Source organism: Pholcus phalangioides, unplaced genomic scaffold (genome assembly GCF_987345545.1).
Source record: "Pholcus phalangioides strain wild (caught in Gottingen) unplaced genomic scaffold, Ppha-v1.0 ptg000031l_1, whole genome shotgun sequence".
Classification (NCBI taxonomy): Eukaryota; Metazoa; Arthropoda; class Arachnida; order Araneae; family Pholcidae; genus Pholcus; species Pholcus phalangioides.
In genome coordinates, this window is record NW_028301621.1 from 1,624,191 (window position 1) to 1,768,369 (window position 144,179).

At 39.9% G+C, this 144,179-nt stretch overlaps 1 protein-coding gene across 2 annotated transcripts; it reads right to left on the reverse strand.

Moving 5' to 3' along the window:
* Positions 1 to 224: 224 nt before the first annotated feature.
* LOC149066982 (uncharacterized) lies at positions 225 to 89,014 on the reverse strand. 2 transcript variants are annotated; one of them, XM_089253031.1, is made up of 20 exons: positions 88,555 to 89,014; positions 36,144 to 36,501; positions 26,745 to 26,867; positions 21,701 to 21,847; positions 20,819 to 21,463; positions 19,201 to 20,445; positions 18,959 to 19,029; positions 17,864 to 18,711; positions 17,428 to 17,644; positions 14,225 to 14,696; positions 11,436 to 11,522; positions 10,554 to 10,627; positions 9,950 to 10,106; positions 8,769 to 8,883; positions 8,567 to 8,642; positions 5,530 to 5,638; positions 5,033 to 5,149; positions 4,507 to 4,659; positions 541 to 1,116; positions 225 to 366 (listed from the first exon to the last, which is right to left on the reverse strand). In XM_089253031.1, the coding sequence occupies exons 2-19, from the start codon at positions 36,376 to 36,378 to the stop codon at positions 545 to 547; spliced, it is 5,463 nt and encodes a 1,820-aa protein (XP_089109157.1). In that variant the 5' UTR covers positions 36,379 to 36,501; positions 88,555 to 89,014; the 3' UTR covers positions 225 to 366; positions 541 to 544. The 2 variants fall into 2 exon arrangements, with proteins under 2 accessions (XP_089109157.1, XP_089109156.1); XM_089253030.1 differs by having other exon boundaries at positions 9,950 to 10,103; positions 88,555 to 88,993.
* Positions 89,015 to 144,179: the final 55,165 nt, after the last annotated feature.

Genomic DNA, 144,179 nt, shown 5'->3' on the forward strand with positions numbered 1-144,179 from the left:
CGGCATTAAAAAAATTTGGCTCATAGTATACAAATATTTACAACAGTACGAGTGAGAGTGGTGCTAACAAATACGTAGCATCGTTTATGGGTTCTCTTTTTTTCCCAGTCTGTTCGAAAGAGAATTATCTGCGGGGGACACCTTTCTTTGATTTCGAAAGTAAAAAATAAATAAAAATGTCTCATGGAAGATATTCTTGAACACATTCGGGAAAAACTGTGCACTTTTCTTTTTTTTTTTGTTTCACTTAGAACTGTACAAAAGGGAGGGGATAGGTGACAATCTTGCTTCTCAATGAACAGAACTTGAATGTGTTGGTCACAAATGACACAGGTACTCCTGCGGCTATCTCTCTCAGATTGGCTCCTGCAACAGAAAGAAAGGGATTAGTTTATATACGCTAATGAAAGAGGGTTACAAACATTTACAAACAATGTAATAATTCTAATTAAATGGGAAAAGGGGATCAAACTGAACTGAATTCAAAACTACATGGAGCGTGAAGTCATAGAGAGCGAGAGGAACAGTCAAAAAACTTACCGTTTCACCTGGAACCTTCTTTTTTACACTGGATAAAGCCATTCTGGTCAGCGGCAGACTGCGTCATGATCTGAGGTAGTTTGTCGTTTCTGGAATGTCCTACGCATTGGGTCTCTGCTTCCTTGACTGAACTTCTCGTCGGCTTGCTCGTAATCAAATCGCCAAGTGGAATGCCAGTGGATGGAATGACCACGTTTATGATATTGTCTATATTGCTAGCCCTCTTATGATGCCTGTGCTTCTTGCAGTGACGATGGTGATGGCAGTGTTTACGGCGGTGATGATGGTGCCTGTGATGATGGTGGTGTTTGTGCCCCTTGTATTTCTTGTGCTTTTTCTTTTCGGAAGACGAGCCCACCCCATCTTTCAGCTTCCCTTTGCCATCCTGCTTTCTCTTCACCTGGTGCCTGATCGTTTTCTTAAAGGTTTTCATGGCAGTGGTTGCGTTATCTTTGCAGTCTAGGGATCCATCTTCCTCATTCATCCCTCGCTCTAGACCATTCTCATTAGCACTTTCCGAAAGCTCCATCTTGACAAAGCCTTTATGCATTTCCATTCCTGAATCTTCATCTTTGTCTGAAATATAAAGTGAAAAACAAATTAAATTAAATTTAAAAAAAAAGATGACATTGGCAGGTGAGGCTCACCTGCCGAAAATGCAATCAGTAAGGCAAAACTGCTTCAAACAGCTCAAATCCGCTTCAACTGCAAGTCCTTGTCTAATCAACACGGATGCCCATTGGCGTACACAAGGGGGAAGGGGGTTTGGGGTTCTAAACCCCCCCCCAAGCCAAGATTATAGTGTTATTTAGTAGAAAAAAACTAAAAACTAAACCCCTCTGAGAAGAAGAAAAAAATTTAACCCCCCCCCCTCCCCTGAGAAAATTCAGTGTGCGCCTATGCTCATGTCCATAAAAATTGACATGGTAGAACAAAAAAGATGAATAATAGGAAAGGGGAAAAAAATCTGCATTATCCAAGGCAAGGGGTGCACAACTTCCATGCAGACTGTAAGCCTAGATGACTTAGCCCAATGATGTCATATTTGAATATCCTTAGAGTTGACGGAGTAATCTGATTTAAATCCTCTAGCAGCATAATTAGGGACATATACATACACATGATGCCCTGAGGACGTCATATGATTTATATGCCAAAAATTACATGATGACCTCGAGGTGTCAAATGATTTGATGATATGATCTCAGGGAGTCAAATCATTCCAATGGGTTAGAAGGGTTAAGATTTACTTAAAAGCTTTGCAGTCTTAACGAATGGGCCCACCTGGGCATCACAAAAATGAGATTTGGTTGAAATTTTCAAGAGTAAGCAGGCAAATTTGCCAGGTAGGGCCTCAGAACCTTACTTGGCCTGGATGCCCACAATGCTCTTAAGACGGCTCTGCTCAAAAAAAGAAGGTTCAAAGGGTTCCATTCAGCGATTTGGCAGAAAATTATCAATACACACAACAGGATATACAGTAAAAGTCCATTATAATAAGTATGGCTTGTAACGGCAATTTCAATATAACAATGATATGCAGATGATTGTCAGAGCTAATGTTACAAAATACATTCGCTTATAATGAGAAGTCCAGTATAACAACAATTTTTCCAGTGATTGTGAGCTGTCATTATAACAGACTTCTACGATATATTAAGGGCTGCAACTAGATACTTTTTCAGCCGGGGCAAGCACACATTTTGGTGCCCACATGGAATGTAGAAGAAACAGTTAAAGGGTGCATTCAGCGCCCCCTTCCGTCCAGCGCCCAGGGTCCAAGACCAGCCTGCTCCCCCTAGTTGCGACCCTGATAATATTTCCTTGATAAAGATCAAGAAAGTTGGATAAATACAGCACATCGCCCTAAAAGTGGCCATTCATCACTGAAAAATCACCAAAGTTTGAAAATGAAGTGCTATTGCAAATGCAACAGATCATAACATAATTCACAAAAAACATTCAGTTTGATTAATGTGAGAGATGAATACGTTTCTATGACTATAATTAATTATTATATTCACTCATAATCATCAATTTATAAGTTATGAAAATAATCTCAATTCTTATTTCAGTAAAGAATAAAAATTCACATAAGCTTTATTTAGAATACAGGAAAAAAACAAGACACTTTTACAAAAGATGGCCAAAGTTGCAGGGATGTCCCGTAATATACAAACAGTATTATTACAGGACAGATGTCCCGTAACATACAGTCACCCTACATATACACATTTTTGGCCAGCGAGTGGTATCAATATTGCATATCTGGCCCGCCTACTGAAAAAATCCCTGTCCTAGGCAGTAGGAAGAGAGAAGAATTCTATAAAATAGTTTTCCCCACTTTGAGGAATTTTCAGGAGGTAATAGTTGCATGTGATTAAACATACAGTGTGACAAAAAAGTTTAAGAACATGATATGATCTTAAATGAAAAAATTAAAAAAAAAAGAAGGATTTTGTTAATAATTTTATCCAAGATCAGAAATCATGTATTCTAGAATTTTATGAGGTTAAGGTTTCATAAAAACTAAAATCTAATTTTTGGTGCCTCATGGGTATAGCCACAGAATCAAATTTGTGCAAATTCTGATATGTCACATTGATTTACTTCAAAAAGAGGCATTTCTCATTGCTGATACAGAGAACGTGGAATGTTTTCAATCATCATGCCAAAATCCACTCAGTTCTTGAATAAGGACTTATTGAGGATGTGGATACTGAGGTCACAAGGTAAATCTGTATCTCAAATTCTATTGAATTAAATCAATCTAAATGAAGCATTTATAGAGTGCTAGGTTGTGTGAGCATTAAAAACCGAAATCAAGATCTAGAAGGCCAGAGTGACTAGTTTACATGACCACAGCAAAATATGAAGAAGACAACAAAATCACTCTGCTAGTGAAACAAAACATAGAACAGAATTGGATATTTTGAAAGAAACTGTTCCTAGATAAATTTATAGAGTCTGTTTTTTTGCAAAAGAGCAAAATGATTTCTGTATCATTTTGCTCCTGTGTGCCCTTCTTGAAACGTCACTATAAGCAAGTGCAATTGGACAGAACTCGAGACCATATGTCGTATTCAGCCGAATGGCTACATATACTGTTCAGCAATGAAAAGAAGTGGAATTTATAAATGCTGTGGAAAAAAGAGAGTCCAAGAACTTTATTCAGTATGCAGCAAGGTGGAAGTTCTGTGATGGTAGGCATTTGGTTATGGTGGATAGATGTCATTCGCATTCTTAAATGGCAGTCAGATTTCAGAAACATACTAAAAAACACTTGAAAGCCATTTATTACCATTTTGGAGAAATATTAGGTGTTTCAAGCTGGAATTTTCAGCAGGATCATGCTGAAAAAGTGATTCACAACTAAAAACGTCTCGGTTCTGGATTGGCCAGCCTTCAGTCTGGACCTCAAACCCATAGAAAATGTGGTAGCCTTTAACAAGTCGGCTATGACAACTTAAAAGAATATTTTTCAGTTTCAGTACTGCAAAATGCAATTGAGAAAAAGCATAGTTTTTTTATTTGCCCAGAATTGCTAAAAAATCTTGTACTTCCGATAAAAAATTGTGTATTTGATGTTATAAAAAGCAATGGCAATGACATACGTTACTAAAATTATTTGAATGATTTTTACAAAAGGAGTATTTCAAATTAGTGCCTAAACTTTTGTGACATGCATTTTTATTATTTTTGCTATAATGTACTAAATATTCAAGATTTCCATTTTGTTTTTGTTATGGTATTCATTTGCTACAGTATCCTTGCACAAAATTTGTAAAGCCTCACAATTTACATCGAATAACTTAAAACCTAAAATTGGTGTTGTTTCTAAACTTTTGGGTTGCATTCTATCTTACTGGTCAAGTCCCCACAGGAAAAAAAAATCCTAGCAGCAATAGTGGCATCCCCATTATGACATTTAATTACCATTAAAATTATCATAGTAAAATAAATTACCATTTTTACTTGTCCTAGAATGCTTTCGCAACTCTTTGTTGCTCACTTTCCTTCTTTTCCTGTTGCTGCTTTTCTTCGATTCCACAGATAAATCGTTCCTAGAAGTCATGAAAGATGGGATTTCTGAATGATTTGCTTTGTCCTCGTCAGTCACTAAATTGAAAAGCAAATGAAACAATTAGTCATATGAAATTATAATTAATTTATTAAATATGCATTAATCTCATAGGATATTTTGATTAACTAATACTTTTTACATCCCGTCACACCAGAGAATCAGTGAAGTAGCTTTAGCAAGAAACATTTTATTCACATGCCTTTAATAAAATCAAGTTCAAGAATTTGATAGCAAAATCTTGGAAATTTCTAAAAGGAAAAAAACTAAATTGTACACACAAACGATATTTCTTCTATTGAACCAACACGTATTCCTCCATCCTTTCAAATCATAGGTATAACTATTCATTTTCAAATTTCAGTTGACTTAAAAAAAAAGAGTTTCATAACAGTAATTATATCAACGTACTCAAAATAATGTCTGGCGGCAAGAAGCGGATGTTTTTCATAGCTATTTGAGCAGAGTCCCCGTCGTCAAACTCAACAAATACACGTGGCTCTGACCAGTCTGCACTTGGTGTTGGTGCTGGAAGGATAAAATTTACACATTAGCTCATCCGTATCATGTAAAAATATAATATTTGCTACTTGGCAACAAATGAAAATAATCATAGCTAAAGAAACTTTCGGTATGCACCGTTCTATGAAGAAAATGTCATTCTTCTCTCCTTTCTTTAAGCAAAGAAATATCACAAATTTGAGTTACGTTGCATTCATGATGTTTTGAAAAAGCATTATTTATAATTAGCAAGTTAAATTTAACATACTCAGATTACTCAATTTACGCCACTACTTATATACCTGAACTACAATCATTTTAAGTTTTTTTTTCCTTAAGCGGATTCATGAGTTTAAAATAAACAATGAAACACTCTTTAAATAAGTAGTAATTGAGAAATCTCTTACCTTTCATCACAGTACCAGGATAGAGGCAGCGATACTGATGACTCCAGTAAGCACAAACTCTAGTACCCTCTGGTAGATCAGAAAGGGTAGCTGGCTTCACTTCAAGAATCTAAATATGTAACAACAGAAGAAGAAAAATGACTTGGATCCCTTCATACATTTTTATGACCAATACAGAAATACTGGGTTACCCTGGTAAGGTGGGCATGCGATTTATTAATTGAAGTGACATCATCAAGGTTTCTTAGAATTTCAAACCAATTAATTCCCAATTAGTCCAATTCTGATGGATCAAATGTCTGTTCATAAGTTCAAATTTTTACATGGTCCCAATGTTATTACAATGTTATACGGTAGTTTGATGACTAGCGTGAAGCTTTTTGTCAGCCAATGTATATTAAACCTATCGAGAATCAACTAGAACTAAACACTTTAGCAGTAGTTAAAAATTTTTTTGATAGATTTCAAGTGTCTTTTGTTTCTAAGTAGAAAGAGCTCTTGACTAGTTCTTTTCCCCACTTGAAATGGTATGTTTAGCTTCAAATTGTTCTATCGTTCATACTTTGAATCAGGGTTGGTAAAAAAACCTGGTTTTTTTGGTTTGAACCAGGTTTTTTGTTTTAGATAATAATAACATTAAAAACTAAAATTTCTGAAAAATAATTCAAACTTTTAATAATTAATTAAAATAAAATTATTTATTAATGTAATTAACACTATTTCCATATTAATTAATCAATAAATATTTCTTAAATTTTTACAAAAACCAACTTTTGCAATTTAATTATTTTTGCTTAACTCAATGGATTACTTTGTTTGAAAAATCTTTAAATGTTACAATTAATCATATAATATAAAGGTGCTTTTTCTCCAGTTACTTTCAGTATGTTTAATTAGGAAGCTATTTTGCAAAAACTGCTATAAAAATTAGGTGAACATAATGTATTTAATGAAGCATAAATAATGCAGATAAATTAACGATGATTTACGATATACAAGGTGATTATAACTAAGGTTCTGATTTCAAAACACTGTAAAAAAAAGAATGATTGTAAGAATGACTTGAAAATTGACATGAATATTCCCGAAGAAATAGAATTTTATTAAGTAAAAGGGGGGGGGGGGGAGATACTTAAAAATGTAAAATTAATGACATCATCCAACACGTGGGAAATTTGCTTGCAGAATGGAAACGATAGCCAGTCATGGCAAAATGATAACTTAATTATAGCATTACACGATTTCATAATTCATGGAACATCACCAAAAAAAAAAAGTAATGAAACAAATAACTATAACTTACTCAAGAAATGTTAAATAAAATGTTGTCCACAATGTTCTGGCTATGAGGTGAAAGCACAAAAATTCTTGTTCAACAACAGATCAGAATATGCCATGGTCATGATGTGGATGCACTTGCAATTCACCTTCATTAAACCAAACGCGCCCCCAAATTAATATTCCTGAGGAACTTCTAACATATAGGGGATGCGCTGAAGCTTGCAATTCACCAAAGTTTGTGAACCGACCACTCTTCATAACATTTTGAGGTATCCCCCACAGCCAGACAGAAGTTGCAAGGGTTAAGGTCAAGTGAACTGACATCCGACCAGGTGTTGTGCCATCTTGTTATTGTCAAAATGGGTCTTCAGCAGCTGCTTTGCTGGTATTGCAATGTGCATCTTGATAGAAGTTGTTCTATCCACACACACTGATGCTGTGGAAGTGCAGAAGTGATGTGGTTGCACAAAATAGATTATACTGCTGGTCAAGTACAGCATCATCTACTTGCACATTTTGCACCACTTGCACTTTTTTCTTTTGCGAAAGAAACTTCCATTGCTTCAGGAGTATCCATGCAAATTTTCAAGTCATTCTGACCAGTACTTATTACATAGTTTTGGAACCAACACTTTAATTATAATCGCCCTGTATATAGCTGATTACTTTTCCTAAATCTGTTACTACTACTATATAGTAGAACCCTGATTAACTGGGCCTAACAGTGAAAGTATATAAAAAAAATAACTATTGAATATTAAGACTGGGAGATATACAGGAGATGTGTTACTTCCCATGGGAAAGAAAATGAAAATTTCTGTGAAGTAATGTGACTACTAGTACACTAGTCTTTGTCCTTTAGGGACAACTGGTGTCTTTATTGGATTATAAGACCACCTGTGTGTGTGTGTGTGCCCCTAGCATGATGGTGTCACTACTGTTCCTTCTTTGTGAAGGGAAAAGAAACCCTCTGAGATAATAAACCCCTATATATTTAAATGTGTGATGCAATCCTTATTCATGAATTTGCTAAAGATATATAGAGCATTAGAATGTAGCTAAAGGTTAGAAAATGTGGTAAGAATGAGAAATTTTGGCTTCTGTATATAACTTTAAATAACTAAGATACATCATATGAAAAAAAAAATATATTCAGGCCACTTTTATGAGACTTTTTGAAAGAAACCATCTCATGCCATTTAAAGATGTACCATCAAAATGTACCCCAAGAATATAAAATGTGGTAAAAATAAAAAATTTTGGCTAATAGTGAACCAATATGATATTTTTCAAGGAAAAAATCATATATAGGCCACTTTTATTTGATTTTTTGAAAAAAACCACTTGGTTTAAACCAAATAATCCTGCTTTGAATGTGGTCAAAACAGTTTCTTCTTCTCTAGATGTAGCCCAGAACAGTTCTTCATCTGCCAAAGTGGCTCAGAAGACAGAAAAAGGTTGGACATGTCTGGTTCAGACCACTTAATTTCATCATTAAATAGGGATTTTCCTGAACAGTGCTTTTCCCAGAGTCTGTTTTGTTCTCAGATGGTAAATAGAAATAACTCCACATTTTCAGCAAATTGTGAATGATAAAAATTCATGCGTATCAGTTTTTAAATTCAACAATGAAATCCTAGCTGGGCATTCAATTAAAATTACTGAGTGGTATGTAACAGCGAAATAGTTTTCAGGGAAAAACACTGCTGAATCAGAATCACATGAAAAACATAGAAATTTAAAATCAATGAATTACCGTTTGCAGCAACATCTCTTCTTGAGAGAACATGTGCCTTTTATTGCCACGTTGACCATCAAGTGAAATAGCATAACTGTTGAAAATGATCAAAATAATGTCATTCAAGTCTCAGCTAAATTTAGAAAGTGACTTAATTCATAAGAGAAGTTTTATTGTTTTTATTTTTTTCATTTTTCAAAAATTGCATGGGTAAACTTACGTTTCGGGACTCTGTATTTCCCTAATGGAACCAGCATAAAACAATCCATCTTCCATGGCTAGAATCCTCTTGTTTTCAACCAGGTGCTCCAGAGACATCTTCAAACGGGGACCACCTTCATGGAAAATATGCCAATGTGAACAAAAGTATCATGCCTATCATCAGGTAAACTCAATGATCACTTTCACAGTAAAGACAAAAGCACAAACAGTAGGCAACGCTTATTAGAATCATAGATAATATTATCATTTTGGTGTTGTTATCATTTTTACTAAATATCTGACAGACCAATATCTTAACATGAAGAAAAATTAGTTTACTGTTATCAGGACTTTTGGTTTGCTATCAATTTTTTTTTTTCTAAAGTTTTTTGTTTTGCATATTTTGAAGCTAATGTTGAACCAGAATTATTTTTTCTTTATAAATTATCATTATCAATCTACAAGACCATGTAGGGGGCCATAGGGCATTCCCTTGTTCACAAAAATCTATGTGCTCAGGTTCACAATGTCCTAATCTGGCTCTAATAATGATCCATGTACGTGTAGCACTTCTGCAATTTTTTTTCTGTAGTCAAAGCATGATAATTTCCCTGTATAAGGTAAAAAGAGTCTCTTTCAATCGAATTCATGGTCAATTTCTTTCTACTGATCACATTCACAACTCCTCGGCCAGAAGATCGTCTTTCACAAGAGAATCACTAGATATAAAAAGTATCGGAATTTGTGATACACATTAGAAAGTTCCTTTCTAACTCCTCATAATTTCTGAATAAAAGAAAAAGGGCTTTAGCTTAAACGGGGAAAAAGTCCTGTTTTAGAACAATTGAAAAAAAAAAAAGATTTCACATTTTGAAATCTGTTATGTGGAAAAGAAAAACTGAGTTGTCCCGTTTTCATACATTACGTTTGACCAAACAGGACATACAGACATCAGACTTATCACCAGGGTTAGGTTTCAGATATGATTATCCATTAGTTATTATTATCAGAAACCCAGAATTCCGATGTGATCAGATTAAGTGGTGTGCACTGTAGTAAATATGGGGATGTGAATTTTACTGCACATGGAATATGAAAAAAAATACAACGTTGATTCTTTTAATAATAAATTTTTTTATGTATTTTCTGTATTTTAAACTTTGGAATGAAAGAAAAACATAAGCCAATGTTGCACCTTACCTTCAGAAAAATCACCAATAGACTTGTTTCTTCTTTTTTCTGCTGCTGATGACAACGAACGGTGGCTCTCGAAGCTCTTTCTGGAGCAAGAATCATTGGCTTCACTCAAGTGACATTTCCTCAAGGCATCAGAAAGCTCTTCCGGGAAATCATACTGCTAATAAAAATAACACGCTCTCAATAAGGATGCCAAATTGTATGGGTTCATGCAATATTTAAATGCTTATTTCTCGCTTAATTTATTTTACTGTTTCACTAAGACCCTTGGTCGATCAAGGAGGAAACAATTCCTTACTAAATAATCTTAACCCCTATTCTGTTGATTGCTGAACCATTTTTCATCTTCTTTGCTTTTTAAAACACAATAAAAATTTATGCTTTCATAAATTAGCCATTGTGCTAAAAAAAGTTGATTAATTTGAATTTAAAAAAAACATGAAATTTTTCGTGGGGTTACATCAGGAGAATTCCATCATACAACAAGTCTTATCTCTGAACACAAAAAAATACATTGAATAGCTTTTTTTCTTTGGCTACTCTCAGTGCATAATTTATTTTGAAATAAGAGTTCCACAGTCCATAATAACAGGAGAGGAGAACTTACTTTTGAGTCATTTTCACCAAACGCTGAAGACTCAAACAGAATCCTGTTTCTCAGCTGCTTTGTGACAATCGTTTCTAAAAATAAATAAATAATAATTGACACTGAAAAAAAAAGTGAAATGAAATTCACAAAAAACATACTTTCTTGAAACTAAAATTTCCATACTAATTTAATCGATTGATTGGCAGGGTCATCTTAACGTGAGGAAAGTTTTTGGTAAGAAGTAATGTAAATATGTAGGCTGGTACTTTCAGGACAGATAATGATCTCAAGATGGTCCTTCTGATCAGGTACACTGTGATGTTTTAATTATTTCTAACTATAAACCAAATAGATTTGGAAAGCACATTATGTTAACCAAATGACCGATCTAAAGAAAAAATTGTGTTCTCATGATTTCTCTCTCTCCAACATGAAATGCGATACAATTTACTTTTCAAACAACCATGACATAAATTAAATTGTTGATGAGGCAGGACAAGAACTAATAATATGAAAATAAACTGAACCATTGCACCGCTTACATACTCTTTTTTTTTTTTTTTTGTCATACCACTGTAATTTCAAGCATTTCGATGGGCTCATTTGAAACTGGAGCCTTCAAAGCAGATTTCAAATGGGCAAGACAAAGGCAACCTTGCCCAGCTGAGATTTTGAACCCTAGATTTGCAAAGCTGATGGTTTGTTGAAAAAATTACACAACTGTCATGCAAATACCTGGTGCTGTTCTGACTAAGTAGGTAGAAAGGTATCACGATTATAATCAAAACAATGATAAAATGTCACTGCAGAATCATTTTGATTATGCAATTGAAAAACAAAAAAATTGTTTTGAGAGCTCTCACTGGACATAGGAGTGGGGGGGGGGGGGAAAGAACTCACCAGTTAAGCGAACTTGTTTCGAGGGCATGTACCTCTGCGGATGTTCAGACTTCCTTTTTTTTGGTAACTTTCCAACCATGGATGATGCTGTAACGATTAAACCAGCAAACAAATAGGTTAATTTGTATGATAAATTCCAGAAGTATTTTAAATATACACAAAAAACACACACAAACGTTAGTTTAAAAAAATTACAACATCACCAAACTTGTAAGCCCAGTTTATGAAATGCTCAAGTTGAAAAGCTCAATTTCATAGTAGGGATGGGATGAATAGTGATTTGACCGAATAGTCGGCTAATGTTTTGGCCAAATACAGAATATTCGGCAGCCAAATATCAATTTTCTTAAAATTCATCACAATTATAAATAAAATTGTTTTCAATTGAAAATAATATTTATAATTTCAAATGATTGATAATGAATTTTAATTATGCAATTTATTATTTATATAAATATTAAAAAAACTGGTAATTGAAAGGTTCTTATTGCCACGATACCGACAATCAAAAACGATGAAATATTATATTTTAATATTACTTGTTCAACAGTCATCTTACAGAATCAATTTATTTTTCTCAACACTTATCACAATTTTACAATCAAGAAAATGTAATGCATCATAAAATTTAAGACTTATTTTCTTATTTATCCCTTTTAGATGTTCTTTGCCCCTTTAGCCTCTTTCAGTAGCTCAATACGTTTCATGTCTGAGTACATCCTTCAGTTACTGAACTTGTGTAATTGCAGTAGAGTTCTATTTTCAGTTTTATGCTTTACTTATCCAAGAAATTCACCCTGACATAACCTCTTCCACAGAAAGGGATATGCACCACACAATAAAATATAATCACCAAAAGTTTTTTAATTTATGCGAAAAATGTCAATTAATATAATATTTTAAAATTAGTTTGTTGTGATTAGATTTATATTCAGCCAAATACCTGAGCATTATTTAGCCAAACTGAATATTCGGCAAAAGGGCTGAATAGGCCAAATACCAAATAGCAGCAGAATATTCGTCCCATCTCTAGTAGTGATTTGCATTTCTGTCTTTTAAGAGGTTCTCTTCTAGAGCAAATCGATTGTAAACATAAATAATTAAATAAAGCGTAAAGTAAATCAAATGAATCCTAAAATTTCAAAATAGTTTTTTCATTTTTGTTTCAAATGATTAGAACATCCGAATAAAAGAGTCAACAGTATAGAAAATGCATGCATTTAATGTAAGAATACATTGCACTATGGCAATCTTTGGTACTGATCATGAATTTTATGCACTAAGGCATTGAATCCATAATTCTCTGGCATACATCTGGATTGAACCTTGATCATAGCTCCTATCTCCCATTTTAAAGTTGATAGCAACTGATTTACATCACAATAGCTTTTTTATACACTATTTATGATCCCACATTCTCACGATAGGATTAACATCAAATTACATCATCAGATATCACAAAAATACAAAAAACATTTAATAAATTCCATGGACATGGTAGAATTCTGATAGAAACTTTCTTTTTCCCATCTCCAAACGATGTACCCAACTGCTGGAACCAGAAAGTATAGACCAATATCATCATCAGAGTACTATACTAGATTTATGCTTATGTCAAGATGAAGACTAATTAAAAGAGTAGTAATTTTGTTTCCAATCAAGATTTTGCCTCTCTACAAAACTTCATTGATGCTTCAGTGGTAACTGATCATACTAAAATCTTATATAATAATAATTGCTTAACAAATGATACACTATAATTTAATGAGATTATATACCTGATGCTAATGCTATCGTGAGATATTGGTGTCATGCTAAAAAAATACTCAAGCCAGATGCAAGATAGTTGATATCGACCTTCTCTTGAGGCCCCCAGGCTGTGCCCGGTTGGGTCCATGCTTTAAGATGGCGTTGCTAGTTGGCATGATTGACCATGTCAATAGACACGAAAAGGTGGTATTAATATATGGAATACCAGATCTCCTATATCACAATTTTGTAGTGCGGGATGAAGGATGATTTTCTGACTGTTGTCGGTTAGTGAGACATTTATTTTATGTAAAATGTTGGATTAATAAGTTCCGAAGCATAATTTTATGTGTTGAATTATTGAAATGAGAGTCGTATGTTAAATTTAATCGTCTGTAACTTTAGAATTAAACTGATAATAAATGTCTTTTCAAGTAGAAAAATTGCATGTGTAATTTTCTTACAGTCGTCTGTAAACTAATTATTGTTAGGAAAACCAAAAATTGAACCGAGAGTGTACGATAACGGTACAACTGCCAGGCATGGGTGGAAATACGGGGGCAATGCCCCTCCCAGCGTCAAAGGGGAAGCCGACTGATCTAATGTATTTGCATATATATGAATTGACATCATCATGGCCCCCAGACTTTCAAGTCTATCTCCGCCTATGCTGCCAAGCCTGTATCAATGTTGGCGGTTGCACATTTAAGCACTTACAGTAATTATTAATGTAAATAAAAAGCTTTTTTATTTCCTCAACACTTCTCATTTCCGACCCCACATTGCTACAAAAAAAATATGTTCCTTTATGTGTATTTTACCTTCCCTTAAAATTTGGCCCATGAGTTTAGGGACACCCTGTATACCAAACATTATTCAAAAGCATGCATTTAAGTTTTTGAAGGTTTAAACCTGTTTTTGATGCTTTCATGTTAAAAACCCAAATCTGATTTAATGTGATGTGAAGCACAACATTGAAAAGCATTTCTTTTTTTAATAAAGGCCAATCAATAAGATTTATTCATTATTCCCAATATTACCTGAGCGATTTCCGAAAGCTTCATCTGCCAATTTCTGTTTGTTTTTCACGCCATTTACTTCAGTCATTCCCTCGTTATTCATTTTGGATTCTTTGGATTTTGAGAGTTTCCGTTTTCCAGAACTGTTCTTCACAATTCGAAGAAATTTTGGGTCTTCTGAGGAGGAAGTTGGCAGCTCAGAACATTCTGAAGAAAGCCTGGACCTCTGAGAGATTTCAAAAGACTTCCCCTGGTTGTTGTTGTTATTTACACCATCATTCGCAAAGCCGCTACGCCTAGAAGTTCTAGAGCACAAACTTTTGTTGGAGAGTTTTTCACTTCTTAATTTTGATTTCCTCTTGTTGATAGTTCTGCTGCGTGGAAACATGGATTTACTGGATCTGCATCTGGCTCGTTTGTCGTGATGGGACTGTTCCGTGGAAAATTTGAGCATCAAATGCTTGCTGGGATTTTTTCTACTTAATGACTTGATCTGCAATAAAAAATATTTGGAGCTCACATTTAAACAATTCATATAATAATGACATGACATGCATGAAACTATTGAAATTATATCCTTGCATGATAGAAGAATGTAAACAAATAAATTGTGATCCCCAAAACAGTTTAAAAGATTTAGCGCAGTCTTTTTCTAACTGAGCGATGTCAATATCTGGTGGGTGCTGGAACAAGGAGTAGGGGTGTGGAAAGGAGTAGACAAGCTATAGATACAATATAATATTAATACTGTAATATCTTATGGAATGGCTCAAGATGCAGGGAACTGTGAGAATAAAACATTCCGAGCAGTATTACTGATTTAGAAGAGGAGCAGTATTACTGATTTAGAAGATACTTTTTCTCTTCCTCCCCAAGTACATGGGTGTAAAATTATTGGAAATATAGCGTAGGCTCATACCCAATATTTCTGTAGGTATAGATCAGTGTTTCCCCAAAGTGGGCAATATCACCCCTTGGTGGGGGATGGCAAGGTCCGGGGGGGGGGATAGAAGCTATGAGTATAACATGGATCCTATAGGTTTGCTTGAGTTGGGGGGGGGGGAAGGATAGAAGGGGGGGGGGGTGATGGAACAAAAAGTTTGGGAAACTATGGTATAGATGGTGGCAATGGCAGCAAGATTTCCGAAATCAGGGTACACACAAAGTTGGTGAATTCTGTATGACAAATTTGGCTACTTTTCATACTACCCATAATTCCTCAAGACTTATAGCTACAGCAACCCTAATGGAACGAAATAATGAATATTGACTACATCAGACCCGGCAACCTTGAAAACACAAAAGACAATTTTCTTACAAAAATCCCACAAGCATACTGTAATTTACTGTGCATAATCCGCGGAGTACAAGAAATAATTTTTTCATGCTGTGAAGTCAGAATAAAGAAGATTTAAATGTAAAATTAGCAAAATATGTGTATATTTTTATAAGGTAAACAGACTGCATGGATATGCAACATTTAGTAGAAGCAACATTTTCTCTGAAAGTCACAAACACTTTCCTCAAATTTCTCAAGATTTCATTAACGGGGAAATAAAATTTACTCATGTAGATTACAGGACATTTTTTGTTCTCAAAGTAGCGAAATGCCAATGTGCAACTTATTGTAGTAAACTATGCACTTTTGCATGTTTGAACTATTCATGGGTATAAAATATTTATTCTAGAACTCTATTACGTTTAGTATGATGAATGTATTATTTTACCTTTCATGTTAATTTTGATGCTCCATCACAATCACATTTCTAAAGTAGTATCATTCAAGCCCCTTGCCAGAAATTTAGAAATTTCGTTCAGGGGGGGGGGGCGATGACAAAGGTGATAGAACAATAGGTTTGGCCACCATTCCCCCTTTAGGAATTTTCTCCCATTTTGCCCCTCCCCAACTACGGTCTTGCTATCATTGAAAATCTACATTTTAAAAACCAACACAAAAACAAAACTATATACAAGCTATTTACAAATGGGACTAATTTTTATGCAATGCATTTGTTGTGGAAGTTCTAGCTCTATTCAAAAAATCACGGTCAAACTTTTGTTTAAAACATGGTGGTTGTTGGCTAGATTTCATTATCAATAGACTTTTTTCCAATGTTTCTTTTGACATGGTTGACCTAAATTTAGTGTTTGCCTTTGTTACATAACAAAAAATTCTCTCACATTGGGCATTGCTGTGAGGAATTGTTAGGACGAGTAGAGCATCAAGCTTGACACTCTCTTGCATTTTAATGCACCATCATTACCTTTGAGTTCACCTATCTATTTCCATTGAATGTCAGTTCATTCTTTGAGAATTTTATCTAGAATTTTTTCATGCTGTGGATGGCAAAATTCAGACTGGATAATATTGTAGGCCTCATATTCACGTGAGATTTCAATTGCTCTTAAGATAACTGATGAATATATTTTCACAAAAAAAACACGCTTTAGAAAATGGAGATTTATTTACTAAATCGATGTCAGTCACTTCAGCATTAATGAATACCTTGTGATCAATAGGTAACTTTTGGGTTATGTAATTACAAGTAGCAATGCAAAATTTTCTCACATAAAACTTTACTTTTTGTCAATCTTTCAAAAGCAAAACCATTCTTTCTGAAGACCTACCAACCATTAAACCTGTATCAGATTTTTGGTTTTCAACTGAATCATATTTGATACTTTTAATTGAAGATGCACTTTTTATGACAAATGGCAAAACAAATTTTCACAATATATCTTCCAAAAGATGCAGGAGAATTGATGTGGTCTTGCGGATAATGGGCTTATTTGATTGTAACACTAAATTTGTTTTATCAAAAGATGGCAAAATAAATATCAGAAATCAACAGATTGCTCTGTTTACATCATTTGACAAAAACATGAAAATTCTTTCTTATGGTGTCAGTACAGAGGGCATTTTGTTCTGGGACTCTTTTGGTTTCTTTCCAGACACTTTAGGTTTTTTAGCAACATTTCCAATAGTATGCAGTGATGGTATTTTTTCGGCCTGAAATATACTGAGAAATTGAATTTTCTGTATGTTAATGCAGAATTGATTAAATATAAAGGGATGGAAATCTTACAGTGGTAATATTAAAGGGGCCATATAAAAGTTTATGCCTATGCCCAAGACACACAATAAGCAAATTCAACTTAAAGATGAATAGCAATGATGGAAATGTGTGATTCAATTCATGCAAGTGAATATACACAACACTTACATTAGAATTAGAAGTTGCGCCACCACCGCTACTAGCAGATGAATGATTGCCAAACCTAGATGAGATCAACTCTGGCTGGGATACCAACTTCTCAGGAGAATATTCGGCTGCCGAAGACATTGACTCCTCCTTTGAGCAAAGCAGTGAATAACAAGAAGAGCTATTTGATGCAGGAGAAACATCAGAGAGTTGGGAATCCAAACCAGATGAAGTTTTTCTGAAACAGACCAGTTTACAATTGATATTGCTATATTTATAATAAACTAGCCATATCAAATGATGGAGAGAGAAAGAAAAAGTAATAGAAACGGATTCGAAGAGAAAAAAAATTATGACTATATATATATATATATATATATATATATATATATATAAATAAATAATCAAAATGCTTGCGGAATATACTCAAACTGAAACTTGGAATAATTGCACTCACATTCTTTTTGGCCTGAGTCGAGCAAGCTCTTTCTGTTTTTCCTTGTACTTCTGCTGCAGCTCTGCAAGTTTTTTCCTCATTTCCTGCTCTGGTGTCTCATCTTGGGAATTAAGAGATGATTTAGAGGCACTGACATCACAAGGTGGCTCAGACGTAGAAGATGAATCCATCATGGTGCTATCCTCAGTTTTCACAGCGGGATAATTGGAAATCAAAGGAGGTTGATTTCCATGTTGGTCGGCCACAGTCGGTGATGATATTCTTAGATTATTACCAAATTCTGCTGCGAATTGCTGCTCCACAAAAGCACACAAAACATTCAGTTTTTTTCCAGCATGAACCACTTCTGATGCAACGGACGCGTTAGACATATCTTCCTCCTCATCTGGGCCTTTTCCTGATATTTCATCTTTAGTCAACATTATGCACTTGCTTACATCTTTATTGCTCTTCCTATGTTCAATACCTTCAAGAAGAAGGTATAAACCATGGCATTCATCCACTGGTGTAGAACTGTCCCCAGGACTATTTGATGCATTTCTGAACTCTTTGATATCATTGGATTTAGCGATTTCTTCATTTCCTTTTTTCGACGACACACTTGACATTTTCTCACAGAAAACTTTTTCAGGCTCAGCAGAAGCTTCGTCTTCCTCTTTCTGATTGTTGCATACACTTGAAGGTTCACTATCTATCTGAACCTGTTTCGTTAGGGAAGCGACTGATGGTTTATTCGAGCAGCTGGCAGCAGAAGGAGGATCACAGTGTTGCTCTAATTTTGGAGGAAGATCGTCCAAGGAATCACTTTGCTCCTCAGAGCCTCTTATTTCATCACGGCTATCATATACCTGAAAAGAGAAATTCATTTTCACCTCATATGGCAATTTAACTCTAAAAAACTAGCAAAGCAATTTTCTAGGCAGTGAAGAGAGTTTATAAGGTCACAAACAGACATATTTCAAGGACCCACTAGCACTATCATTTCAAAAGGAACAGATATATATAGATACCCAATGGTATCAATTGTGTTTTAATTTGAATTATAACTGGAAATCATATTCTGAAAGGTAAAAAATTATGAATAATCAATCTCACCTGCTCATACAAAGACGGAGGTTCATTGCTATTATCATCATCAGCAATACTCTGTGATAAATCAGGAGGTTCTGCAAAAAAAAAAAATGTGAAGATCATAATGGCCATTAGTTAAAATTAAACAGCTGTCACTTTTACAAATAACAAAACAAACATAATACAATCATTGTTATTTATGTGGAACTGCGAGACACACTAAAAAAAAAGATTGGAAATTCAAGAATTTGCAAAAGCCCATTTACCTGAGTGTATACTGTTGTCCAAGGCAGTGTCTGTTATTGACTCATTATTGAGAGGTTTTTGACTGCTACCCATTTCTTGCGCTTCTCCATCAGGTGCTTCACAACCAGCCACGGGTATTTCATTCAGTATTGCTGAATCCGCACCTGACATTGGTTCGACTTGTATGACTGAGACAATGTCTTCCGGCACAGCTGGAGCACATTCGTTTTCCATGTTCTGCATCTGCAGTGATGAGGAGGCACCTGGGACTTGGCACTTGGCTGGACTACTTGCTGCAGAGGCATTCAATATGTACCTCCTTTCTGTCTCGCTGTACTCAAGTTCTTCCGGGCAAGCAGCTTGAGCAGTTTTCGGAGCAATGTCCTTGATGGAAGCATTTGAGTATGTGAAATTGGAAGGAGATGATTGCATGGGACTGGCAGCAGCGATAAACTGTTCAGACGCAGAGGTATCATTTGTGATGTCATCTTGAGGTTCAATTTTTGGGCACCGTACTGAGGTAGATAGATTGAGCACGCCACTTGTAGCTACACTGACCGGTGATGGCTGGCATCTTGAGCTGCTGATGTTGCTGCTGCTGGCACGAGATCTCTGGTACTTGCAGTCGGGACTATCAACTTTCTCTTGTTTGATAAGAGCTGCGCCAACTTTAGTGAGCCTTTCACAGTATGAAGCTGCATTGTCAGTTTGTTTCGAACACTGGCTACTTGAATACCGGGAGACATTAACTGATTTCTGCTGTTCAGCAGAAACAGTATACTGGTAGCTGTTAGAAATATTTGGCACCATGTTGTTTGCATACTGATTTCTGCCACTTGCAGTCATGCCAAAGCTACAGCTACTCCTACCTGATCCGATGTTCGAAACAGCATATTCTCTCACATTATTTGTTGCCACAGGTGTGAGCCTACTATCACTACAATTACTGATTTTATCCACTTTTCCAAGATTGTCCCGACCATGTTTCCGCTCGCTTGAAGAAGCCTGATCAAAATTCTCACTCTCATAATATGAAAAATAGACATTCTTGAGGGGTGAAGCATTATAGCCATTGCCATAAACAACAAATGTGTTTGGAGTTTTGCTGTGCCCGGAACTTTCAGGATAATTACTGTACAGAGTTCGAGATGTCATGCACGGTGGTGAAAAACAACAAGAGTTCTCACTAGAGTGTTGAGCTTTTGAGCTAGAGGATGTTGTCTGCGCAGATGGACAAACACAAGAGGCATAACAAGATGTCGAAACTGTAAAGACAAGTAAAAAGAAAAAAAGTGCAATTGATCAATTCAATTATAAAATTTATATTATAGATAAAACCTATATATAGACCTGAGATATGCATGTATGTTGCAAATATGAGTAAAAAGAATAAAATGGTATATAGTGTGAGCATATAGCACCATCTACTTTGCAAAGTGGTGAGTCAAGTCTTGTCTGTCACTATGCAAAGATGCTTGATTTCATAAATGGACCGTAAATCCAGATATTTACACACACAGGTGTAAACTGGGAATTAAAGACCTGAAGCCTTCTTCCCGCAACCTCCAATATTTGCCAAAATCTTGATAATACTCAATAGATATCCATTAAAGTAAGGAGCTTGAAGCAATGACTTACCATGTGTCTTATGCTGGTTTCTGTCTGCAGGGTTTTCGAATCTACCTACTTGGTCAGAGGTCTTTGCTTCTGAAGGTGTCACGGACACATCCCTGGATGACTCGACGCTCATCAAAGAGTTTGAAGAACATCTGTTGTTGTGATGCATGGGTCTACTGTCCGGGCGAATGAAATCATACTGAGGGTAACTAGAACTGGTAACTTGCGCACTTTCTACTTTCTGAGAACTGCTTCCAACAAAGTTCGGAAGATGTACCAATCCACCGTTTTTCACATTCTGATTGACTGAACAGACATATCCGTTAATTGCACTTCCGTTCGGTTGAGCAGCATTCCTGCTTATATTATAACAATCACTTTTGATCTTTTTACTTCTTGAGGTTTTCAACCGCTCTTCTGAGAACCTCTGTTCCAAGAGTTTACTCTGGGAGCTTATGTTCTCCTTGTTGACACTCTGCGTTGTCGTTGACCGGCTAGCACATTTCTCATTGCATTCGTAGCAATGACACAATCTCTGCTGCTGCTGCTGGTGGTGATGGTGCAACTGCTGTTGGCTTTCTTTCCCGTGTTTTGATGCTGACACAAGCGCTGATTTTTGACGATGCCTATTCTCCGTGCATGAATCTAACCTCTTAAGACCCGAATCTGTAAATGAAAAGAAAAATTGAAATGGAAAACCTAGTTTCTAATAATAAGAAGCACAAAGAGAGAAGAATAAGAAACATGGTTTCTAATAAGGATATGAGGATTTTACCTGGTATGGGTATTCATTTCTTATGGAATGGATATTACCTGGATTCAATACTGGTCAATATTCACAGGGGCGTATTGCGGCTGTATTTGATACTATAGCATAGGGAAAAAATTAAGTAAGATATTCACCTTTATTCATGTCTATGAGGTGAGAATAATGGCTAAGCCGCTGATGCACACCAAGCATGTTCTGTGGTAGGCTCTCTCCATGGCGAAATACTGGGGTCAGCGGTGAGCAGTAATGGAGGTTATTAGCTCCATCATACCTCACACAACCTGCATTTAAATTAAATAAAAAACGTCAGAACAAGATAATGAAAGATAAAACAAACATTCAAAATCAATCCAATTCATCCAAGAAAGAAATGTGTTCATTCATCTCTCTAGTATTACTACTACTACAGTAACACAGTGTGCACATACACCTTGTTAACATTCCTCTGAGGAACACTTCAATATTGCATACATCTGGTAAAATTTTAAACCATTTTAACATACAGCTACACCAACCCCCCCACACCTCCCCCGAGCCAAGATTATCGTGTAATTTTGCAGGAAAAAACTTAACCCCCCCCCCCCCCAGAAGGAAAAAAAATCGGAAACCCCCCTTCTTTTCGAGAAAATTCTGGGTACGCCTATGGTATTTTACATGTACATTAAAACAAATTTTCTCCCCTTTTGTGTATGCCACTGATGATGGATCCTGTTAGCTACAGTAGAACCTTGATTATCTAGGCTAATGGTGGAGAAGGTGATCATTAGAGCCTGGATTATATGCATTTGCATATTTTGACCTTTTTTTAGCATTAATGCATATAAATCATAAAATCAAAGAATTTTCAGAATAAATGCATATTTTTTAAGGTTTATTTATTCTCAATCTGTTCTTTTCAATAATTTTTCAAATAAATATTGCTTATAATATTTCCATAATATTGGGGGGGGGGGGGGTTTCCACTGATGGGCTTCACAGAATTAATAATGCTGGTAGTACTGTATTTTTCAAATATCAACCGTTTTATTCTAAGACTATTTCTAGAGATAGGTTAAACCTGTTCAATTTTTCAGAAATAGTGTTGAAAAGGTTTTATCACTGGCCGAGGTTACACTATAAAAGTTTTGAAAAAACTATTTGATAAAACTTGAAAAAAGAAACCAATAATCCTATTGTTTACAATCACTCAAATGTAACCGATGTGCTAATTGGTTGAATTTCGAAGTTTTGGAACTGAACTTTAATAAAAGTTTCATAGTGTGATCCCGGCCTAAATAGAAAAATATGTAGAAGTTATTTGCATATGCAGTATATACATACGTGGGAATATTTTTTTGTAAATGAATGCGCTCTAAGAAATAGAAAATGTATTTTAGAAACATACCTGCTTTTTGCATGTGATATTTTCTCATTTTTCGTATGTATTTCAGAATTTTTCATTTTTTCAGGATTTTAAGTGTATGTTTTGGGAGTTTTACGCATATTTTGGGGTTTTTAATGCATATTTTGACATTTTTAATGCATATTTTGACATTTTTAATGCATATTTTGACATTTTCAATGCATATTTTGGCAGTTTTAAGTGCATATTTGCATGTTTTTAGAGCATATTTTGTCACTTTTTAGTGCATATGCAGTCGGCCCCCCGTATTCACGGGGGTTACGTTCCGGGAGTGGCCGCGAATACAGGAATCCACGAATAACAGAAACCATAGGTTTTTTATTGTATATCTTGTTTATTGAATATCATGAGAAAGAGCAGGGTGACGTGGAGGTAGAATGTAGGTAGGGAATGTAAAATGCAGTGATTGTTGGCGATGTTTTCTGAAAGAATGTTGTGTTTTTTCTGTTTGATGTGTCTTCTTCATATCATTAAGCATGTTGGAGTATGTTGACAAGGCTTCCTCTAATAATTTTTCTACATGTGAAGAACGTAAAATAGAGGGATTTATATAGTTGATAAGGTTTTCGCGGCCATCATTTGATAAAAATTGTTTTTTCGGGTTCGAAGACCGTCGTCCGTTTGAGTTTGTTCTCAACGTTTCCCCAACACTAGTGGTTGGCATCATCAGGAGAATGAAGCCATAGAATCAACTGACCAATCGCAAAACAATAGTGTAGTTCAAGCCACTTATGTGCATAAATACAACCTGAGACTCCGGAAAACTTGACTTTGATCCAGTTTATCAATTCTCCTGATGATGCCAACCACTAGTGTTGGGGAAACGTTGGGAACAAACTCAAACGGACGACGGTCTTCGAACCCGAAAAAACAATTTTTATCAGAGGGATTTATGTTATGAAAATAATATATTGCTGATTTCAGCTTGCGAATCCCTTCCGCTATGTTACTTGTGGTGAACTACTTCTTTATCTCGATCTTCTTCATCTGGTACTACTTCAGTTTCAGTACCAGTTAGCTGCATTAACTCCTCCTCGGTCAACCCAATAGCAAAAGAACTTTGAGAATAGCATGTATTCACTCTCAAGGTACCTCCTGACTTCGAAACGAAAAACTGTTTAAACCAATCCAGGAAAAGTATTTTCATAGTCCAAGCCTTTTTATTGTTCGTCCAAAATACTGGGAGCTTTGGCTTATCCTGCCCTTCAACGCTCGCGGATTTGAAAATGATGGTGGGCTTTATCATGTACTTATACGCATTTGCACAAAACAACATAGTAAATCTATCTCTACTTGAATTAAAACCAGGAGCTCGCTTTCTTCCTCTCGCTTAACTTTTTTGCGGCATTTTCTTCCAAAATAGTGTAGTTTCGTCAGCGTGAAACACCTGGTAAGATGCATAACATTTCTCTTCAATAATTTTCTACAAAGTCTTTCGAAATTTTCTAGCTGCCTCCTGGTCGACAGAGGCTTGATCGCCAGTGCTTTTTACATTGCGCTATCCGAATCGTTTCTTAAACCTATGAAACAACCTTTTTATTTGCATAAGATTCTGATGAAATAGACGTTTCATCAGTCCTTTCCTTATGGAAGAGTAAAATTTTTCGCATTTTCTGTTATAATATTACAATCAATTGAAATACCTTTTTGTGTCAGTCTTGTACCACAAAAAAACAGCATTTTCTGTACGTGAAACACATGGATCTCATAGGCGATGCAAAGTTTTGACAGCCACAGGTGCAGCTACAGCTGCGGCTGAACGAATTTCAGATTTCATTTTCTTGATATATCTCACCGAACATTCGTTGATTCCATAATGGCGGACCACAGAAGGTATTGACTTTGCCAAGCAGTCAATATATCAAATTTTTCTTGTCAAGTTTTCACTTTTATTTACCTTTTCAAAGCATTATCAGTAGCGTTAGAAGAATGAGCCATCCTATACAAGCACAACTCAAATTTTGTAAACAAAACACGTGAACGACGATTGCTGAGTATTTTAAAGAAAAATTCCAATAAAGGAAATAAATACGCGAATACGGGGGGCCGACTGTAATCCGGGCTCTAGTGATCACGGATAGAAAAAAAACATGGTTAAACCGCCGGGAGTGAAAAAAATGATTTCCAATAACAAAATAGAAAAAAAAAAGTATTTTATCGGTTTAAAATGACTATCCAGTGTATATATTCATATTATCTGTGCAAAAAAGTTTAATAAAAAAAATTACACTTATTTATACAGTTACGTAGCCTCCACCACTAAACTGGGCTTCACTGATGGCAGAAATACAGAACCTTGATTATTCGGGCTAATGTGTATGGAAAAAAAATCACCCTAGCCCCTTCCAATGCACTTTCGAAGCTGTCACAATCTTTTTTAGGTGGCAATCCATGGGATCGAACATAGATGCTGGCAGAAATCACTGATTTCCCCCTACCCCCAAAAACTACCAAGTGGCCAATCACAGGAAAATATTCAAGTACTACTGCTGCTGTAAAACTCAACCAATACATCAGTGTGGAAAAAAAATGTACTAAAAAAAAAAGGAAGGAGATTCTGAGGAACTGACCATCAACAAGTCACTTTTCCAACTAGCTCTGAAATGTCCATGCCAGGGGCTTAGCCCTGTTGCCCCTACCTGTTAAGAAACCATGGCCTGGTTCCACTAATTACGAAAACTATGCATTTTGTTAGTCAGAAATATTTAGTAAACATTTTTCAAATTTAAAATAGACCAATGGCTCGCAAAGTTAATCATGCTGTTGATTTTGGGTCATGGCTGAAAAAGGTTGAGAATCCTTGTCTTAACAGTATGCTGAGACAATTTGAAACTATGAGGTGCACACAGAAATATTTTTATGATTAATGTTGGGTATCCTAGGGAGCCACGGCACAACCACAATTGGGAACCACAACAGTAACGTAACAAGAAGGAGGGCGCCAATTTTTTATCTTGCACAATGCATCACTTTGTCTAAGATGGGCCCTGCATGTGATTCAGAAGCATATTTATAGGGAGAATAGCTATGCGAGCTATAGACCAGGGTGGTAAATTTTAGTAATTGGTTGCCAATTGCATTAGATTGGAATGAGAGATGAGTGGCAAAATTTGAATAGCCCATAGGAGAGAAAAGCCATATATCCGCCTCTGGTGTGATATTATTACAGTGAGTGCTGCCCTCCATCTTTTAAGGTGGCGGACACTTTATTTTTTGTGAAATGGCAACCCTAGTTCTACAACTACCGAAATCTCTCCCTGATAAACTTGCTCATGTTACAAGGAATATTCCATAATTGAAGCAAACACTAATTGGAGACATCTCTAACATTTTCAGAGAAAATCTGGCTTTAAATTACAAGTTTACGAATCAAAATTTAATTCTGAGTCCATATCACTTACATTTAATGTAAGCAATATGGACTCAGCATTGCCCTAAAGACCCGTTTAATTTAAAATGGCATTATTTTTGATAATCAATGACAAAAGTATTGGTAATCCAAATACTTACAAAATAATAACAAAATTATCTCTCAAGTTGAACAAAAAAGTTTAAAATTCAGCAAATTAGTATAGAACTTTGCAGATGTCACAAATTTAGCTTTCATCAAAAGAAATTTGCTAAAAAAAAATCCTAATTAAAGAAATTTGTAATTGTGTGTCGCCAACTGATGCTCACCCCCCTCCCTTATGGAATACATGGAATATTACCCCATATTAAAAAGAAGTTTTTCATACAAAATATGACATATGTATAAATGATTATACACTTCATACCTTCTGGAGGAGGTGTCGGAGGCCAAAACTGTCCCATGTTGGACAAGCAACCAGGCTGCATCCGGTAAGATGGTGGAGGTAAGGAACTGCCATACAGTGTTCCGAAATATGGAAAACAAGCACCTAATATACATACGAGGCAAAAAAAAAGAGAAAATTTTCACACAATATTTCTACTAGTTATTATTCACTATCATTATTTAACCACTTCTTTTTATACAGTAAATGTTTCTACTGATAATAACAGGTATGCATATATATATACATACAAGGGGTATCTTGTATACATATACATATACACACAAGTGAAGTTTATCAAAAGGTTGTAGCATGGCCCTCACATCTTGGAGTAAGTCCCCAGGCTGGGATCTTTTGTGGGTCCCCAGACCAAACTTTCACGGGGCCCCTTTATAGTGAAATTATAGCATGGAAAAACAAAAAATGATGAGAATCATTTGGGACCCAGGGCTGCAGCTCTGTCAGCCCCACCCATGTGGGGGGGGGGGGGCCAATGGGTTGTAGTTGCAAAATTAAGAAATATAGTTGAAACACACCAATACCAGTGCTATAGGCAGCTAAAATACGTAATGTATTAAATAAATATTATAAAAATATGTATTGGGTGTAATTTGTGTTTTAAAGAAGTTAATGTTAAGACATCAAAATTAAAAAACAAAAAATAAAACTTTTTTTTTATATACATGACTGATTGATTGCTACTAATTTTTAGACATTTTTTTGGCTTTAAATATTCTTTATCCACATGAATTTTGACAATTATGGACTTTAATAGCCAATGGAAGAACGTCTGGAGTTCAGGTACTTATTTAGGCATATGCTTAGCTCAGAAACGTTTTGCCTCTAGCTAGTGTAGCGTCGAGTTGTTCTCCCCCCCCCCCCTCCCCCAGACACTGGCTTTGACCATTTTCAAATTTCATATTCTGGAAAAAATTCATTGCTTCACTAATTTGCATTCAGTCAATTTTGCTATTTCTTGTCATCATCATCAATTTTGCTATCAGTCTTTTGATTTTTCATATTTTGCCATTTTTTTAAGTTTTTAATTTTGATATCAACTTCCTTAAAACAAAATTACAATACATATTTTTACTATATATATATATATATATATATATATATATATGAACATATTTTCCCGAATTTTAATTTCACATTTTAAGATATAAATAAAAAGAAAAGACTTAAATAAAAAGTAAATGGCAACACAGGAATTTCAAAAGCAGCTGTACTTTTTATGGATCCCAGAGGAGTTTTTCTTTTTTAAACCCTCAAGTTGCAAAAGAGAATTCCATTCATTCTGAATTTTATCTCTTCTTTTGACCTTTTCAGAAGAATTTTGAAGATCTAGAAATTTTTCCTTTCCATTTCATTATAAAAAAAGTCTTAAAATACATATAGACTTCTCTTATGTGTGCCTGTTGGAAGGGGAGGGGGTGCAGTAAAGAAAGAGTCAAAAGACCAACATGGCATATGGAGCATAGTTGAGGGGGGAGGAGGGGGTTGGCAGCTAAGAGAGTGAAAAAAGACCTGTCAGCTATAGGTTTCAAGTGACAGCTGGCAGAGCTAATTAGTTCCACCAGCAGCAGCAGCAACAGATGCAACATATCAGACCAAGGAGAAAATGAAGTCTTCCCCAAAAAAATCTATTTACCCACCCACCCCCTCTTTTAAATGGAACCTACTGACTATACCATACACAAAAAAAAAAAAAAATTTAAGCAACACCAATCATTGCCAAAAACACAGGATATAGGCACACATATTGGAGCTGGATTTTTCTTTTAGCCTAGACTGGCTGTCTGGGATCTTAGCTTACAAAAACAAGCCCCTTAAAAAACCAGAAGAAGAAATTACTGGTGTCCAGGATCTTTGATCAGGCTCAGGATACTTTTTAGAATACTTTACTCAGGGTAAAGTTCAAATTTAAAATTCTATACAGAATAATAAGGATGGGAAAACTAATATTTGCTGAACAGCATTGCCCGAACCTTGAATATTCAATTATTAAATCAATGAATCCAATCACTTCCTTAACTATGAATTGCAACTTTTATCAGGTGCAGATGTTTGTTCGAAAATGACTATGGTTGAATGAAATGATTCGAAAATCATTTTATCCACACAATAAAATTGAATCACAGTAGACTCTTGATAATCAGGCCCAGTAAACCAGTGTTTTAAGGTGGGTTTTCTTTCAGCATCGAAGAGGAAAACATATCACTATAAGTTATATGTGTGTTATCTGTGAGTATAAGTTTATATTATTTAAATGGGCTTTTCCAATTCCTGTAGTCCAGGTGTTTTGGTACAATCCAGCACACCCTTATGATATGGTTATGCCAGGTTAGCAAGAATGCACTTCCAACGCATAATATGCATTTAAAGGCATCAACCAAGGTAACCGAAAATACTAGCGACTACACCTTGTTTTTCTTCTTATCAATGACATAGCTTACTGTTACTGTTGATCAGGACTGTAAAGGAGAGAAATTTTGAGGAGGTAGCTTGGTAGCATAGATTTAGTTCAAAGCATGAGGCAAAAACAATTAATTTATTAAGAAACTATTCACAAATTATAAAAGTTGGGGATGGTCATATCTCAAATTAGCCTTTATCTTTTCTTCAACAATAATCCTATTTATGGACCCCACACTGCTGATTAACATTAGCTTGTTCTATTCAAATACAAATACAAGGCCACAACAGGCAAAATGTTCAACGAAGTGGCTGAGAAAAAGATGCCATAACAAATATGGGTGTCATATGTTTCTAAAATACAGTAACCCAATCAAAAATGCAATCATAAAAATTAAAGACTATATATACATGATAAAGTATAATACAGTGCCCATAAGAAATATTTATGGTTATCTTATATATACAGTCAAACCTCGTTAGTGCGTCACCCGGTTAACACATCAATCCGCTTACTGGGTCACTTTTTGGAACTCCCAATTGGAATTGGCACAGCTATGGCTTACTCCGCTTAACGAGTCACTCCGCTTACTAAGTCATATATTTGCGCTCCCAAGAGTGACTCATTAACGAGGTTTGACTGTATATATCCAAGTATGAATAGCTTCTCGATTCATCCCAATATGTTTATCACATTTCTTTTACGATTTCAAATTCTGGGGAAAAGTCTCTAATTCAAGTTACAGAGTTACAAGTTACAGATATGAGCGCATCAATATCTAATGCAGCATTTCCCAACCTTTTGAAGTTTGCGGCACTCTTGGGAATATCATTAAAAACTTGTGACACCTTTCCTTGAATACAGAATATGTTTACCACAACAAAAATCACTGAGTACATCAGCAGAGTATTGTTCGATTAATCATTAATGTGAAACGTGTGATTGATGCTTAGAGCACAGATACTTGAAGTCAGGCGTTACAGTTGGCAATGAAACAGGTAAATTGTCCTCAAGGTCTTGCAGTCTATTTCTTGACAGATGGCAGCACTACACATAACAAATATTACACAGAAACAAATTTCAAGTTAGGTTCACAACACATACACGCACATTCCGACACGTACCAATTCTTTCGAAATTCCGTAGAGAAATGTGTACAAGGTACATGTACAGTTGAGTAGTAGTAGTAGTCTATTTCTTGCTTTGTATTTCATTGTCGCCATAGCAGAGAAGGCTTGCTCGCATAGATATGATGCTGAAAAGGGCAAAAGTGCATTAATTGCTTTCTTCATGAGATTAGGATACTCCTCTGTCCAAGCCAAAAAGCAGCCACCAATGCCTCACTCTTGGTGAACTCACCTTTGAGTGTAGAATCGGCACAAAGATCAATCAATTCATCTTGTTTGCATATAGTGAAATCTATTTCCTCCACATTGTGCGCGAAATCAAATGGTGAGACAATGCAGTCGAAATTCTCAGTGGAAAGAGATGGAAAATACACATATCTAATTGCATCATGCAATCTTGATAAGTGTTGACAAATGAGGTCTTTCATCTTATCCGAATGTATGTGTGTGTATGTAATGTCACTCTCTGCTACTGCTACGAAGGTTTTGACAGCTGGCTGATGAGAAGATAAATCCAAGAAAGAAAATTAGCCTTGCAGGGAATCAAACCCACGTCCTCTCACTTGCTGGGTGAGCGCTCTAGACTAGGGGTCTTCAACCCGTGACCCACCATCTATATTTTGGTGGCCCGCCAAAACATTTTGATCGATTGACACAATATCATCAAAAATAGGGTAAAACTAAAATTTTGGCAAAAAAAAAAAGTCACCCAACTTCATATAGATGTACAACAAGCACAGGCTGATTAGTGTACAGTATTTAGCTTCTTAATAAGGCTTTAAATGCAAAAGAAACCACACCATACACTTCTTCATCATAACTTTGCATACATTTCATCCTCCTTGCGTGGGAGAAAGCAGAAATGAACAGAATTTCCATGATATCATGTTTCTTGGATGCATGGTTGGGAAAGGAGCAGGTGGATGCATGCATCTTGATTGGTTGGAAGAAGGATTTCTACAATATTGGTACAGTTAGTTTACTTGTGTTTTTAGTCTTTGAAGCCTTTGGTCAGAAACCTTTTAGTTTTTAAATGAGTGTATGATGGCAAACCATAATAGCGGAAAAAGGAAAATTGAAGAAAAAGTAGGATTTTTCCAAGAAAAGTGGTTATCCCTTTATTTTTTCGTCGAACAGAAGGCTAAAGCACTTTGCCTCATTTGCAATGAGAGCGTAGCCATGATGAAAGAATTCAAGATGAAAGAGACATTACGATACCAAGCACAGTGAGAAGTATTCTGGATTGTCATTTTGTCTGGAGGGACATTTTCGAAGTGAAAAAGTTAATGAACTGAAATCGAAGCTGAACTGTCAACAGTCATTATTCTTCGGAAGAAATAACCAGTCTCAAAATTGCATTTGTGTTACAGCAGAAAAAATTGTGAAACGTGGGAAGCCCTTCATTGATAGAGAATTTGTTAAAGAATGTCTTCAGTCTGCATCTGATGTGCTTTGCCCATCACAGGCTCAAGCTGTTTCGAACATTAGTTTGTCTAATGTGACAGTAGCAAGACGTGTGGAGGATCTGTCAGCAGATATATTCAATACCTTCAAATCAAAATGTGAGGAATTTTTGTTTTACTCAGTAGCTGTGGATGAATCCATGGATGCAACAGATACCCGCACAAGCAGCCATTTTCATTTGTGGTATTGACAAAAACTTCAAAATTGTTGAGGGGTTCACTAGTGTCGTTGCACTTAAGGGTACAACACAAGGTTTTGACTTATATTCAAATTTGGCAAAAAAATTGGCCAAATACGAGTTGGACTTAAGAAAAATATCTGCCATAACTACGGATGGTGCACCTTTTACGACCGGTCAGAAGAGGGGTAATCACATTGATAAAGTCACATGCTGAAAAATGCGGAAATACAAAGATGATGACTTTCCACTGCATTATACACCAGAAAAACTTGTACAAAACGTTTTTCTCCAACTTTGAACATGTAATGTCAGTTGAAGTGAAAGCGGTTAATTTCATTCGATCCAAAGGACTTACCCATAGACAGTTTTAAAAATTCTTAGAGGATTTGGAATCTGAGCATGGTGACATTATTTATTAAACAGAAGTATGTTGGTTGAGCAGGACAGCTCAACTTTTTCTTTGAAGGAGGAAGTTCGTGAAATCCAAAGGAAAACTTATTGGAGAGTTTCAACATAAAAAGTTGGTGAGAGATTTCACATTTATTTTCAATATCACTGGTCATCTGAATGCTCTAAACTACCGCTTATTGGGAAAAGATCTACTTGTCCATAATCTTCAGCAACAGTCTTACTACTACTACAAAAGAGCAGAAACGCACCTCATCCATATTCCTCTGCGGAACTTCTAACAATTTGGTAGATTTTGGAATATGTGTGTATGTATAGTGAACCTTCCATGAAGTTTGTTTCTGCGTAATGCTTGTTATGTGTAGTGCTGCCATCTGCAATCAATTTTTTAAAATATGAGTTTTTCTCAACTCATAATGAGTGAAGTGTAATGAATGAATAATTGTAACATCGTCGGAAAATCATAAAATAAGAGTTGTGGCACAGAAGTTCCAACTGTGATCTACAAACAGTACATACCCCCAAGTCTTGTCCATTCTATTGTAATGTTGTAGGCCTGTTGATCTCTGTGGCGAGACTTTTTAACGGGAGCAACAGTCTTACTGCATTTTAGATATCTTGACTGGCCATTGTGCTCTTCTGTGATTCTCTTTAAAATGCTGATGAAAGAGTTCATGATTAACATGGCCTTTCTGGACATCCTAAGGCAAGGGGCATAGCCAGAAATTTTGTTTGGGGTAGGGGGAACCAAAGTGATAAAACAATAGATTTGGCCATCTTTTTCCCTTTTTTCGGTCATTTTCTCACATTTCGGGGGCAAATTTTTCCCCCTCGCTATGCCTTTGTCCCAGGGTGTTAAAATAATTTTTTTTCAACCCTTGTATACTATGAGACTTTAACATAAAAGGAATAACAGCTTATCTCAGTCACCTTGTTGGGCATTTTGCTTGTTGTGGCATTGGATTTGTATTTATAAATCTGTAATATCCTATCATTTTGATCTTGCATTACCCATAGTTATTGTTAAAAATCCTTTATCAGTATGCTAGGACTGATTTTAAGTTTTCTGCTGCATACTTCCTTAACAACCCTGCTCATGGTGAAATAGGTTGAAAATATACAATATATGCATACTTATACATCTTATAATGCATAGAATCACCAGTATTATATAATTAACTATGCCACACAAATAATGTTTTTGACCAGTAAAGACACAGTGGTTTTAGCATAATGAAATTAAGTTTTAGCTTCCTAAAGCAGAATATGCTGAATATGTACGTTGCAGAACAATCAGTGCTACTGCAGAACAATCTGGGAGAATTTTAAGAAAAATGTAGAAAACACTTTTCTATGGGGATATTTACTGCAGAACATTTTCCACTCGGCAGTGGCTTGTTGCAGAGCAAGGCAAAACATTCTGCTTAGGGTGTTTTAGCATAATAAATTTGAGAGAAATTCTGAGTTATCAACCTTAAAAACTCATTTAAATAAACTGGAATTGATTAAAATTGACAAATTAGCATGGTAATATACAGTAGGATCTGCACAGAATGAAAACAGTTTAGCTCACCAAACAAATATAGAACACAATTCTGAACAATAAATACCTGTTAGCTTCAACTTATTCAAAGCACTCATGCTTTCTTTCTAGTGTTACATGGGTATTTAAAGCTCACAAATTAAATATTCACACACACATTTGTAGTGAGCATTCTAACCACAAGCATAGCATTATTGAAAACATTAGGGATGACAAAGCTCCGCTCTGGGGCCCCAAAACAATTTTACACTAATGATTACATCCAAACAAAAGGACATACAAATAAAAATAAAAAACAACAAAAAAAAAATACATACAGAAAATGAAAATGTATGAAATTATTAACTGTAAATATGAAAAAATTGTATTTGAATGTGGTGATCAGTCATCATAAATAACTGTGTACCAAGTAAGCATGATGCCAATGGGTTCAGGGCCGTAGTGTGCCTTTTCGGGGCCCCAAGGTAGACTATTCCTTGGGAGTCCCTCTTGAAAGGCTTATTATTAGGCAACACAAATGTGAATATTTGTGGGGTCCCAGGGGCAGTGCCCCAGTTCCCCAAGTCTAGTTATGGCCCTGAATGGGTTATATAAGAAAACTGAATGCAAGTCCTGTGGAGCTTTGATTATATATACAGAGTGGAAATAGTGGGGAAGAGAACCAGCCACCCTTAAACATTTAGACTACCGTAAACACAAGCTACTTTGTCCCAAAACCAGAAAAAATGATTAAAACATGAGTGTTACAAGCTGATTGCTTTAGGTTCGCATAGTATAGCCCAAGATTTTCCCAGGCTGTAGCACTAGTGACCGTGGTTCACTGGGTAAGTGTCCCAGATTCTCAGAATTAGCACTAGTTAGGCAAGCCCACCTTCAATAGATATTCATGTCTAGGTTTCAACAGAGCTGTTTTCATAATCCTGTAAATACACGTGTTTTGTTGTCAAACTTTCATTTGTGTAAGGAATCCAGTTCATGTTTTACTTTAGGTAGGTACAAAATTTTAACGCCAATATCATTCTGACTGAGAATATATAAAATGCTTTTGTATTTTGGTTATATGCACAGATCAAAAAGTGATACTGATATATATGGATGATACAATACAACTGCAACACAATACAATGCAAAAAATTATACAATACAACTGCACCATAAGACTGGGGAAACCCAATCTGTAAAGGACACTTTGGATGAAGGAAATATTGTAGCAGAATTGCGCTTTTGGAAAGAAAAATATTTACCCAGTGAGTATGAGTGTAGCAGAAACTGGCACTATTTTGTGAATGATTGCATGCAACCTATGAAAAAGGCTTGGAAGTGTCCAACAGAAAAAAGGCACCGTTTTGTACAAATGGTGTGTATTAAACTATTAAGTAACACAGTATATTAGACCATTAAATAAGTTAAGCACGAGTAATTAAGCCTTCAAAATTATTAAAAAGAGGAATTTTTTCTGTAAATGTTGTACAGCCACAAAAATTGAAAGTTGTTTTTGAACTTATAAAACACTGATACAAAGATTGTACTTGGGTACTCTACCATATATAATACATGTAACATGTAAACATAAATAAAGCATATTTTTGTATTCATATGTGAGAGTACTTTTCTTCAAAACCCACTGGGTTCCGCTGCTCCAAGCATGTTTTACAGTGTTTTAAAGTAGTAATATTCCATGCGGGACAAAGTTACCCTAACTTATGGGCTACTTTGGCAGAAAATAAATAAATGTCATGAAAATATTGTGGAAAGTAGATTTGTTATACTACTCTTTTTTTAGAGAAAGGTTTGAACTAGATCAAAAAATTACATTGAATTTCAATATTTATTATTTTCTAATACGATTAAACAAAAAGTTTTATAAAACTGGGTCACAGTAATCTGTGTTTGTGGTATGTAATATACAAGGATGACACATAAACAAGTGGGGCATATGCCCTAGCTCCTCATATTTAAAAACAGCCCGCTTTTTTCAGGGGGGGAGAGGCTACTACATGTAAGAGATCCCTGATTACAAATAAAGTAACTTAAACAGCTTCCATAGAGATGATGTTTATTAAAGACAACTGTTCGCGAGTCTGATTTTTGTCTCCGGGTCAATCAGTTCCTCGCACAATCGAGCCTCTCTTATATATAAAAATAATTTTCTAAAAATGAAACATTAAAAAAAAAATTAAAACGAAAAATCGAAACTTCAATAAAGGTGTTATTATTGTTTTGTTTCGTTCGTACTCACCGGGGTCGACTTGGCTCTGCCAGCAGCGTCCGTACGGGTCCGGAGGAGCGGCCGCGGCGGTCGGCACGACGGGCGAAACGGCCGCCGCAGCGGCGGTCGGCATCTCGGGATAGGTACCGGCCGGAAACTGCTCGACGTTCCAAGCGAGCACCGCGGGTCCTCCTCCCGCGGAGCCTCCTCCTGCTCGTTCGGCGGGCGACGGCGCCATCGCTCCCGCGTACGCCCGCCCGTTCATCGCGGCCGATGGTCTTGTATTTACCGCACGACCACCTCGTTCAGTAGAAGCGAATTCGTCGTTCGGTGATGGTGGTCATGTCGTCGTCCGTGGTCGAACATTTCCCGGCCTGGGACGATCCTCCTGGCGAAAAGCAAAAAAAAAGACAATGATAAATTGGCAGCAGAAGCAAACATTTTGATGACTGTACACACAACACACTTTGCCGACAGGTCATCGCCACGTCTTTCCTCTTCTTTTTTAAATGATTAAAACAATATATCTCAGCTAATGACTGATACGAGCCCCATCCGAAAAAGTGCGCACAAAACTAAAAAAACTAATCGCGTAGATCCTCGTGCACGCACACAACAAAAAACTCCGCCTTCTAGGAGATAGAGCTACGCCAACAGGAACACAACGTACACAATACCCAAAAGAGGTCCCTCCACAATGTTATCGCCGAAAACATCCGATAACCGTCCGTCCTGCAAGCGAAGATGCCGCTTCGCAACTCAAAAAATCCACATTGTAGTTATGGGCCACAAGGGCAATAGAAAATATAAATAGGAGCAGCTGAATCTGACGCACAACACTCACCAGTGTGCTTCTGTACTCTTTTTGGTCACTCCCATGCTCACACACTCGCGTTTGCTAACTCACTGACCTGGTCCCTTCCCCTCTAGGTCATTTACCATTATATTTTGGTAATTCGCACGCCGTACACGCCCGTAGGTTACTCTTTTAGTCACTCCCGTGATTGTATACTCTCTAGGTCACTCTTTTGATTATCAACTGACCTAGTATCCACTCTCTGGGTTACTCTTTTGGTCATTCCCATGCTTGAGTACGCTCTGGTCACTCTTTTGGTGACTCATGTGCTTACACACTCTAGATCACTCCCATGGTCACACAATATTTAGCCTAGTATTTTGCTAACTCGCTGACCTGGTCCCTCACTCTCTATGTTACTTTTTTGGTATCTGCTCTCTAGGTCACTTTTTTGGTCATTGCCATGCTCGCACACACTCTAGGTCAGTGGTTCTCAATTGGGGGCCATATGCCCCCCCCCTAGTGGTACTGGGATACTTCAAGGAGGCCACGGAAGAAAATAAAGAAAGGGGCCATGGCAGGTGGTTTCGAGGACTGCAGAGCTGAGAAGAAAAATTAAAGCGTGAAGAAATAAAGCTTTAGTGACTATTTTACAGAACCAATAAAACCACCCATAAAACCAGGGCCATCTTAGGGCATGGACCCACCCGTGCCTCACCGCCTGCATTTTGCAACAAGTTCCCTAGGATGGGGTTTTTCGCAGGTCCCCGGCTAGATTTTTCACAGACCCCTTTTCTATATTTATATTGTTAAAAACAAAAAATGATGAAAACCATATCAGGCCCCGGGCTGCAGCTCTGTCAGTCCCATTCTTGTGAGGGGTCGTGCTCAGGGGCCTAATGTCCATAAGTGACCCCACCTTATGATATTTTGTACAGTACAATTAATTTTGTTACACACGCTGTAATGGTGATGCGTGATCCTCAAACTTCTATCCGCGACTATCTTGGTCTCGCCATCTGTTATCCACGGCTCTTCAGAATAGTCTAGAAGTGCTTTGAAAAAGAGTCATTTCAAAGCACTGAACAAGCATACATCAATGCACGCCCCTGATAGAGGTTTCCCACACTCCTAGGATCCGCGACGCGAACCACTGCTACAAATAAGGAGTGAGAACCATTGCTTAGCTCTTGTCTCTTCATTTCCAGCGATTATTCCTCAACTGCGACACGTGGGAAATATTCTACGTGACCCCCTCCACAAGTGTGGGAGCTGACAGGGCTGCAGCCAGGACCGTCTTAGCAAAGTCATAGTCCGCCCCCGGGCAGAGTCAATTTTTTTAGGAGTCCTTAACCTCCTGGGAAGTAATTAACCAATTCACACACCTACTCTGGAAAGTTGTTGCCCCCCCCCCCGGGCCGTGCCCGATTACTTTAAGACGACTTTCTGCAGGATTATTATCAATTTTTCTGTTTTTTTTAGAATATAAATTGCCTACAAAGCAGGAATTATCAACCAATATGTCGCGACCCAAACCGGGGCTTCCGATATGGACCGTTCAAATCCATTAACAGCCAGGGGTTCTTGAGCTATGAGTCATGATTCAAACTTGATTCGCATGGGCTTCCGAAATGGGTAATACAAATTTACTTATAGAAAGGAATTTTTGTGCCATATATATATATATATATTATATATATATATATATTATATATATATATATATATAGCCTATAGGTCCCGACCCAAATTTGAATAAGCAACAGCTTCTCGGATGAGTCGTACTTAAATGCACTTAGTCCTGTTTTAAATGCACTTATTGCGTCACTGGTTTTACTAATTTCGGAAATAAAACATTTCCTATGGGTCTCGACAGAGCCATCTTACACATGGGCCTACCCGGGCACGGTCCGGGGGCCTCGAGAGAAGAAGAGGCTTCACATAAAAATGAGATCTGGTTAAAATTTTCGAGAATTTGCCAGGTGAGGTTTCGAAAAAAAATACCCTGGCCCGGGGGCTCACGATGCTCTTAAGACGGCCTTGGGTCGCAAAGCTGATCTTGTTGATTTTTGGGTCGCGGCTGAAAAAGATTAAGCTAGAACCCTTATTAGAGAGAGGGACCCGTGAAAAATGTGGCCCTGCCAGTGTGTGGAGGCAATATATTGACCTTGTTATTCCAGAAAAATAAATTCCGAACATTCGGGCTCCGAACCGGTCACATCCACACGCTTACCGTTGGCCGAAACACAAAAATTGCCCGATTTTCCCTTGCAGCCGTGAAACGGTAAGCGTACAAAAAATTAAAAGCGAAACTCGTCGTTGAAATTTCCGAGAAGATCCAATTACCACAAATTATAATTTCGCGAGAAAATATAATTACAACGTAAACTAATCTGAAAACGCAATAAGAAATCAAACTTAAAGAGTTTACCGGTAAAATGAGATTACGGGCGCACAGAAAAGACGCTTCGACAAGGAAAAACAGCTTCTAACACAATGGATATTTTACACAATGATTAACAAAACGGTAATAATCGAAACAACGACGTCCCGCGGCACACGGCGAGAGCCGGTAAGCCTAACAACGTCGTGCGCGCAAACGATTATTATCGCCAAACAAGAGAAAAATATTAATAAAGGAAAAACTGTTTTTTGAGAAGAACCCCCCCACAATAATATAAGGGAAAATTATCGGTAATAGTTTTCTTCTTGGTTTGTAATTTTAATTTAGAATTTGTTTTTCAATCTCGATCTGACAGACGGAAGAAACTCCGAATGTCCAGAGGTCGTGAGTATCGGCGGGAGGATGATTGCGCTGCTGTCGGCTACAAACGCAGACGACACAACCGGCGACCGCTATTTTCTCCCCTCTATACATACAGTATTTATTTTTAGGCCGTCAACGTGATTTCGCTTCCTTCACTGTGAGAGTCCATGATGACGTTGCCTTTGTTCACCCTCCTCCCTTCTACTTTCGCGGTTCTCAACAGGTTATCCGCGGCGGGATGTGTTTCAGAGAACAAAGCAAGAATTAAAGGAACATCATATAAAAGCTATTTTCCCTTTCACCAGCACAGGGCGTAATGGACCACCAAGAAGTCCTCGGGTAAGTGCTTATTGTACGAGTTCTTAACCCGTGGGTCGCAAGGGCTTCCCAGGTCAAAACAAACGTTTCATCAATAATAAATGTTTATTAAATATTTTTGTATTCGAAATGCAGAATTGGCTGACAAAGGTCAAGAACCCCTGGTTCATGGAAGCAAATTACTTAAGTTTGGCCCGTTTTTTCTTGCATCTCCTCCACTTGTTGTGCTTATTGGGCGGGGTGGGGGGAGGGCACAAACACATCTACATTGGGATCGATTGCTCGGAGGGGTATAGAGGACCCCAGCTCCCAAGAAAATCTAAAATTGAAAAAAAAAAAAATTTAAAAAGTCCAGGGCTTCAACCGGAAAGTGAAATAGTATTAAAGAAAAAATAATGTAATCAATCGAACTTGCCACCCCTCCCCTGCAAATGCGCCCCGTCTCTAAATCATTCTTTAGGTCTCATCATTCTCACTCATCTATTCCCTCGCTCAGTGTGGGCCCCCCCCCTCCCCCCAGCCCGGCCATTCGCGTATTTGCACAATGTTTTGGTCACTCCAATGTTTACACACGCACACTACGTACTTTTTTGGCTGCGCATATACATACTGTTTTGATCACTTACTTGCACGCTCTCTAGGTCACTATCTTGGGTATTCAAATGCTCGCACACTCCCCAGTGTTCTTAAACACTCCCTGCTCGCTTACTGACCTAGTACTTGATCTCTAGGTGACCGTGACCGTGAAAGTTATACAGAGCGCCAGACCCATTTTTTACTAATGGTCTACATCTCCTTCATCATTGTGACCACTATTCGCCTGGTCGATTAAAGGGCTTTGGATTACAAATTTTTTAATTTTTTTTAAATATATTTAATTACTGCAAAATTTGCAGTAAGTAGCAGCATCTAGGTGACTCTTTTGCCATTGACATGCGTGCACACCGGTCTCTTACTTATTTGCGCGCTCTTTAGGTCATTATTTCGGGTATTCAAATGCTTACAAACCCCTAGATCATTCTTTTGGTAGCTTACTGACTAGGTCTTTTAGACTTTTCGATATGCTTGCACACTCTCTGGGTCACACCTTTGTTCGGACAAGCCCCTGGCCAAAGCGCTTGAAGAGAGCCCCTGGTCAAGCACTTTGCCCCTGACTGTCTAAGCAGAGGCAAAGCGCTTTGGGCACTGGCAGGTTTATGGTTTCATCGCCCTTCTCCCACTGCTTTAATTTTTTTTTTACCTCAAATTTGCCGCACCTCCGAACAATATGCCCTGGGCCATTGTTCACTTAGCCTCCCTCCCCCATAAATACATCTAGAGTCCGAGTGTCTAATTTGCTTCCCCCGGGGGGGGGGAGCACTTAAAGTTCGGGGGCGTTTTTTAGTTGCAGTCCTTGAAGAGTTTAAAAATCCCAACATGTATGTGCGTCAGGATGGGGGAAGGGGGAAATACGAGTCTCCCCCCCCCCCCGAAGTTACCGATAAACTTCATTTTCCACGAAATTTGTGTCAGGCGACCTATTTGTTTGTCACGGTGATTTTTATTCAGGTGTCTCGTGTGTGTGTGTGTGACAGACGCGAAGTCACAAACTTTCCGCCATGTAAAAAGGTCCGTAAAAACCAAACATTTAAAATAAAGTAAAAAGGAGGTGGAGTTGGATATCCAGCCAAATGTGGATTATAACGACATCGAAGATCCCACGAAATTTTGGTATAACCGAGGTATCATTAGCTTTTAGGTTTGAGTTTTTTTTATGAGAAGTTTCCGTCAGAGAGAGAAGCAATCAAATGCTATGCATGAAGTTGTTTTTACGTCATGATTAGGATGACCATATATATATATATACACTCATTGCCATAAAAATTTGCGCACCAAGAAATAATTGTGGGATCGAAATGAAAGTTGGCCTGAAGGTACATATCGGGCAGATATGCAAATGATTAGAAATGCAGCGTGATTGCGCATTGCGTAATGCCACTAGAGGGCGTTGAACTTCGTTCTCCTTGGAGTATAAAACAGGTAAGCAGAGCTTGCTGGAGTGTATTTAATCGTTAGCAAAGGAAATGCTGAGGTAGACATGCCGTTAACGCCGCCGTCGAAGACCATATGAGCAGTTGTCAGAGTTCGATAGGGTAAGAATCATCGGGATGATGGAAGCTGGGTGGTCAGCTCGGCGAGTAGCTCGTCAACTAGGCCGTTCAGATTTTACTGTGAGGAGGTGTTGGGACAGGAATCGCAGGCCCTCGGGAAAAGTTATTTTTCTGGGGTTCCCTACCTACGTAGGAGATCTATTACCTGCTCGTTACCTCTGCCACCCAATTAACATACTCAATGTCGAAAATTTGCCCAGATCTCATCTTCATGAGACCCTATTCACAGGCCCTTATAGTGCGTTAAGACGGCACTGAAAACCATAGGCGGAGATAGACTTGGAGGTCTGGGGGGGGGGCACGATGATGTCAATTCACATATACATATATACATTAGAACAGTCGACTCCCCCTTTGCCCCCCCCACGCCCCCCCCGTATCTCCGCCCATGCTGAAAACACGACAAATATGTGAAAGTAACATTGATATTTATGATCATATCGTTGTCTATAAATTATGCAAATTATCTCTTCATTTCTTCCCTCCCCCCCTCCGATTTTAGTAAGGGTTGGGAGTTAAAGTAAGCTTTTCGTCGAAAAGTTCACATAAAAAAGAAAACGAGCAAAATTACAAAATGTTCGGTATACGTATCATATCATCCTAATTACGATAAACAATACCGAATAACGACAAAAGGACGTTGCGTTTTCATTGACGTTATAAACAAGGTTCGCCAACATTATTCTCTATGGAGTTTGTCAAAACCACTAATTACTGACGTTATAACCCAGTTATACTGTATTCGATTTATTGCTATTACAGAATTCAAACTACGACTCGCCCGTGCGCTGTCGTAATAAACCGGATTTTCTGATAAAAAGCTCTCTCCTGGTCAGAAGCACCAGTTAACGTTGCAATTTGCCTGTTCATGAGGAAAACAAGAGATTTGAGTGATCTTGAACGCGGCATGGTTGTGGGTGCCAGAAGGGGGGGGGGGAGGCATCGGTATTGCCGAAGAAGCTAACCTTCTTGGCTTTTCTCGTACAACAATATCTCGAATCTTCAAAGAATGGCAGTTAAGCCAAAAAACTTCAAGTGGAAGCTCTTTCCTGGCAGCACGCGTGACGACTTGCGACTGACACGCAATACAACTCGGGATCATCGCAAAGCATATCGGGGTTTATGCTCTACAAGACGGATCTTGAAACAATTTAGTTTTAATAGCCGGCGACCAACAAGATTCCCTTTGATTTCGCTGCAAACCCGAAGAAAACTGATTTTGTGGGTCTAGAGAACGCCGAAACTGGACACTTGATGAATGGAAGAAGGTTGTCTCGTCAAGATTGTCATCCTCAGGATTTCTTCTCCACGACGTTGATGGTAGGGTCCGTGTGTGACGCAAGCAGCATGAAGCCATGGATCCGGCATGCCACATGACAACTGTTCAAGAAGCAGGTGGCGGCGCAATCACGGTCTGGGGAGCATTTTCCTGTTACACCCTTAGTCTTTTATTTCTATTGGAAACATCCGTCAATGCCAGCGCCTACCTCCACATCGTTGCTGACCACGTGCACCCGTTTATGGCCATAATGTTTCCCTGATGATGATGGCTATTTCCAGCAGGATAATGCACCCTCCCACGGGGCTGTAATTATCTCAGGTTGGTTTGAAGAACATGCATGATTCAGAGTTTTAATTGTTTCAATGCCCCCCCCCCCAGTCACCCGATCTCAACCCAATTGAGTATTTGTGGGTCGAGGTTGAAAGTCCTGTTAAAAGCTCCGAAACATCACCTTCTAATCCGAAGGAATTAAGAGCTGCCATTTCGTTAGCATGGACTAATATTCTTCCTCAACGGTTTCAGCAACTTGTAGAGTCCATCCCTAGGAGAATATCTGCTTTCATCAAAGCCAAAGGAGGTACGCAGAGGGGGGGGGGGGAAGGGGGGGGGGGTTCTAACTCCTCTCAAGCCGAGATTATTGTGTTATTTTTCAGGAAAAAGTGTTACCCTCCCTTCAGAAAAAAATATGAACCCACGCCCCTTGAGAAAATTTTTGTTACGCCTATGTGTGTGTGTGTTCCACCAACCACACACGATATTAGTAGTGAGTAGCAGGGTGTTCCTAATTTTTTGGCCACTGTATTTGAATTTAATTTTTTTTTATTGTAGGGAGACAACAATGACGAGGATAAAGATTTCAACAATGGCAACAGCAAGAAATTCAAAACTGTTTCCCGGATCATTTTGTGCAGGCTGCAAACACACAATAACGTCCAGAAGAGGAGACTTTTTATTCTTTTCACCCTCACACACACACAAGTAGGGTATGTACGTTCTTCTTTTCTGTGAAATTCTCTTCTTTCAGCGGAAAGAAATTTCTATTTTTTTTCGTTAAGAATGGAGTAGGACCTGTTCAGTGTCCTTTTATTCAACCCTCTATCCTATCTCTTCGAACCCATGGTGTACAAAGCAGTGCTTCTAAAACTTTTGGGACCCACGGCTCCCTTGCTCTAATCAAAGTTCATCCCTATGCCAGTAGATACAGTATTCTGCATCTTCAAAGCACTGACAACAGGAACATATCAATAACGCCGACACACCTCGACACACACTTTGAGAATTACCGGCTTTAAGTTATAGAAAATATTGGGGAAGGGGATAGGGGAGAGAGAGAGAGAGAGACCCAATATGATGGCAAATATGTATGTATATGGAGTATCAATAAGAATAAAAAAAATGGTGGGGGAAAGGGAAGCACCCTTAGGCCTATGGACGGTGATCAGAACCACCAAGAAAATCGATGTCACGTTCCAAATCGTAATACTGTATTCCCTCATCCCATCCTTGATCGGCGTCCCTATGGTGAGTGCACTTGCCCGAATTGCAAGAGGTCCTCGGTTCGATTCCGGCGTGGACAATCAATTTTTCTCACATAACACTCCGCATAACGCCCAGAAAATCTCTTGATTTGATATATTATGTAGCGTTGTAAAAACCGTAATAATGTATTAACGACGAAGAAGACACTAGAATCTTGCCGGGTGGACCAAAATGAGACTCGAGTCAAACAGGGCTCCCCATCCCACAATTTTCCCACTCTTAAGCATACACAAGATTTAGAATGTGCGTCTATACAGTCGATCCCGGTTATAACGTTTTCCCGCGTAGTACGACTTATTTTCGTGGTCCTGATTCTAAGTAATTCTCATTAAGATTTCTCGTTTAAAGTGTCTTCCCGCTTACAACGTTTTTTTTTTAAAACGTTATAAGCAGAATATCCGCTGTAAATTTAGCTCAAGGGAAGATACAAAAAATATTCGGTTCCAGGCAACCGTTAAAACGGCGCTTCAAGAAGGAGACGCGTGGCCACGAGTTGCAGAAGGCTCGACAGCAATGGGCCCGTAATCAGCAAGCAATTAACAACATTGGGGCGAAGCGGCAATATTTGTGAGAGTGCTGCATTCTTCATTTTGTTCGTTGGCTGCACGATTCAAATCGTGCTTAACTGAAGCGTTCGTTTGCGTAAGTATATAAACACTCCCTTTTTTTTTCCCTCAGACACGAAAGAGCGTTGCGCACTCGCGATTGCTCGTTCTCGGGTTCGAACTACGATCGAGAACCGTATCGGCTTCAGTAGCTGAACTAGTCGTGTATGTGGAATCAAATTTTAATTTATTTTTAGCCACATATTTTGCCGGCCGGATGGAATTCTTTGAGGGCCATATTTGGCCCGCGGGACCAGGATTGTGCACACCCCACATATGATAGTTGACTACATAAAAATGTATGTAAAATAAGATAGGTGACAATAATGATAGCATACAACCAGGTATATTATAAATATATTTATAGATGGCGACACAACAAAAAACGAGCTATTTCCAGCGTACACCAAGTCGTTCGAAATTCCTCCGGGAGCGTTTACGAGTTGTACGCACAGTCTAGTAAGAGCTCTTGTGGACAGGGGCGTATCCAGAAATTTCGTTCGGGGGAAGGACTATTTTCATTTCGGGGGGGGGGGGAGGAGAACCAAAGTTATAGAACAATAGATTTGGCCATCTTGTTCCCTTTTTTCGGTCATTTTCTCACATTTCGGGGGGACCAGACCCCCAAGTCCACCCCCCCCCCCCCGCTACGCCCTTGCTTGTGGATATGTATTATGAGTCGTTGGGAAGTCGAACCGAAAATAGATCTCGACCTACCTTTTTACGATTTTTACATCAGGATCGTATCTGGTGCACGACATTGTCGTTTCGTCAACACCTCGTCGAAATGGTACAAGATTTATTTTCAGTAAACGTGTCGATTTCTGTCGAAAAACGATCGCATTACCTCGAATCTAGATCATTTCAATTCGAAATAAAAAGTGTCGTAATTAGAGCAGAGACTTTATTTCGCCTCGTCATCCATCTACCGACAATTTCAGAAATGACGTGCAACACATCAATCGCCAATGAATTCATCGGTAAATAAAAATAAATGCACGGCAGTAACTAGGATGGGAGAACCAGGCAATGCTCTGAACTTCAGGGATGGGTTCTCAACAAGCCAGGGATGGATCTACGAAATGCGATAATTCGTGAAATTTTCGGAACTTCTATATTATAATATTGCAACAACAAATTAAAAAACGAAGTCAAGAAAACTTCGACTAAAAAACGTGTAAAACAGGGAGGGACATTTTTCAAAAAAGTCGGGATGAGGAAATCCATTCCAACAGCGAGCTCTAAATCAGTCCCTGCAACCCCCAAAGCAGAATGTTTAGCACTGTTCTGCGACGAGCCCTCCTGACTGGAAATGTTCTGCGGTGAAAATTCCCATACATGTAATAGTGGTTTTTTTTTTGCACTTTTTCTTAAATTCTTCCAAATTGTTCTGCGACGTACGTCGCAGATTTTGGCTTATTCTGCTTTGGGGCCTACAACTAGCTGAGTAATAAACAGTAGTACGCTAATAGTGGTTCTCAAACTTTTGTCACCCGTGGCTCCCCAGAATAGTTTAGTAGATTGTGCATTCATGTAAAAGAACCACCTCAAAGCATGAATAGGCTCACACATCAATATCTCCAGCTTGCCCTAGGAACCGCAACACACACTTTGAGAAACATTACTATAGTAGAAAGATTTAAAACCGGGTCCTAGATGGTGGTTTTCCCCCCGAAACACCCGCAATCCACAGTACATCCATTCCTACAGGGCGTACGCAGGAGTGACCTTTGTTGGGGGGCATACCGGGTTTGGGAGGGGTACAATGAATTTCTTCCAGAAAATTCTCGGTCGCCAACCTGCAAAGAGCAATTTGAATTAACAGAAATCGAATAAGATAACATATAAATGTACTTTCTTTTGGCGTCTTAATCATTTTACAAAGATAAATTAAAAATATTTTTAATTTTTGATTGTCTTTTGGGGGGGGGGGAAGAGACACGTGCTGCCGGTTTCTCCCTGCGTACGCTTCTGCATCCCTATGTTATACCATCACTTATACAACGTCTCTATAGGATCTCTAGGAGGTGAATGGTTTTAGACACGGCATACATTCTTCAACATAAAAATGTCTGTCTGCGCCTGTGTAGCCACAATCCGATAGATATGAATACGTTCATTGGTTTTACGTTAAAGAATGTTTGCCGTGTCTGACACGACACGGTGAGTGTCTGTACGAACGGTAATTTATTCGGAAAACAAAATATATACCGTATATTTTCCACAGAGATCTTGTCGTTATCATCCCCGTGATTCATCGTTGTATCATCAGTTTGACGGTATATAGCCGCATCCCTACACATTTTACATCTGCTTTATACGATCGTACTACACCATACAGTTCCACACTGATTTTGAGACACCGTATTCGTTTCTGTTCCACACTTAACACGACCGAAAACCAACTTCAGACCAGGAGCCCTGTTGATAGTTACATGAGCAACCGCCTTTGATAACTTTGGATACAATCACTGCTCTTCTCCGGGTCCACGATAGTGCTCAGCTGGTTTCGTCAATGAACCCAATCGAGTGACAATCTCACCAATGTGTCGTTTCTTCGGGAAAAGGCAATTCGCACAACTCGGGAGATACACGATAACAACAGTCCATCGCGTTTCATAGCATCAAACAATGTAACCGATTGTTGCCTCATCATCACAACAATGAAATTAATTCATAAAACCGTCTGACGCAAAATCGATGCCCATTGTTGTTGTCGCGGACGTCACTCACGTTCACGCTGATCATTCAATTATTCTTTCTTTTCCATCCTTGACCTTTGACTGGTTCCATATCAATAACATGACATTTGTGAATTTAGAAAAAAATGGGGCTCTTTGTCTGGAACTAGAACAAGACCAACAACAATGTATCTTTTCTTGGTAGCTATTTCGTTTCTCACTGGGAGGCCCGTCATCAAGACGATAAGGACCATCCTATTGTTTGATTCGTACTTCTGGTCACATGTGGTAGCCGAGCAAAACCTAGCTGGGCCTCCACACACATAAGGAAGGTCGACAATGCTTAAGCTCGGGAGTCCGATATCAATATTTTTTTTCTTTTTTTGCTATACGTTTACTAGAAAGAGACTCGTGAAAGGTTATGGCCAGCGGGCCCAACACAGATCACAGCCTAGGAACAACGGTTCCAACAACTTGGAGAGTACGAAATTGTTCACAAGCATGGAGTGTTTGGAAGCTTCGGGAGCACCCGGTTGAAGATGACTATTGTACAAAAAAAAACAATAAAGAAAAAACTGTTTTTTATGGATTTCTTGCCTCCATCTTCAGTGTGAATTCATACTAAAGGAAAACGTTTCCCCCCCTCCCCCGGATAACGTTTGGTGGTGGGTGCCTTTGTGTTTGGCTTCATTTTTCAAGGTCTCCCTTTCTCCTTGCCACAAAGTAATTTACCAATAAATCAAAATAATAATAATAACAGCAAAAGAGAAAAAAAATTTCCCTCATGGTTTGTGTCTAGATTAGTTTCATTTTCCCCTCGTTATATTCAGGTTTTCGAGACGTGGGGGTACGTTTAGTACCCATTTCGGAATTTTTTAGAAAAGTCGGTAGGTAGGTCCATCCTCTACTTGCCAACTCCCTCTCACCGGAGCATAGCGAAAGGGGATAACGGGGATAGGGGTGATTTATGAGTAACAGGGAGAGAATATAGAAGGAATGGGGGAGGGGCCGAGAGAGCCATCGGCTTTGGATCTCTCCAGTGCTATGGAAACCTCCTCGCATGAAAAAAGTGGACGATTCCAAAATCACAAGGGCAAAAGAAAAAGCGGGAACTAGGAGAGGAGTATTTCAGAGGACAGAAGAAAGGGGTACCGCGGTGGGGGCGAGGGCCACGTCTGTATAAATTCAGTTCACATCAAATATTACGGAATCATATTTCGGCTTCCAATAGACGACGACGGTCATCGAAGGATGGTCGCTGATGACGACGACGATCTTTTAGGATGAGCGAGAGACACCGACGGCGCTGTTGTTTGTTTTAATGACGTGGCGTGAGAGAGAGGGGCAGTCAGTGAGAAATCGATCGGGCACACAGAAGCATGCGGAAACTAAAATTCCATTCGATAACGACATCAGAGGAGGACAGAACGCCTCTAGCTTTGTCTCTCGGCGAGGGTCAAGCCGATCTCAGCTCAAAACTATCGTTTCTCGATTGTCCGACGTGAAGTTTCGCCGCCGTCAAAAGACGGGCTTCACGACAAGCGTGTGAGTGCGGCCTGTGTAGAAATGATATAATTCAGTGTCAAAATACTATATACATGTATAAAAAAACTCTCTCCCTCCGAAGACAATTTCCACCATTGAAGAAACTTCGATTCAGCAGGGACGAAGCAGCCTGTTGACAGATGGATATACGTACGTATTATATGACATGGCTTATCGAGAAGCTACGGTCGACGTGGACTCAGAAGATCATCATCTCGTACAGTGGTCTTCAATATGTGGTCCACGGAAGGCGTGTCCGCGGGATGTGTGAACGAAAAATTATAGCTAGGAGCTATGGCATATTGCGGAGTGCCGGGGGGATGTCCTCGGCTCTTCTTTCGGACAAAGGTAACCTGAGCAGCGCATGTCTCCATGCCGTGATGTCCCACTCCCGCCTGGAAGCCAGCCTGCCAGTTCAGATAGTCGAAAATTAAAGTACAGTATCGAACTTATAATCGGGGGGGGGGGGAGGCTAATATTTTTTTATTCTCGGGGGGGGGGGGGGTTTACGTTTTCCCCTGCAAAATAACACTATAATCTCGACTTGAAAGGGGGATGGTTAGATGTTAGAACCCCAACTTTGCGTACGCCAATGCTTCTGAGCCTTGCTTGAATAAGCCCAAGCATTAAGATGGCCCTGGTACTGGGCGTTAGTCCTAATTGACACCCAGTGATCTAGCGTATACCACCTAACTCAAAGTCACTACGGTATTACGAGAAAGAGTTGATCATTTTGATAATCATTCTGAACCTCCAAGTCAAAGCGAATATGACTGATCCAACTTGTTCCTATAGGAAGCCCTGAAGGGTCTTCCCGTTCACAACGCATGCGCACGTGTCCTGCTTCGTCTTCACTTGAAAGAAAATCAATGTTCTGATCGCCAATGAAGAATTTGAACTGTAAGACCACCTTCTGCATGTGGCACAACAGGTGTGTGTCGTTCATTGGGAACTGTCGTTTTTTTGGAAAGCTATTGAGTACGTATCCCTCCCAGCCACCCACCCCGAAAAATCTCTCCAGAAAAAAAAAAGAACGACAATGGACGTCATTAATGACATCTAACAGAAAATAACTCCTCTTGAACATGGAACTTGAACCATGTGTTGGTAATGCCGACGGGGCATTAATGTTCAAGAAAAAAGAAACGGTTGAGGGGGTCGGTAGGAATGCTTCATTGCACAGACGTTGGGGCGACGAGGTAGTGTCGATAAAAGAACTGGGTGAGTGGAGTTGATGGGGAAAGCCAACTTCGTTCCTTTCACCGAGGAAGCCCCAAAAATCTTCCACCACCCTCCATGAAAGCTCTCGTAGTGGTAGTAGTAGTAGCTGGCATGGTAGGCAGGCATGCTCCACCTGTCACTATGCCGATAAAGCTGATAAGGGCTCTGTCTTCTTATTGGACCATCACGAGGGCCACAAACTCCACCCCCTTATTTCTCCTGCCAGAATACGTCACTGAAATGCTTGAATGCAAAGTACAAGTGCATGGCACAGGGAGGGAGTCGTATATTATACATACGGAACTTCCCTCCCAGAAGCGTTTGTGTGCCCTCGATATTCCAGTCATGTGCTGCTCAACCAGATATATTATAACTACAACACGGCAGGGGTCGAAGGGAGGGAGAATGAACAACAGCATCAAGATGGATGGGGGAGGGGCAGAGGGTGAAGGGGCTTTTACGCGAGAAACCCAGCATAATGTGTGAGTCCAAGGGATGCAGATCCTAATCCGTAGATGAGATTCCGCCACGGACGGAATCATCTTCCGAAATGATCATATTATTATTATTACTACGCACCAGCAGCAGCGGCGTACAAAGAACCAGAAACTACGAATCTCTCTCTCTCTCTCTGGTAGATGAATGGAGAGGAATCCACATCTCTATGCGTTTCTTCTTTTTCTAATCTCTGTGCGAGGAAAAGTCATCTTCATAATGGCATTTGCCATCAGTGAGAGAGTCTACTACTTCATACTCTGCAACTTAATGACGTCGACGGCGTAAGGAAAATAACGAGAACCACGAATATCACGCGGACTCGATACTATGTGTAAGCAAGCACACATTTAGATCTGCCAGTAAGAAAAAGGCAGAATAGAGGAATCCTGTATGGGCACAACCGACTCCCACCCATTCGCGTCCCCCTTCCCTAGCCAGGAAGATATATTCCCATCCACCCTACCCGGCTGAAAGTACCAGTCTTTGAAAAACCAACTTTTGAAAAATGGAACCAGATTTAAATATCTACGTGGGGGAGGGGCATTGTGCATTAAATGGAACCCATGGCTAAGGGGTGTCCACCACGAATTCACTAATGATTTTTGTTTTCTCACAAGAATGTCAGTGGAAATCGAATCCACCATCTTCCATGTTTCACTGCTCAAAACAATTAGGGGAGCAAGCAAAAAAGTGAAGAAAACCGTGCGAGACAGCCACGTATTGGCATACAATGGATAGTACACGCGTATCAATGCGCAATACAGAAAAAAGACGTAAAAAAATTTGGAATTAAGCTTTAATTCTTTGAAAATATGGAAAAAACATGAAAAGATGATTCAGGGCAACAATTTGGTTACATGTAAACGATAAAAAAAAGTACTGTTTAGACATGATGCATGAGTTTTAATAGGGCGTGTGGTCTCCTCGAACAGCTAAGACTGCTGCACACCTGTTTACCATGGATGTGATGAGGTTATCAATCAGACTTTGGGGAATACTGTTCCACTCCTCAAGAAGTGCAATCTGCAAGTCTCAGACAGTAACAGGCGGCCTTGGTCGCACAGCAATGCGTCGTCCGAGCATGTCCCAAACATACTTGATTGGATTCAGGTCAGGAGAGCACGCTGGCCATTCCATACGCTGTATTGTTTCAGCTTCAAGCATGTTCTCCACCAGACGAGCTCTATGCGGTCGGGCATTATCATCCTGGAAAACAAAGGAATCTCCAATGGCTCCAGCGTAAGGGATGACATGAGGTAACAGTATCTCGTCTGCATACTTTCGGGCCATCAAAGTGCCATTCCGAATAATATGCAGGTCCGTACGTCCGCCTATGCTGATTCCACCCCATACCATCCAACCAGCTTGTCTGTATTGTGACCTTTTACGAACGAATGCGGGGTTATTTCGAGTGCCCCTGTCCCTCCATACCAGAACACGTCGGGTGTCGTCTGTAAACAGCACTTGGCTCCAATCATGTTGCTCCCAATCTCGATGTTCAGCAGCCCATCTTCTTCGGGCCGCACGGTGGCGTGGGGTCAACGGAATGCAAACCATTGGCCTACGTGCATAGAGCCCTCCCTCATGAAGCCGATTACGTACTCTTTGGCTGGACACCCTTCGTCCTGTTGCCAAGAGCAACCGTCTTTGCAGCTGCGCAGCATTCTCTGTTCTGTTTCGACGGGCCGTTAACCGTACATACCGGTCATCAGTTGCTGTAGTGGCGCGTGGCCGACCTTGCCCTGGTCGACGTCTAACATTTCCTGTTTCTTGGAATCGATTCCACAGCTTTGCAACAACACTTCTGGCGACTCCAACAGCGTCCGCGACACAACGTTGTGTTTGCCAGGATTCCATTCTGCCTATATACGCCATGCCATGGATTCCGGTAAATCACGTTGTTGAGACATCCTCAAGTCACCTTGTCTCAAAAAAAAAAATACTGCGCAATCGAATTTCACAGTTACGGCAGTAAAACAGACGTTTCTGCAAGATCCCGATTTCTGCCCTTATCTCCTTTTTCTGGTTTTTGACGTCATGAACTTTGATTTGCATATGAAGTTTTCTTCTTCCGTTTCCTGCTAGGCTTTAAATTATGGATGATTCATTTTATGTTATTTATCGGTATACATCTTTGCGTAATTCTGTTAAAACCACGTGCTCCCCTAATTGTTTTGAGCAGTGTATTTATGTATATGGAGATACATAATTTATTACGAAATCTGGTGTAGTTTCAGGAATCAGAGTGTCCTCCTCATCGAAAATTCCTATTGCGATGTAGTAATGGCGTTCACAAGAGTTCTTTTTGTGATTGCCAAATAATTGAGGTCCCCATCACTGTGGTTCACTGCTGTCTTATAGATAGCTTATAATCTCGGCTTGGGGGGATTAGAACCCCAAATCCCCCTTTGCGAACGCCAATGATTGCTGGTCATCTCATCATTTTGGAACTTTCCAACGCGAGGATTCGCCGAAGGGGGGCTTGATATTCAAGGTTCATTGCACTTACAATATCAGCAGTGTGTATTCTGATAAGCACTTTTTAACGCCCCCAGTCGTCGATTATGCGAATAGTTAAAATAAGAAAATGCGTCGTCAGACTTTGAATAAAAGTTACGAGACTAAATTATAGTTCCCCAAACGTTTTGTGCCATCGCCCCCTTCTTCAGAATTTTTTCTCTCATCGCTTCCCCCCCCCCCCCCGACTCAAGTGTACCCATGGGATCCTATGCAACACTTGTAATTCCTATCACCCCTCTGGATCGTTCCATTACGCGTAGTTACATCGTCTCATAAGAAACAAAGTTCGGCGATATATCCTCCTCCTGCAATAGCATTAATAAAAGACTTTGTTAAAACTCGCCACAAACTCTGCAAAGACCGTACCGAGTAAAGCACGATCCCATCACTTCACGAATTTTTGGACGAGACGAGCACGTCCGTTCTTAGAATCGGAGGAGCGACTCTACTGCATATATAGGCATCAATATGGAGTTGCAAATTCTTGAAGCAAATCTTATGCAGAGGCTGTTCAAGATTCAAGAAGTGCGAGTGGACAAAGTAAAAGTATTCACAGCACGAAACGGATCCGTCGCCGTCGAAGAACAGCGACCCCGACAATGCATAATAATGGCTTGCGTTACGATACATTACTGCATTTTCAACTTGAACAGACCTTCCGCATAAAACGAAGTGTCCAACCGTCAAAGTTTATCACATCAGTGATATTATACATTATATAAAGGTGATTCATCGATCCATTGATTACTACAGGAAACAAGGAAGAAAACAACTCTCTACCAACTCCACCTTTTATTGAAACAAACTGTCTCAATGACAAAATAAGAGAAAAAGGAAAAGAAGACGACAGGTTTTAAGTCACATGGTGGGAAAAGAAAAAACACGAGCCCGGAGGAAATTTGCCTGCTTATTTGGTTGGTCAATGTCCTCCTTGTCCATCTTATAACTTTATTTTTATTTTTCTCTCCACCTTCACCCATCCCATCTAAAAAAAAAAAAAAAAAAACTTCCTTCCTCATCTCAGAATTCATAACATGTGAAATGCTTTTTGATTTTGTGGTTTTGCGGTTCTTCTTTTGACTGGCGACTCTCTTCGACTATCGGATTCAACTTAATGATGATACTAATGATTTGAACAGAAGTAGTATTCCAATGAGACAAAAACTCCCCACCCAATTTTTTTTTCATTTGTTTTGATGCTCCAAAGTGCATCCCAGTCAAGCTCAAGGATTTGTAACTATAATACAAAACGAACGTCGTATTAATGTGAAAAACGCACAGCTAAACCTAGTTTTAAATCAGAGCAAAAGCTCCCAAATTCTCGAAAATTGATTTTAATTACTCTATTTTCGGATTCTGATCAAAACTGATCTGAATAAAAAGAATGGGGGATGGGGAAAAGGGAGTCGTGGAGTTCAATATTTTAAAAAAATCATGATAAAGATGAGACATTACTTTAGAAACCATGATTAGTGCAGCCGGGGTTCCAATGAGAAACGATGAATCATCGAAAACTCCTCTTCATTACCTTCATCTACCCTGCCGATTCCAGAGTAGTAGTGCAATATGCTCTGATTTGGTAATAAGCATAAGATTCGGTGAGTCCTTAGATTCACGTGACACCCAATTGGGCTGAAATTTAAGCTGGTAAAAGGTAAACTAATTAATATGGGAACCCACACCAGACTCCCATATAGGTAGTAAGCAAAATTCAAACTTCCACAGTTCTTGTCAAAATTACCTGAAATATTCATTTTATGTTACAGAAGAGGCTGCTTTTTTGTTTTCACGATATTAGGAACAGCTCATTAAACTGCTAGTTTGTTAGCTATCTTGCTAACTGATTCGACACAGCCAGCTAGCAAGACAACTACAGAAAATTCTACTGGAAATAAAGAGCGCGAACTGGTATTGTACATGTTTCCAACAAGCGGACCAGCATCTTCTCAAAGGTTTCGAAGAGTTTTCCAATGCTTCATTCGAATTTCCATCATTCTCAGACAGAGACAACAAAAAAATAATTTTAGTGTTTACTCTAAAGTGATCATCAGCCTGCTGAGAGAATGCTTACGTATCTTCTCAACTGTTCACAATCACTCTAAAATTTATAGATTTTGCTGCGATAATATTCACAAGAGATTACTTCAGTAATGTGTTTATATATGCCACCCGCAGAAAAATTTAAATTTTGATTTACGCAAATGTTATTTTTACCGAAATTTTGGATAAAAAGAAAAAAATCTTGTAATTGAGTGTGTGTGCGTGGAATAAATGAAATATTTTGACGTTAAAATGTATACAAATGAATTATGACCGAAGTCAAACATCGTATAAACGAGGTTCCTCTGGTTCGTGGATTGATATTGAAAGTTGTAAATATATCACAGGACATCTCGAAATATGAATTGATCTCCACTTCCCTTAAAATCTCTTCCTTCCTTATGCTTTACTCCATCGCCGATGATTTGAACTGGATCCCTTTCCTGCTGACCTGAACAGGGATTCCTACTCCAGCTTTTCTATACCAACTATAACACCCCCCACAGACATACAAAATATTATGAAATTCAATGTGTTTAATTGCATCTCCAATTCTGTTATTCAAAAAAATGTAATTTCACTCCTACATGAGGGAAAAAAGTAAAATTGCGCATTTCAAATCATTTAAAGTAAAATTTGACAGAACATAACCTTTGGAACACGACATTGGGTCAATTGCAACAAAATCTTATCGTGGACTCTCATTTTTTTGGCAGTAGATGATTAGCAACCAGTATCTTGGTCTTTGGTTTTGTTTCTTTGCTTTATAATCGTTTTCAAAGTTTACACAGGGATATTCAACTGTTTTGCGAGATCAACTTTTCGTTATTAATTTTAAATTTTTGTTGAATTCTTCAAAAATTTCCAGTTTTCCGGCAGACGTATACCCTCCAAATGCTTACATTACAATGTGTGAACTTTCTTACCCTTTGGAAATAATACTGAAAACATTAGGCGAAAAAAATTTTGAAAGGACACATGGCCGTCAAAACAATTGTTGTCAACAAGTTTCTTTAGGGCTTGTCGCGTCTGCGAGAAACAAGCAATAAACGATTCACTTAAGTGTCCACTCTAAATGGCTATTTTCGTGCAGCAATCACCATAAAACTCATGGTTTTTGCAGTGACAACATGCAAGAATTGTTGCAGAAACGTGTTTTCACTGAATACAAAAATTGTGCGCATTTGGCGGATATAAATAACGTTTTTTCGAAAGATTTGGAGTTCGAGTCGAAGTGGAAACGTCGAGTAGTTGAGGTTTTGCGTCGAATAAATGAATTATTTTGACATTAAAACGTATGGTAACCGATTGCGACCGAAGCCAAATGTCGTAAAAACGTGAAAGTCGCGTCACTGAGTGACGTATAAACGAGGCTCCACTGTATTTGGCAAAATATAGCGTATTAACCCCTTCACAAACAAGCTTTTGGCAAAAAATTTGAATGATCTCTATTTGACCAATCGGCGATAAATCCGGTAACCTTGTCCTAACCTAACCGCACGTTAGAAAAAGGAACAGTATAAGTAGATAAGAGAGTATGCAGTGAATTTCTTTTTTCACCCTCACCCTACGTGTTCTCTTTCGCTCTTACATGTTTTTAGTAGAAAGATAGATTATCTGGAGGCCCCTTACTAACAGGAGTATAGAAAAAAAAACGGAGGAAAATAAACAACTTCGGTTCATAAAGTTACAATGAAGCTTCTTGATGGTGAGTAGAGAAGAAAGAAAACGCAGAGAGAGAACTAGATTGAATTTATTCCACTGGCGTTTGGACGAAATGGTTTGTCTGTAAGTGGGATAATCACAAAAATGAAAAGGAAAAATTCAGACGTCAAATAGACCGAAAGTTGAACCAACCCTGGCGATTAAATACACCAGTGTGCATACGCGCACGCTTTGAAATTTCTCAAAATTTTATCGGCGTGTCGGAACGAACGAAGTATAATATACACGTATAGAAAGAAGCAAGCGTAGACACAGCAAGGACAGACCCTCCTATCCGCATGGGGCGGACGATCGTCAGACAGACACGACGGCTGGCAATCGTCATCGTCGACACGAGATTGATGCATTTGGAAGCTGCTGGTGCGGGATTTATTATTATGGTGGAAACAGAGGAAATGGAAGGACAGGAAACAGCAAAGTCAAAGACAAAACACACACAACACTTATACGAAGTGCTGATAATGCACAGTTATGAGGGGAAGATAGAGTGAGAGGAAGTTCGGCTAGCACAGCGGAAGCCGCACCCATTTAGATAATCAAAATTTCCAAGCTGATGCCACCACCAACCACCTAAGAAGAAACAACCTCCTTTCCATGTCCAATCCTGGTCTAGCTCGACCCCTTTCCTTTAAACGACTCTTTCTTTGGCGATTTAACGACAACGACCGGATGTCGTTTTCATTACGATCATCGTTATTACAATCAACTTTTATAGTAATCATAGATCTAACTCTTTCCACATCGTCGAGGATGGGGCTCTGGTTCGAGCTGATGTTGATATTCGTCGTGCAGAACGGATGGAGAAGCTTACAAAGTGAGAAGGATTGGTGAAAAGCGTGCTCGGGATCGTCTTTACTGGAAAAAAAAAATGGACGAAGGGGGTGGTAGAATATCGAAAAGAAATGCATGAACATGGATAGCTCCACGTCCCGAAAACAGACCCAACCCTGTATACAAGCTGGGCGAAAAAAATCGCAAATAAGTAAAACGAAGTCGCTTCCACATAACAACGGCATTAACGACCACACACACGACCATAACATGACGCGACGTGACAGCAAGTCTTCTTTCTTGGACCTCAGCGTGTCACACACCTGTCACGAATGCACCGAAAGGATCAATCCCACCCCTCTTCACTGTCACATACGCATTTGATTCCTTTTGAGCGCGACACAATGATGATGATAATAATAATCTGGAGGATCGTCATCGGTGGGGGGGGGGGGGGGGAAGAACTGCTGATAAAACGAAAAGCATGTGCACATTTTGGACCGATCCTTGTTTGCGATAGAAATCTTCGGACCACGTTTAGAGCGAAGAGCAAAGTCTTACGAAACAGAGGAAATTCGACGATAACAAAAAACAACTGCTTGTGCTTGCAGCCAGAGCGATGTTTGCACATGGCGATTGCTATTATCGTCACCATCGAACTAAAGCAGGAGGACCAACTCAGGAACTAAACACTCCCTCGGCAGCTTTTTCATTTCAATAATCTCTCTGTACAAACTCTGCAGTGAGGAACTGTAGAGTAAGAGTACGTCCATACACACAATATGCTGGGACATTCATCATTAGGAATGATATAATGACAGTTCCGAGGGTGGGTCACAATGAATTTATTAAAAATAAATTTTGAGTTCCTAGCCTTCAAATAACATTGAAATTTACAGAAATTGATTATAATAACATATAAAGGGGTATTTTCTTTCTAAATTTCAGTTTAAAAAGTATTTTTTTGCATCAATAAATTTTTGATCTTCGGGTGGGGGGGGGGGAAGATACGAACCCTCCTATGCCCCCCGTGTGTCGATGACGAAATTTTGGTGACAAGTGGGAGGAGGGTCAGTTTTGCTGACTTTTTGCTGACAAGGGGGGGGGGGGGAGAAGGAGGTCAAAAATGGCTAAAAATTTGCTTGCGTAATATTTGAACGGCCCCTTTTAGCAAACAGCAGACCTCTAACTCAAAAAAAAAAATATTCACTCATTATCAATTTCTCACTTCCAAACCGGAAGGTAGATAGGAGCACCTACTAAGCACGTGATGAAATATCAGAGTAAACCTTTTTTCGGGCCTTAGGCCCTCCCCACGCTTAAAATTTCCCAAAATTTTGATATCCTTTTTTTAAGTTTTTATATGCACAAGCAAGACACAGACGCACATCACTCTAAGCTTCCTCTCTACTGGAATATTTCCATGCAACTCACCTCTTGAGAGAGGTTCATGGTGATGAATGTCGATAGATTAGAAATTGTTTATGGTCAAGAAAGGAAAGCCCACGAGCACTCTATAACTTCAACCGATGATCCACTGAAAAGATGCGAGTTCATGCCCATGGAACGTTCAAGTCTGTGGATATGACCCGCCAAATTTTAAACTAGTCTACTGGAATTAAACCATCTCGAACTCGGCTGCCATGCATTCGTACAAATGCAATGATTGGTCCGAATCGCAGTTTTAGTGCGACGATAAGGATATTTGCCCAACATCAAATTCTATTATTTTCTATCCAAACGGACAATTTTCCCATCAAAAACATATTCATTTAAATGTGCAGGTTTGACCGTGCGAATGAAATTCCTGCGCCAGCGCGTATATATATGCATTGTACCACACCAAAGCAAATAAAATAAAGTTTTTTACTCTTTTCCCTCCGGAACGAGTGGAACCACATCCGAATCTTGTCAGTTTTTCTTTTTGAGTTTCAGTGGTGCTTGCTCACAATGGTGTTTGTTTGCGTGACTGGCGTCTTTTGGTGTCTCTACGCTCCTCACCTCATATCTCCATGTTTGATAGGAAGGCTATAAACAGCGTCCTTTTCGATGTCACCGAATTCTCACATCTCAAACCACGCGACACTCTGGAAAAAAGCCCCATTTAAGGCAGTTTTTGTCTCATATTAAACCATCTGTCCATATTAAATCATTTTCTGCGAAAATGATTTGTCACGCACGAGGTGTAGCGGGGGGAGGGGGGTTTGCTACTACTTGGTTATTTTGGCTGAAGTTAAACCTCAACGATACTACAGATTTTCCGTCTCTATTAAGAAATCAACGCACGAGCGTCTTGTCTTTTAAACATCATAGACTCGACCAATGCCATTGAATGTCTAAAAGACCCAAAATCGAGTTTGAAAACCCACTCGAAATCAAAATTATGAAACCCGATAGCTAAGGCTCGGTGAGGCCACAGCTACGTCCTCTATATCCACATTTCACGACACATTTCACGAAGATGAATTCACGGAATTGAAAACTAATAAGAAACTTAACCATTATCAGGACATAACTGACAGCAACAATAGTTAGGCGGAAAAAAAAAGACACGCGTGTTTCCCTATTGTTGCACGCGAAAAACAACAAGGGGAGGAGGCTATCAAGGAAATTACTGGTTAACGTAATTGTTGCTCGCCCAGTCTTGACATTTCATCTTCGCAATCGGATGCGTCATGATAGCCAGGCTTAAAAACGAAAGCAGAGAATTGGTCTCACCAGGTGCAAGGTCTTAAAAGAGAAAAACCTGATCCCGGTTCGGCCTTCGTGTTGATTTCGTGATAAAAATAGAAAAAAAAAAACAAGCATCAACTGGTACATTCAGCGGAGACAAATATGACGCAATACTGAAAGAAACTTCCGGTTCACGTGGGAAGTCGCATGGACTTGACATCGAATGTCTCAACGTGCCAAAAATGATCAAGTGTCACCGAATGATCAACGTGGAAACGACGCTCCCACAAAATAATGCCGGGATCCAAAAGGACTCCTAACGTTTTTGTTCCAGTTGTGTGTGTTTCTGTGACGGCGAATCACGGAGAAATGGGTACGACAAATCTCCGCGGAGAGAAATACGGACCACTAACATACTAGTATGTTTCGTTAAACCACAGATACGAGAGCGCCATTTTCGATCGATAAGCTTCATATGTTAATGCTATATGTTTATTACACACATAACATAGTATATGTGCGCGTGGTAATGTACAGAGCTGCTCCAATTTATCCGCGACCGAGAGTGGCTCCACAGAGAGGATTAAATCGCTCAGCATCGGAGAACAATTAACATTCACGTTCTCGGACCAACACATTAAGAAACATATATGACATGATGTCGCTCTCCACTTGTTAATGCAAGATATACAGAAAACTGTGTGTTGTGAAAATATTATTTGAGATGTTGGTTTTTAAGGAAGGAAAAAACTCATCTCTGCCTCTACCGGGAGTCGAACCTGGGCCCCTCGATTGTCCTCACCACTAAGCTACAGAGGAGATTTTCCTTCGCTAGATTGTATATATGCTGAACGGAACCGTGCAATGGACAGTGACACGATCAGCTAATAGCTCACGGACAACCCACAAGATGGCTATATATAATGTTTATCATTACTATCTCTCGTTGGGCATTTTGCCTCTTGTGGCGTTTGTATATATGACATAATGTCGCTCTCTACTTGGTAATGCAAGATATACAGAAAACTGGATGTTAATCGAGGGACCCGGGTTCAACTCCCGGTAGAGGCAGAGATGAGTTTTTCGAAAACTGGATGTTTTGAAGTTATTTATTATTTGAGATGTTGATTTTTTAAAATCAACATCTCAAATAATAAATAACTTCAAAACATCCAGTTTTCTGTATATCTTACATTAAGAAACAACATGTACGGTGAAATCTTTCGATAACGGACACCATAGAACCGTAATTTTTGTCGGCTACTGGAGAGTGTCCTCTAATATATAAGATCGGCTGTCTTCCCCCCCCCCCCCAAATGCCTTAGCTCTTTTGGTAGCGTGGTACCCGGAGTTTCTTATAAGATTTGTAAACCTCACTTTTACCCAATTTCAAAATTTTTCTCTACACACACACATATTACACAACACACATACATACACAAACGTGTCTTTCCTCTTCATATGCCAATCCAGGAGACCGGACAACCCGAAAGGGCTAAGCGACGACTATAAACGTATAATTCTGGTATGGTCCGTTAATATATAGCGAAATACATTGAGGATGTTTTTCAAGTCTTGAAAAGTGTTCGTTAAAGGAAGGTGTCCGCTAATTTGGGGAGTAAGTGTCCGTTATGGAGGTTCTACTGAAAAGTACAGCATTTGAAATACACGCAAGTTCCTCGAGAAACATTCACTGAAGTGACGTTGACTGAAGAAACATGTTCACCCAGACTTTTCAAAACTTTTTACAAACATTTTTTTTCTTCATTAAGAAGAAAATTCTCAAAGCCGTTTTCTTGTTTCTTATTATGAAAATCCATTATTAAGGGTTAAACTTTAACTGATAGGCTCCCCCAAGGAGGGACAAACTCCTATTTCTCGGAAAAACCGGACAAATTGAACATCTTCGAGTCAGTTCCAGTCCTGCTTTGTCCGTTGAAAGGCCCTTAAAAACCGAATAGTTAAACATTTTTCCGTATTCCAGCAAAAGGAAAAAAAAACAAAAAAAAAAACAGGGTTTTTTTTATGGTGTTTTTAAATAGCTTGGGGAACAACATAATAAATACTACTGTATTTTAAAAAAATGAAAATAGAGGGGAATGCATCACCGCTAGATGGCGCGAGCGCCGTTTGTTTTTCTTTTTGCTCTTCCATAAAATAATTCCAGCTGATGACTACGGGGAGGGTCAACATTGAAAAGAAAGAATAAAAATAGGTTGGGGACGAACCGCTCTCTGTGATTGGTCGGCCCACCATCCCATCCTCTCGGTGAGTCACGTGTCAGTGACGTCATGGTCGAGTCCACTCACTCACTCACTTCCGGAATTACCTTCCCGCCCGCCATTCATTGCGCCCCGAGGCGGTTGGCAACGGTTTCGGCGAACTAAAAAGAAAAACTCGCCGAGCTTCTTTTCCTTCTGTTGTTCATTATTACGTAATACTTTCTTGAAATTCGTAAAGAAAACTTTCAAAATAATGCTTTCTATAATTTACGATCGGGCGTGAAAAACCGATCATTCAGGCTCCCCGCATTCATTAATCTATCGCATGCTTCCACCCTGGGCTTGGTTTCCGTAAGTGATGCCCAGGCCTATCCCCCAAAAATTTAAACAATGTACTGTACATTCACTGACTAACCAAATGTTAATTCAATACCTAGTTTGCACAAAATTTCCTCTGGTATCCCGCTTCTAAGGTATACAGCAGTAGTTTTCAATGCCTAACAAGCCGCGCTATTTTCCCTTACGCTTCGCGGACCTCGCCTAATTCAACCTCAGCACATTTTCCCTTAGAACATCGAACACAAGATCGTGGAGTCCGCGGACCAGTCTATGAATCCCAGGTGTGCATACAGTATTCGGTAGAACATGTTATCTAAAACAACATGGTCGCTGCGAAATTTTTTCCTCAATAAATAGCTATAATGGCTTGAAAAAATGTGGTTTTTTAAACATTTTTCAACAATGCCATCGTCATAATAAACTGTCGAATGACGCTTTCAGTAACAATCAATTTTGAATAATATTGTTAATAAAATGCTTTCAATAACAATCAATTTTGAATAATATTGTTAATAAAATGCTTTCAATAACAATCAATTTTGAATAATATTGTTAATAAAATGCTTTCAATAACAATCAATTTCAAACAATGCTCTCAATAACAATCAGTTTCAAACAATGTTCTCAATAACAATCAGTTTCAAACAATGCTCTCAATAACAATCGATTTGTGATAACGCTGGAAACAAGCAATATGCTGCCAAAAAACAGACAGTTTCAAGCATTGATCTCGGTAAGTGGAACCCGTTAGTTTAGCCACTAAAAATGGTCAACATAGGCACTAAAAAAGGAATTCATAATTAATGGAAGAAAATATTAACAAAAAGTCAACCCTCCAGCTAAGGGCGGTTTTCGCATTTTTTTATATGAAATCGGTCAATCGGTATTTTCATCCGCTATCTATTATATACAAAGCGATAATAGGGTATCCCGCAGAATTTTATAGAATACGTGAAACGCGTTCCCGCGGCTGGAGGGTTAAGATACTAGGGTTCGAAAACTTGACTAAAACTTGGTTACACCAACTCCGTTTTGTGTTTCAATTATAGTTTAACATAGATGATAATGCATGCTATTATTGTATATAACATAGATAATAATGCATGTTATTATTGTATATAACATAGATAATATGCAGTTATTATTGTTAGCATTTTATGTCAAAAATAAGGTGTTTGTGGCCTGTCGAGATTAGGTCAAGGCAACCGAACGCGGAGCCCGTAGTGATTGTGGGGCTTCTTCGAGTTACGAATAAATTCTGGCGTATTTATTGCATTATTTGGAATATTCACAATCGTTTTTATAGTTGAAACACAGCTATCTTGTTTTTGCGAAATTTTTTAAATTTATATTACCATATACTTACGTCCGGGCTCCACATACGTAGGATAGTTTAAAAAGAGAAATTTTTCAAGTTCTCAATATTCAAAATATCCACGTTATACATAATTTGGCTTCTGACATTCGCGAATAAACTTAAAACAATGTTACAAAATAGGCATTCATGGCAGGAAAAATTGAAAAAATCATTTTTACAAAAAAGTTTGAAAATAGGCATTTATCCTGAACTTCCGAGCTCTAGTAATGAGCTATTTCTAACAATGATGTCGACAACAAAGGCTTTTCAAGGCTTCTCTCTGTGAGGATCGAGTGGCAATGCTTTCAATATATCAGCAAATAATGCTTTCAATAACTAGCAGTTTTAAACAACGGTCTTGGTAACAAGCAATTTTCTGTAGAATGATTTCGGTAACAAGAACTTCAAGCAACGCCTTCGGTAACAGTAGAAGTTTTAAACTGTACACTCTTGGTTGCTTAAATAACATTCTCGGAATGAAAACAGCGAACTACAACTAATGCTTTTGATAACAAAGGCTCTTAAACAATGATGTAAATTGTGTGTTCAATATTTTTTTTCATAATACTGTATTCAATAGTAAGGTACTTGTGATATTTTCTACCGGCAAAGATACTCCTGAATCCATTAATATCGGACGAAAAAGTGTTAATTGGAATAATTTAATAGAACATGATTGTATCAACAAGTCCAAGGCGCGTTATTATCATTCGTTTTTTACAAAAAAATAAACAATTCCTCCAGGAAAAGCCCACTCCCCCCCCAAAAAAAAAAATTAATGTAAGGAAATATGTTCCCTCACAACAATGGTGGATGTCTCGACAAGGATAAGTGATACTAGAACAGTCTTAATTGTATTATTATGCGCCATACATTAACGAACAACACTCGTCTACATTTCTTGTACGCTTAACTAGTTTCGAAACATCATCTGAAAGAGATCAAAACAAAATGCATTTTAAGGTGCGATGTTTCTCCTCCCAGTATATTCGCGAAATTAGTGGCAAAACGGAACATCTAAATACAAACAGATTAAAAAAAGAATAAAAAGAGCGCACTACATTTTCTTCCTTTTTTTCAATTCTTACAAGAAGACATAAATAGGAAAAGAGAGGAAGGGTCCCCGCTTCTCTCGCGTTTGCGTCGTGGAGGCAAGAGAGAGAGAATTACGCTAATTGCTATTTCCGCGATTTCATTTAATTACTTTTGTGGCGGTGACGGTGGCAATGATACTCACTCACACTCCCTTTCACCTTCACTTTCTTTCGCTGTTGGCAAGCAAAAAAATACTTCATTCCGCGCTCTCCCCCACTCTTCTTTTTCTTATAAATACACAACTGTATATTCATATCGCTCCGAGACGAAAGAAGCCTACAGAGCTATTAATAAATGGCTTCGGTAGCGACCCATTGTCACTCGGGTTCCGCTCGCAAAATTACGATCACACGCTCTCGCTGGTGAGAGAGAGAGCTTTTCTCAGCATAAAAAAAACCATTTCATTTGCGTGGCAGCACGATCATAATATAAATACAAGCGACTAAAACTTACGTGCAAATCGAGACGCTTGTGGAAACGGAATTACACGATCACCATGACGCGAATACGCCGCAGTGATTGTACGTACATTGCGACGCAGTTCAGGAGCGAACTCAAAGCAGATTTTGAAAGGAATGATTCCAAAGAAAACATATGTATTCAAATTTTATGAGCATAAAGTTAGATATGGTGATGCTGAAAGTGGTCTTTGCTGCATTTATAAAGATCGACGAATCACAGGACTAAAACACCTCTTAACGCCCCAGGATGCTGAAGAAGTGTTGGTCTATTCATTGATGGGCAAAAACTTTTATTAACTCCTAAAAGCAGGTCTGGACAAATTCCAGGCGTCAGGTCACCATGGTGACTGAAAAATTGTTATTGGCGCCTAAAATTTTCTCAGTGCAGTTACTAAATTGTAGGCTGAGAACAGCATAAATTGGTTGGAATTTATAGCAGCATATCTGCCAACATGAAAGAGGCTCATTACGCCCTGAAAAAGTCAAAAGAAGCATTATTTTGGAAATTTTTCTTCCGGTAGAAATTTTTTTAGCGGATAGATTCTTTTTGCGATTTGTCCAGCCCTGCCTGACAGGTAAAGAATTTGTTTTGAAACAACCTGGACAATTTGAAATGAAATCATTCAAAATGTAACTGCTTTGCAACCCAGCTCCAAGTCTTGCATGACAATAATAACTTAGGGGCTTGGGTACTATCACTTCTTTTTAGAAGTAGACCAAAGATCGAGAGTTTCGCAGCATGTACGCACATTTCACGCATGTGGAGTACAAAACCGCATATTGAGGAGGGGGAAAAAATAATTTTTTCTAAATCCAATTAATTGATATTTTTATGTACTGTATTTATATGCGAAATTGTACCTCGACTGAGACGCGATTATCGTAGGTCCCACCTATCACGTAACTCTGGGGTATTCCTGTACTTCGAAAAAGACAACTCATTCGTGTTCAGGACGAGAGAATTTCGTAAGGCTCATCAAATTTATGAATATTTTCTCTCGCATAAACGCCATTTAACCGCACATCGTTATGTACTACGCAATCACAGACCCGCCGAATTCGAATTCTCATCGCGAATTGCATCATCACCAATGACCTGCGGTTTCCTGACAGGCCGAGGTCAAGAGAGAGAGAGTGAGAGAGGGTAGGGCCGAACAACCAGAAAGAGACAAAGGTGTTTCCGACGGCGGTTTGTGAGTAAATTTGAATGATACACACACGCGCGCGCACACAAATTTCCTATTTTCATTACTTCTCGTCGATGAGAAAGAAACATCGAAGCAGCCGAACTGACCACGTTATTACGCCATGGCTATGCAATAACTCCCTCCCCCCCGCACTTCCTTTAGTTTGCCCGACTTTCGACCATTCACTAATCGATTCACGTTTGCAAGTGAGTACACGCATTTGGCGATACCCAAACGATCATCGATCTTCAAGTTTCATTTTGGCTTGCGTGGTAATGAGTCCCTCAGATTCAGTCCATTATATTTTCGGGTTCCTGGTCGAAAAGCAAACGACTCACTCACCTGAAAATTTTTCCAATGAGACCTCACTATAGAACGACATTCACTCACAAATCTGAGAGTAAAAAAAAGCGTCCCATGCACCGCATTACGGTGCCCAACCGATAGTCACCGGATCAAGACTAAGCTCGAACCGCTCGAAAGCGCGCACGCGGGCTTTAATCGCTTTATTGCGTAACGCGGCCGCATTCATTTTTCTATGAGGACGAGGGAAAATGTACTGTACGAAACGTAAGTAAACGTACGCCACTGATTTATTTTATTCTGCTCACGTACAACGTTTTATTCTACTCTGCATTTTTTCCCTTCCTTTTTATTCATTATAACATTGTTTCTACTCGAGTAGTTTTTTCCTCTTTGAAGAACAGGTAATATACAATATATGGAGGAAAGGTGGGGGCCCCTCGCGTGGTTCCGGGGGCTCGCATTTCATAATGGCACTCGGCCGCTCTCTTGGAATTTGCCGAGACGCGTAACAACTGCTGGCAGTGCATGCGAGAGGTTACAGGTATCCTTACAGATATGGTTGCACACGCAAACAGCCCGCCACGCTCTATCGACAGAATCGCCTTCACATAAGAGGGCATTTCGGGACAAAAACATGAAACGTCACGTCCGTCTTGGGAACCGTCGAACAAAATAGAGGCCAACACTAAGCTTGCCGCCTTAACTCAGATTAATTGAAACTGTTAATGCACCAGAAGCGCCGCGGGCACTGCTCAACATGGTCTTTGATATATGATGGGGTATTTAGTATAGAGAAGGCCCACGAAAGCCATGGTCTGGGACCCACGAAAGATCTCAACCTATGGGCCCTTCTAGGATATAGGAACGCATGCTGCTCGTTTGCGCCTATTCGTCAAAACCTCCCTATAAAACACACAGCAACCATCCATTTCACTACTCTGACTACTACTACCACTATTGATGACTACACGTGATTCTGAAATGTCCCACCCCCCTCATATGTGTCACCAAATCACCAAAGACAGGGTAAGTCAACCCCTTTGTATTCACCTTTGAAACTTGCAAACCTCACAGTGTCACTACATTCCATATCGTGCGTCACGACGCATAACATTAACTGTTATCAAAATACATCTTGCAGTAGAGCAAACCACTGGCTAATGATCGATTTGCAGCTACTATATACAGCATCTTATAGTTCTCGCTGTGTTCACTAAAGCACCCAAGAGAATGAGCAATGTATTCATAAGAACTCACGATAAAACAGTAGGCCACCCTATCTATTAGAATTTACCAACGCTTCATCCTGGTCACGACACTAATAGAAATATCGTTGCAATGGACTACATAATATGAAGTAAATTCAAAAGAAAAAACAAGTAGAAAAAAATCTCTCCCGTTCACGCCATTAAGGGCGGCATTCACCAACATGGTTTAAACTAGTCACAATTTTTTGATAAGAGATCGGTAAGGATTGGTTAAAAATTCAGGTTTTTAACCCATCTTATGTTGATCTTTTATCCAAAAATTGTGACTACAGTTTAAACCATGTCGGTGAATACGGCCTTTAATCAATTTTGCAAATAATTAACTGATTAATGTCGAGCAAAATAAAAGAGATCAAGAGAAAGATCACTGATAATCAAGGAATTGGAGGTGATCATCCGTATTTGAATTCAAAAAAAAAAAAAAGTTGTACTGACATTAATAAAATAAACTCATTAACCAACTGGGGAAGCACATCGACGTTCTGACGGACGAACAACCCCCTTAATTTCATAATCGACATTCAACGTACAACTTCAACACTCAGTTGGTCCGGCAGGAAAATTAGACCTCTTTACGCTGCATTTCTCGTCACGAAGTTATCAGAGAAAACATATCCCTCAGCTTCTTTTTTTTTTAATTCAAAGGTGCCTATCGGATTTTTTGGATTTTAATCAAGAGCGCGAGAGCAAGACGTGAAACGACCATGTTGTTACTTTGACGGCAGACGCTGATAAAAAAAAACACAACAGGGAAGGCATGCTTTCACGGCCCACAGTTTATAATAGAATCCATACCTTTTTTTTTTTTTTGGGGGGGGGGGGGGCATGTTCGTGGCTTTTTAGAAGCTGACGTTTCTTCCACTACTTTGGTAGACAGACAAGTGCAGTTGGCGGCAAGCAATGGGACGGAACGATTCAAGGAGACGAAACCCTTGTCAGTATATAACGCAGAGGTCTGTTCAGATTTTTTTGGTAGGGTCCTGTTTTTGTGAAAATTTTCGCAATCTTTCGAATCGCGATCTTTGGCCCACATTAGTCCCGCTCAGTGTGGGCCAATTCATGCCTTTGTGGCTTGACTTCTCGATACTCTTTGCTTGGGCAAGGAAAGAGAAGGGTTTGATTTTCGATTGATTCATTCATTTAAAACGGTGTAACTCAAACTTTTGTCAGCCGCGGGTCCCTTACACAATTTACGGTTTATCCACGGCTCCCCACAGCATATCAGTAGATATTTTCACTTTTAAAAGAACTCCCTTCAAAGCATAAATAGGTTCACAAATGAATACCTCCAGCTCACACCGCGACGCCCCTCGCTAAGGTCGTCGATGCCCCTAAGAGCCACGATGAACACCTTTGAGAAACACTGATTTAAAAGGATTAGAAATTCTCCTAAGCAAAAGACAGCTCACACGACAATCCGGAAGTCTTATTCCACAATTCGAACGAACCACCCCATTCATATTGTATCATCATAATCAAATGAATGTACTGTATGTCATTCTGAGTTTATGATGTGGTGATATGGGTGCTCTTCTTCGTTTGACTCTGGACTTGTAAACGGTGCTTTATATATATTCTAGAAACCTTGAATATTACTTTCATTTTAGAGTCGATGTCGTCAAAACAATTTTTTTTTGCGCGTGTGTGTATCATTTCGCTTCGCGACAATGAAACGACACTTCCCTTCCGAAGGCTGTTGCTAGATGGCACTGCTAAAATAACATTAATGCACAGCACGATATATATATTCCCACGGTCGTGCATTATCAGTTGGGAAGGATATAACATATAAAGTGGTGTATCGAGAGATATCGTTAAGGATAAATAAAAGAAAGATCGTGAGTAGAATGTGGTGGTGAACGACGTATCAACGAGGATCGATCGTTGAAAAATAGAGAAAAGAGCCTGGCAATTTTTTTTGGTACATAACATACGAGGAAATGCGCCACCCAATTAGTCACGGTCCGATTTCGAAGAAAATGAGTCGCAACGACACAAACAAGGCTTTTGCTTCCCCTCCCTAGTTCTTTCGTAATAGTAATGATAATACACACACACTCTGTAATACAGTATTACGTACTTTACCTCACTCTGCGTTCCTTCCCTCTAACGGTCGTTGAAGAATCGGTCGCGCAAACGCACGACAGAATTGATACTTAGAAAATAGCAATTAATATTTTCCTATGATTCTACGGGTTTTTTTTTAATGGATGTCCACCATCGATCGACACAGCCGTCCCAACAACTTCAGGTCCCGAACATTCCATGGGGTGGGGGATTAATATACAGTAAAACCTCGTCAAGTCATCACCCTAATAAGTTGTCGCTCCGGTCAAGTCGTCATTTTTCTTCAGGTCCTTCCAGGTTTCATAGACAGCAATGTTATTAAACCCTCGTTTACTCGTCACTAATTTCGGTTAAGTCGTCACTATGAAAAAGTTTGAAAGAGGAACAGACTATTTTTATGGCTCCCATTAAAAAAAAAAGAGCTTGTTAACAGCATCGCCATATATATATGCTTAAAAGCTACCATAAAATCCTATATACCCAAACGGAACAGTTTAAGTAACGAAAGGGGAAGTTCATTTGCCGATTAAGGTTTTTTGAAACGTTAGGGACTGTTTGAGCTGGATCTCATTTCTGCATGGTTAGTAGGGGCCCCCATGCAGAGCCCCCATTTAGGGCTTGAAATTTAAACAAAATATCTTTGTAGTTGTATCATGAACTACTGATGAAGAATTAAAACACTAAAATTTTTTAAATTCGATGTATATGTAAAATTAATGTGCAATAGAGAGTTCTGTTATGAAGGAAAGCTACCTAATCTAATAGTTGTTCTGTTCATAAATCAAAGTGTACCAGTACATTTGACTACAATAAGTTAAGTAATAAGAGATCAAAAAAGGTAAACAATTTCTATCATTTTTTCTTTTGCGATCTATAAATTTTATTAATATTGTTATTTTGATTCGTACTTTAATAAATGTAATATTACTTTAAATTTTTACGATTTTCACAAGATTGCACATTGCAACTGTCGTCACTCCGCGTAAGCCGTCATAATTTTTTGATCACATGAGGTGACGACTTATCGAGGTTTTACTGTAATTCGTAGGTTTAAAAATAAATTACTTTCAATAACTTTTTTTGTGAGCTCTATTTTGACCCAGGTGCCAGAAATCACTCGTTACATCCTGGAAGGGACAGAGTCTGGGTCGCGTCTGGTTTGACGGAGGAACCACTCGTTAAGACTCCACTAACCGTTGAAACTAGAATTTCGATGAGGTGGTGAAACAACCAATGGCTATTTGGACATTATTTAATTATCATTATTTCTTTTGATGACCATTGGGAACCAGAATTCTGATGAGGGAATGAAACAGGAGCTGTTTGAACTTTTTTTTTTGAATCGATGACCGTCATCGATACTAGACTTTACTAATTCCGAAGTGGTGATAAAAACGGTGGGAGATCGTTTTGATTCTATTCTTTTTAATCGACGAATATCATGAAAATACCGATTCTTCCATCTTTCGGAATTTTTTTTCCAATCGCGGTAAGAGAAAGAAAACCGATAAATTGAAACTAAATCTTTTCGGACATTAATAAGAATGATCTCGCGATTCACACGTGGATACGGTTCTTCCCTCCCCTAATTCTAGAAATGGTGTCGAACAAATATCGTATTGTTGAAGAGTGAAATTTCCACGGTTCGATTCACATGAGAATGGATATGGATCGTTCTCCTGAAATTCAAGGAGATAAATCGACGATTCGTCATAAAAATTCTGAGAGATTCCAGAAACACAAAAAGTTCTTACGACGTCATCGTGGAAAGCAAAACATGAGGCAGAGGGATACTGTGACTCATTCGCAGGTAAGCCGAGGTGTGTCGAAATGAGAACTATATGTGCATTGTGAAAGAATGGTTCGACCAAGAAGTTAAACGATCCGGAAACGACATCAATTCGATTATAAAAAAAATCGTCTGAAGAAAAGTTCCCACTGTGTGTGTGGTGTGACCCAACCAGTCATCAATCAGATAGACGACGTGGCGGCGATGCTTTCACATCAGTCGTCATCATACTGATGCATCATCTTATTCAAAATATCACAACCAATGTGTGAATCACACAATACCCTCTCTCTCCCCCATTGGAAATTTATTGGAGGCGATCGCGTGATTTCTTTTCAGTAGTTTCAAGTGCATGTCAGCGCATGTACACAAAACAAAAAACGCGTGTCTAGACGTCGTCCATTCGTACAAAAAAAACGTTCCAAAGAAAAAAGGTACGGGTTCCGATCGGTCATCATCCTATCCACTGAATGCTCTTCCACAGCAGAATTTGTGGTGAACAGGTCCCACCCCCTGCTTGTACATTTTTAGAAATATGTACAACAAAAAGCTAAATACACACAGAATAATTGAAGCGCTTATTTCAGAAACCCCATAACCGACAAAAAATTCGAAATTGAGTTAGCATTGGTTTCTTGTAGTTGATTGATATAGACGCTTCGTTTGGTGCAGAAACTCAAACTGAAAAAAACATTTTTTATACCCTCATTTTGCTTCCCTGAAATATTCGTTTAGTTCTGAAACCCTAAACGACATCACTTATGGGATTTCTGCGCTAAAAACTTGTAACAGTTAGCAATATTTGACGATATTTGCAGGGCCGTCTTAAGAGTATCATGAGCCCCCGGGCCAAGTGGTTTTTCGGAGGCTCTACCTGGTATATATTGGAGAATTTCAACCGGATCTCATTTTTGTGAGGCCCCTCTTTTCTTGAGTGGGCACGAGCCGTGCCCATGCGTTAAGACGGCACTGGATATTTGGCGGGTTTTATGAGACCTAAAAGGGATTAAACAGGTCGTTTCGGATTATTCTGTGTTTTGAAAGTTTGTTTTGAGGGATCTAGTGATTATTTTCCGTTCTCTGTTTTCTAAGTTTTAAGAAGTGTCCAGTGAATCGCAATCAGACGTGGAAACTCTGAAGCAAAGACGTCGTTAATCTAGGCACTTACAAACGTAATATAGTATCCAAATCACGAGTTTAGGGCAAAGAATGTGCCACTTACAAAGGTATGACAATCACTTGGAGAAAAACTTCCTGACAAAATCAATCGCAAACGTTCCGCCACGTGTTTCAAACTTGGCACCCAACAAGTTCTGAGTACCACGGACAAAGTGAATGCCAAGACCTTCATTAATGGCTCAACATTTATTTGGAGAAAGACCACTTGCCTTCTAGAACCGCCAACCACGAAAGCCTACCCGACTGGAAAAATCCCAATCAACAAGAAAAAAAAAAAAAAGATAATTTGCAAAAGCTTGCTGAATATAACACAGACTGCTGAATTCTATTACAAGATTTTGAGTTGGCCGCCATCTGAAGTTAGAATAAGACAAGATTCTGACTGTGCAGAATAGTGAATGATATGACTGACATATGCTAAGAAATTGAATTTTCTGGATGTTATACCGAAACTGATATTTGGAAAGAAAAGTGATTTGTCTCCTCCGGGAATCGAACCCGGGTCCCCTTGCATACCGGGCAAGTGCGCTAACCAATACACCAGAGACACAGTTTTCAATCTCTTATAACACGCATTAGTAGCGTGAAGCGCTGAGTAGAGTCATAGCAGCCTCCCTTAACAACAGCAATTTTCGCTCCAGTTGGGGTGTGTGTATTGTTATCGCACTTGCCCGGCATGCAATTCGATTCCCGAAGGAGACAAATCACTTTTCTTTCCAAATATCAGTTTCGGAATAACATCCAGACAATTCAATTCCTCAGTGTATTTCAGGCCGAAAAAATACCATCTCTTGATATGACATATGATTATTTTATTTGTGCAAAATATCTGTAAGTGACCAAATTAAAATTCAATGTTGGTCACGATTTTATGGCGTGATTTTCAGGATGGGTCCAAGGTAACCAAAACTGCATATTCCGCTGAGCAAACTATCCATAAATAAAGGAGCAATTCAAGATACAATTAACAAACTATGAATTTATTTGAAATATGAGCGGGAAAACGACTCACATCCGCGTTGTTGTCGGTTTGGTCGCCGAGATGGTACTGAGTTGCGCGCCAAGGCAGCCACCCAAGGCAACGGCCGCTAGCCAACGGTATGCTGCTGCCATCTAGTGGCCTCAACATGCCGTCCACCTTGAAACAATACCGACATGTTTACATGAAATACGATGACAGCTACATGTGAAAAATATATAAAATATGTGTAAATTGTATAGATGCGCATAAACATATGTTGAATGTGAAATCCAAAAATGTGCGATAAATGATATACATAAAATGCAGTACAAGTATGCGAGGGATATAAATAACACTTTGCTGAAAATAACGACGAAAAATTCTAAATATGACAAGAAAAAACATGATATATAATGATATATAAGATTGAGCAGTCAAATACTAGTTGTCAACTGGTAAACAACAAAGTTTTTTGTATATTTCTCTTGAATGTCCCATCCTTGGACTTGATAAAGACAACTCTCACGATCCTGAAAACAACTCGGTTACTCAACCAAGTCTCCACTGCAAGAGTGGTAGACGATCTTCTTTCACTAGAACGAGATCACAGAGAACGAGATTTTCTTTTGGTTTCGACAGCAGCTGGGAAAGATACTCGACTCTCCAACGATTCCAGAAATGTTGCTGAAGACGCTGCAGCAACTGCCAACGGGTGAGACGATTGAACTTTGTTTGTGTGAAGTCTGGCTCGGGCAATGTTGTCAACGGACCACCTATGAGAAAGTGACCGCGAGTGAGAGCAGACACGTGATTTGGATCATTTGAAAGTTCACAGAGAGGACGAGAATTGAGACATGCCTTAATCTGTGACAACAGGGCATACAGCTCTTCAAATGTTAGCTGTATGCTGGGAAGGATTCGCCTGAGATGGTATTTCACGACTTTCACTCCAGCTTCCCAAAGACCTCCAATGTGTGGAGATGCTGGAGGATTGAAAATGCAAGTTTACTCCGACATCAGTGAGATGACTGGATACACGTTCGTTATGAGTGCGAGATGAAAGGAGACGAACAAACCCCCTTAGCACTTTGTCAGCTTTCACGAAGTTGGTTCCACAGTAACTGTATATATCACTCGGCTTTCCTCTCCTGGAAATGAATCGTTTCAGAGTGGCGATGAATGCCTCTGATGACAAGTCATTCACAACTTCACAATGCACAGTTTTGGTTGAGAAGCATACGAAAAGGAGAGGCAAGGTTGTTGGCTTCGCAGGGGCTACTCGTGTTTTTGCTGATAAGAGTTGAACCTTCGCAACTTCTTCACTGGAAACTGTTCGAATGCACACAACCGCGGAGTACGCCTTTTCTGATGCATCGCTGAAACCGTGAATTTCTAACATGTGGGGAGATTTGCATCATAATATCTTGGAATTTGAATGTCCTCCCCTTGCTTGAAGTCTTGATAAAATGCTGTCCATCGGTTGTGAATGTTCTCTGGCAACTTCTCATTCCAAGACAGTTCAGCCTTCCATATTTTTTGTATTAGAATTTTGACATCGATTACAACAGGAGCCATCCATCCAAGTGGGTCAAACACCTTAGAGATGTGTGGTAGAACAGAGCACGTGGTCCACTGTTGCATATTCACCGGTGGTGATTTTGAATTGAAAACAAATACATCTTTCTTTGGCTTCCATAAAATGCCCAAAGTTTTGATGTCAGTCTCTATTTTGAACGTAGTACTTGTGGCACGGAAGCCATTCGGTAGAGGATACAAGAACGTCTTCATTTGATGCCCTATTTTTTTATGACGAATCCACCGTTTTGAGGAAGTTTAATGATTTCTTGTTGAATGTGGATAGCTTCTTCGACGGAATCTGCTCCAATGAGCAAATCATCCACATAAAAAACCTGCTCGACTATGACAGAAGCTCTGGGAAACTCATCTTTTTTGTCCTCAGCCAACTGTTGCAAGCACTTGGAAGCTAAGTAACGCGCTGATGTCACGGTCAGCAATTGCTACTCCTTGATCAGTATGTCTGGCGATTCTCTCCACAAGATTGTTTGGTACTTCGTGTCGTCCGGATGAACAAGGATCTGACGATACATTTTGACAATGTCTGCTGTCATTGCGACCTTGTGAGTTTGGAAGTGGAGAAGAAGTGTGGCAATATCGTCTCGCAGTGTTGGTCCAGCCATCAGCTTATCATTTAGTGACACCCCCCCCCCCCCATGATGATATTGCTGAAGCATCAAAAACCACACGAAACTTGGCTTAATTCTCTGGCTTCATAACTGCATGGTGAGGTAGATAGTACTTGTCTTGATTGTCACTGCCAGCTGTTTCATGTGTCCCAGAGTCTCATACTGTTGCATGAACTCACGGTACGGTTGCTCACGACCTGCCAAATCGTCGAATTCTGCTTCGTGGGCTACCAGATGTTCATCCGTTGACACGATGACGATTTCATCGTGCAAGGAGTTGAGCTCCATCCACTGTTCGCTGGCTTGATCTTGATAGATTTCCAGCTGATGCCGTGGGAGATCATCGCTGTTGAGCTTCTGCTTGATGATGGTGCTAAGCCTCGTGATCATGTTTTTCACGGAATTTCGTTTCTTTACCAAAGATTCCATCTGAAGACCGTTGTCGCTGGTTGCATTTTTTTCCCCGGGTTTCGGCACCATAAATGTTCACGATCTTGTGGCGTAGTTTTCAGGATGAGTCGCAGGTAACTAAAACTGCATATTCCGCCTCAACATGCCGTTGGCGAGTGGCCGTCGCTTTGGGTGGCTGCGTGCGCAATCTCAGCGACCTACGGCCTTGAATTGTCTGGTTGAATCGATGGTTCGCGAAATATGCAGTTTTAGTTACCTTGGACCCATCCTGAAAATCACGCCACAAGATCGTGAACAAATTTTGTTAAACAGTCAGCTTTGTTGATTTTTACCCCTAACTAAACTTATTAATATCATAAAAATGATAAAACAAAGTTGTAAATTTATTTTATTGCAGAAACCCCATAAGTGCAGAGACTGGAATTTTTTCACCCCCCCCCCCTAACCTTAACGAATACGGGTGTTCTGTTAATGAACCGACAAACTCAGAGGGTTGTAAGTAGACATCAAGAGGAACAAAAAATAGCCATGGAACATGACGTCGCAGGAACATGACGTTGAAAGGATGAAAATCGCAAAAAACGCATGCAGATTTCGACGTCACGCTGGAACGACAAAAAGCACAATAATAACTGCAAGAAGATTTATTTGATTAATTATTACAAGAGTTGTTGAAAGTGGTGGCCGCTGACGTCATTACACAGTTTACAACGACGTAAAAACGATTCCTGGACGAGCTCGAAGATACCAGGTGTGCTTTTGATGTCTGCCGGAGCGACGACAATCCGAGCTTTGAGATTCTCTGGTGTGTCCACAGGCGTCGCATAAACGAGTGATTTAACGTGACCCCATATGAAAAAGTCCCACGGATTGAGATCCGAACGTGAAGGCCAATCCACCTCCTTGGGTATATAGCATCGAGGTGATTACGCACCTCGCGGGAAAAATATGCAGGGGCACCATCATGCATGAACTATATACCTCGCTGCGCTGCCCGTAAATCAGATGCATATCGGCGTGTTCCTCGTTCGTGTAGAACTACACGTGCTTACTACCACAATAGCGCTAATTTACGTCTTCCGCAGCTCGTGATCCTACCCCAGCGCATGCGTTTCGCGACGCTGCTTACATCAGATATGGTGAGCGAACGCATTCGGCGATCAACTGACATCCACCTTTCGTCTCCTCTGGACTCGGAGCCTGCATGCGTTTTTCGCGATTTTCGCACTCTCAACGGCGTTTGCGACACCATGTTCCATTGCAATTTTTGTTTCTCTTGATGCCTACTAATAACTCCCTGAGTTTGCCGGAACACCCTGTATATCACGTTTCCATTTTATGTATAGAAACCGTCCTTCACATTCACGAATTTTATCGTAACTGTGGTCTGAAGGGACGGTCGAAGTTACGGGTGCAACATAAGCCCCGTTCACATGTGCAAGATTGGGGGTCGCTTTGGTGGTAATTACCTGCATGACAACTTTTTTCCCCCTCGTAGGGAAGAAAAAGGTGGGAGAGAAGCTCATCAAAAAAAAGCCCATCTTTCTTGGGGTGGATTGGAGGTCGACACCGACTTTCTATTCCATAATCCTTTGCGCCGCGAAAACTGCTATAAACTCCTTCGTCAACCATCTTGAATCAATCACTTCCGTTCAACCTACGTAACCAGTGACGACTTCCGGAAAGAAGAGGGGAATTACCGGCATAAACTTAACGTCATGTGAACGGTCTATAACGAAAATCTCCGTTACCGGGAACTTCCCGGGATGTTTTATTGTACATGTGAACGGGGCTATAGGGTTCTAGGGGTTGGCAGGAGAGGGGCGATGAGAAGAAAACGATTTTGAAGAAGGGGCGATGAAACAAAAAGTTTGGGAAACTATGGCCATTATACCATTATCAAACGAAGAGCACTCACTACGGCAACTTTGACATATTTATGCCTGAAATCTACGTAACTGTAATCCTTCGATGCAATTTCCACCGGGTGTTTGATTGAAGCGTTGACCTAGAGAGCACGAAATCGCACACGAGCATTGAGCACTGTTGGTGCTTTGAGGAGCACCATGGTGTTAGCAACAGGTTGAAGATAACTGCTCTCAACTTTATACCGCGAGTTATTTTTAAGGTTATTTCACCGAATCCAAATTAGGGAAATACATGTGAAGACGACGCACCACGAACAAAATTTCGCAACTTTGCCCATAAAGTACCGTCCGTCAATTAAAAAAAAAAAGTGTGGGTAAGACAATTTGAACGAATTCATGGACATAGGCGTAAACTTGTATCCGGCCCATGCACCTGTCCCCCCCCCCCCCAATAATTCCGTGAACCTTCTCAATGTTTCCAATAACTTTACGCCTATGTTCCGTTCATAGGGTCCCGAAATTTTTGGGGGCGTCAATAATTCAATAATTCAACTTCAATAATTTAGGGTCCGCGTTTTTCTGCCCGACAACCACGACGCCACATGTGGGTTAAGAACTATCCGGCGAATGCCAAGGATATTTTCAGAACCGTCTTAACGCAAAGCTACATTCTGGCAGTATGAAAGAATGCCACGATGATCTTGCATCACAATGCATGTCAGTTGTACAGACTGATAGGTGATCCCAATGCAGGAGGTATGTGATGCATAGGCAGATACAGAAAAAAAATTGTATTTTTTTGGGCATTGGCGGGATGGTGGAGGAGGATATTTGCTGCCCCCTGTTCGAGGAACCTGTATCCGCTTATGTTGTGATGGTATTAGGTACAATTTTCTGGGGGGAGAGGGATTTACATTTTTTTCTGCAAATTAAAAAAAACCACTATAATCTCGGCTTGAGGAGGGGGTTAGAACCCCCTTTGCGTACGCCAATGAAGATGGCATGACCATGATGCTCTTGAAATGAACTACGGTATCGATTGTATCAAAATAGTCCATAATGCTACTGAAATGCTCTTTGCATCTTAAGTTGGTGATGTCTTGTTTTTCATGAAAAATTTATCCTAGTTCACTTCGGGTTTCTGCACAAAGTCGGTTGTAAACGTTTTCTAAAAATTTGCATAGCTTACAATTTTTTGCATTACCAGTCTACGAAAATGAACAAAATGCCTACGTAAAGGGGGAGGTATGAAAGTTTTCTACATTACAATGAAAGTTTCTGAGTGTCAGAATATAAATAGTCAAATGACCCATTTGAATGGTGTTCTTCCGTTTAAATAGTGTCTCGGTAATTCATGCACAAAACGTACAAACTAATGTGATTTGTCATTGAAGAGAAAAGGAAGTGACGCTTGTCGCAAAATTTCACAATTGAGAAAATCGAACAGGTTCAAGTACAATCAGAAGCCAAACACCATTTGCCACTGCTGAATCTTATTATACAATAGAACGTTCTCTCATTTCATTCCTTATGACGAATCCTTCACCTTACCGTTTACGGGTATGGGTCAATCCGATATGTCCTCTCCCTTGAATTTTTTTAATATCAAGTTGATTATTTTCACTTTCAAAGGCGAGATGACTCCCCTCACCAACCATCACTGACTTTATTCTCGCTGTTCACGGGGCGCGGCCTATCCGTTAGCCTCTGATCGAACTGGTCCTTGTCTTTACAGACCAACGCGGCAGACCAACTGCCCAATGTTCCAACCAGTTTCCTGCCGCTATTCGAGAAGACACTTTTCCGTGTGTCCCGTTACTTCTCGCCACCAAATACTGTTTATCGAGTGCCGATTGTTCTCATCGAGGTTGTTATTTCTACTCCATAAACATCCGACACACGGGCGTGCTGTTTCATTTTTACTCTTTGCATTGTTCTTTCTATTCGTCGAAAAAGCATGTCGGTTGTCGTTTTCGAAAGAAGATGCTCTCGCTCTCTATCATAGGATAATGCTTTTGCATCTGAGAGAGAGAGAGAGAGAGAGAGAGAGTCGTTTTATACCGATCTCGGCGAGAGGTGAAGGACTCCACAGATACAATACTATTATAAGAACAGAGAGGGAGGGAGGGCATATGTATCGGCTGCGAGGTAGATCAAAGTTCAGGAAACGCACGAACTGCCTTCGAAAGATAGCCCCACCTACAGTTTTCTGGCGACACACTTGTTTCAGACAGATACGATACCATTGTTTTTCTTGTTTTTTTATTGTGCCATTATGGGCCTCTTTTGTGGGTCGTCCGAATACGATAGGCAAAGCCAACGCTTTCCTGACCTGACACCTGATGGGAACATTGGGTTCGATTCTGGGACTGATTACGTTGAAAATCTCAATTTTCGCACAAAAACGGTATTTCCTAAAGTGGGTGTATTCCGTCCCGTGGAAGAAAATAGATAGCAGAGAGTGGTATAGTAAAAATAGAGGTACAACGTAGGATCCCAAGGTTGGGGGAAGAGTTAGCACCCAGAAAATAAATTATGACCGGGGGGGGGAGAGGGAAAGCAGGACGAATAACTTTGCGAGACTGACACAGATAAGAAAACAGCAGGTGTATATGTCACACTACTGGAAACGCTATGCCAATGACAAAATGTAATTGATGTAAAATTGTTCTCCTTCCGAATAACGAGGCAGGATATGCGCGAATTTCACAAACTACAAATCTCAAGACTGGACATTTATCAGATGTATATTTTCCGCCTTTCCCAGTTCGGGAAACTTCCCTCCCAAACAAAAAAAGTCCGATGACTGAACGCTGTTACTTATATGAACCATCTGTCACGTCCGAAATCGAACATCATGCGACCGGCTTTCGTTCCGTTTTCGGAATCTGCAATTTCATATTATGCAAATTTAAGACACACGCAATCGTGAAAAGAGGAGAGATTACGGTACATAGTTCTATTATATACATAATGACAAGAGTCTTTTTTCGATTCCGAGAAAATGGAGGAAGCGCGCGCCTCTGGCGAAGGAAGCCATTCACTGACTGACTGACAATCGAGTTAAATGCCAGAGTGGCCAACGGAAACCGCCCAGCACCACATAGTACATTATATACGTGATGCTCCCTATTATTTCTCGGGCGACGTTTTGGCGTCGTCTTGTTGGTGTCTTTACCTGCACCACCCTATTATCCTCTCTGCATGAATCTAATAATAATGAGAAAAAAAACACACGCCTAAATAAAGTTCATCCCATCATTCAACGATTGCCATCATTCTGTCAACAACACTTCGGCCGTAAAATGCCAAGGGCAGTTCGATGACCAACATAAATACGAATGAATCGGCACCGAGCTTAGTCCCAAAATGTTTAAGTCAGAGCATCCATTTCCATGAGAACCGCTAATTTCAGTATAAGTTCGTAATAATCCCATGCTTCCCGCCCCTCTCACGCAGGAGGCTGACAGGATTCCAGCCCCGAATATATAACCCGAACAGTGATCCGAATACCCAAATTACACAATGGCAAGTAATTACTCAACTGTGTTATTGACCAGCTGTGCTCTTGGTCTGTACGTTTTAGTAGAATCTCAGTCAAAGAACGAGTTCATCTTCCGCATTTTTCCCGATTGGACTACTCCTTCATCGCACACCAACTCCGGCCATACTATACTGCTATACTACACTTAACTGCCACAAGCGAGATGGGTTGGAAATGAAGGCGTCATCTATCGGTGGTCGTGTCAAGCTCGTTAGGGAAAATATCCTGTTCTCTATATTCTTCCCCCCGATCGAACCTCGGACCTGACGGCAACCTTCATGGTGATAAACGCGCATCTCAGTACATTCCTACATGTACTTCGTTAGAAGTTCCGCAGAGGAATATGGACGAGGTGCTTGTGTGGTTTAGTAGTAGTAGTCAGAGGCGTCCACGGGGGAGGTGCCCCCAAGCTAAAAATACCTTTTATATGCTACGTTAACCAATTTCTGTCAATTTAAATGCTTTTTGAAGGGTAGTAACTCAAAATTTCTCGGGAAAAAATTTTTTGTGCCCCACCCCAAAACCTTTTGTGCCCCCTCCAAAGGTGTTTTCCATCATACCGATGGCATGCGTGATACGTGGCAAGGCGATCGGGTGCCACATTTCAATGAAAAAAAAAGGTGCTAAAATAGTACACGGGGTAACAAGACTTGCCCCGGATGCCATTCTGCGTAGGATCGAAAAAAGTAATGGGAAAATCTATTGCAATTAATCGCAATTCGTTAGGATTTGCAATCTACTTCTCTAGAGGATGGAATACTCGGTCCCAAAACAAAAAAAAAATGCCAAGAACGGCATACCCATGCAGGGTTCTAAAACAGCATGGGTGCACAACATTCAGCCCACCAGGGTGTACCATCAGTCCCGCGGAAGGTGTTCCTTAAAAGTATCAATATTCCCACGAGAGGTAAACTAGTTTCTGGCGTGCGGACTGAAAAAGTTGTGCGCCACTAATACTGGTTCTCATAAAATGCGACACTTTCATGGCGGTAACAATGAACATTGGTCGGGTAAATTAAAAGTAGGATTGAAAAAAATAAATCATCATTCATCTCTAAAGGTAGGATTCCTTGTAACAGCATCCAATTCCCACGCAGGGCCCACAGGTGTGGTCACATCAATACCCTTGGCTCGGGGTGATGCTCTTGACGTTTGACAATATCGACCTGAGAGCCGTGACACACACTTTGAGAACCACTGGTTCCACAAAAATTCTGGAATTCCGAGTGAAATGTCAACTGCATTCGTATTACTATCATGTACGATAAGGCGGGTTGTTTTGGTTCCCGGTGGCCACGAGGACATTCAACCGACCTGCACTCTATCTATGTGTACGTACTCGCACCATCACACGAGACAGCGAGAGAGAAAGAGAAAGGTGAACGGACTGTGTGACTGGTCCAGAACAGAATATCGGTGTGTGGAGGTACACAGAAGGGGGAGGACCGACTATCTACCTACCTGCGATGACGATGTGGAAAAAGGAAGAACAGTCGAAAGTCCATATAGGATTCTCTCCTATCTGCGATGGTCGTGATCCACATATCAATTAGATTCAACAGGGATGAAGGAGGGCGAGTCCGTGTGAATGTGTCGTGGCGTTTCTCTCACCCCATCCCAAGTTTAAAAAAAAAGTTTTTAGATGGTGATTATCACGAGAGAAAAGGAAGGCACCCACCCCCTCTCTTCCCGCCCGTATTCATACTCACGTCTCTCTGTCATGGTACAGTAGTATTTCAGGCATCTTCAACCTGTTGCTTTGGAGCGAGCACCGCGGTGCTTACCGAAAGCACTAAAGAGTACTCGATGCTTCTCGATTTCATTCACGCTCGGGAGGTCTTGATCAAGAACCCATCATACCATCATAGGCACCGGAACCAGGAAGCTGAGCCCCCCCCCCCCCCCATAATTAATGAATATACAATGCAATGCACACTCCCACTTCTGCATAAGGGCTTGAGTCCCGTATACACAGGACAACTGGCAACTTTCAGCTTCCTTGCCCCAATGTTTTCTTTATTTCATGATCCTCTGCATGCTATTCAAGTTGCATCCAAGAATTTCGCCATCACTGGCTCTAATATATACCCGTGCACATAAAATTCTCTCTAAACACACAAAATAGACCTCTCTTTCCAAAAACGCATACGCTATACATTGTATATGGCTATATATATCACTGTAATTGGCCAAAATCGCCCTTTCGTTATAAAATGCTCGAGTGAGAGGAATTTTGGGATTCGTCTCGCTAATACGTCCTCATCACATTGATATACGGGCTCGCTCTTATTCTGATGCTGGGAATGAATGATGCTCGCTACCCACAGAAAAAAAAAAAAAATCAAAACGGTTGAATACTGATATATATATATAGTGGTTATTCGACGCACCACAACACTACATCCAGCAAGAATCACATACACACACAACACAATGCATTTAAGGTGCATTTCGTTCCACGATGGAGAGAAATGTACGGACACGGTATACCATACATAAATACAGTGGATTCGCTTATAACGTTTTTCAAAAAACCGTCATGAAAAACTTTGCAAGTGGAAAAACGTTTTAAACGAGAAATCTTAATGAGTATTAGAAAAAGTTTGGGGAGAGAACCATGAGAAAAATAAGTCGTACTAAGCAGGAAAACGTGCGTTTAAGTGGTAACGTTACAAGCGGAAACCACTGTACCATATACCATTACATACACACTGTATATAAAATTTACTCGGTATCCAAGGTTGTCTGTACCATTTGCGACAAAAGAGAAAGGAAATTTAATGAATGGAAATATATTTTTCTTGTCCTGTCCTCAAAGCAGCAGCTCAACCAGTTAATAAGCACAAACCGAACACAAACGTGAGCAACAGATTGTGCCCAAAATTTGTTTACTCCTAATTAATTTTATCTTTCAATCAACAACCTCCCTTCCCCCGCGAAAGATTCAATAGTATTCATAGAATACAGCTGTGTATAGTTTTACGAAGAGTACACGAAAGAGAATATATATATATATATAGCTTGCGCTAAATTTAGTTTAAACACGTCAGACATGACTTTATAGGTGCTCTTTTTCTGATGATGAGATGGAGCATAGGCACGGTGCCCCTGCTCGAAAAAAAATACCCAAGTTCTTAGTGATGAAGTTCTTTTTATGGCCGGCCTTTTTTAAGACAGCCTGGTAGGAGCTAAATCCATTTTTTTAATCGCCAACTTGTGATACGTGTCTATATATAGAAGCTGTATTGGATTAGCTCTATGTGACGGGAGAAAACCCATGAAAATAATTATACAAACATATAGATTTTTCTGCCAAATTTTTGGAGAAAAAATTATTACCGCATCGTGACTGCGGATTGATGGGTTGCCATAACTAACATGGACATAATTGTCACGAAAAACACGATTTGGCCGGCCCCGTCGCGAATTGGTCAATTTTGGGCTTTAGCAATAACATATAGGGCAATATTTGGCAATAATTTATAGGGGGGAACATAAGGCTCATAAGGACGATTAATTTTGGTCGTCCCGCGTTATGTTTTTAGTTTTATAAAATCGCCCAGAATAAAATGATCCGTATTTTCGACGAAGCTCACTTGGAATTTTTATTTTGATTGAAATTAAGGCTTGAGATTATTTTGATATCTTATAAGTTGTACCAAGATAATTACGAGTCCATTAATTACAATTTTTCCCGCACATAACGTTCCCACGTACAAAGCTTTCCCGCTTAATAGGACTTATTTTCGTGCTCCCAACTTATACAAATACTCATCGATTCACTATATTTCTACCGCTTACAACGGTTTTTGAAAAATATCATACGCGGATCCCCTTATATGTGCGGTTTTTTGTTGTTTTTTTTTTTGACAAATTACATTTCAAAAGCCGTTGTGATTTTTTTTGTCTTCGCGGGCCGGATTGAATCCCTTGGCGGGCCGCATCGGGTCCGCGGGCGGAGATTAAGCCCCACTGCCTAGGATCATATGGAATCGCCGAGGAGAAAAGGGGCGATAATAAAATTCGTTTCTTGTAAAAACGGCGGTAGGAGATGAAATTTTGGGAAAATATGCGATAAGAACTTATCATATGTGTTATGTCATGAATAAAGTGTCAATATTAAACGTATGTAAATAAATAAAATGCCATACATTGAATTTTTTTTCAATGTATGGCAAATTTGGAAAAAAAAGGCACGTAAAAATAAAATTCCCCATCGTGTGTTGGTAACGTCCGTCCCCGCTGATTACGCCGCCGTCTCTACGAGCGGTGGATCAATGTATTCGTAACAGGATTACGTAATCCGTGCTGCCGGAAAAACATTTATACACACATTACGTGCATAAAAAAAAAAATAATACCCATCACAAATAAACGTGACTTCATCAGTGGAAAAAAAATATCCAGAAAACGAAGCTAAAACGGGAATATTTTCTTTAAAAAAGCCAAAAAATCGTCTTTTCCCCTCGTTATTCGCCGTCCAAAACAAGCGGATTTAAATGCCTACAGACCTTTCAAGCCAAGAAGTCCGCGCGTTTGAAGGTCCACCAACTTTTTTATAAACATGCGAAATATGCAGGCTTCGCAGAATTCAGCGCTACCCAATGTTTAGGAAAAAATGCAATTTTCCTCTCTCATCGGACACTTTCAGTGCGTGAGTCACGGAAGCGAAAAATTCCATCGTTTTTACGTTATACTCAAGTTCAGGAATTGGATTACACATCTGCGGGTAGTGTTTGCCAATGCGCATTTGGATGGGTGAGATTCACGCATCAAAATTCAATTTTACTCCTCGAAATTTCGTTGAGGAGTGAAAACACTCTTTGAATTTTAGGTGATTTTCTTGAAACAGAGTTATTTCTCTGTTTTTCATTAAATAAATGTCCTTTTTTTGCAAAAATACTCCTTACAATTTTGGAAAGAAGTGAACAACATTATTTTATCGAATAACACTGTAGGGGGAAGGGGGGTAATAACATCTTGATAAATTGCACTAGTTCGAATTTTTTCACGCAAACATACATTTAAAGAATTCCATATAATGATAATTTACCTGGTGACCAGGAATGCGGTGATGACGACGACGACGTTCCTTTCGAAGGCGGTTTGTGTATATTCCTTAGTGAGCTTAGTCCAAAGTCACTTTCAGAACTCGGCGGATCGGCAATCGAAAAAAAAAATTTTCTTAAAAATTAAAACCAATCGTAAATAAAGGGGGGAAAAGGGGGTTCCTACTTCTTAATGAATCAATTTAGTAATAAAAGGGGAAAGGGAAGGAACCTCCAAAAAAAAAGAAGAAACAACACAAATCTCCTATTTTTTTTTCTTATCACGACACACAAAAAAGGGTTCTTCCAGTGGTTTTTTTTTGTTTTTTTTTTACTTCAATATAAAAGAAATTAAAATAAAAGAAACGGAGGGGAAAACACAACGAAAGGTCCCCGCTCGCGCGACCAACTTCTAGAGCCGATGGTCGCGAGCTCCGAAGTTTCGGGGTGGATATTTCGTAATGTGAGGCGAGACATCGGCTCCAACCCCCCTCCCCTCCCACCCTCTCATTTTCCTTCCTCCCTCCCTCTCCACCCTTCATCTTTCCTTTTTTCCTTCCTTCTCGCGGTGCGCGCGGCTTATTTCCCGCCAACTCCACCTGCGAAGCTGGGATTGGTCGGGACGAACGCCTTCCTCCACACCACCGACGCCAAACAGGTGCCGCCCAGGCCAACAATGACAGACAGGAGGGGTGGGAAGGGGGGAAAGGAACTAGCCTTCCCCCCTCCCCAACCCTCTGGCATGGCCCGAGTCCTTTTAATCCGCCAACCAACGCTCGGCCCTCCAGAAAAAATTTCTCTTCCGAAATTTTCCGCCCGGGAATTTTCTTCTGCCCCAAAAATGAAGAAAGGGGGGGGGGGAAGAATGAAAAAGAAGTAAGAGAAAAAAAGAAGCACAGTATTTATTTATTCCGCCCTCTCCAATCCAAAGGACGAAAGGGTTTTCTCTTCTGTTTTCTTTTTTTTCTTCCAGAGAACGTCTTATTGCGAAGAATTTGCGAATTTTGGCTTTTAAAAATGTGTTTGTGTTGCGGTTTAATTTCGCCAACGCACGACGGCGGCGATCGCTTTTTCGACCGTACAAAGCATTAGTAGACGGACGGATCAGCAGCAGCAGCGCCATGGCGTCGTCAACCCCCCTCGGAAGAAGAGGAGGAGGAGGATCGCCGCCATATTGGAATCGATGCAAATGTAAGTAATGTCATGTCTGCTTTTCGTTTGTTTGCTGGCATTCTGAAGGGAAAAGCCCCCCCCCCCCCAGCCGAATTTCGAGGGGCTTTCTTCTCCCCCCCCCCCCTCGAACCCGTCATTTCGAGAGCATTCGCAGATCGGTCCGAGATTGGCATGGATGGTGCTTTGTTTGGATTTTGATGGAGTATGTAGAGAGAGAACCACAAGCTCTTCTCCTTCCCCGCCCACATATCGATGGGCCGATTCCGATGACCGATCGGCGATGGCTCCAAATAAATGTACACCGCGATACCCATCCCATGATTTTACTAGAGCGAAACATCATCTGTTGCTACGCAGACCAACCACACTGAAGATTCACTACCTGCCAATTTATATAAATTCATATAGTAGTAATAATGCGCCTGTATAAGTTTGTGCTCAATCGCTTCGCGATTATTTTTGACTGATACGAGGAATTATCGCAACCGGCGATAAAGGCATCGCGAGAAGTCGGAAATATTCCTTGTCGGACCAGGGCCACCCTTACCAGACGCGGGGCCGGCGCGAAAATAATAGCGGAGACCAAAAGCGTCCTTATAATTTTAGGGGCCCCTCTAACCCTCATTTTATACAGTGAATCCCGCCTATAACGTTCCCACTTGAAGCATTTTCCGCTTACTACAACGAATTTTCTTGGTCCCCCAGCTTTCACTGATATGCTCTCATCGAAATTTTCCGTTTAAAGCGTTTTCCCGCTTAAAGCGTTATTTTCAGGATGGTTTTTTGAAAAACGTTATAAGCGCGCGGGATCCACTGTGGACCGGGCAATCTAAAAATTCATATATCATTACAAAATATACAGGTGCTTGAAACATCTATTCAAAAAATACAGACACAGTTTACTGTAAATTAGCAAAAAATAAGTAATGAAAATTTTGAAAAGAATAAAAAAAAAGAAATAATTCTCCCTAGAACTGATTAAAATGCAGAAATTGCGAAAGAAATTATTACCGTACGTGCGGGGCCGGTGCGACCGCACCTATCATCGCACACCCCCTACGAGATGTTCTGTGTCGGACCACTTAGTCTGTAGGAACGCTTTTGGCCTGGGCGTCACGAGCTCGGGACAACGAATTACTGCAGCTTCCTTGGGGAGGGGATGTCCCGCGCTCTCGGGCCCTGCGATATCGCAGTTTGTTTTCCATCCAAAAGCCCCGTATTTATCCAGGATTTCGGATTTGGCCCTAATTTATGACCCAAAAGATTCTGCATTTCTGAAATTTTTACGTAGAACCGAAGTGGAATTGAATTTCAGATTTCTCATGCCCGCTTCGGCGGTATTGATCGACTAAGAATCATTGTCATGATTCTGTGAGCTTGATTTTAACCCCCAAAATGGTTATTTGCATCGCTGGACTATCTGCACCATCCCTCAAACAAGTAGATACACAGTTTGGGAATTAACTGCATTGGACCCTGTTGGCGAAAGATGACTTATCACGATACAGTATGGTACTGACCATGCACTTTAAATATGTACATAAAGTGCAGTAGAGTACCATCGAGTAATGCGTGGTGCCGGTCAGTCAATTATTGATCATAGCTAAGCAAGCATAAATCGCTAAGATAATCTCGAGTCGTAGGTATACAATTTTAACCCTCTGTGGTTCATCCCTTTAAAAACTTACCGGTAAAAAATTTTTTTATAGTAACTTTTTTTTATAATAACGGATGTAAATTGGTGCTGTAACTGCTGTTAGCATATTTTCAAATGAAACATACATCAGCAATGCAATTAATTAGAGTCGATTTTTTTTAAATAGCTAAAATGGTTAATTAAAGGTAAATTGTGCAGTTTGCATTGATTTTAATGTTATCTATTAAACAAATGAAATCTTACTTAGCGCGAAGTTGAGTAGTTTTAACCCGAATTTTCTCCTCAATTTGGTACGATTTTATAAATCTCTGAACATGTTAAGTTTCAGCAGCTCTCGAAAAATGACGCCAACAAGAAATCACCTCCTTTCTAGACAAAAAGTGTTGCACTTATATAGCCTTATTTTTTACTGAAATGGCACTAAAATATGTACTTTCTAAAATAAAATACAGTGATTCAGAAAGAAAAAGTGGTAGCCTATAAAGAGGATTTTTAAGCCATTTTTCTCTGGCCTGTAGCTTGAGGAAAATCTCTGCAAATCTTTAAAACAGCTTTTTAATTTTAATATATTTTTTCAAAATAGGGCAGGGCTTCTGGACCACTCTGAATTTTATGCAAGTACAGATCTGAAAAATAAAAAAAACCACAAGTTCAATCAGAAACGGCCCAACACAAATAAAATCAATAAAAGTTTTTTTTTTACTTCCGTTCTTTGTAACACCAATGTTGCAGATAACATGACATAACATTTTGTAGTGAATATGAAAAAAAAAAATGTGACACCTCTTTTTCAAATGCTTTAAGCCGTTTGTCTCTATCTTAGATAGATTTTTTTTCAAATCATGTTCGGACTTCTAGTCATCATCAACAACAACCATTTTTCTGAATAGTTCATCTAATACAGCGGTAAAGAGTTTTGGTGAGATAGTATCACCCTGTCTGACTCATTTTCCAAGTTTTTGAAAGTTTGCCGTTAGTCACATATTTTTGGGTATAAATCAGTTTTCTTATAGTGCTGAATGTAATGCTTTTATTAACAAGAGAATGTCATACTTCATGAAGAAGTAACTTTTGGCTGCTTAATATCCCGTGGTGCACTGGGTGGGGATCTCCGTTTGATTAATCTTTGCTTTTCCTTTATCCAAACGAATCGTTGCAGTTGCTTTGTCATATATTTTCTTGATGACATTGATGTAAATCTTCTCTACCCCAATAATATCTAGAGCTTTAACAACAACAGATGTGAAGACAGAGTCAAACGCTTTCTCAAAATCAATGAAGGCCATACACAATGGTAATTCGTATTCCTTGTGTTCCTCTATAACTTTCCTGATTGTTTGGATGTGATCCATTGTACTAAATCCACTTCGAAATCCTGCTTGTTCTTTTGGTTGTGCTTCGTCCAATTTGGATTCAAGGGTATATAACAGCACTTTGGTGAAGATTTTATAAATTACTGATAAGAGACTGACTGATTGGTCGATAGATCCTCTTTTTCACCCTTTTTGTAAAGAAGAACCATACTTCTAATACAAATACAATAATGCAGCAAACCCCCCCCCCAAATTAAAAATGCAATTACAAAAACTAAAAACAAAATATATACACGATAAATAACATACAATGCCCATAGAAAATATTTATGGTTGTCTTATATATAACTAAAGAATGGATAGCTTCTCGATTTACCCCAACATTATTGTATTTCTTTTTGAACGTATCAACTGTATTAGAATTTCTGGACCAATCTGTACATTGAATGGGTATCTACTTCTTCAAAAGCCATGTAAACTAAGTTATTTCTTTGAACGTTATGTATAAGCTGAATTACTTAAATTTAAATGTACGTGCAGTAAAAGTCCGTTATAATGAGCACGGCTTATAACGAGTGATTTGCAAGTGATGGTCAAATAACTAATTATATCTTTAAGATATAAAATATATTAGGTTATAGCGAGTTGAAAATTAGGAAGCATTCGTTATAACGTCAAAAGAATTCTCAAAAATGCCACACAGTTTTTACTTGTCTTTCTTCTAGAATTGAATATGATGACTCGTATCATGACCTCGTAAAAATTACTCTGAGGTACTTCGAACAAAGAAAGCACACAGACAAGTTAAATTGTTTTAACCCACCCCCATTTTTCCTATTTTTGGGCTTCCCTACTACACATATGGGTTATATAATGATTTTACTCGACTTTTGTCTCTTCCAGAGATCACGGGACCACAGAACTTGCAGTCTTACAAGTTGTTTCCAAATGACTGAAAAAATCGCTCTGAAGACTTTCCGCACGATTCCATACAGTCATGAAAATGAGCAGTGATATACGTAATAATTGAGAATTGTTCTGTTGGTCTATTTAATTTCTTTAATAATACGAAATTCTATGCAAAAACGTCTAATTAGAGAATTAACTGCTATTAACTAATCAATGTCACGATTAGAGTTCTGTTTATTCGTTAATATTAAAATGGAACGAACGATCCAAAAAGAAGTTTTAATGCAGATAAAGTAGCAATTTTCTACAATTTTGTAACCTGACAGAGCAAAAAAAAAAGAAAAAAGAGAGAATTCACTTATAACGAGAAGTCCGTTGTAACGACAACTTTTTTCGTAATTGTAAACTATCGTTATAACGGACTTTTACTGTATTTGTTTTAAAATTGATTTTTTTCTACCATTCCAAGAAAAAAAAAGACGGAATTTTAATTTACATTCTTTTGTATTTATCGAGTCCATTGTAGTAATGTTGGGCTAAAAAAATCACTAATGCAGTGGTTCTCAGTAAAAATTAAGTGTAAAAAAAAAATTGGAAATTCACATTAATTACAGAGAAAAGCATGCTTAATCAATGCCCCCAATTTTTTCAACTTCTCAAATATGTTATTCAAGTAACCAGTTAACATAGATGTAAGGAAATTGTGCAATTTGATCACTAATTAGAAGAGCGATCAAAAATGGGTTAATGCCACAAAAAATTGGGGTAGATATTGCCACTATTAAAAATAATTTGTTTGCTATCTGTTTCCTCAGTTAGAAATCCACTATGTGTTTCCAATCTTTCATGAATTTTCTACATACAATATTTATATCAAATAAGATGTGACTGAGTTGAATGATAAGTTACTCTATGGAAGCTCAGTTAATGGACAAAATACTCAGAAAACCCTCCCGTGAAATGCAATTTTTTGAATTAGAGCAATTACTTTCTAAAGTGTAACTTATATTGATGTGGCTCCACAACCATAAAAACATATTTTTACTGACACAATGAATGTTTGTTAGATTTTCAATCCTTCTTAACCACTGTTGAAGGCCTTCTTACTCTCAGGACCTGTGGTACTCTTCGGCATCTCTACTAACAGTGGTCTTAAATTGAGGGTTTCTCCGCTTTTCGTATTCATAACATGGTCACGCTGCAGGTCGATCCACCCCGATGTTCACGCTTTTAGACGAAATTCCGGATTTAAAAGCATTTTTATTCAATAAAGCATAATCTCATCGTGGAATTCGTTAAATATATCTAAAAGTTTCATCAGGATTACCTTCATTTTTTTTTTAATATCAATTCCATCAAGTGCTGAAAATCAACCTTTTGAACAGGGATATCGATCAACCTGTATAAATATTCGAAATTCGACGAGATAAAAGCCAGACTGAGTAGACTCGGGGCCATCTTGAACAGCAAATTTTATTTAAAAAAAAAAGAAAAGAAGATGCTTCAGCAGCTGAAACATGCGCTTACGGAAAACGCTCAGAGCTTTCAGGATGACATTCTAATATTATACCGGATTTTTTGGCTCAGTTGCAGAGCACGAAACCTTTACAGGCCAACTATATTTTCATTTGACTCAAAATAAATTTTTTTTAGTAGTGACACGGACCTTCCTTGAATTTTCCATCCATATCGCATTTTCTAGAGCTGCACGTTGCTAGAACTCAGTGCCGTCTTAACGCATGGGCCCACTTGGGCAAGACCCGAAAGTCTCAGGTGCAGAGGAGCCTCGTGAAAAATGAAATCTGGTTCAAATTTTCGAAAGTAAAGTAAGCACGTTAATTGGTAGGCAGTCATTTTTAGCTAGGTGGGGCCTCAGAAAAATAACTTTGCCCGGGACCCATGATGTTCTTGAGACGGCCCTGCTATAAAAAGCAAAGCAAAAATAATTTTATGTTGTAGAGCCTCTCAAATCTCTACACTCATCGGGACCTATAGGTGATTCCGGATTATGTGGAGGTACTTTTGTGTATTTCCCAAGTTTTCGTATTTAAAGCAGTAATGTACTTTTTTGAGCATATTGAGATTAATATTTTACTGTTAAAAGAATGATTTTTTTTTGTTTCTGAAGATCATTAAAAGTAGATTTTCTGATTCCATATTTTTGGAACTAGGGTGGTGGTGTTCTGCGTTCTAGCTTTTCAAAAATTCAACTTTCTCACGTAAAGTATCACGTTTCCGTTTGAAGCTTGTACCTGCCATGTCATTTAACGTTTTCGTCGTGTTCGGAAATTTACTTGGAAAAAAAATGGAGCGCTTTACTAGTTCTAAAACACTAAGGTTAACTGTACAGCGTGAAGAAATGACATGATGAAAGAATAGCTGTTTTGGTAAAAGCTAACCTTCTGATTTATCACATTCAACAGAATTTGGGTAAAGAAAAAAAAGCATCAAACGTCCCCGGTTGAAAAAAAAAAATCGGCTGAAGTGTCCGGATTCGGGAGGTCCTACTGTAGTATTTTACAATGGTGTGATCTCGATAGTGTGTAACATCGCCGTCAGTTGTTACGATATCCAACACAGAAAACCTACAGTGGCCGACCACCACTGTAGCGCCGGTGGGGTTCGAACCAATACCATCTGATTAATAAAGCATAAACTGAACCAAAACTACCATCTTTTATTTCACAGGAAATTGGCAGGGGCACGACTCAGGAGGTACGCACTATATAAAAATTGTAGTTGGCACCCCGGTTCCACTAATCGAGGTTTCGGGTGTTTTACAGGAAATGATTCAAAAACTTTCAGAAAGAGAAGTGGAGAGGACGGTACATGTGGAAAAATATTTTGAGGTGCACATGAGTTAATTGGGTGACAGTGATGATGATTTGGCGCTAAAATTCAGTTCACGACGCGGCTGTTTTATGACCATGTGCATCCATATCAACGAAAATATTCGTTTTAGCCTAGGCTGAAAAATCGTGAAAAATCTTCGTTAGCCGAAAAATTCGTAAGCCGAGGCGTTCATTAGCCAAGGTATCACTGTATTACAGTAATGTAATTTTACCGCCTAAAACGTCGCGAAAAGCCATAGTTTTGTATTTATTTATCTTCGGAGAGGCAAATGAGTTTACAGTAAAACCCCATCTTACCGGACACCCATCAGATGCGGTCAATCCCTCTTTTACGGCCGAATAATATTTTTCTCCGTATAATAAAAGTGTACATTTCAAACTAGGGCCGTAACTATGATTTTGCTTCCCCTGCAGCTTTAAAATTCGATAATTTTGTAAAAGTGTTTTGTTCCCTACCTAAAACTTCCCTAAATTTTCCGCCCGAGGCAGTTGCTTCCCCCCCCCCCGTCCCCTCTAGTTACGGTCCTGCTCAAAGCCCCTGATTAACGGTCACCCTTCTTTTTACGCACGAATTTTTTTGTCCCGCCAGTGACCGCAAAAGAGAGAGAGGTTTTACTGTATTTAATAATGAGGCTTATGAACAATTTTCAACATTAGTAGAGAGATGACGTTTTCTCGTCCATTAATGTATCGGAAAAGAAATATTTCTGGATGTGTTATGCCGATACGAACCTTTGGAAAGAAAAGTTAGCTGTCTTCCTTCGGAAATTGAACCCGAGTCTTCTGGCATACCGGGCAAGTATATCGTAAGCCTCTTTCTTGATATTTTTTATTGGTGAAAAAAATTCCCATGTGCGCAGAATTATAGAAGTTTGAATTTACTAGTTTATATGATTTTCTTTTGCGTAAAGTTGATGTGTATGTGTAATCTCTTCTTGCCGTAGAAGTTGGTAATCACTGTCGTCATTGTCTAGCCATTGTTTAACGTTATTTTCACCACAATCACCACCTCCCGCCTCTTCATGATTGCGTAGAAATCGGAAATAGTGTCCTTTAAAGCCAAAGTCCGTAAAATCGAAGATTTGCTGTTTGTGTATTCATCGTTGAACGTGTCGGGCCGTTTTCCTTACACCTTATGGACATGCCCCCCCCCCCCACATCCTAGAGCAGGGCCCCTAGGTTGAGACCAGATTTTTACGGGCTCCTTTATAATGAATTTATAGCGTGAAAAAACAAAAATAATGATGAGAATCATCCCGGGACCCAGGGCTGGAGCCCTGTCAGCCCTACCCATGTGGGGGGCCATGCTTATGGAAAGCGTTTTCGGACTGATTATTGAGAACGAAACACGCTGAACACATATTTTGCTACTGTATATTTGCGTATATTCTTCATAGATACAGTAATATACGCATATAGATAGATTGGAATGCGAACTTCATCCCATGGGTCAAAGACAATAATTTTTGAAACGTTGACGAGCTCCAGGAGAATCGCACAGATATATATATATATATATATATATCTTATCTATAGGGGGCGTTACACCATCCCAATATTATGCCCTCCACCCGCAAAAATAATTACAAGGTCTCCCTTGATCGAACATCAAAAGAACCAAGCGATATGTCAACTTTGTCATCCGGTTTTGTTCGGATACCTATCCCGTGGTAGGGTAGCAACAACCTCTTGCGGACCACCTTTTGAAAACCACTGCTATACTTGCTGTACATAATACATGCTTTGATAAACATTTACCAAAAATATATGAAAAAAAATTCCGCTTGAAACGTTTACAAACGGTGGGATCGACCATCATAGGCCCCTAGGTAAAGTATAACACAAGTAATAAAATTGTGCCTATCCCCATATTTACCGTCCACAATTTGCTTTAATTAGAATCGTAAATAAACGGGGGCAAAACTGAACATTCGTTGAGACGGTCCTTTTAAAAGAAGGGTGGGTGCAACAATGGTCTGCCTATGGGAATGTTCATCTTGATAACCGCGGGTCTTTTTTTTTGTCCCGACTGGAAATCGCTGCTAATCGTTTAGGGTTTTTCGCTCTTCAATTCATTCATTTCCACATTCGCTTATTACTTTATTGCTGTCTTTATCGTCTATTTATCAATTCCCATAAAGGAAGGGACCGACCCCTCAGAGAAATTCTCGTCAACTACCGACGTCGGGAACCACACGTACAGTATTGTCTGTTGTCCCGTGTTGGCCGCCTTATTGTATTTTTTGCAACATGGCTGCAGGCTCATGTGAACTATTCTATTCACATTCCCAAAAAGAAGCCTTGACCTTTCATGGACTAAGGACCACACACGCACACTCACTATTTTTCATCTTCTGAGGCAAATTTAAAAAGTGTTTCTTTTGTTGCACTGGTACCGCAATCCGGGCTACTTTGCAACTACAAGGATAACTACATCAATGCTGAAAAAAGGATTCAACGTTACCTAGTGCTATTCTAAAGAATATTTCCGAACGATCCGGCAGGAGACGTTATCGGTATTATCAATTCATGTATTTCATGTTGATGCATCATTTTATGACTGAAAGAATTTTTTCCTTGACAAAAAGTCCAGCTGAAATTGAACAGGAGTCGATATCCAAAATGGCGAATGCATCAGTAATTCAAACACATGAGTTAGTTGACCGATAACGGGCAGAATCGAAACTATTTGGAAATATTCATTAGAATAGCTGCTAGATAACGTTGTAGGATCCCTTTTTCAGCATTGGTGCAAAGTCACCCCCAGCAACTCATTATTTCATAACGGGAAGGGGGGCATGTGAGCCGTGCTTTAAATATGAAAGGCAGTTAGTTTTGGGGCCTTAAAAATTTTTGGGTTCTGTGGACGTGCCCCATTTGCCCATGTCAGAAACAGGTACTACTGCCCATGGTCACAAGACTGGGTGGGAACCATCCCTTTATTTTGGTGGATGCTCTTGTTCTGACACGATCTGCGTGCACGGCAGTCTTAATGCCATTATAGACAGACTCCCTGGAAAAGTGATTTTTCCGAATTCCCCTAACTGGCCAGAAGTATGTGCCTGCCAATTCTTAAACTTACTGTCGAAAATTGTGTAACCAGATCTCATTATCATACGGCCTGTTTTGCGCTAGAGCCTCCCTCCCCCGGACCGTGCCCTATGAGTTAAGACGGCATTGTCTGCGTGCTCACTAAATAGGTTGAACAAGCCTGTTCTGTGGCTCCAAAAGACAATTTTAGTTATTCTCGACCAACGAATAACATTTGCATGAACGTGGGGCGGACAGGGCTCCAGCCGGGGGGGGGGGGCGGGACGATTCTTTCCATTTTTTGGTTTTTTCCCCACCTACGAATCAGGGGTCCGCCAAAGATCTTAGCCTAGGGACCCTGCTACGGTATGTGTAGTATGCGGGGGGGGGGGGGGCATTGGCATAAATCCATCTGACGAAAATTCAGTCCAGTCTTTTTTCCGTATGCGAAGTCGTTTCGGAAGACATGCTCAAATATCCGCAGCACTTTCATGAGACAACGTGTTTTCTCCCTCACCAAGTCTGTCAATGCCCGGTGGTCGAATTTCGTGGACCCCGTACCGTTTTAAAGGCTTGTGTTGTTTTTGGGGATGGGGTGGAATTCTTCCATATCTCCCCCCTCCCTCTCCTGCAACAGTAGTTGTAGTATAGTATTATTATAACGGTGGGGTGGGAGTACCAGCTGCGCTGTGCCTGCCCCTTGTTGGCTGGTTTATTTCCAGTGAAATGAGAAGAAACAGCCATTATATCCCAGTGTGAAGACCGGTTATTTCCTTTCCTGTTGCCTTATATTACAATGCATCCTTGCATAAATAACGTTGGATGTGACAAATGGGATTAACCAGCGGTGTCTTTGGTAGAGAGACGCCGTCGGAATGATGATGGCCATCAAAAAAAAAAAAAAAACAAAGAAGGGAACCCTTGTTCACACTTCACAAACTGAAGAAACAAAAGGGGCTGGTGGTTTGTAGATATTGATATTTCACAGGTGCAGAACCAGGCATTTTCAATCTGACGGCCCTGGTATACTTACATATCCTTTTCAATTAAACCTATGTTAAATGTTGTTTCTTATTTGATGATATATAATAAAAATTTTTACAGCTAACTACTTACTACTTTCATTGATGTACATCCCGTAGCGTTACACCCCCTATAAGAATTATTTGTTATAAACCGGACTTTCATTATAACGGACAAGCTTCAGCCACTATTAGTCCGTTATAACGAGGTTCTACTGTATTTTTAGCATTGGAAATTTCAGAAGAAAATTGCTCTCTTTTCAAAATCATGAATTCTTATCAGAAAGGGCCTCCCCCCCCCCCCCCCCCCCCCACCTTCGTAACCTCATTTGAAAAAAAAAATGGACGTCTCAGAGTTAGAAAACTTGTTACTATAAGGCATATAGACCTAAGTTACTGGAAATATATCTTTAGTCTATGGGGTGGACGCACAAACCCAATATCTTTATTGCTATTATGGAGATCGTGGCAAATATTGGGAGACTTAGGCATGGCAGACTCAATGTCGGATTTGAGTCGCCATTGAAGTGACAAAGACTCATCACGTTATCACCATTGCCACACGTAGTATTCAGAAATAGGCTCGTCATTTGGGGGGGGGGGGGCTTTTACAAAAATCAAAAAAATGCAATGGAAATGAACAAACAAGGTGAAATATAGACATATATTGAATAAATGTTCTTTGCTTTCCCCCCCCCCCCCTCCCAAGAAAAAAGTTGAACTGACGGGTCTGTTCAGAGATTTTTTTCCCCTTAAATTAATCTTGATATAGGTATTTTCTTTCATTTTCAGCTAACTTTATTTGGCATATTAGCTAATTACGTATTTAGTGTAAGGTTAAATCACCTCCGTCTTGAGATTGAGAAAGTGCAGCCGGCTCTTGGACTCTTAATCTTAATATCGTTGATTACACTACAGTCGAATCCCGTTTTAACGAGCACTTTTCTAATCCTCCAGATAAGTTTGCATAGGAACAATGCAAAAAAACCCGGAATTTCTTTTTAACGAAATTTCGTTTCAACGAAGCCATTTCACCGGTCTCTTGGAGTTCGTTATAACGGGATTCGATTGTATTTCTCTCTTTCCACAGCCCCAATAAAATGTCCCGTTCAGGTTACATTAGCATTACGCTGATTTTAATTCTTCTGATGTAGGTAGTGAAGACCAGAAAAAAAAGTATGAAGAAAGAAAGATTGTGAAATGTCCCTAGTAAAATGCCTTGTCCGTCCCTAGGTAAGGACCAAAAAGTTTACTACGTTATTGTGTGCCGATGGTCACTGGTGTCCCGTATATATGGGACGGTTACGTGCCCTGTGCGACCAAATCCTTTTCTATTGTTCACTTCCACAACAAGGGGCCATCCCTCATGTCGTGGCATTATAATTGAATTGCTATTCTATCTATTTCTGTAATCCATCTGCTACAGAGATTATGTAACATTTAGTTTAGTATGTGATGGAAAGCAAAAAATCTTTTTTTTAAATTTATTTAAAATCGTTTTTATATTTTTTTATACCGTTCAAATCGTATGAACTAATTTAGTTCATCGAGACGAAAACTTGAATATCCATCTTGAGAGTACCATTATACAGTAAGACTTCAGTATAACGTTGACCACGTTTAACGTCATCCCGCCTATAGCGTCAGTTTTTTTTTTGGTCCTGCTAGTACAATTTGTAAAAACTTTAATTCCTTATTATGTCACCCCGCTTATATATGAAGTCATTTTTATTCGGCTCCGGGGGGGGGGGGCGTTATTCCGAAGTATGGCTGTAATATCAATTAAGCCAGTTATTTCCACCGGTGTGTCGCGTGTCACGTTAGGGTACTTAGAGATCAGAAAGGGTTGCCAGGTATTATTTTCATAATACTTAGGGTTTTCGCACACCAAAAAGTTCCTGTGGAGAACACAATATTTAAAATTCAGCCCATCACATCGTTTGACAAGCTGTTTCTCACTAGACTCCAAAGACAGTTGCGGTAGTATAAAAACTTGATAAAAATGAGTAAAAAAGTAGGTCGAAAATCCGTTTACATTTAAAATATGATCATATTTGACGATTCCGATGAGAAGATGACTAGTTCAGTGTTTCACAAATACTATCGCTACAGGCCATTCGATAACATAACATGGGAAAAACTCAGTCATTAGTCATTAAAATTAACAGTCGTTACAGTTTTGTGAAAACTTAACAAGTATGAAAAGATTTTCTGAAGAATTGGGCGATGGGACAAAAAAAGGTTGGGAAACTGATCTAGTGCAAAATAGAAGTTTTGTTACAGATTCATAAAAGGTGACCAAACGTCCCGTTTTCAGGGACAGTACCGGTTTATAACTAATGTTTAGAGGTGTCGCGAGTTCGATATCCGTTTCGTCCATGTCAGAAACTTTCTTTACACAGGGGGTACTACAGAAATGGCAACATGACCACCGAAAAAGATTGCTGCAGCAGAGTCCCACATGGATTGATTAGTGCATCAACTATTCGGTGAGTATGAAAAAAAAAGTCTGTCGTTCTGGGAATCGACAATAAATTGCCCTCGTGTGCAGAAAATTACAGTGGTTTGACAAAAATGATCAAATGTCATTTTGAGCTTCTACAAATCACTGTAGAAAAAAATTATTTCAGGAGAAAAAAATCATTCATCATGGCGTGGTGATCATATTTCGTTAGAAAAATATGGAAAATTAGAATTTTATACAGAAAAATACGGGACATACTTTCCCTGAAGATGTTGGCAAAACTACCAACTGTTTTAAAATTTCTGAAAAATTAACGAGAGGTGAGCAATGACGGGATAATAGAAATCGCAGCGAATTGAACTCTAATTAACCGAAAAAATGTTTAGTATGGAAAATACACGAGATGAGAATTTAATAATTATCAAAATATTTTATAAATTATGAAAATTACCTTCATTCACAATTTCAGTAGAAATTTCAAATTCAAATTAGCATTGTTGGAAATATATAGGAAAATTGTATAAAGTCGGAACGGCCAAATTTACGTGAAAGTACGAGAATGTCCCGTAAAATACAGGACACGTGGTTACCCTACTGATACTATGCTATAAATTAGTGTAAAGTTGAAAAACGCGATTTATACTTTTAATACTATTTCTATGGTTGTCATGTAGCCTTCTACACTTATTATAATAAAATTATTTTTCAATTATGCTGATATATGTGGGATGACTATACGTCCTGTATTTCTCGGAACATCCCCGTATTTTCACGTAATTTTTACCATCCCGACTTCTTGGGGGGAAAAAAAATGTCTCTTTTTTTTTTTTTCTCTGGATTTTTTCAATCAAGCCAACTTGAATTTTTATTTTTCATTGAAATCAAGTACTAGAACTATCTTCCTAACTCATAAACTATAATACGATAATTACGACTATAAATAAGAATATTCATCTCGCATATGGTCCGTGATACACATGCTACTAAGTAGCACGAAAGTGGCATGCTTTCGTGCTATTTGTAACATGTGTATCACGGGCCTATTTCCCCGTAGTTTTTCTTGAAGAATTGATTTCAATCCACCGTCTTTTACTGATAAATACACTGTCTTGAAATCTATGACAATAATAAAATATGATTTTCAAATGTTTCAATCTATCAAAATTGTGGAACTTCTCCAGCAGTGACATTCAGAATTTTAAGTGAAAAATTTTCATTTTACCTCGAATGCAATTTAAACTCAGCAGAGAACTGGTTACGCAATTTCTCGGCTAATAGAGAGGGATTCAAACAACGAGGAATAATGTTTGCACACAATCAAGACTTAAAATAGATTCTTTTGCATGTAAATTTGCGGATGCGTCCACGAAAGCATACCCGAATTTTTTGTAAATTTTTACTTTTCCTCACGAAGTTGAGGAATCAAACTACGCTAAATTATTATTACTACGCCACGCCTTCTCCCCCCCCCCTCCCCCGTATTTTCAGCCATGTTAGCATTGCAGTCAGAGTCGACATAATTGAAGTTATTTGTCGTATAAATGAAAAATTTTAACATTAAAATCTACAGGGAGGAATTGTGACCAGTGTTATCGGAAAAAATAATTTTCAAGAATAATTTCACCCCTCTCCAAAATTTTAAGGGATAATTTTGTGCAGAGATGAATATTTATTTTTTATTAAAATAAAAAATAAATTAGATATGACTATCTTCCCCCAATTTATTATTAGCATTTTATAACAATTTTACATCAATTAGATTTTTTTTCTTTATTGAGGAATTTCCCTCATCATTGGGGGAATTATATAATTTATGTCAAAATATATTTCCATATGTTCATATTTTATAATTTATCCCGCAAAATTATTTCTTTCATTATTTTAACGATAAATTAGTCGACATATCAACTCAAAATAGTGCACTGAAAATGTAAAAATAATTTTAGCCAGGTTTTCGGGTAAAATACCTCACTATGATATGCATCGTATAAATGTGAAAATCCCGTAATAGAGATAAAGAAGGTCGTATAAACGGTATTTACTGTATTCCTATAGTTCCACCTATATTGGTGATATGAGGGAAGTTTCAATACAAAGGAAGAAAGGGAATCTAATCGAAAGATTACTCTATTCACCAAGATATCACAAAAGAAAGGATTTGTCTCAGTAAAGAATGGAGAAGGATTTGGTCGCTCAGGGCACGACGATATCCATCTTGGCCGCTCAGGGCACGACGATATCCATCTTGGCCGCTCAGGGCACGGGTCGCACAGGGCACGGTCGCACGACACCTATGGGGCATATTCATTTCCCCCAATAAGGATCTTCGAGGGGGGGTCGTCCCTCAAGATGCATGCATAGTGTTCGAACACAAGTTCAACAGCCTTGTGATAAGGCGTCTATTACCAGGAGTTTTAGAATTGTTGATAATCGTCGCTATCAATATCAGGTTGTATGTGCACGCCATTTTTATCATCGTGTCTATCGATGGGAAGAGGAATCGCGAACAACGCATTTTTCATTGGTTATTAGATGGATCTTTAGCCGCCGGGGGGCCCAACGTAGAAACGCGAAGAGAAAAACAGATCGATCTTCTGCGTTTCGGTCGCTCCTTCGTACCCTAAAAGACGCTCTTCTGGAAACGGGGCCAAACGCCGATTATTATTATTGTTATTATTGTAGAATGTCGTAATAAGATCGAATTACAACGTCGTTAATTAGTCGACCAACGGTCAAGGATCCAATGAATCAATGCGCGCTTTTATTTCTTTTCGTATTAAAGATTCATCAATTATCGTTTTCGTCTCATTATTCATTATAATTATTTTTTCCGTTCTCGATATTTTTTCCCATCGTGTAAAAATTGCAAACCTGTGCCAGGGCACCGCTTTCTGGGAGCGCAACGCACTCTAGGTTCATCTCTTATTAGATGCCCAGAAACGTGAAATTTTATTCAGAATACAGTGGAACCCCTCGTCCATATGTTGCTCAGTTATACGGCTTTCACACTTATACGATGTTTAGCTTCGGTCGCAATTGGTTCCTATACATTTTGCTGTTAAAATAATTAATTTATTCCACTCAAAACCGCAATTATTAGGCGCTTTCACTTCTAAGAAACGTCATTCATACCAATTTAATGCACGCAATTTTCTTTAGACCAAGGGTGTTCAACCTTCAGGAGAGTGCGGGCCACTCTTCACTGACTGGAAATGTATCACGGGCCACATAATCAAATGATTCGGTTTCTATGGGGGGGGGGGGGTCGTTCCAATCCCCTCCTCCGGATCCGCACTTGGCGGAATCAGACATCAGGTCCGTCATTTAGTGGGGGGGTTCGGCCCCCCCCCCCCGGCTTTTGAAAATACACCACAAATGGTATATATGCGTATCTTTAGTACATGCTCTTTGCCACCCTTTGGAAAAAGTTGAAATGACGGCCCTGTCAGACATCTTCAGCTACGAAAGGGGAGGAGGCAGGCATCTTCAGCTGCGAATGAAGCCGAGGAAATTATCTTCAGTTGTGAATGAAGCCGAGGAAATTATCTTCAGCGTGAATGAAGCCGAGTCGGTATCTTCAGCTGTGAATGAAGCCGAGGCAAATACCTTCAGCTTCGAATGGAGTAAAGGCAGACCTACCTCTTCGGCTGCGAATTTAGGGGAAGCAAACGGATACAGAACATGTGTCGGAGAAGCGACGTATTGTGTAGGTGCAACGGATCATCCCCTAGTTTACAGGACAGACAAATTTTCCCCCCTGTTGTTCGGGTGTATAGACAGTTCCGCACATGGGGAATTTGGGAACAAATCCGCACACTCCATTTCCGCACTTGTGACAACAAAGAGCATTTCTTGTCTTTCTTTTTCTGTCTCTTCCTTCTTCTCTCCATAAATAGACTGAAGTTATAAGGCGTTTCTCTTTTTATCCTCGAAGTTATAAGGGGGCTTTATTTGTAAACAATGATGACTCACTCCTCATCAGCATAAATATTCAGATTTGAAATCGTTAAATCATCGGTTTATTTTATGAGTTGACTAGCTATAATACCCGGTGTTGCCCGGGTTTTCTTCAATGAGGCTGTTAGGAACACGTAATATCTCTCTCTTTCTTTGAGGGACATGCAAACCGTGTCTAAAGTTAACCAATATGGCGACTTCCTGCGTGACTCATGAAATAAACAAATCTAGATTTAAAGAAACATGGAAAGGAATATAGTCCCCCCCCCCCTCTTTTTTTTTTGATGGGTGTTAGGTATTTCGATTCCCTCCCCCTGAATTTCAAGTTATTCATATGCCTGTTTCAGCATATTACGGTAACCAAATTAATCGTTCGGAAAGTGATTGTTGAGGCCCAAAAACCATTGTTGCCCGACAGTTTTTTGCCCATTCGGGGCATTTGCCCTGCTCTGACGAAATTATAAAGTAGCCTATCGTTCAAGTCGGGTCCCATTTGGTATATATGCAAAATTTGGTGACGATCGATCTAAAATTGTAGATTTGTATAGAGAACATACACACACACACACAGAAAATAAATTTTATATATATAGATAGATAGATAGATAGATTCTGATGTGCTAAAATGTGCATTCAACACACTACTGTGATGCTCAGCTTTTCACACATGTGACCTCTCTCCTGCCAACGACTGAGGCATCGTGCGGGCTGGATCAAACAAAGCATAATATTTAACACATAACATGGAGCAACGTATTATATTTAATATTTATACGCAGGTGACGGTAAAAGTAAAAAAAATCGGAGATTTTGCATAACCATTTTGGTAAGTTTAATGGATTTTGTTCATACACCACCAACATTTTTATAACATTCATCGGTGATTACGATAATCCACAGGTCGGAAGGTCGTATTGGAAAATCTGATAAATCGTCAATGAATTACTTGAATTTACCAAAGACATTTGATCGGTAATGTTTGTTTCATTTCTACCGTAATTAAGCGTGTGAAGAAAATCTTTCGACTTAATTTAATTTTTATGCCAAAATATGTGTTTTGTACACGTATCGCAATCTAATGAACTGGGTTAAGTGAAGATAAAACGCGAAGATAATTTATTTCTTTATATGTATCATATGTATCGACTTCAATTTACGGATAATTGCCGGTGAAAGTGATAAGCATATTAAAATTCATCGAATTTACCGAGGCGATCAGTGATTATGCATAATCACAACTTCAGCAACTAAGTCTTCCCAGGCGAAGTGAGTTTTCTGAAAAAACTCCTTACCTGGGCCGAAATGCCTGCCTACCAATTAACGTGCTTGCTCTTATTAAATTTTCCAATCAGATCACACTTAAATGAGTGCCGCTGCTCTGCGCTTGAGGCCCTTGGTCCGTGTCCGGGTGAGCCCCATGCATTTAGACGGCCTTGCCCCTCCCCCCCATATTGCTATGCTAAAGGTATCTTCGGTGGGCCTGCTGGTTAAAATGTTTTATGGGGCCCTCCCCATGTGGCAGAAAATTTATGATGTGAAAAAAAACAAAAAATGACAAGAATTCTCGGGCGGGAGTCCTGTCAGCCCATCCTCATGGGGGGGGGGGAGGGGTGGCCATGGGCATTGCAGTTCATTTTGTGACGTCATCATTCTCGAGCCCCAAGCAGTATAGACTCTAGAAATAGCTTATCCAGTCGCTTTACCAAGCAGTACCGATCAAAGTTGTACCAAGAAGCTCTTTAATACAGCTTTGGTACCGATTTACAGTACAGTACTGTGCATTTCCTTGCTATTCGTATCTTCCCCTGCCCTAGGCTCACCTGATGTGCAGAATCGTTGATGGCGTTCCCTCCTCAGAGAGAGGGGCATAGTGTGTGAACAACAACATGGATTGGCAATCAACCCCTCTGCCCTCTTTTTCTTCTTCTTCTCCTCTTTAAAGAGCTCCGTCGCCATTTTGGAAGGAGGAGGCACCGAATGACCTTGACGGGGGTGAAAAGAACGGGTTCCCATTTTCGCATTCTTGGCTGGGCGAGAGGTCACGCGACACTTGAGAGGGGTCCGTCTCCCCCCACCCCCACCCACCACAATCTTGTTGTCAAGATTACACATTTTACATTTTTTTTTTGCTGTTGTTGCGTTAAGGGAAACAGACAAAAAATCCTTTTTATCGTTTTATGACAGACGTTGTATGTATTTTCATTGCGTCATTTGTCTTTTAAGTATGGGAAATACAAGGGAAAGACTGTATCCCCCTCACAAATGTTTCCAGGGCCCCTCAAGGAGCTTAAGCTACCGGTCCATATATGCTCAACCCATGGCTCCCTGGCCAAATGTAGCCCATGACCTCTAACCTGATTGTGTTAAAATGAAATAAGCGGCACATTTTGGGATCACTCAGGTGTTCAAGTGAGCCTTGGCACATTTGCAGATCACATAGATGATACGCGCATATCCCCCCCACATCCTGGAGCAGGGCCTCTAGACTGTGATCTTTGGCGACGCCCCCCAAGTCAGACTTTTCACGGATCCTTTTAGTGAATTTATAGAATGAAAAAAACAAAATATGATGTTTCTATATATATATATATATAATTGTCCCGGGCCCCAGGGATAGAGCTCTAACCTTGACGGAGCCATGCCCACAAGCGAAAAAATGAATTCGCTTTTGGGGCTCGGTGGAACGCAACGCGTACAAGGCGAAGCGTTCCCAATTCAGTGTCCGAGGTCCCATTTCTTCTTATTTTGCATGGAATCAATTTAGTGAGTGGGGGAGGGGGGGAGAAAAAAGAATGTCAGAAAAGAAGATTGATTAATAAATGGAAAAAAAGATCTGGAGTGGGGGAGGGGTTCTCAAAGGAAAGGAAGCTTTGCGCCCCCCCCCCGCATTCCCAGTTGGATTCTTTGTGACGTCACCGATCGATACGACGTGACGTCACCGGAGGACCGACCAATCGGATGTCGGGGATTCTGTTCTCCCAAGTCTACGATTTGGCTGCAAAAAAACGAAGAATTAATCATAAATTGTTATTACATTTAATTTCGCTCAATTTTCTTTTTTCCCCGGGATGTACACACGGTGTCACCCGTTTCTCACCATGAATTCAAGAATTACAGAAGCATCCTGAAGACACGGGCCGGGCATCCTCCTCCTTTTAAAGCACACGCTGCCCAGCCCAGGGTCTATTGACAATCGAAGGGAAGAGACGGGCCAAAAAATATCTGGGAAAGTAGAATACATACTCTGTTCCGTAAAATACAGGGCGTATGGTACTTCACTCTTCTGCACCCGCCGAGACCTTGGGCCGCAACTAGATATTTTGTCTGGTGGGACGCATTGTGGTGCCCCCCCCCCCGTGTATAGAAGGGGCAGTTAAAGGGGGATTTCAGTGCCTCCTCTAGTCCAACGCGCGGGGCACCAGATCCACCTGTTCCCCTCCCGGTAGTTGCTAAACGTTGCTGTGGTAGATCCGTGAACTCCACAAGTTCAGTGGTTATCAGCGGTTTTCAACCGGTAAATAAAATGACTCGAGGAAAATAAAATAAATCAGTAAATTTGATAGATGATTAAAAAAAGAGGCCTACATGGTTCCACCATAAAAACTTTACACAGAAAAGGGGTTCCTCGAGTCAAACAGGGCTCCCCCACAGGAATTATATACTGAAAAGGGTTCCGTGAGTCAAAAAAGGTTGAGAACCGCTGCTTTACGAGACGGATCTTGAAACGATTTGGTTTTAATTGCCCCCGGCGACCAACAAGAGTCCCTTTCAGTGTCATTTCGTTGCAAAACCGAAGAAAACTGATTTTGTGGGTCTAGAGAACGCCGAAATTGGACACTTGATGAATGGAAGAAGGTTGTCTCGTCAAGATTGTCATCCTCAGGATTTCTTCTCCACGACGTTGATGGTAGGGTCCGTGTGTGACGCAAGCAGCATGAAGCCATGGATCCGGCATGCCACATGACAACTGTTCAGCTATGTCTACACTGGTGCGTTTTTTCTGCGTCAATGCGCTTTCCACTGGCACACCTGTCATCAAGCGTGTCGTAAATCACTCAGGCGTGACTCAAACTTGTTGAAAGGCGGCCATTTTTTAAGAGGCATTCCTTTTTCTTCTGCTCCACCAGGTTTGGATTTTCGTTCAATTTCCCTTTCCTTTTCGTGAAGATTCAGTGTTGTTTTCATAAGTTTTTCTCGATTTTTATGATGTAAACAAAAAAAAAACGTTGATACTTTTGAAGACTTCAGGTCACGTAGTGCATTACGTGATATCATTGAAGGTAAATTTAAATTAACGGTAATTATAATTGTTAAATTATAAATTAAATGATTGTCTTAAAACTTATTTTTTTGGTAGAATTTCATATTAAAATGCTGGTCGATTTCTTTTTCATGTTTTTGCGAAGAGCTCGCGTTACGGAGGTTTGCTGTGTAATTATAAAATAATTCACGAGCTCTTCGCGGGGCCACCTCAATGCATGGGGCAATCCAGACACGGCGTGAGAACTTAAACCAGATGTGTTGGTATATAATAGGATAATAAGATCTAATGGTATGATTTTTCAAAGTATATGAAATTGGTACGCCCTCCGAATATCACTTTCATCGGAGGTCCACCGTGCTGTTGAAACTCTTGACTCCACATTTTTCTAAACATTTCGTGGAGAAGCACACGAATAATACTTAGTCAACTGTTGGAGGATCACCCTTACCGGATGCAAGACCCCTTTACCAGTGCCTGTATCTTGCATGGGCAAACGGGGGCAAGTGCCCTTCGCCCTTGCAATTTTAGGAGGCCCACAAATTTTGATTTCCTTTCCTTTATTTTTTTTTAAACTTTCTTTCCGTAGAATATTACCAAACGTGGAATTTAATTTGAGAGTAATTATGTAAACTTTTTACATAATTGTAATCTGTAGCAGACATATTCAACCTGCTGCTCGCGGGCACTGTGGTGCTTTCAAAGTGCTTGATGCTCGTGTCCGATTTCATGTTTGCGAGTACTTGATTAATGTCCCAATTTGAACACTTTGTACAAATTACATTCAACGATTAAAATCATCCTGACTTGATAAGGGTGCACCCTTTTTGATGATGGGAACAAGCATTGCGCTTGCGACTGGAAAAAAGTTGCCTCAAAGAACTTTATATAAAAGGGGGGTGGGGAGGGAAAAGATTTTAATGTTTGCACAGGGCCCGAATTTATGAGGAACAGGCTGTTCCCTTCAGCGCAACAATAATCTTCGCTATTTTCTCAAAAACTGTACAGTTTTATGCAGATTTTATTTTCATTAATATTATTAGAGCTGCAACCAGAAGCGTACGCAGGATCAACCTTTCGAGTAGCACGCAGAGTTTAGGGATGAGCGCACAAGAAATTCTCTTCTAGAGAAATTTTCTGTTACTGACTGTCGAAAGTACGGTATTTCAAGTTTAAAAATTGATTGAAACAACATATTAAATAATTTTCTTTTGATATTCGGATTTGTGTGTGAAAATATTTTAAATCTGATCATCTTGGGCTATCATATTCTGCTACTTTTTATTATGAAAAATTATTTAATTTGAAAATTTCAAGTTTTTCACTTCTATTACCACGGATTTAGTGCTTTGGTGTATGAACAAACACTTGAGAAAAATAATGCTGCGCTGACTATAATTTTGAACGAAAAAGATTATTTAAATACGTATTAGATTACGACTTAGCAAAATAGAAGTATACAGTTTTCTTAATTTCTTTGACTCGACTATATTCGGGTAAATTTGACGAACGACTTGATTTAATTTTTAATTTATTCCGAAGTTGAGCAATTTTGAGAATGATTTCGTCTATATATTCCGTCTTTTATAGAGCAATTTTCCCTCAAATATTTTCACATTAAAATGTGGAAATTGCATCCACTGCGACAGTTGCATCGGCATCTGAATTGAAAGGTTTAGCCGTATAGGTGAAGACAGAAAAAAGGCACGCCACTTGAGGCATGCGATCGAGTTCAGCGGTAAAGAAAAAAAAAACGAGATTGAAAGTTGAAAGCTGTTGAAAGAAGACGCACCAGTGAGGACATACCTTTCAAGAAGCGGGTGGCGGCGCAATCACGGTCTGGGGAGCATTTTCCTGTTACACCCTTAGTCTTTTATTTCTATTGGAAACATCCGTCAATGCCAGCGCCTACCTCCACATCGTTGCTGACCACGTGCACCCGTTTATGGCCATAATGTTTCCCTGATGATGATGGCTATTTCCAGCAGGATAATGCACCCTCCCACTTGGCTGTAATTATCTCAGGTTGGTTTGAAGAACATGCATGATTCAGAATTTCAATTGTTTCAATGCTCCCCCCCCCCCCCCCCATCGGGTGACTACCCGATCTCAACCCAATTGAGTATTTGTGGGTCGAGGTTGAAAGTCCTGTTAAAAGCTCCGAAACATCACCTTCAAATCCGAAGGAATTAAGAGCTGCCATTTCGTTAGCATGGACTAATATTCTTCCTCAACGGTTTCAGCAACTTGTAGAGTCCATCCCTAGGAGTATATCTGCCGTCATCAAAGCCAGAGGAGGTCCCACACCATTGGCGTACGCAGGGGGGGGGGGAGATTTTAACCCCTCTCGAGCCGAGATTATTGTGTTATTTTTCAGGAGAAAATGTCAACCGCCTCCTTCCCTTGAGAAAATTCTGGTTACGCCTATGTTCCACACATGATATTAGTAGTGAGTGTATATATAGCAGGGTGTTATTAATTTTTTGGCCACTTGGTGTGTATGGACCCGTGAAAAATCTTAGACCTTTGAAGACCAAACACACCCCGCTTCGCATCTCATTGAGATATCGAAGCGTTCCCGGAGGATGGGTGTGTCTGGAAATTTTTATTAAATATCTTCAGAATAATAAAAATATTTCATGTAGATAACGCATATAAATTCTTCACACATAATCAATGTTCGTCAATGGACGGATCACCTTGTTAAGGTACAATATATAATCTCAATTTACAAGTTGATTAGACATTTCATCAGTACGAAATGTCGCTTGGCTCTCAGTAGATGGGTATCAGCGGCGAGGCCACAGATCGTATATTCTAGTAGGGTCCGGGCGAAAGCACCTAGCTGGTACATAGTCGTCATCAGCACCTCGTTTACGCTTCGTGCCAACCCATTTGGTGTGGATATGATGATTTTTGTCCAGGAATTGGATCAGCTGGCGAAGTCGGCCATGAAAAATCTGGCCCGCTAAAGATCCTAGTCTAGGGTCTCCCTCTGCAGGATGATGTGGGGACCATGCCCGGATCCACGCGCATCTCTAGCATAGAGGGAGGGGGTCTTCGAATTGGTATCATTCATTTTTCGAGATTTTTCCCCCAATTTAAAATCACTACAGAAATCAGAATGTAAAGGTGCCCGCTAATGGTGCTTGCTCTCCCCGACGATAATCTATTTTTACTGACCCTGGAGAAAGAATCTCTATCCGTGCGGGATCTATTTTCAGTGGTCCCGAAAAAAGCGAGAATCTCTATTATTATGTTCGGCTCTCGACGTTCCCTAACAATTCGTCGCTTTGTGCCGACAGTCAGCCCGGGTCGGTTCCAAAGAGTGTGTACATACCGGCCATTCGGTAAACAGGGGATCACGGATGATCGTATCGTCTTGCGAGGACAAACGCACGGACGAGTGGAAATGCTTTTTCCATCCACTCGCCTGCGTGAGACCTCGAGAGTCTTGTACGTCATCCTGAGAAAGAAGAGCACCTCCTCAGCTGGATGCTTAACGATCAGGGTCGAGACATCTCGGCTCAACATAAATGGAAGTACTGTAATGCATTGCAGCGCTCTTCCTTTTTTTAAATTTTTTTTTCCATCATTGTCACCCTATGCACGGAAGCTTTTTTCCCCTACCCGTTTTCTTACTATATATTCCTCTGCTTAGTGTGATTTTTTCCTTCCCCTCCCACATATTATATATCTTTCTACTATATTATATATAAATGTGAAAGTATGTATTGTATGTTTGTTCTTTATACGAATCTACAATTTTGGACCGATCGTCACCAAATTTTAAAAAAATATATATATATATCAGACGCGACCGGGATTGAACGATAGGCTACTTTAAAAGTTCGTCGGTGCTGGGCAAATAACCGTCAGGCAACAATGGTTCCTGGGTCCCAACAGTCACTTTCGGAATGCTTACTTCGGTTACCGTGGTTCCCTAATAATGCGTTTCAGACATGCATATGCCTTTACAATGATTTTTCACTTCTTTAATGCTGCCAGTATTACTTATACACCGATAGATGGCGCCTTCATTTCCAACCCAATAATTGCAGTAGATTACAATATAACGAGAAGTCCAGAGTGTGCGTGGTGTTTGGTGAAGTAGTATTATGTATAACAGTTTAATCCTTTATAATGGTTTGTCATTTTTTTTCAATGCTCCCAGCAATTGAAGAAAACCCGGGCAGCGACGGCTATTATAGCTAGTACATATACACAATGGATCCCGCTCATAACGTTCTCAAAAAACCGTCATGAAACAAAACGTTGTGAAGAAACGCTTTAAACGGGAATGAGTATCAGTAAGATTTGGGAAGACAATGAAAATATGTAAGTCAAGCGGGAAAACGTTTTATACACACAGGGTGTGCTGTAAGCCAGTGTTTCCCAACCGCAGGCCTTTCACTTACGCACGGACACTTATTGGCAAAAAGTGTGGTTGTACCAATAAGTGTCCATGGACCCCTCTGTAAAATAATATTCAATACAGCAATGTTTAAAGTTAATTTTTGTTTCACCATCCAAGCTCACAGACGAGTGTTGCTCAGAGTGTGCGTCACGGCTCCTAGGGGCATCGCGGTGACATGGAAATTTGTGTGCTTAACTTTGCTTCGAAGTGTCTTTTTTTGATGAAAATATGTGCTAAATAATTCTGGGGAGCCGCGGCTGACAAAAGTGTCTTCCTCATAAGAGCCAGGAGTGGGCACGGTGATGAATCGGGACGGGTTATTAATTGTGTAGGTTCGACGGATGAAACAGAAGTTTACAAGAGACAGACTCGTTCTTGCAATATTACGCAACTCCTGGGAGGAGGTGTGGGGGGGGGGGAGTGATCGCCAGCCTCTGGATACACACATGCCAAGAGCCGGATATGTGAAAAATTAATTGTTGAACTGTGTCCGTCCCAGGTGATCTTAGGAGCCTACACTTATGAGTCACCCCTCCTGACACATCGCTCTGGACCCGCACCTGCCCAGTATTAGCCGAACACTACATGGCGTCGGACGTCACGGTCATCAGTATTATAGGTCCCTGTGCGAAGTTGCGCACTACGGATGGCTCTTGTATAGATCAGTCACGGTTGGTGCTAAACCAGTCGTTCGAGGAGTGATGTTCCCTACAAAGAAACAGATCCAATGATGATAATTAGAAAAATGATGGCAAAGCATCATACATAGTACTGGGGAAAAGTCTGGTATCTTTTAGTTCCAGGACCGTCTTAACATGATCTCCCCCCACCGTCCTAGGACAATGAAATTTTTCTAGGGACCCTTTACCTGGCTGGAAGTAATCACCTGCCAATTTACGTACTTGAAAAATTTCAACTCTACCCTTGAGCCGTCTTCCCGGCCCTGTTTGGCTTCACCGTGCTCGACATCGGACAAAAAGCAGAGGTGCGTTTGTGGCTTTTCGCCTGAGGCGCGCGACATGAATTTTTCCGCCTTTCTCCCATTCTAGTCTAGAAAATTCCTAATTTTCTTAAATACTCTTTCCTCGAATTCACCACCCTATGCTATAACCCACTTGGAGCCCCCTCCCACGCATGCACACGTGTCTGTCTCGAAGGCAGGGATTATTACTCCATAAAAGTTATTGGTTGAATTTTTCAAATTTTATAAAACTTTTATAGTGCAATCCCAGCCTAAGTCAATTTTGGTAACACACTCTCAGTGATTGGTTCTCGACAGTCAGAACCAATGACTGTCGAGACACTGACTTGAAGTCAGTGGTTCTCGACCTTTTCAAGCCCGCGGCCCGGTTTCATTCATTTTTGTGAGTCGGAGTCCCGGTCAAACACACGACCAACGGAAAATGAATGAGGAGAAATGAAAAGGCTAATCACTCGCGGCCCGGCATGAATGATATCAAGGCCCGGCGGTTGAGAAACACTGCTCTAAGTCACTGCTTGCACATCACATACATGCACGCGCTCTAGGCCATTCTGTTTTTAGTCGCTCACTGACATGATTCCTTCACTCTTTTGAACATTCACATTCTTGCTCACGCTCCCTCTTTTGCTCACTCACGTGCTTGCAAACTCAGTAGGTCACTCACTGACCTAGTCCCTTGCTGTCTGGGCACAGCCGTATTTATTGAGGTTTCTATGAATTTTTCCGCCCTTCCCCCCAATTCTATTAACTTACTTGGCCACTCATTCCTCAAATTTGCTGCCCTGGCCCGTTAAAAAATCCCCCCTCCTCTAAATACGTCACTGCCAAATGGTAATTGAATAACACTGCATTATAACGGAAGCCCCCCCCCCCCCCTCCGGTTGGGCCTCAGCGTTAAATCGGTCGATGGCGCATGCGTGGTTTTAACAAACCACTCCGAAATGCATGTTTAACGTCTTCTTAGTGATGGTGCGCGTCACGTGACGCCCGTCTACACCACCGATAATCTCGAGCACAGTTCGCAAAGAACATGTCAATCCTGCCAGACTGTCCAAGAAGGAAGATGCCTATCGGAAAGTCTCGGTGGCTTTTGTGTCCTCGGGCCCCAGAACATGGGAGTCTCTTATAAATGAGTTTATTTCCAGGGATGGAGGGGGTTGTTCCGTGACAATTGCCCAAGAAGACATACACAGGATCACCCTCTCACACGACGGGATATTGGACATGGCACGGCATTCTCGAAGTACATTTTAGGGCGATTCCCTTTGGCGTCCCGGATCAGGAAGAAGCCCGAGACCTTACAGACATTGAAACCCCCCATAAACTTGGATGTGGAGGGGGGGGAAGGCCCACACCGTCGTCCAATTTCCGGTTTGTTCGACCCCCCACGGATCCTACATGAATATTGAGTGAGCGGCAATGAAAGGGAGGGGAAAAAAAGGAATGTTCGTCCCGGATGGAAAGGCCTCGTTGGTTGGTGCGCGCGGATCGATATTTGAGCCACAGCCAATGGGCGAACAGAAAACAATTTCAATGTCAGGACGGAACAAGAACAAAATCCGTTACGTAACGCATCATTTTTATAAACATCACTCTATTGTAACCTGTTGGTGTTGGCGCTATTTTTTCAACACGCGTCGGCGGGAAACGAAGTCTTCATGAAGAAACATGTGTGCACATTCATGTGTCTCAATTGGAGCTCACCCACACGTCAGTCGCGGATCTAGGCAATACCACCCATTAAGGGTGCGAACATAGCGCACGCTGGTTTTCCGATTCTGCAAGTCCGCGCCGTTGTAGTGCAGTTAACAAAAAAACCCGGAATTCAAGTGTTTAACCAATCCGTAACCGGCGTGGATTTGCGGGAGCGGAAACCAGCGTACGCTACGTGCGCACCCTTACACATGCGTGATATGGAAATTTCGCCTCCGACATTTCACCTGCCCTGATCGCGTGAGTGATTTTGCGAATGAAAAAAGTGATTAGGTGAGTGAATGACCATATGGATAATCAAGTGAGAGGCCATACACGCGCTTGGTCACTCGCACGGTCACATACGCTGTCTGGGCAGGCTTACGAAATTTCCGTAAACCTTCTAAATACCAAGGTGAAAACACCTTTCATAGGTGGTATTGATTCGGTGCGATTTACTGCATGCATTTGTTGGATCGTCCCATATTTTACGGGACTTACAAATTTTTCCTACATTATCCCCGAGTTCCGCACGGGCGCGGATTCAAGGCAATGTGTCTATGAAGAGTGACTCACTACGTTGGTTCATATTCATAGGCTCGTCCCGTGTTCTCATTGGACAGACGAATTGTGAGTGTGCAAGCACATCAGTGAGCGAAAGAGTGACTTAGAGCTTGCCCGAGCCATGAAAAGCGCGACTTCAAGAGTGCAAGCATGCGATGGAATCACCACCAAAAGAGTGACCTAGACCTTACTAGTGACGGAAACGGCATGCAAGACATACGAATGACCTAGAGTGTGACCCTCAGAGTCATCTGATGTGGTTCACGATCTCAAACCTAATTTTGTGAAAATGAACTTGGCAGCACATTTCCAGATCACTCAAGTGACCCGCTATGCCAAATTACTTCTTGAGTGGCCAGCGACACGTTTTGGCCCGCACTGTCCTAAAAGTTGAGCACCCTTGATCTAGAAAAGGGGGGGGGGTCTTCAATTTTTATCGAGTCACGAGCACTGCCTATCCATCATCAAACGAAGAGCACCCTTACGGCAACTTTGACCTTTTTTTCTTGTTTAAAATCTGCGTTAATTTGAATGCAATTTTTACAGGATGTTTAATTGAAGCGTTGATGACGTGCTCGCGAGTTCAAAATTGAGCACGAGCACTCTTGATGCTTCGGGGAGCACCATGGTGCTCGGGTTGAAGGTGGCTGATATAGGACTGTGGACCACCGCGCCTGGTAATACCACAATCGTCAAATCGTGCGTGGAAGGTAACTACTGTACTTTCCATCCAACAACCAAGGTCTCGAAGCAGCCATACCCTTGATGTCAGAGTGAAAATGCTCCTTCAAATATTTGTTTTCTGCTCACTGATCAAAAAAGAAAAAAAAATACCCCACTCTCTTTGAAATAATTTTCAAATGCCCCCGCAACAGGCCTATAACGGTACAAATCATTACACTTCATTCATAGTTGGAAAAATAGATGGCAGCACTACAACAAACACTGCCTGCACAAAAAGAAACTTCACGTTAGGTTCACAACACATTAGAACATCTACTTGTAACAATAAACGTGATAAATCGGTTATTATACATAATTATCAATCGTCTTGGTAAGTTTGATAATTTTTTTTTTTTTAAATTTTCAAAAACAAACACATATAAAAGACGGAACAAAAAAACCACACATGAATTATTATACTTATGTTCTTATTTACTTTCGTAATGTTGGTTAGGTAAAGCCCCCACCCTAGGCCATAGGCTATAACTGAATAATCTTCATTTATTAAATATTTTGAAGTAAAACTATCGGATTTTATTGGTTAATTTATCACATCGCAAGTTGCATTTCAAATCATCCTGTGCAGTAACTCCTAAGTATTCGTATTTCGTGACAATTGCAGTTCCGTTGTGTTTGTCGGTGGCAAGTAATTTTTGTTTTTGCATGTGTGGGTGGCTGTGCGCACGGGCCCGAGACAATGCTCACATTTTTTACATTTTCACGCTATAAATTAACTACAGAAGAGCCCGTGAAAAGTTTGACCCGGCCTAGGTTGGCTGTTTCAGAAAACAATAAACAAATTTATAATTTATTATTGTAAATTTATCACTTTCACTGGCGATTATGCATAGTAACCAAGCGTCGTTGATAAATCTGAAATTTATCGTCTTTATCTGTGATTATGCACAACACCCTGGTGATTAGAAATGAAAAAGTTCCAAACGAGTCTGGCGCAATGTGTGTGGTGAATGTATTCGGAGATCGATATAACAAATTCTACAATCGTACCCCGATATAATGCTATACTATCGTGTAAGTACGACTTTTCACGTTCACCGATGACGCGACGTTTGGGTATTATGCATTATAATCGTCGGTAAAATTAGTAATTTTTTTAGCGCTTATTAAATTTACCAACGACGCTTGTGTGGGTACTTCGCATAATGGCCGCCGGTAAAAGTGATAAAGTTAGGCAAATTTATCAAACTTACCATCGATCGCTCGGCAATTATGCACATAATACGTGTAAAAACGGAATTTATCACATTTGCCGTAACATACCACCAATTCGTTAAAGCAGGGGTTCTCAAACCGTGCGCCCCCAACCTTTGTTTTTCGAAAATATTCTTCGTTCAACAGCTACGGGGAACATCGAATACGAGAAAGGAACGCCTCGGGTTAAGAACCCCTGCGTTTTAGAGGTTTCATCATCATCATCATCATCATCGGTAGTTGCAGTGGTCATGGCCCCCATAAAGAGGGGGGGGGGGAGCGGAACAGTTCTCATCATTTTTTTGCTTTTTCGCGCTATAGATCAACTACAGAAGGGGCTCGTGAAAAGTCTACCGGGTGCCGCAAAAGATTCCAGCCTGGGGGCCATGGCATGATTTTGTCCCTGGTGGTCGGTTTCGAAGATTTTACTGCGCGAAGCACCCGCCGCCCGAGAGTGAATTTCTGTGTCGTGAGCGATTTTCTTAGGAATTGCATTCGAAGAACGACGAGAATTTGTTCCGAATGAAATCAATTTCCTAACTTGGAAAAAGAAAAATCTGAGGGAGAAATGAAAATAAGTAAGAAAATGGGAAAGAAAGAAAGAAAGAGAGTCTTGTCTGACGTTTTCTTCTTTATTACAGAGAGAGAGGAAGGAAGGAAGGCAAAACGGCCACAACAAGGCCAAGGCCATTCCCCCACTCTGTTTTGTGTGATCTCTTCTTCTTCTTCGCATATTAAAAAATAAAGAAATGTCCGTTCTTTTCTCTGCTGAAGTCTAATTCGTTTCTTATAACTTTATTGTTCTATATTACTGCTACGTGTGAGTTTTTTTCTCACTTCCGTATATATGTCAAGTGCGATACCGTACAATAGCGTAGTAGATGGCGGTTTGAAATTTATATAGATGGGGGGTTAGCCAACATAATGGTCAGCTGCAGCGTCGCGGGCCGCACCTGGGACAATACTCCGGTGTACACTAGAGTAGCCGGGGGGGGGGGTGCAATCGCTCCCCCAATCAAAATTTTGCCTACCAATTAGCACCTATTCTCCTAAATGACTTGATCTCCACACAAATTTGATGAAAAAAAAATTGAATTTCTACGTTTTCTACCTTCATTGACCTTCATAAAATGATGAGTGGGGTGGGGGGGGGGGGGAGAGAAAATCTCCACTTACACATGCGCCCCTCTGCAGTTTCACGGTGATTGGGTTTGCACTATTCATTTGACACAAGGAGAAAGACAAAACGTGGAGGTTTTTTTCATTACCATTTTTGAAAATTTTTCTCAAGCTCTTCATTGGAAAGCATGTTCGGAACAGCCTCAGTTCCCGCCTTTATTAAAAGACAAAATCTTGCTCTTGGTGTAGAGCTCCTAAAATATCTTCCATAGGTGCCTTAGTTCTACGGATATGGTGTTCTGTTGTGGGCTTCGATTAAGGCACATTCTGGAGAAATTAGGCGCGGGAACCTATTTGGGAGAAACTACTGAACTTATTCAAGCTCCAAGAATCATCGCATGTGTAGGAGACGGCTAGATATTTAGAGTGCCTACAAATGTCGTGTTATCTGCACATGCCTCGGCAAGAGCTACCAGCTCCGAGCTTTTGAGCCCTAAAAATACCCGAGATCTCTTCTCTCAACCTCTACAGAAACCCACAAAGTGGGGGGGGGGGGAAGAGTTTTTTAAATGTGGGTGAAATAAAAACCTCTAATCTTGGGTCAATAGCGCTCTGAAATGCAGAGAATAAGAGAGGAAATTACAGTCAACTATATCTGTACGATAATGTATTGTACTATAATTATTATACGTTGATAATGCATAATGTTATACTCAGAATTATTGCCTTTTTTCATGGTGCAGTTTCTTTTTTTTTTTTTTGAATCACTGTTTGTCTGATCATTAGTATATGCAGTTGCTGCTGAATCAGAGAAATTATTCCAGGAAAAAGTTATGACCGGTGTGTTTTCTACAACTCGTGACACGTATACCCCCTCCTTCCAATTAATCCGGTGTTTCTTATGGCATCCGTGGCTCCCCAGAATAGTCTAATGTAAAAAAAACTTCGAAGAACTGAATGGGCAAGCTTCAATGCACTATTGCCCCCTCAAAAAAAGTTGGCGATGAACCAAGGAGCCACGAACGCGACGTACACTTTGAGGATCCGTTGAATATTTCCGAAGTAAAATAGTATAAATGCATAATAATATACTATTTATAAAAATAGTACTCATCGCTTTTTAAAGCAAAATTCCAGGCGTTTTTTTCACAACACCACCACCACATTGGTGGTCTACGCAGGGCTGTCCGGATATAAATGACGTTTTTTGAGTTCCAGCCGAAGTTAAAACGTCGAACAAATGAATTACAGTATTAAAACCGATAGCGAGTGAAAGACGTATCAACGAGGTTCCGCTGTAGATGGGTAGTTTTTCTTAACTAAATGGCCGAAAAATTAAGACCAGACTAGTTGGAAAACAACGGAAGTTGGCAACACTTATTTCTAACGAATCAGTGCATGCCTGAAAGTGGTGTTATGCGGGGCAATGACGTATTCTTGTGAGAGTCACGCTTGTTTTTTGCGTCCAAAAAAGTAGTGCCACCTGCGTCTTATTGGAACCGATGAACGAACGTAGCAAATGCCTGTCTGCCCTCTGTGGGGAGACATTATAAGTATGAGGCGGCGGCTGATGATTTCCGAGTTTAAAAACAAGGAAAACGCGTAAAATTTTCGACTTCAGGTTACCGGTTTTAGGTTCGTTATATCGGATTATCGCATATTCTTCGAGGTTTGTCGCATCCGTGTAAAATGACTTTTTGTGTGTGAATGGACCTGAAACGTCGATCTTTATATCCGAAGGTTCACTTCATGTGACAATATGACGCACATTACACGAGTCCCGTACATGTCGGTTATCCAGCATTTTTGATAAAACCATCATATTTGTTCCAAAGAAGCTTATACTTGAATCTTCACTTCTCACTGATATACAGGGTGTCCCGTAAATTCGTAAATAGTTTAATGTTTCTTAAGAAATTGGTAAATTTTGCGGTTTTACGAAAAAGTTATTCTCGCGAAAGAGGCCTTTTGGTACGGAAAAAAATAGTTCAATTCTATTAGATTGAAGACCGGTTCACAGCACCCTCTATCGATAAAATTGGTAACTATTTTTGTCTGAAATTATCCCCTTCTTATCCTCATGACAATAAGAATAACTTTTTCGCAAACAGCATTTAGATACACCGATTCCTTCAATTTTTATGAATTTTCAAACTATTTACGAATTTATGGGACACCTTGTACATTGTATATCTCATTAAGTCTAGGATTTACATAGGTCTTTGCATATTTTTTTTTTACTTTTTGCATATTTCTCTAGTTTTAGGTTGATAGAGCATATTTTAATGATTATAAGGCATTTTTTTTCCGTTACCATCCCATCTTATACAAGGTCGAGAAAAAAAAGGAGGATCTTGGTGAACATTTATACATTCATGCTTAGTGGCAATACCAATTCCTTCAAGCTAGAGACGCAACTTTACAAAGTAACCTGTTGCACACGTTATTAGTTTTGTCCTCAGTCATTGGTTCTCCTCCTATACTGTCCTCTTCCACCTCAAGAATAACGTTGTAGTAATCGATTTAAAATTTTTGTTGACTAATTTGATTTATCATTTATGTTGTATATATGCGTTAAAGTGATGCCACCTGTCCTCGAATCCGGAAGCAACAATTCAGTAGGTTGTTTTGCCTGCGTGTAATTACCACAATCAATACAGAAAAGCAAAACGAAATTCAGTCGAACTTCAAACATACAAAAAAATATTCGGTACTAAACGAATTTTGTATTGATCAACAAAACATTGAATTGATTTCGTCCGACGAGAAAAATATTTCACTCTTATCAAGCGAAAATTGTATTGGGCACTTGGGGATGTTCGGCTTTACTCCCATTTCAGCATCAAGTTTATTGAGAAATTTATATTCTCAAGTTACATATTTCTCTATGGGATATGCTTTTAAGCAGTAAACTTTCAGTTCGGGAGAGAAACCAAAATAACTTTAATAAAAAACCCATACACAACCTGTGCTACTGATTCTATGCGAAGCCTTCACATTTGGCAAATTGAAGAAATTCGGTTGCAGCTAAAACTGACGATTTGAAATAGCTTCAATTGCATTAATATTTTCCTCTCATTGGTATCTATCTCTTAACTAAATTAACTTCACTGGAAATGGAATTGGTTTTCAGGCATGCATTTTTCTTGATTTACAGATCATACATACACGGTGAAACTCCTCTAGGCGGCCACCCTTATTCCCCGGCCAGTTTTCCTCGGAACGGACAAAAGGCTCTCCGTAGACATATTACAAAAATTACCCCCCATTCCACAGCCACCTCTGTATGCGGTCATTTCCTTGTAGATAAGAGTTTAAAAAAGTTTTTGCGCGTTTTTTCTTCCTAGTGCATTCAGAGAGCTGGTAGTTCTCTTTTTGTATAGCCTTATAATCTTTAGACCATTAGCATAAATACCTTTTTTGGTATAGTATATATATTTAGTACTTGCTATAATGAAAGAACAGCTCCCAGATAATACAGATTCAGATTAAGGAATTGATAGGATGATTTGGTATTTCAAGTTCTGCATAAGATACAGTGAAACCTCGATATACATAACGATACCGAACGAACCAAAAAAAAAAAAAATCTTTGTAAGAGGAATTATTATCACGTGTCATCAAATTTACGCTGTTGTTGGCAACTTTTCTAAATTGGCGTTTTCGGTTTCACCAAAAATGCTCTTTTGAGTATTTATTCGCCGCAAAATATTTTAATCGATTAGCTGATAAAAGAAATTCTGTTAGAATTGTATTGCTCCTGTAAAGGGGTTTATCGCAATACACTTTGGTGTACGCACAAAAAGTAGCGCTACCGAACACGAACACTTCCGCTATTCCCACGGAAGAACATGTGACACGAGTTAAAAACACACTAAAGGATATTTCGAGCGACCTCCTAAAAATATTGTTATAGAGGGGAGTAAAGGATATCGTTATATCGAGAGAAGTTTAACATTACAGACTATAAGCCTGTTCCAAACAATATTTGAAAAAATACCGTTGTAGAGGATTTTATCGTTGTAGTGAGGTTTCACAGTATATGTATCTTTTGTGGGCATTGTAAGTAAATTGAGCGTAAGATTTTTTGTAACATTGAAAACCGTTATTTTGACACGCCCCTTGAAATGTGCTTTTCGTGTCATACAACCCCTATTCGGCGGTCACCTCCGCAGTCATAGGCGGAGATAGACTTGGAAGTCGGGGGGGGGGGCCACGATGATGTCAATTCATATATACATTAGATCAGTCGACTTTACCTTTGACGCTGGAGGGGCAACGCCCCCCTCGCATCTCCGATATTGGTGGCCGCCTTAGAGGAGTTTTACTGTACTTAGTTTTTTAAAGCATAAATGAATTTTTATAGAGCATTTTCAAGTAGTCCTTAGATCATAAAAATCCTAGCCCTACTCATTACTAACTACAGCCGATCCCGCTTATAACGTTCCAACTCAGAACGATTCAGTTTTCTTGATACCAACTCTAATTCTCATTACGATTTCCCTGAAGATTTCTTGAAAAACGTTATAACCGAGATCCACTATATTATATCCATGAGTATTCAACCAATAGCATTCAATATTTTCTGGTGAAATGTATATGTTACGGTAAATATGATAAATCCGGTTATTATCCATAATAGCCGGGCATTTTGATGTTTCCCCTAATAAATCACTTTTACCGGCGATTATGCATCGTTGGAGTGCATTTAATAAGTACAAAAAATTATATTTTACCGGCGATTATGTATATTACCTAAGCGTCGCATCGTTGGTAAACCATTATATAAACCGTACTATATGATATAACCTGATACACATATCAATATATGGGAAGGGGGAGGGTGTATCGGGGTCCGAATACATTCATCACATAAAATCATTTGGAAATTTTTTTTATATTTATCAAATTCACCAAATTGCACTAGGGCAGTGTTTCTCCAACCTTCATGAATCCCACGACCAAAAAACTTAAGAGCATAAACCATACATCCCATATTACGGGGCATTTACATAAAGTACACACGTGACAGGAACGTCCGCATTTTGCATGATATTCTTGTATTGTGTTGGGTATTCCAACCTTTTTATGCAATTGCAAAGTTTTTTTTTTAAACAAAACTTATTTAAAATCGTGAAAGAATATAATTAACAAAACTTATATAACGATAATTATTGCTATACATGTAAATAGGCCCCATTCGTCTCATACGCGATGCTTTATTTCTCATACATTGGTAATTTCTCAACAATTTCAGCAACAAATTGGTTGCTTTGCCATCTTATGGCAACAACTTTCGTGACAATGGTCGGCGTCCCGTATTCAAGATCCCGATTCCCCGTATTTTTCTTGATAAAATGTGAACTAGTACTGTAATGGTGAATGTTTCTCTCTCTCGTGTAGTCATTTTTATTTACTGCGATTTGCAGCAGCCCTTTGCTCACTCTCAGAGATTTTAGCAACAATTTGCAAATTTGTCGTGAATGGCATTTTTTTTGGCAACTATTAAAGATATCCCCGTGTGAATGTCTAATTTTTATTCGAGAACCCATAAGGACATTACTAATGTCAATATAATAGTTTTTTTTAAAATTAAATTTGGAATTATCAAGTCTGCCTGCGGACCACCACTGGTCCGAGGACCATAGGTTGAGAAACGCTTCACTAGGGTATTATGCATTATCACAGATAAATTTCACGTACTTATCAAATTTGCCAACGACACTTGGCTATTATACATATTCGCGGGTAAAAGTGGTAATTTATCAAATTATCAAAATTACCAAGACGATTAGTAAGTATGCATTAATAACCAAGTTATCACATTTAACGTCGTAACATATACTGTACACGACTTCCATTGTGCGGGCGTTTCGCATATCAATCGGCAACTTTTCTGTTCGGATTTATACGTCTAGTACATACTGTAATTCGCCCAAGGGGTTGGTGACGATTGACAACGTCCCGTGTTTTACCTCGATGAAATATGGTCACCCCTAGCATCGTGATTTTTCCACGCAACGTGTCTGACACGAGCGTAGGTCGATACGAGCTTGATTGGGTATCGATTGTAATAATTATCGTTTCCTTGAAACGCGTCCACGCATTCATTCACCAATTACCCACAATCATGTTGCGAACTCGGTTTCAATTAATTTACCGTTTAAAAAACAAAAAAATTGACCACTGGATATAGCAACGGCATTTGTATTCTCATCTCTTCTCTCTTTTGGCAACAACAACAACAACATTAATTAAAGTTCGAGGAAAAAGGAAGTCATTTATTAGGCAAAAAGACGATTTATAGGCCATTAATTATGCGGTACGCACCTACGTGAGCGACGTAATGGGCATCAAAATAAATAATAAGGTCTTTCTAATGCGGTCCCTCGTGTCCCCTTTGATAACGGCGACCGGATGCTGCGGACATGTTTCGAGAAGAAGCGATAAGCTCCCTCTATTATCCCATACCATTCCACGTACGCAAAGAGACGCATTTCTACGGATGTTTTAAAAATAATTGCGTACGGTTCTGCAGATGCCCCGACCTACAGGGGGTTCTCAAACGGACGTGCCGCGAATTCGGACACCTATATATTATGATTGAGTCTTCTCCATATTACACGGAAAATCATGAGACATCTCTCTCTCCCTCATACGAATTGCAAAATCTCCACTGGGGTTTCAGTACAATCAAACGCGGTTATAACGATATCCAAGGATTGAGCGAAATTTTGTTTTTACCAAGGTTTTTTTTTTTTTGCCGAAAGAGGCAATCGCATGATGTGTATGAAGTTGTAACTTCTTATTTGCCATATTTGATCGAGAAAAATATGGTAAATTGGAATATATAATACGGGACACAACCTATTTTCGTTAAAAATGTTGCCAAAAAAATCAGCGAAATCGCCGAATAATGCCTACAAATAACTCTTGGCGGGACAAGGACTCATAACGAGTCTGCTGAAATGCATTTCACGGGAAAAAACGAGCTTGGCAAATGCGCGAGATGAATATTTATTGACATATTCGTTATAACACAATTTACCTGTATTCCTGATTGCAGCGAATATTAGGAATTGAAGCGCGAGCTTCGTTGGGAAAAAGAAAAAACGGTAAATTCCTATAAGGGCAAAATACGGGGGGGATTTCCTGCATAGTGGCCATGTCAATGAGTAGAGGCCGAAACACACTACACTGACGTCACGATAGAGACGTGAATGAATTCCGATTCGTGGAAATTGTGACAGAACAACCGGACATTCCCTGTATGTGATCAACTCTAGCCCCAGGAATTTCTAGGGGGAACGTCATTGAAACGGAAACAAAAACTCGTTATACCCGAGGTGCTTGCTTTTCATCGACATTAATCTCTGTAGTTGGACTGCGAATTATTGACGCCGAGGTGTTACAACCGAGTTTGACTGTATTCCCTCCATTCATAATTATTAGTTATGCCTCGAAATATTTGACCACTCAATTGGTTAGTGAGTAACTGAAAAGGGTAATATTTGCGATTGTAATTTTTGCTGGACACGAACAGGGCACATTTTTCCGAATCACGTGCCCAACGCGGGCACAAAGAAAACCAAAAAAATTGAAACACTTTCGTACTTGTATTACGATTGTCGGTGATGATGCAAGTGGTTCACCAGCATCCCTTTATTGTGACATTCGAAATACAGCCGCGGGCGGTAACGCGACAGAATAGCGTGAAATTTTATAAAGTACGTGAAACGCAATATTCGCGTTGCCCACGGCTAGAGAGTTAAGTCAACACCACCCACAGAACACCTATGTTCTAGAGGTGGCGGCACAGCAGACAACACTAACACCCCTCCAAAATATATATATATTTCTTAAAGAAGTATGGCTTCAGCAGGTGCAAACTAAGGGGTATAGGGGAAAGTGTTGACATGACAATTCACCGACAGATTGAGTGGATGAGAAGGTGAGTGAGTCACTCACTCATTCACCGATGACGAGCTGTTGGCGGCGAATTTTCCTATCGATGCATAGTGGTGAATTGTTTGTCCTGGTCTGGTGAGTTTTCCGTAAATCATCTCGAAGTACCCAATCCACGGAATTGCGAATACCGTTTTGGGAATCACCGAAATAACCACGAGCTGCTGAATACGATTCTCTACTCACCGAGAATCGTTGCTGTGATTTGCCCCCAACAATGCGATTCTAATTTATTCTTAGAAATCTATCCTCTTTCAACGAATTTAGAAACACAATATCTTTGCATTTTTAAAGCTGAAAAATTCAAAGAGAAATGGTTTTTTTTCCCCTCATTTGAATTTTTCTCCCCAGAGTCGAGTTAAATATAAACATTTCAGGATAAGAAAGAAAGAATCGCAGATACAGCGACAAAGAATCAATTAAGGTAAAATGAGGCAAAAATGTGCTCCCCTCTCTCTCTCTCCACAACGAATATCTTCTTCTTTTGTTTCAATTTAGCAACGAAAGATTATTTATTACTAATTTCGTTTAGACGCCTGTTTGTTGCTCCTCCATCGAAAACATTCAAGGTGTATCTTGTTGCCAAGAGGGGAAAAAAAAAAAAATCTATATACACCGCCGATTCTGCTTATGACGTTCCCATTCAGAACGTTTTCCCGCTTAGTACGATTTTATTTTCGTGGTCCGATCTCTAAGTAATTCTCACTAAAGCGTAAGCGCTTTCCCGCTTACGTTTTTCATGACAGTTTTTTTGAAAAACGTTATAAGCGGGATCTAATGTATATATATGTACAATACGACACCGGTACAAAAATTCCCAAATTCAATTTTATTATTTCGTTATCTCGAACCGTTTTCGATAGTTATGGTGGATAATCGATTGTGGAAAAAAATGCGTCAAGTCTGAAAAAACCAGAATTTGTGAAGTTTCTAAGCACATATTTGTAAGGAGCGAAAACATCCTATAAGGCGACACCATTTTCATCGAAACGTATGATTTATTGGCGAGCTACAAACACTGAAAGATTGGCGAATGTTCAAAATCGAATTAATGGCAAAAAACTTTTTAATCGCGAATTCCGCAAACACGCTTCTACCTGCAATCGGTCAAATTTACCAAAAAACTTGTCCATTCCGCCAGCTTTCGAAAGGGGAGCCTACAACAAACCATATCGAGAGAAATTTTGCCTTTTGTTCGCAATATACATCACTGAATTCTGTGTTTGTCGAAGTAGTTTTTTGTAGATTTTGGGGACAATTCGATTTTACACTTCGCCAAGCTTTCGCCACTGAATAGATACTCTGTTGGATATCGGTCTATACCAGGGTCTGTGTTCAACGCATGGCCTGCCAGCCATTTTCAGAAAATGGTTGAAAACATTCAAAAACGGTTTACTCTAGAACAGCGATTCTCAACCTTTTTGGACTCGCGAAGCCCTTTCTGGTCTATAAACTTCTACGAAGGAGCCCCGTAGGACATTTTTTATTTAATTATCAAAAAAAGTTAGATTCCTTTATTTGTATATATATATATATATATATTATACAAAAATATTTATAATTATTTTTTCCAATTTTACCGTTTTTTGTTATTTTTCGTCGAGCGGCCGCGGAGCCCCGGTTGAGAACCACTGCTATAGAATAAATGAAAGAAAGAAATTCTAGAGCAAATTCATGAAAATTCAGAATAAACGGAGGAAATAATTCCAACATTCTTTGATGGAAAATAATTTTCCAAGGCAGACGCAAATTCAGAGCATGATGATTGGATGAAACGATTCTGAGATGTAGCGACAATGAATAATATAAGAATGAATAATAAACAATTAATGAAAGCGATTTCTGATTAATCCCAGAAAATAATTTGTTTAATCACCGAATAATTAAAAACGTTTTCGCGGCAATTTGGGGAAAAAATATTTCAGAACCAATCAAAATTAATACGTCAAAGAAATAATTCCGGAATAAATAAAAAAGAGCCTTTACTTAATTTTCGTGCCCGTTCAACCCTGGGCCCCCGCTAGTGACTATCCCTCTTTCTATTAAGATGCCACTGAATTACACGAGTTGGTGGCCCGCCGTGTCTGAAAGGTTGAAGACCCCTGTCTTATAGGATTCTTTTTCTGTAAAATCAAATTTTCGCTGAATTTCTCCGGAACACCAATATGGCTTGTTGTAGGCTTTCGAAAGCTGGTGGAATGGACAAGATTTTGGTAAATTTGATCGACCGAAGCGTGTTTGCGGAATTGGCGATTAAAAAAGGTTTGGCGCGGCAATTTCATTTTGAACTTTGCCAATGAATCCAGATATTTCAATGAAAATGGTGTCACCTTATAGCAGTTTTTCTGCTTTTTCCAAATACGTACTTAGTTTACGTGTCTTCAGCAACTTCACCAATTATGTTTTTTTTCACACTAGACGCACCCCCCCCCCCCAACAATCGATTATCTGCCATAACTTGAAAACGGTTCGAGATAGGACGGGGTATAGCGGCTAAAGAAACGGGCAGGCTCATCTTGGCGATAATGCTGACCGCAGTGCTCGGTAACGGCAGATATGGTAGCTACGCATTCGCTGTTAAGCTAATCTATACAGTATATACAACAATTATTTCTTATAAAAAGTTTCCGATTCATTATTTTCTGTTTTTAATATTGGTACGTGGAAGCCTAACAGATATTTTCGCCTTTGTGAAGCGAGCGAAATCTTGCGATTCCCGAGTCATCGTCGGCCATTTCCGGGCTCGCAAGGGTCCACTTGGTGACGAGTCCGCTTTTAGTATTTCTAGGCTTCCTAGGACAGTGTTTGTAGGATGTATCGTGTTCTACCTGGAGCTCGTCTATTACATTAATATTGCCAGTTGAAGAGCACTACGTTGGGAACGAAATCCGACTGCATAGGCCCAAGGGTGCTCAATCTAGTGTCGTGTGTGAATTTTTAGTACTGCTATCCGCCGCTGTGGTGATAGCGAATACCCGGGTTCGAACCCCAACATCGCCACAGTTTCGGTCGGCTGAATGCAGTTTTCTGTGGCTCTCAACTTCGAAATGCAAATGAAGGTCTCGCCACAGAGAGCAACAGGCGTACAATTGTTCGATCATTACAATTCACTCTTAGATAGAAAAATGGATGGTAGCACTTCACATAACAAGCATTACACAGAAACACACTTCACGTTAGGTTCACAACACGTACACTCCAACATGTGCCAATTCGTTAGAAGTTCCGCGGAGGAATGTGGACGAGGTGCATGTGTGGTTTAGTAGTAATGCTATCTATATTTCGAACTGGGGGAGATTGCGTATTTGTACCGTTGTAGACCTGTTGCTCTCTGTGGCGAGACTTTTCGACGGCAAGACCAGATCACATTCGCACCTCGATGTTGGGAACTGGAGAAAACCAACTCCACTACTGGGCCAACCCTACCGTCAGCAGGATAATCTGGAAGGTCTGTAAATGAGTCACTTAAGCGACGTGGAACTGCACAGCGGATCGCTTAAGTCATCTATAAATATGCAGTTTACTGTTAGTTCATTTTTACAAAATTAGGTTTGAGGCCGCGAGCCCGAGCTGATATCTGAGGGCCACATTGAACCCGCCGCCCATAAGTTCAGCGCGTAGAGACCAGTTTCCCCAAACATTCTATTCCATCGTCCCCTTCTTCACCTCTTTTCGCCCCCGACTCAAGCGCACCCACAGGCAGGATCCTATGTTATACTCGTAGCTTTTGTCACCCCCCCGGACTATTCCACTGTCCCCATCGGGGAGGGGGGGAAACGATATTTCCCACTTCTGTAAGGCAAAGGCAACATTCCCAGATTTGGTGCAATATCCCACCACGGGATTATTGCTAAGTATGTATTTCATAATACACATACTTAATACCATCGATACTTGATTATCTCGTACCCACGTCAATATGGGAAACTTGCATTCCACGGATGCGGGACGTATGCAAATGAGTTTAATGATCTTTAAAAGACTTCCCACATACGACTGTGATAATTTTGATGACAAAGGGCGGGCGAAAAGTCCTCGACACATTTCAAAAATTAACAACAACAACAAAAATCAACAAAACGGTGCGGTTTGCACTAAAATTCTAATCACGTGGCCCCGAGATTTTAATGTTTTTACAAATTAAAGTTCAATATTTCACTCACAGATGGCGCTGTATCACGAAACACCACACGACACATAAAATGCAACACAAACAGTTCGTAATTAATGTGTGTGTTGCTGCATAAAACCATCACATTTTAACACGAGCACCTTTTCACCCGTTTAGATGGATCTCGAGCCGCTCATATTGGAATGCGATACTTTCGTGTCTAGTTATTGTGATGAACACTAATCACGCACTGTTTGTGCACGTTTTTTTTTTTTTTTGATATTATGTCGTGTTTTTGGTTTTGCAGCGCCACGCTGCGAGTGAAATTTTAAACATGCTTAAATAAAAGGTTGTTTTAGTACCAACCGGGACTTCTTGGTCCACCACGTATTTTAATAGCACCTAAAGTCTCGCCACAGAGAGCAACAGTCCTACACACAGTACAAATATTCAGTCATTACACATCTGAGATACAGATGGCAGCATTGAAAAATCATACACAACACTATAGATACGCACTCAGACTGTTAGGTACACACACACTTCCGGCACAACTCGCTAGGTAGTAAATTGCCCATGGCGATAGACCGGAGTTGTGCTCGGTTTGAAAAAAAAAAAAAAGTATCGTTATCTGTGGAAAAATTATTTTCCGAAGAGCAGTTTTTTTTTTCCTTCGGATTTATTAAAGATTAGTAGTAAACCTGCAACGCTTTTTTACTCAACCATCCTGTGATGAAAACGAGGGGCGACCTCTATTGTTCTTAGCCTCCTTTTATTCCAGAGAATCTTTGAGAAGACGAAGGACCCTCCCCTCTTCTGCAAATACGGCTCCAGACATCTTTACAGAATATTCAGCACAAACGAGGGGTGACCGTAGATCAGGGGTTTGAAATGCAAAAAAAAAAACCAATAAAACAATAGGACTTATACAGGTTGAGAATCACTCACTGCTCTAGGTCATTCGCTTGGTCACTCACAGGCGAATTCAGGAATTTACCGCCTGGGGGTAAAACAAATTCCGTCGTTCTTCTCTACCGCCATTTTCTTGACCAAATTTCCCGCCCTGCGCTATAAGACACCCCCCCCCCCCCGTTTAACGCTTCTGAACGAGATCACACTCGTCCATGGGGATACTTCGACCAGTTCGCGCGCACGTGTAAGAAATTTTTGTGGTCGTCATACTGTCGCATTCCCACCGCGTCACGACGCCAACAGGTGTTTTCTCAGCGTAACGTGGTGAATGTGACCGCCGACCCTACGTAAGCGACGCCAACTCAAGGAAGTTAAAACTCTGCTTGAGCCATTACTCAGGCAAAGATGAGTGAAGTCCGAGCCAAGCTGAATTTTCGGTCGGCAAGACAATAATAATAACATTGTCTTACATAACTCCGGAATGCGACCATAGAGACATTAATGTGCCGTCGCCACACTTCCCCTCCCCCCACTCGTCAACACTTTCCCCTTCTGACAAAAGCGGGGGGAATGCCTCGTAACAGGCAACAACCCCCCTCCATCCATGAATATTTACACCTCGTCTCTAAAATTTTGCGTTTTGCATTTTTGTTTCCTCGGGACCCTTCGCCCCCCCCCCTTCAAGCGTGCACGCACGCGACTCCGCCACCCGCTTTTCTTCTCGCATCTGTGGCATCATCATCATTCATTAAGGGACGCACTGCGATTGGTCCGCGGAGCTCCATCAAATTGCTCTCGGGCCAATCGGAGAAGCGGCAAAGAATCAGGCATTGGGCTCCACCCAAAAAGCCCGTCCTGATGATGATGGACTCGAGCGGGGGGTGGGAAAGGGCTTCCTCATCTCTAGTCAGAAAACTGACTTCCGGTGACTTCACAATTATTGGGTGGGAAGATGGCGCGCGGGAGGGGGACGAATCGAAATTATGTTTTTCTGTGGCTCCAGGGGGGGGGGCGGGGGTTTCTGCGTAAAATGCAAACATCAAAGGACGGGGGAGGGGGGGGGCAACACACATATTTTTGTAGTACCCTATTATAAAACAGAAAACGATTCCCGGTAAGAAGGGTCCATCACGTTTTTTTCTTCTTTGGTATGGCCAGATTAAATAATCTTCCCCTTCGTTGGTCAAGCGAGACATTACGTTATTATTATTATTATTATGATAATAACAACCATATACATCGGGATGTCGCCACACCTAATAAATATATTTCTGCCGACGAAAAGCAACACAGACTCGATCATTAACGACCCATTGCCATATTCGAGACGAAGTAAAAAAAACCCCATTCCAATGACCCCCAACTTGACTCAAAGTATGGGTCACAGGGACTACCGAGATGGGTCGTTCGAACTTACTAACAGCCAAGGATTCTCGAGCTATGGGTCACGACACTAACTTGAGTCGGAGGCGCTCCCAGGGCCGTAACTAGGATAATTTTTGCCTCCCCCTACAACTTTAAAATTCATTAATTTTGCAACGATGTTCTTTGTTCCCAACTAAATTTTGCCGCCCGGGGCAGTTGCCCATCTTTAGTTCCGGCCCTGGGCGCTCCGAAGATGGGTCGTTCAAATCCTAACACAGCCAGCGATTCTTAGGAAGCTTTAAACTTGATTCGCAGGGTTTTACGAGATGGGTCGCTCAAATCCACTAACGACGATCTTGGTCCGGACGACCCAAACCCGATTTGTAGGATCTTCAGAGAAAAGCCGTTTTCATTCGCAAACTTGGTTCGGAGGGCGTAAGTCGTACAAATTTACTTTGTATAGAGTCCGTCACTGGTTTCACTAATTTCAAAAAACAAACATTCCCGCGTGTCACGACGTTGCTCGTTTCGTGTCGCAGCTGGAAAAAAGGTTGACAACTCTTGCTCTAGCACGACATTTGGACACGGATCCGGGGGAGGGAGGACTTCCAAGAGCCGAATAACATGCACGAAAAATTGGCTTGTCCCGAAAAATACGGGACGATCCAACGAACATTCAGAATAAGTGCCCCCTCGAGGCATATTGCCTTGGAAGAAACACCCGAATAAAGAATACTGGAGCATTGAGAAGAGACATAGGGTTATAGGCGGGTACGGGGTGGGCACATTCATTGGCAGGAAGGCGGGTGTGGACCATCACTCCCGCTGTTTACTATAAAAACCATCGGTGATTCAACGCCTCCACCCGCTCGGAGAGACTGCATGCGCTTATGTACGGAGTAGGTATATCATATCATCAATTGCAGGTGACCAAGAATGAAGGGGGCGAATCTATTTAATGACATCCCAAGAAATTTCTTTTTAATCGTCTTTACACCCGAACAACGTTCAAACGGGAGAAAGCACTTCAGTTGTACTGTACAAAACACACGCGCACACACACATCACAGGGTCGCAGTTGGAATGGTGATACGGCAGAATCAGTTCGCATCCTGAGAGACGAACGGGTTGGCAATGGATTCCATCCCGTCCAGGGGGCAAATGACCACTACGGCCGTTCCCCTGCACACCACCAGTCCTAGGTACCGAGTGTCGTCGGTGAGCTTGAACGGGTCGTCTGGATCCCGCAGGTACTCTGTCGTGTTGTCCAGCACCAGGTTGAGTAGCGGGTCGTAACCCTTGAGTATGCCGGACGACTCGCGTCCGCCCTGGAACTTGACCCGTATGGGCTTCTCCAGGTATTTGGACAGGTCGACGATGCTCTCTTTCCTCTTGCGATCTTTCTCTTGACCTCCACCGCCGCCGCCACGCTGGTCACCGCCGCCACCTCCTCCTTGGTTGAACATTCTGGGAACAAGTAATCACAGTCGTCAAAGAACGCAGCACCCGCACCCTCTTCTGTTTAACAAGGTACCTGTGGATAGAAGTAAAAACAATGATGAGAAACAATCACTTATGACGGGGGGGGGGGGGGGGGAAATCACATTCGCAAAATTCTTGCGAAACACTCGATGAAAATTGCAATACAACCACCATAGAAGTAACAATTGAATTATAGTCAAACTCAGTCACAACGGTATCGAAGGTTCCACACGGAAGTCGTTATAACCGAAGTTGACATTGTCACGACTTTGATATAAAAATAGTGTCCCATAAAAATTCGTAAATAGTTTATAAATTGATATAGCGTTGAACTCGGTTTAAACGTCAATTTGGCAGTCTGGGCAGACCGCCATAGGGAAGAAAGTTAATGAACCTTGCCAATAAAGTCGATGAAAATGCCACGAACTCTGATATAACGGCACATTTTTCGTTGCGGCGTTTTTCGATACCTAACGATGGAAAAAGGGGGGTTTCCAAGAAGTTTGCTGCTCCAATGTGCCCCTAATTAACACGCGACCCGCTCTCTTTCGGGACACACGTTACTTTATTTTCTCGTAATTTTTCCTTTTTCCATTAGGGGCCTTACAAGTATTACGTAAGCAAATTTTTAGCCATTTTTGACCCTCCCATGTAAGCAAAATTTCGTCATCACTGCCCCCTCTCTCCTAATGCATTTTGGTGGGATCAGACACGTACGCGGGAGGGGGGGGGGCACGGGGGCTCGTGCGCCCCCCATACGAAAAAAAAAATTTTTAATGCAAAAAATATTTAAAAAAAAAAAACCCTAAAATTTCGAAAGGAAATACGTTTATACGTTGTTATAACCGATAATTCTGTTAATTTCAATGCTATTTGGAGGGTAAAAACTTAAAGTTTCTCTTTAAGAATTTATTGCGACCCACCCTTTAAAGTGGCCCTGAAGGGTATCTGATATGACTCACCCCCTCAAACCTAATTTTGTAAAAATGAACTAAGCCGCACATTTTCAGATAACTGAAGTAGGCCTCGAAGATCAATTTCACATTCAAAGATCACCTAAGTAACCCGCAGCACAGTTACACAACACTTAAACGATCCGTGGCACATTTAGAGATCCCTTGAGTGACATGTGGCACTTTTTTAGAGCACTTAAGCAGCCCCCAGTGTGGTTCTACATCACTCAAATTACCCGCGGAACATTCCCAGATTACTTAAGTGATTCGTGGCATAATTACAGTGTTCCAGAGCACTTGAGCGGCCCGAAAACATTTCCAGAGCACTTGCACGATCCGTGAAATATTTAGAGATCAATAAAGTGGCTGTGTAGGGGACTTTATCAATGGGTAGAATGTTAGTTCAGGTGCCCAATAACTATAGAAAGGTTTTTTCCGTTTTTGGCGCTCCGAATAAGATACCATTAAGAATATGTCATATCTTCATAAAGGGTGGTTGATGACGTAAGCATCGTCCAAACCCCCTCCCAAAAAAGTCAGCAAATTGGAAACTTCCCATCGATACTGACGTGATACTTGAATGACCCCTTACAAGAAAGCCCCGTTTCCTCAGTTTTTCCAGACAAATTTTACTATAACTTTCAATCTTTACTCGAATAAGAGATGGAGGTATTTTGCATAATTTATAAATAAATGAACATGACTACACAATCACCTCTTATTTGCCACGGTAACTTTTCACTCGTGAAATACATTTTAAATCACTGCATATTTTCTAGTCTGTATTTCTCGCCAAGAGTTGGTTATGCGTTAACCATATCGGCCAATTTTCTCTGACACTTGGAAACATTTTCGGCGAGAACTGGCGATTACTAGTATTTTTGACCTTTATTTCCTGTCGATCGCTTACGCTATCCGACTACCTTTCTTGCCACTTTTCTTTAAAATGGTACTGAAGTGAACTTTAATAACATTTTTTAATAGAAAGTGTCTCGAAATGGCGAAAACAGTGACAAATTTTGGTTAACCTATGACATTTTCTATGAAAAACTCGTTTTTATGTCAAATTTTAGGCAAAAATTCACGTGATATTCGAAACACGATTGCAAAAAATTTTATTAATGAAATGCTTTGTGATTTTCACAGTGCTTTTAGCTAGTAATGTTGCAGGTTATGAACCAAAATTTAAATGATTGCATGATATGCTCATAAGTTACACCAAAATATGTTTAAGTACGTTTGAATTTTTTGAAATTTCATCCTACATTTTGTCTATAAAACACTGTAATTCAAAAAATATATGTGATAGACCGTGAATTTTTGTTCCTAATCAACGTATAGCAAAATATCACATTAAAATTTCGTAATGATGTAACGAATAGATTTTTACAAATCATGTCACAAACTCAAGTAAAATGTCAAAAATATCCTTCTTGGTAAAACGAAGTCTTTATTCGCGTATTACTTGTATGTAAAAACGCGACACTAAAGTGAACGTAACTTTGATTGTAAGCATCATATGAGCAAAACAAGGCCTGTTTTGGAATCACAACAGATAGGGCTCTTTTATAAAAAAAATAAAAATCTATATTTTCTTCCAAAATGACGTTTTCAACAACGTAGTCGGATACCTTAATCGCGATGAAATAACAGCTTCTTGCGCAACATTCGATTACATCTGATTATACTTTTCGTCAACCAAATGGTTTGGGAAACGACAACCTGGTTGTAACGGAAAACATTTACGGAATCTTCTATGTCGTTATAACCGAGTCTGACTGTTTGAATGCGGTTTGCGGAAAAACTTATTCTCACGAAGGGTTTTTTTTGGTTGGTAAGGAGAAAAGTTCAAATTTTTGTCGATAGATGGCACACCACGTAAGGATATCGATGGAAATCACTCCTATAAAATGCAGGTTGTACGGTTAACAGCTCATTCTTGAATTTTCCCGCTACTGGTGCTTGCACAAGTCGTGATGTTGACATTGGCTTTACGAACGTTCCTGAGGGGAAAATGGACTACTTACTGACGTCACAAGCAGACTGCAGAGGCCTTCTATCTCTAGGTGGTGCCGGTTCGATTCCCCGCAAATCCAGTTGAATTTTCTATTTCCAAAAAATTCATCTTCGCAACAGCCAGTTGTTAAAACCTTCGTACGGTAGCGGAGAGTGGCCTCGTCCTTTCATGTTTAATATATATTCAGTCATATTTATTATCACGTATAACGATTATGAGAATTTATTCACACACAATTTTATTAAAGATTATTCAATGAAAGCGTATTTTAATCCTCCGCAAAGAGACATTTTAATAGGAGAAAAACGTCGAGGAAAATAGGATGATGTCCCCGTATAAAGTGTACACCGCGGCTGCTCGTAAGGAGCGTCACGACCAGCTGGAAACATCGATGTGTGCACCCATTCGAGCTTTGGAATGGTTCTTTTATGAATGCACAATATCTACTAAATTATTCCGGGGGGGGGGGGGAGGGGGTGCAGGGACACATGGACCATAAATAGGACGAGGGAACCGCGGAACTTCGCCGCGTACGCCTCAAACTTTTTAGCAGGTCGGGGCGACAAACATGTGAGAAATATTTTTTGATCCTTAGCTATCGATGGAAAAAAAAAAGACGAGTATTCACCTCAATATGCTAAGCCAGTGTTTCTCAAAATGTGCATCGCGGCGAACAAGCGACATTCGTGCGCGCCTGTTTGATACTTTGAAGTGGCCCTTTTTTTTAAGACTGTTCTTCTGGAGAGCCGCGGATGAATGGCGAAAGTTTGAGAACCACTGTGCCATTAACCAATTGGAATGCTCTAATCGAATTTCTTGGTGAAACGCCACGGAAGCAAAAGCGACGAAAAAGTGTCGTTATATCAGAGGTCACGTAAGTTTTAATTTTAACATTGTTCTCTACGGGAATCAGCCGCCAATTATTGACGTTATAATCGAGTTCGGGCATTCGCACAATTCCAAAAGGAGGCGTAATATTTCTGGATTTGTATAGAAAACATGGTGGATGGACGTTTGCCGCAGGGGGAAACCGTAGCTTCGTATAAATAACAATACTGTACAGTCGAAGATCGTTCTAACGACCACGCGCTATTGCTACCATTGCACAACGGCCCGTCCGATAATCGAATGCCGTACGAACCGTTTTAATGGAATGATCGCAATAGCGCACGCCATTATGACGGACCGTACAAGTCCCGAATTCTTTCCTAATCCATCCCATGTTATTTTTAAGCCAGCACAGATCGTTCGAACCAACGCGACGTCCGAAATAATCCCTGCAACGACTCTTTCTTGCAAAATTAACAAAATCCACGCGTTTTTTTCATCTGCCAAAATTGACCTTGACTTTAGGAATTTGGTGCATCTGTGCGTGCATACAATTAATTTATATACAATTTATTTATTAAATTGATTATGGGGAACCAAATGTTCCTTTAGATCTCTAGGGCTCGGCTGTGAGGTGGGCGGGGGGTTCAAAAACAACGGGGCTACGTTTCGTAAATAATTTGGATAATTTACACCAAAACAGGAGGGACGCGAGCGAAATTGCGCGCGATTTTAAAACGAACGGCCCAGATTGCGCGCGTGCGCGCATACAACGCTGCTGTTCTTTTTCTTTTCTTTTGGTGCTTACGTATTTAAACTGATAACGGCAATTATTATTCTTTTTAGTTCTCTCATTATAGATGGAGCTTGGATGGATGGATGGGTGCAACCCGGTACGCCCTTATAAACAACACAGGAAACGAATGCCTCCGAAGGCGGGTATCACGACGATCATGATGAGCATGGTACTTATTCTGGGGCCGAGATCATTTAACTTGTTCCTATGTATTGCAGGCAAACGGAAAAAGAAAAAGAGGCCCCCGCTCGGCTCTCGGGACCCCCTTCCATTATAACAACCAACAGGTGAGCGGTGATGTATCACCGGCCGAGATAAACAACCGACAGTGCGCATGCGCGACACGTCCGAACCGGGACCGGGCCTTTTTATAATACATACAGGCTTGCTTGTTAGTTAGTCAATCGGGCTGGTTTCTCAAGAGATGATGGATACGCGAAGCCCACGGCATCGCCTTTTTTTGTTCTTCTCGTAAATAACGTGATGGGAATTTGAATTCGTAATCCACTCACTCCGTGGTAATCCCCTCTTTTATGAACTCGTCGGGAAGAAAAACAAAAACCCTGGGCTCAGACACGAATTTCGGCCATGGCCCCTCGTAATTAGTGCTGTCACGTCGAACCGACCGTTCTATTGATTACAATCCCCCCCCCCCCGCTTCTTCTGGTAATTTCAGCCTGGGGAGTTTTTTTTCGATTTACATTGACCGCATAATCGTGTAACAAACAACACGAAGACAACATGGGCAGCCATCGAACAACGGTTGTTTGGTACATACTTTCACATTTGCAACAAAAGGGAACTTTTTTGTCCGTCGATAAAACTATAAGGCCCCTTTCACACGGAGCGGATGCGGACGCGGGTCCGCATACCCTTTCAAACGAGCACTGAAGATGCGGACGAATCGCCCGCATCTTTAGTTCGAAATTCGTGCATAAAAACTGTTTTTTCGCAATTTTTGTAATTATTTTTCTCCTTCACCCCTGATTCAGTGCCCATAGGCAGCCTAGAGGCATTCTTTGGTGGTTTTTATCATTGAGCCTAAAGATGCCTCCATTCCGATCCTCACAAGTAGTCCATGGGAGAAAATATCTTGAAATATTTTCAAAAAATTTTGAAAAAAAATCTGTCTTTTCGGAAAAATATGAAAGAAAATTCCAAAAACACATCCAATGTTCGAAAAATCCAATCCAAAAACATCCAAAACATTCAATGTTCCAAAAAAAAAAAAAAAAAAAAAATTCAGCAAATATCAAATAATTTGCAAGTATAAAAAAAGGGAGGGGTTGGGACTTTCAAAATGTCTGTGCTTAGAAATATTCACATCACAATTCTGTCTTAGGCCGGGATTACACTATAAAAGTTTTGTAAAAGCTCTTTGATAAAACGTGAAAAAGTCAACCATTAAGATCACCGGTTGCATTTGCTTGAATGCAACCGATGCGCCTATTGGTTGAATTTTTCAACTTTTATAAAAGATCTTTTACAAAACTTTATAGTATAATCCCGGCCTCAAGTACGGATTACACTATAAAAATTTTATAATAATTCTTTTAAAAAAGCAACTAATAAATTTATCGGTTGCACTTGCAATTATTATTAGTTGCTTTTTTCAAGTTTTATAAAATAACTTTCATAAACCTTTTAGAGTGAAATCCCATCCTTAGATTAGTCACTTCTGAAATATAAAATTTCATTTTTTTAAGTTTATAGACTAAATATTGAGTAAAATATACTTGTAGGTATTCGAGGGGAACCACCAAAACTATTCAAGCGCTAGGGTCTTCAAACGTCTTAATCCGGCCCTGAGTGAACACCGTACGTGGATAACGTTGTTTAATAAAAATATTTTTT

Excerpts from the sequence above, each read along its gene's own strand:
- LOC149066982 (XM_089253031.1), bottom strand. The coding sequence starts at position 36,378 with ATGAACGGGCGGGCGTACGCGGGAGCGATGGCGCCGTCGCCCGCCGAA. Across the intron at positions 21,848-26,744 it reads TCCGACACCTCCTCCAGAAG|GTTGTGTGAGGTATGATGGA; the intron begins GTATGAAGTGTA and ends ATTTAAATGCAG. Across the intron at positions 14,697-17,427 it reads GCGCAACTTCTAATTCTAAT|ATCAAGTCATTAAGTAGAAA; the intron begins GTAAGTGTTGTG and ends TTTTTATTGCAG.